The following is a 144,179-nucleotide window of genomic DNA, read 5'->3' on the forward strand; positions in this document are numbered from 1 at the left end:
GACTGAGGTGGAAGCAAACTGATTCGATGTATGGCCAGGCTTTACAAAGGGATTCTAGGGCCAAACACTTCGCAGGGTCATATTAAAGCTTCAGTTGTTGCCATTTTATGTATAATTCAGCTCTTCCCAGAGTTACTTTTATGACTGGAAAAATATGCTTTAAGCAGCTACTTGGGAGCCTTCATAAATGCCAGATTTCTTTTCCATGTACAAAGATTCTCATGTTGTGAGGTTGGGTCTCCTACAGAGCACATGACAGCTCTGTGATCGGCAGCCCTGGGCAAAATTTAGATTGCTTCTGGCCCAATTCCTTTCCTTAGCAGCCATGGATAAAAGATGGCTTGGACCCTGAGCCCGACAAGGGCCGAACAGAGAAGTTTGGTGAAGACAAGGAACATATTCCAGAAGAAGAAATTGTCTGGCTGGAGCATCAATGCACATCAATCTATAGTTACCCCGTCCACCTCTCAACTTTCCCCATCGCGGTTTTGATATATCGCCGGGAGGCATGTGAAACTAAATGGGGATTTGGGGGAGTTCTGCAAAAGCTGCAGACAGCGCACGAAGGCCAGCAGACGACACAGAAAAAGTTTAGAAACTCAGAAATGCATAAAATATATGTACAGTATTGTATAATATCAACATTTTATCTTTTAATACCATAAATATACACAGTTTCTTTTTTTAAGTTAAGAGAAAAAGAAGAAAAATCAGACTTCTCTGGAACGAAAGAAAAGCCAAAAAAAATTGTTTGTGGATTTCCAGATATTTTGAGGGGTTGGGGGGGGCGCATACCCAATCCAGTGATGTGGAAAGGATAACTGTAAATGGGCGGGTTCTTTACTAGCTGTGGTACAACCCCTGAAATTGCCACTTTGTCTCCCAAAAATATCACAAGGAAATATCGGAAGGCTATTTGGGGCATATCACTGATTATTTGTAATAACATAATCATCTCCCCCTCCCCCGCTTGGGATCACCTGTGGGCAAGCAGCCTAACATGGTGGAAAGACCTGACTGGTTTTAGAAATACAGCAGATTTCATGAGTGCTAGCCAAACAAGCTCACCTAGGCTCATTCCGCACATGCAGAATAATGCACTTTCAAACTGCTTTCAGTGCTCTTCGAAGCTGTGCGGAATAGCAAAATCCACTTGCAAACAGTTGTGAAAGTGGTTTGAAAACGCATTATTTTGCGTGTGCGGAAGGGGCCCTAGATTATCTCTTGTCATGAAAGCAAAAAACAACTCATAAAAATAGTGACGAGTCCAGATTTTGTGAACCTTGTTATGGGCTCCGTTTGATAACCCTATTGAAACCGTGGGTCGGATTTTGTTTTGGCGTTCAGAGAGCTGAGTCCAGCCCTAAATTCTTTTTCCCCTTCAGTCCCTTGAGGCATTGTGATGGGAACCCAGTCCTGGCACAAAATCTGCATTCCCTAAACGAGGGAGAAAGACTCAGCAGGAATTCCGAAGGGAAGACCATGTACATAATGAGCATGAGTGAATGGCAATACTGTACGAATGGATGTACATTTGTAAGATTTGTACAAACAAACAAAATAAATCTGAATTTACAGATGTGGATTTGCTGCTAAGTTCTGTAAATTGCACTTCAGTGATACCTGATAAGTGAATGTTTCTGTTATAAGTGAATAAAATGCCCAGAAAATTGTTCCCCCCCCCCTTTTTTTTACTGTTGCCGACCTTTCTTCATTCTGACCCCAAAACTGACAGGAGTTATTACACTAGCAAAGTGCCCGTCATGTTTGAAAGGTACAGGAAACTTTGGGCCTTTCCCCACTCACCATTTGCTGCGCGCTACTCTTGCCAAGTAGTGCGCGGTCCAGCGGCACTCCCCACTACAGGGGCGGCGACAACACAGCCGCCCCGACTCTGCCGCTCTCGCGCCCCCTCAGCGCGCGTCATTTCTGGCGCTGCTGAAAATGGCGCCTTTTGATGACCCCGCGCAGAGCGCGGGGCAATGGGGAAGCCGGGGAACACAATCCCCACGCTGAAAAGGTCCACGCCGGATGAAACCGACGTCATTTTTAAAAGTGGGAAAATGGCCAGTGTGTGTGTGGAGGGGGCAAAGCGTCAAGGAAGTGAACATCCTCATCCTGTGCTCCACCCCCACCCCCACCCCCCCACCCCCGCAAAAAGCAAAAAAGGAAAACATGCAAGAGGAGAAGTGGAATGCTTCTTGAGAAGATCTCCCATTTGATCACTTCTTTGTTAGCCCAAGCTACACAGCTGAGAATCTGAAACCAAGACCTCGTGACGGGACTCCTTTATGTTTCTCCTGTATGCCGAGTTAACTCCAGCCAAGGCTGCTGTTCAGGTTACCAGACACAGATTCATAGGAGAGATCCACAGAAGCCTGCTCTACTGAAGATGCAAAATTCACCAGCAGAAATATGTATAAATGCCTCATGAGCAAAGCAATATTATCCCTCAAGTTATCAAAAAGGTAACAGGAACTCTTACAACACATTTAATTTTAACAGTAAAGGCACACACCTGAGGAACACACAGGTGAGCCTCTGGCTCTGTAGTAGTGAATCTCCAGTTTCAATTCCTTTATCTCCTGTGAAATGGTTCAGGAAGGAGGTGACTCCTAGTCAGAATAGGCACATATCCCTAACCAGACAAGTCATATTTCATGCTTGGGGGACTTCCTGGTTATACAGAAAAATCCATCTTTGTAAATTAACCAAAAGAAAATGAAGGGTACCCCTCCACAGTGAAAACCTGTCTGATGAAGACTAAGTATAGTACCGAAGAGCTAGAACAGTGGTGGCGAACCTTTGGCACTCCAGATGTTATGGACTACAATTCCCATCAGCCCCTGCCAGCATGGCCAATTGGCAGGGGCTGATGGGAATTGCAGTCCATAACATCTGGAGTGCCAAAGGTTCGCCACCACGGAGCTAGAATTTGGACATCAGCTGAACCCTAGTTCAAGAGCAAGGGCCAGACGAATCCCCTTTCTCAAGTCCCTGAAATTCCTGGGGGGGGAGACTTAGGGGGGCAAAGGGCTGGATTTCCAAATTGCACCTCACTTATTTGTGCTCTCCCCAACTTGTTTGTTTTTATGTGAACTGAAACATTGTAGAATTGTTTCCATGTGCTTCAAACCTCTGGACTTTTCTTTTTCATTCCACACAGTTCAAGAGTAGCCCTTGCCTGAATACCTATCAGCAGAATACGACGATACAAAAACAATGAGAACAGTCTGAAGAGATCTTTCAGTTCTCTCCCTACAATACTCTGGCACAAATTTGCTGCAGGTTTCCGTCAAAGGTATCAAGACACCCTCTGATGGGGGCTGCAGATATGGGGTCGTGTCTGTGTTTTCCTCACCCTCAAAACATTGCCGTGGTCAAAGAAAAAAGAGAAAGAAAGGTTGGTCTATTTTTAATCCCAGAGTTGTATTGATTGATAATTTCAGATGCTCTGGGCAGTTACTCCTTTGCCACAATACATCCCTCTTTTTAACATTTTCTTTGCTAAGACATTCCACGCTCGTGCCTTTGGGTATCCGCGCAGGAGGATAAAACTCTTTCCACATGTCATTTGCCCCAAGCTCTTCTTTCACCCAATGGCAGCTGAAGCATGAAAACAGGCACACAGGAAAAATTGATTCTTAATCCTTGGACATTTAAGACTGTTCTGCTGCTATTTCCCCCCCCCCCCCAAAAAAAACACATGTAGAAGAGCACACAAACATTTTGTGTACATTTTCATAGCAGACAAGATCCTACATGTTGGCCTATCCACCACAGGAACTCAGAGGCTGCCCTTTTATAAGCACTTCCTGTTGTGCCTTTTTAAAAGGCTTTCTGGGAGGAAGTTTTGCCATTTATGTTTTGTGGCATTTCAAGCTTATTGAGGCATAAGCTTCTGAGTGACATTGCGGTACCAAAATGTAACAACAGAAGACTTAATGCCGACACACCTTAATCCAGAGTCCACGCACTAGAGTCAATGTGCCAATGTGTTTTCACTTTGCAAATGAAACTGGGCAAATGTGGGGTTTGTATCGCACATTCAGCTTTAGATGCATTGACTCTTTCGTTTGGAGAGGAGACGTCTGAGGGGGGATATGATGGAAGTCTATAAAATTATGCATGGGGTAGAAAATGTTGACAGAGAGACATTTTTCTCTCTTTCTCACAATACTAGAACCAGGGGGCATCCATTGAAAATGCTGGGGGGAAGAATTAGGACTAATAAAAGGAAACACTTCTTCACGCAACGTGTGATTGGTGTTTGGAATATGCTGCCACAGGAGGTGGTGATGGCCACTAACCTGGATAGCTTTATAAGGGGCTTGGACAGATTTATGGAGGAGAAGTCGATCTATGGCTACCAGTCTTGATCCTCCTTGATCTCAGATTGCAAATGCCTTAACAGACCAGGTGCTCAGGAGAAGCAGCAGCAGAAGGTCGCTAAGCTTCTCACATCCTGCAACGCGGCAGCTCCCAAAGCGCGTTTACCTGGTGGGCCACTGCGAGTAGCAGAGTGCTGGACTAGATGGACTCTGGTCTGATCCAGCAGGCTAGTTCTTAACTGCAGCATAAGGATATTCAATGTACATACAAAGGATATACAATGTACATACAAACAGTCAAGTGTACACTGTGCATGGATTGTATTGCGTTCATTGTAATTTGTGGACTGGTATAGTCACATAAGCATAAAGCATCTATGCTCTGTACCTGCTGAAGACATCATATTTTGAGCAAATAGGAGAAGTCACCCAACTGCTTTCCAGTTGCTAAAGGAACCCTGCCTTTATATAATGCAAAAAATACAAAGGCTTCCCCAAGCATGCAACCTAGCCATTGTTTCCCACAGAAATAATTTGATGACTGTTACGCTTCCATGTTTTGGATGATTAAAAGTAAAAACACCAGGCAGTCGTTTGGGTAAAGCATATGCACGACTTCTGTATTTCTAAATTGTGCCTGCTTGAAAGATAAACACCAGATTTATTTTTGAATCACACTTTGCAGGCATACACCCACACACTCTGCCACGTTCGTTCTGCTATCAAGAATAGATTGGGGCAAGCAAAAGACCATGCACGTGGAGCGGCTCCCTTTATTGAGGTAAATGGGTTTCCCCTAAACTGAATGTGTCCTTCAAAACCTGCTAAGGAATTACTAGAGTGAAACAATTAAAGTAGACCAAGAATCCTAAAAGCAGGTGGCGGCTCTAAGGGTGAAACTGAACATCACAGAGATGCTGCTGAAAATAGGATCCCTATGTCAAGTTTTCCCTACTTCCTTAACATGTAGGATTACTTATTCCCTGACTGTAATGTCATCATATCGCGCTCCCCCATCTCCGGCCCACATCACTGGATATCTTTGTTTGCAGCACATGTAACCTCTAACTGTGGGTTCTGTGGGGCGGAACTTGGAATGAGTTTGCAACAACAAATTTTAAAAACAAAATGGTTTACTTTCTTAACATATAACATCAACATTTAACATCACACTTCAAGGTCCTGTTCAGGTTTGCATTTTCAAGTCCTTATATTTACAGTCTACTGATACTGCCAAGTCCAATTCTTCTTTGCAAGTGGGTTGGCTCCTGAAGACTCCAAGGGCTTGGTGAACAGGATTCAACATGATGAAGGTTTCCAGGAGAACTCTCACCCATTACAAACACAAAAAACCCTGAAACAATAAACTCCAACATTTACAACATAGCAAAAATAAACAACTACCTTCCCACTAGTTCCCAACAACATTGCAGTTACCTTAACAAGGTGTTAAGGGCTTATAGAAATCAAGGTCCGAGTCTGGTAGCCTTGTCTCCTCCAAACTACAGGAGCTCTGCAGCCTCCTGCTCCACCCCTTTCTGGGTCAACCCATTCTGAGCATGGGAGTTACACACACACACTGTATACATCGTTCTTCCCTGAATCTAGTAACACACAGGATAAGGCGATTTATTTCTGGAGTCTCCCAGATGCACAAATCGATATATGTGCTTTCAACATTATGACAGTTATTTTTACCACATGTTTCTTTTAAACTGGAGGTCCTGAGGGTTGAATCTAGAACCATCTGGATGCAAAACATGTGCCCTGCCAGCAAACTATGGCCTCGCCTCTAGATGCTCATGATTTTTATCTCTAGACGTTCTGGGAGGTATGCTCCTGGGAGCCAAAGTAATAATTGCCTTTTTTAAAAATGGAATGTTTTGCTACAGTTGTTAGTGCCTCCCCAGTAAATGTTCGCAGTCCGGTGACATGCAAGCTTCTTGTCAAACCAGAGCTCAGCTTGATGTGGCCTTGGAGAATGGGGATTAATAATCACTGACTTCCCTTTACTGAAATAGTTCTGCATGAATACCCTGTTCAGACCAGCTTCCCGGGAAATTAAATCCCTCACTGGTGCACTTTATGTTCTATTTTATCAACTCTCTTCATGACCCTGAATGCTTCCATTAGGCAATTAAATTTTTTGTTTCTCCCATATGAGGAAACATTCAGCCTTCCATTTCTAACCAGTGAACTTTCAGGACTCTAACAATGTGGACAGCCGCAGTGCAATTATGGTCAGGTCCACATATGCTAGCTTTATATTAGAAGCACCTAGACCAGTGATGGCAAACTTATGGCACGGGTGCCAAAGGTGGCACTCGGAGCCCTCTCTGTGGGCACACACACATAGAGTTCATCATGTGGGGGTGGAAAATCACCCCCCACACACCCACACCCATCTAGGCTGGCCTGGCCCACTGAGCACAACATGTGCACACCGCAGTGAGCAGGGAGGACTTGGCTGGCGGGCCTGGTGCCTGTGCTCTGGGTGGCTGCTGCTGCCAGCTTAGAGGGCAGAGATGCTAACAGAGGGCACCAGAGAGTGGTGCTGTGGGACTTTAGCCATAGGATTCCTACAGCAGGCTGGGTCCCCTGCTCAAGCAGGTGGGCGGAGGAAGAGAGAGCCAACTGGTTTTTTCTAAACTAAAACCTCAGCATTCAGGTTAAATTGCCGAGTTGGCACTTTGCGATAAATAAGTGGGGTTTGGGTTGCAATTTGGGCACTCGGTCTCAAAAAGGTTCGCCATCACTGACCTAGACACCGATTGAGCTACTGTGACGTCATAGCATGTTCATAAACATTCCAACTTCTGAAGAAGAAGAGTTTGGATTTATATCCCCCCTTTCTCTCCTGCAGGAGACTCAGAGGGGCTTACAATCTCCTTGCCCTTCCCCCCTCACAACAAACACCCTGTGACTGGTAGGTGGGGCTGAGAGAGCTCTGAGAAGCTGTGTCTAGCCCAAGGTCACCCAGCTGGCGTGTGTGGGAGTGTACAGGCTAATCTGAATTCCCCAGATAAGTCTCCACAGCTCAGGTGGCAGAGCTGGGAATCAAACCCGGTTCCTCCAGATTAGATACACGAGCTCTTAATCTCCTATGTCACTGCTGCTCCAGAAGGTTCAGTTATGTAAAGTAATTGGCCAAGGAACAAAGTAAGGATAAGAAATAGAGGCTCAATGTATATATATTTAAATTTTAAAATATGCTGCATTTTTGCAGGCCATAGATATGCAGGGGTGCAAAAATCCAGATTTATTTATTTACTTCATTTATATCCCCTCTTTGCCTCAGTAGGGACCCAAAGCAGCTTAAATACTTCTCCTCTCCTCCATTTTGTCCTTACAACAATCCTTTGATTGTTTGGTCTTTACAACAATCCTATGTTAGGCTGAGAGCGTTTGACTGGCTCATGATCACCAAACAGCTTTCAATTGCCAAATGGGAATCTGAACCTGGCTGCCCTTTGCTACCTCCAGGTTGGCCAAAGAAATGAAATAGCTATGTTGGTGGTGCTGCTAGAGTTTTGAAAAGCTTTCTCTTGCCACCTCAGCAAGCTGCAGAACTTGCCAGCGAGAGATCTCCTCAGAAACCCCAGCAAGAATAACCATTACTAGGAAGACAACGGGAAAGCAAGGGGGCGGCTGCCATCTAAAATTTGTTGCCTGACAGAAAAGGTCTGCCAGTTATGTTTGCTAAGATCCAGGTGGGCCCTGAAGATCTCCCAGAATTATAACTGATCGCCAGATGACAGAGATCCAGTGTGGTATAGTGGTTAAGAACAGGGGGTTTCTAATCTGGAGAACCCCGGGTTTGATTCCCCACTCCTCCACCTGAGTGGCAGAGGCTTATCTGGTGAACCAGATTTGTTTCCCCACTCCTACGTTCCTGCTGGGTGACCTTGGGCTAGTCACAGTTCTTTAGAACCCTCTCAACCCCACCTACCTCACCAAGGGTCTGTTGTGGGAAGAGGAAGGGAAAGGAGCTTGTAAGCCCAAAGTACCTAAATGTCTAGGGGTCTGGCCAGTGGGGGGATCCAAAAAATTTAGTAACAGGTTCCCATGGTGGTGGGATTCAAATTGTGGTGTAGCGCCAATGGGGCTGGGTGGGGCATGACCGGGCATTCTGGGGGCGGGGCATTCCTGGGCGGGGCTGTGGCAAGGACACAGCCGCTGCGCCGGTCCTTGGGTGGGAAACGAATGCACACAGGCGCAGGCTGCCACGCACACCGGTTCAACTCCTGCTAGACTGCTTCAAGTTCTGCGCGCTACTGCTGAGAGGAGGGGCGTAACTAAGGCAAAAATCACGTGGCAAAATCACCAATTAGTAACCCCCTCTCGGCACACACAAATAATTAGTAACCCACTCTCGGGAACCTGTGAGAACCTGCTGGATCCCACCTCTGGGTCTGGCCATGGGTTAATACAGTCCTGCCCAAATTTCCAGGAATTTTCCATCTCAAGAGTTCACAACCCTGAAAGGGCAACCCTCACAGGGCCAGAAACCAACAGGATAATCAGTTTCGCATATCAGTTTGAACTAATTGGGTAAACACAACCCTTAACTCAAACTCCACCACCTGTTCTCCGCATACAAATTAACTGCTTTCCCTGGCAGTTTCGTTGTGAGCTGTGGCTACTTCAGAAAGCTCTGGGACTGGAAGAGGTCCAGATGAATCAGTGCACTTCAGGGCAAAATGCTGTTTGGGGATCTTCCAAGCCGATCTCATCGCTGGCCTCCTGTGTTCCTTACACGCTTGCTGGCCTTCTTGTGCCTGGAGGGGAAGCAAGTCAGGATGTCGGGCCTGGAGTATCCATCTGAGAACAGAATTTTCCCTTGCAGCAACATAAGTCATGAAAGGCCTCCGAGTCAGAGGCGTTCCTGCCTCATGCTGTTCATTTCAGATAGGCTTAAATGAAGTTAGGTCATCGGATTCTTCTGCCGGGATCAAACTGTACTTAAAGGATTGTTCTGGGCAAGAAGCCCAAGAAGGGAAAATATTAAATGTATGTTAAGCTTTGGGAAATACGCATTTTTAACTGGTAACTTTCTCATTAAGAAGACCCCTGCCTCATGGGAAGTCATGTGTGGGAACACACTCAGGCAAGGATGACATAAAAAGAGTGATGAGGGTCAATCTATCAGCCCCATTTTTATCCTGCTCTTCCTAAGGGAACGCGTGGTTTCCCTCTTTCTCTATTTTCTCCTCAGAATCATCCCACGAGGCATGTCAGGTTGTGAGAGAATGACTATGGGCTTATCTCCGACGACCAACGTAGGTAAAATAGGGTTCAAACCTGCAGTTCCCCTGGAGAGAAGGGTACCTAAACTCCTAGGTCGAAGTGCTGGCCATTGTTGTTCACCCTACTGCAACCAAAGCTTGAACTCCAGCTCGGAGGGCTGGAAATCATCCCAGTCGTGCCTTTCAACGCAACCTGCTCCGATTGGCTACTGTTCTATGGCTACATGTTCCGGCTCTTATCCCTCAATATCGACACGTTATTTAAAAAAACTAAGCCACCAGGAATGGAGGGACCGTAACGGTGGCGTTTTTTGAATGGCCGCTTACATTGGTACGCAGAAATTGTGTGCTGTTTGTGATTGGCTGATTGGGGGACTCCTGGCACCAGAGATTCCGAACTTTACTGGAATCGAGCTGAGTTCGAGCGTGGTTCCCTGAAAAAGTAGTAGTTCCCAACTGGAGTCGGAAATTTGACCATTGCACGGGGCGAAGCTGGTACAAAACCACGTCGATCCCAGTGGTTGTGTGGAGCACTTAGGTCGAATGCAGCTCGAACTTAGGTCGATAACCCAAGTGCAGAATCAACCTAGAATGCGCTCACCCTGTGAACTTCGTGTCAAAATAGTGCCACATCTCCCAGTTTGACACTGAGGTAGAATTGCCATATCCCCTCTGACCACCAGCAGAGGATGGGGTGGAGGGAAATGTTGAGTATGTTCAGTTAAAAAGCCCAGTAATAAAAGCATGATATTGAGTGCCAGTGAAATCAGGCTGCCGAATAAGTACATTGCAAAAAAGGTTAACCTTACATTTATTCAAATAGATTCTGTTCATATTTTTCACATTAAATCGAATAAATTGAATGCAGTACATTGTTGCAGTTGAAAGAAAGATCGGAATCCTAATCTAAAGAATACATTTCCCTGTACAAATGGCCAGTTAATTGGGAGAGCAACCAGGAAATATTTGTTTCTAGACCTGTAGAAGCATCTGACTCCATGCAGGTCCATGTGGAAAATGAGACAAACCACAATAGTGGCTACTAAGACAAAAGGAGGAGGGGTCAGAGGGCAGCTCCCAGGTACAGGCAAAATAGAGGAACATCCTCCAAGAGATAACACACTTATACACTTAAAGAGACTTAGCACCCCACAGTGTCCAAGCTTGCTGAGTTGCTCTCACGCCAACAGGAAATACGATTGCCAGATCCAGGCTGGGAAACTCCTGTAGGTTTGGAGCTGGAGCTCCGGGGAGGACAGGGATCTTGGTGGAGTACAGTGCCCTCCAGTCCACCTTCCAAATTTTTTATTTTATCCAGGGTAACTGATCTCTGAAGTCTAGAAATGAGGTCTCCCCAGTTCCCACCTGGAGGCTGGCATCCCTAGTCCCTAGACCAGTGTTTTCCAACCTTTTCGACGTCACGGTGCCCTTGACCTCACTCTTCATATCTCATGGTACCCCTGCCATCCTCCCCCCACCTTCCCCTCCTAGTTTCCCTGCTTGCCACCCCCCACCTTCCCCTCCCAGGGTGAAAGGAAGCACAGGCGGGGGGGGTGGGTGGGAAGTTGCTGCTGACCTTGCAGCAGGCCCTACCCCCTGGGCCAGCTCCATATCCTTGCTGGTTCCGGCGGGAGACCCCACAAAAGTGAGGGGGGCTGGTAGCATTGCCGCCGTACCCCTGGGACATGCTCATGGCACCCCATGTACCACGGAACCCTGGTTGGGAATCGCTGCCCTAGACCAGGGGTCTGCAACCTGTGGCTCTCCAGATGTTCATGGACTACAAATCCTATCAGCCCCTGAAAGCATGGCCAATTGGCCATGCTGGCAGGGGCTGATGGGAATTGGGATCCATGAACATCTGGAGATGTTACAGGTTACAGACCCCTGCCCTAGACTGAAGAGAATCATTAGCTACAAGGAAGCTGAATCCTTGCCGAACCTGGAAAAGGCCAGCTGAATCCATACTGAAAGCAGAGTGAGGATTTAAGGGCAAGGCAAGCTGTGCGTAGCTGCCAACGTGGTGGAAAAAGTCTGGATAGCAGAAATTAATTGCCAGCTGTTGCTGGAAGCTCAGATCACCTCTTTCACCTTCATAGTCCTCACCTCCCATTTTCTCCAGCGCTGCTCCTTGCCGTTTTTAGATGTTTCCTTGGACTTCCTTAACAAGCCGCCCTCCAAAGAAGCCAAAAGTTGACAGGCTGGCAACTGTGCGTCAGATCCTCCAATTTCTCCATCCTGATTGTTCTTCAGCTTGTTCTAAAACTGCCTGTTGACCCTCATTCGCTTGTGACCATGTCTGTCCATGGAGAGTCTGGGAAGGCCTTTTGCCTCACAAGTAGTCAACAGCAAAAAATAAAGTTGGTTTACTCACTGCAATATTTTATTCATTTTTCACTCTGTACGCCTAATAAAGGTTATTGAACTTGAACTTGAATAAAGTTGGTGCTACAGTTTGCCCAGCAGAAGGGCTTCATAGGTTAGGGGTATCAAACTTGCCTAGTGTGTTACACATGAAACTGAAGAATAAGAACCAGACGTGTCTCAGGAAGCAGCAGCAGCGTAGTGGTTAAGAGCAGGTGCATTCTAATCTGGAGGAACCGGGTTTGATTCCCCGCTCTGCCGCTTGAGCTGTGGAGGCTTATCTGGGGAATTCAGATTAGCCTGTGCACTTCAGCACACACCAGCTGGGTGACCTTGGGCTAGTCACAGCTTTTTGGAGCTCTCTCAGCCCCACCTACCTCACAGGGTGTTTGTGAGGGGGGAAGAGCAAGGAGATTGTAAGCCCCTTTGAGTGTCCTACAGGAGAGAAAAGGGGGATATAAATCCAAACTCATCCTCCTCTTCTTCCTCTTCCTCTTCTTCTTCTTCTTCTTCTTCTCCTCCTTCTTCTTCTCTGATGCTCAGCTTCTTGAAAACTATTTGTGAGTGCCAATGCTATTGCACCTAGATATAAACTTGGGAAAGTTGTTAAAGGCCTGATAAAACTGCTTTGGTGAGCCACCGGTTGGTTCTTGCTGTCTCACAAAATCTGAAATAATCATTTTATTTGAAGAAATGGGAAACAGTTGCTTAATCTTGCTATAGAGCTCGTTGTTCTTATGACAGAGTAACAGGAACTGAAAAACATAGTGACACTGATCATGTGAAGAGGCATGAAAAGAATATGAATGCACAGAAGCATACACTTCTAAAAAAATAAATTGAAGGCATCTCCAAGATCTCCCTTGAAGGAAAAACTGAAACAAAAGAAATTACCGAGGACAGAAATTAGGGTTTATCTCGGGTAAACTGGAGCACCTAGTTTCAGGCAGGCTTGGCTTGAAGATCAGCACTCTCCATCCATTTTCAATAGTTAGTGGCTATTTATTCATGCAGTACTTACCTGTGGCTGTTTGCTTTACAGTGGAGTTTTCCCATACTAGTGTGTTTACACAGGGATTCTCCTCCTGCAAAGTGCCCACCGGCCATTTTCTTGTTTTTTTCCTGTGCGACCTCCTACCATAAAAAAAAAGAAGTGTTAGCCATGTGGTTAAAAACAGAGGACACTAATCTGGAGAACTGGGTTAGATTCCCCACTCCTCCACATGAGTGGCAGATTCTAATCTGGTGAACCAAGTTTGTTTTCCCTGTTCCTCCACAAGAAGCCTGCTGGGTGACCTTGGGCTAGTCTCTGAACTCTCTCAGCCCCATCCACCTCTCAAGGGGTCTGTTTTGGGGAGGAGAAGGGAAGATCATTATAAGCTGCTTAGAGAGTCCTTAAAAGGAGAGAGAAGCGGGGTATAAAAATCAACTCCTTCTTCTCTTCCTCTTCATATTATTCTCTTCCTCTTTCACCACCATCACTACTACTACTACTACTACTACTACTACTACTACTACTACTACTACTACTACTACTACTACTACTACTACTACTACTACCATGTTTCCCTGAAAATAAGACAATGTCTTATATTAATTTTTGCTCCCAAAGATGCGCTATGTCTTATTTTCATGGGATGTCTTATTTTTCTGTGTTCTGTTCGTCGGGCATGCTTCTCCTAAACAAAAAACTTTTAAGCTATGTCTTTTACCTTTTCAGGGAATGCCTTATATTTTCTCAGATCTCTCAGCAAAGCGTTAACTTCAGCAAAGACCCTACTACTAATGCTCTTTATTTTCTTTCAGGGGATGTCTTATATTCAGGGAAACAGGGTACTATCACCTTGAAAGGAATAACCATCTCCTTCCAAACAGCAAAGTTGATTACAGTGCCACCTAGCCATCTACCGAATGCTACAAATTAATTTTCCCGCAAAGCTCACGCTGTACCCGGTTCATTCCAGAGGCCTCAGTCACTATTTCCTCTGCTCAGTCAGGTGGTCATGGCTCAGGGAAAGAGCGTCTGCTTGCCACACAGAAGAGCCCAGGTTTAGCCTCTGGCATCTCCAGTTGAAATAAAAGAGATCATGTAATACATAGGTGTCAATCTCGTGGCTCTCCCGATAACATCGGGAGGGCCGCGACTTTGACACCTGTGATGTAATAAGTGATGTGAATGGCCTCCAGAGAGCAGCTGCCAGCTGAGCAGACAATACTGACCTTGGCGGACCAAGAGTCTGACTCATTGGGGCTTCCCCCACTCACCTTCTGCTGCGTGCCGCTCTCGCGCCCCCTCAGCGCACGCCATTCCTGGCGTGCTCTCGGGGTTCCCCATGACCCCACTCCGCTCCGCGTGGGGTCATCAAAAGGTGCCGTTTCTTCAGCGCCAGGAATGACGTGTGCTGAGGTGGTGCAAGAGCGGCAGCGTCGGGGCGGCTGCATGGTTACCGCCCTTGCAAGTGGGGAGCGCCGCTGGACCCCGCCCTACTTTCCTGGAGTAGCGCGCAGCAGAAGGTAAGTGGGGAAAGCCCCAGTGTGAGGCAGCCTCCTGTTCTGGTCCGATTACCAGAGTACCTAGTTCAAGACCCCAGCTGATGAGACATCAGACTGGATATTACAGATCTGTTTGGGGGTTTTCAGCCTCCTTTTGCATCCCAGTTATCTAGATTAGGTTTTTAAAAAGCGATCAAAACAATTCCACATCGCCACACAGAAGACATTCCAAACCCAGAAGAATGGCCAGCTCTTCCGCTTTTCCCACATGTTTTCTCTTAATCGAAGAGTGGCGTTCTAAGGCTCGGCCTTGCGTCATGGTCTAATTATTTTCAGCAAGAATTAAGTGGGAAGCGGCCTTGGAGGGGTGCTCAAAGTATTCCCAGGAAGTCCTTTCGTTTTGACTAAAGCTTCTCTGCATTGTTGCGTTTGTCCAAACCACTTGTCAAAATGCCGTTAGCCTAATTTACAAACACCCAGCCTTACAACTAAATAGGGCTCGGAACAAAAAGGATGACCTCCTTAGACTCTGAATAGCCAAAAGACCTTGTTTCCTGGACTATGCTTGCAAGCAGGTGGCAGGAAATTTTAATAAGTGACTTCTTAATGTCATCCAAGCCACTTGTAAGTGCAAGTTCAAGATGTTTGATAACTGGTGGGTTCTAACATCTTATGGGCAGCCCATTTCTCCATCCCTGGCCTCTACCCAGTGATTTGCAAGTCATTGCTCATCAGCGGGAAAACGGTCTGGAGCCCACAGCCCCTGAAGACCTCTGCCCATTTTGGCAAATGAAAATCTATTGCTAATCTCTGCCCAGAAAGATAGCTGGTTAGCCTCAGTCAGGGTCAGGGCCTTTACTGTCCTGGCCCCAACCTGGTGGAACGGTCTACGTCAAGTGAGGGCCAGACCCCATCTGATGCAGTTCTGCAGGGCCTGCAAGACAGAGCTATTCCACCAGGCGTATGGTTAAGAGCGGCAATGGTATTCCTCCCCCCCTTCCCCCCCCCCCATTTTCTGTTTCAACAGGTTTCTCCCACTGCGAAGTGAATCAACCGCACCAATCTTCCCTTTTGTCCACTTTCCACTTTCTTCTTCTGTCTGCATGAGAAGGAACTGCTGTTGGGCAGGAAGAGAAAGCCGAGAGAAGCAAGGAAACCCAGAGAAAGCAAAATGCATACTAATTTCCCTTACTTTCCGGGGGGGGGTGTCACATTTTGCCAAGTTTCAAAAAACTGTGGGGCTTCTCTGATCGGTGGTGTGTTGAGTTTGGGAGAGGGAACACGTATGCACGACTAAGAATCAGACCTGGAGGGAATGTACACTCACTGCGAGGCAGGCTCCAATGCCAGAATCTCATTAGAGAAAGCCTGGAAGAGGGCGTGGCACAGAACTGAGAAGCAGCAGAGATGGGCAGCTTTAGGCTCTAGACTTAATGGTTTTTGATCTCATTCTCCATTAATAGCAATCAGCCTGTAGTTCCCAGAATGCTTTGGGGAGAAGGAAGTGGAGAAACAAATACCTATGCTCCAATGTCCAGTTCTGATAGGAGCATTTGGCGGAGAACAATCGCTACACTGCTTACTTACTTTGCACAGGAAGGAGCTGGAAGCAGCAGATGTGGTCATTATCTCACTTCTTGCACTTTATCTTCACAACAGTGTTGTGGTGTAGGCTAGGCTAAGCCAGTCATCAGCCAATGAGCTTCACTGCTCACCTGTGCCTCCTCAGTACAACTCTCCAGCACTACACCTCAAAGGCTTCCAAACAGATGAGGTAGGTCATCAAGTCCCCCATGGCCGCTGGTGGAGGATATGGGGGAGGGTTGCCAGATCCAAATGGGAAACTGCAAGAGATTTGGGGATAGAGCCTGGAGAGGACAGGGACCTCAGTTGGGTACGGTGCCATAGAGTCCACCCTACAATGCATCAATTTTCTCCAGAGGAACTGATTTTGGTAGTCTAGAGATATGTAATTCCATAGGATCTCCAAGGTCAAATCCCCACTACCTTCTTAGCCAGGTTTCAGAACACAAACTAACCAGGTTTGAGGGACAACCTCCCCATTGCTTGCGTGGCAGATTCTGTTTCTGGTGCTCGTTCTCCCCGTTAATCCATATTCTGGCAGGACCTGGTTGCAAGTGGCATAGACCCCATTAACACAGTTCACAGCTGATCCGAGGGGAGGGACGAGGGTTGAAACCCTGACTCATTTCCCGCCCTGGAGTGTGACGCGGAATTCGGGTGACCAATCAGCGCTGCGATGCACACACAGCCTTTCCTTGGTTTCGTTTCCGCTTTTGCGATCGGCCAGCAGAAGGGGACACAAACGTTAAACAGTCAAACGTGTAACTTTGAATCGTTAATGGTTTACACAGGTAATGATTAACTGTTTGCACAGTTAGACAGTTACACGTTAAACTTTTACACACTGGTTTTGTTTTGTTTTTATCACGCCCCTACAATATAGTTTCTGCAGTGGGAAAAGGTCCCACTCCATCAAGGCATGCCAGCCAATCAGGGGAGACTGGTGAAGTGAGCTCACCTGGTAGTGGGGACTGCTAAGAGTTCTGCAACCGGGTGTGTCTGCTGTGTGCTCGCTGTGGTGGGGAGGGAGAAACTCCGATGAAGACGACATAGTTTCACAATGAACAGGTTTGGATCTGTGTGCAAATTTCAAGTGGGGATTCGACCCAAGTCACACCTGGAGGGTGGCATCTCTAAGATGAGCCCAGCCAGAGTCAGGAGACCAGAGATCTCAAGAGGGCTACCACAAGTGCTCTGCATGGTAGTGTGTAATACCCCTGAGGAACAAGCTCAGTCCTGCTGATGACAACATGAGTTTGCACCAGCCACTAGAAGCTCTCTCTCTCAGTCTCTTCTCGATAGCTATTTTGTGGCTCTAGAAAATTGCTGTCAGCAATCCCAGATCCCTCACGCAGTCAACACAATAATGCACACACATTTCTTACATGGCTGCTTCTTAACAGATGCATATTAGACAGCCATAAAAACTCAACTTTTCCCCTCTCGCGCTTGCATGAATGTCATAATATATGGCCTCAGACTCACGGATTCTGCAACGGCAGGTCCCCTGATTCATTGGTCATCAATGCTCCCTCTTGTGGAACAGAATGGCTGCCAGGTTACCTTGGTACAGAATTTTATATTTCTTTTATTTAGTTGCAGAGCATAATTTTTTAAAAAGTTTGCAGAAAAAGTCACTTAACTAGTCCTATAATCTGAGCAATTACACTTGCTGAGTTTAGTAAGAGCCTCAGAAAGACGTGTGAGACGGAAGACTGTACTCTATCAAATAGGTCACCACCAGATCCAATTATTTCCCCATAATCTGAAACACATTTTGACTACATAACAGTTCCTATTGTGATTTCGTTTCCGTTGTCTATAGAGGCCAGTATGGTGGGTTCTGTGGTTGTGAGAACAATGTTGCTATAAATCCAGGCCTAACTATTCTACAAACACAGACAGGTTTTATTAATGATCATTGTTTCTGCACCCACCCACACCCCGCCCTCCTTTAGAAGTTAATTCTGGAGGACCCAGACCAGTCCAATCTCATCCGATCTCAGAAACTAAGTCGGGTCAGCCCTGTTTCGTCCTTAGATGGGAGAGCACTCAAGAAGCCCAGGGCTGCTATGCCAAGGTGGGCAACGACAAACCAGTTTTGTAAGTCTCTTGGCTTGAAAACCCTATGAAGTCATTGTAAGTCTGGGGTGCTGTGTGGTTTCCGGGCTGTATGGCCGTGTTCTAGCAGCATTCTCTCCTGATGTTTCGCCTGCATCTGTGGCTGGCATCTTCAGAGGATCTGATAGATGCCAGCCACAGATGCAGGCGAAACGTCAGGAGACAATGCTGCTAGAACACGGCCATACAGCCCGGAAACCACACAGCACCCCAGTGATTCCAGCCGTGAAAGCCTTCGACAATACACTGTAAGTCACCAACAACTGTGTCGGTATGATGTGATCACAGCAACAACCGTGTTCTATGGTGCCAGTCTGAAAATGTTCATCATCTTTTTTTTTATTTTACACTATCTAATAATTAAGCAAGTGGATTATGTCAATCAGGAAAACAAATCTCATAGCACCCTAGGGAAGTCACAATAGTTAAATGAATCCAGCTCTGGTTTTGTTCGGTGCCGAGGTGTACCCAAGAGAAAATCCAGGCGTTCCATCCAATTCGGACCCCGTTTAACTCTAAAGACTAGAGCAGCTCATCATACTTTGCAACAGGACTTTTCAGAGTTTTCATCCTGCCACCTTTTCCCTTCCTTACACACTTGGAGACAAAGCATCTCTACATCACCGATTTCTTCATGCATACATTCCCTGCTTGTCTTTGTGGCTAGCTCTCTCTTTGGCGAATATCAATATAAGGCTGAATGCAGTGTGGGGTCAAAAATATCAAGGAGAGAGTCTGTCTGAACAATGAACCTCCCAGAATAGATCGATTGACCAAAAGGCATCCCAGAGTTTCACCTCTGACCTGCCTCATGGTTTACAAACATGTAGCCAGGACAACAGCCTCTGGTATGATGTGCGCACCTTGTGCTATGTTGCTCCATTCATTACAATGCACCTGCCTTTCAAGAGGCAGGAAACTGAACATGCTACTGGCATAGCAACAGGCTACGAAAGGGTGAGTTTGAGCTGCTCGCGCATATCTGCTACTTTGGCCATTGCTGCTGGCTGAATCTTTTCAGAACTTAGCTTGTTTAAGCAATAATACAGTCAGAACGTGGCCTGCTAGCCTGTAGGAGATGATATCGGGCCGTACGTTTACAGGGCACGGTTTTCATGAACTGTGAGAGACAAGTTATCATGGTCTGAGGGCAACTGCGTGGTTTGGAGACTTCTTTTGCAAACTTTCTTTCAGCTCATTCCTGCACACTTTTTGGGCAGACTGAACCAAGCATTTGAGTGGCTATTCTGTTATTCTGATAGAAGCATTTCATGGTTTACAGTGTACAAAGCAGCAACTTTTTATTTATGCAGAAACGAAGACCTGGAAATATTCTCAACAATCTTATTTTAAAGGAAACTTGAGTTTCCGAAAAAGACTATAGGACATTCAGGGTACAGGCCAAAGATTCCTTCTGAAATGTCAAAATGTCACTGTACTAACCGAGGCCCTTTCCACACAGGCCAATTAAACCGGGGTAACACTGGTAAAAAAAACCAGGTTGGGGGGGAACTTCGCATGGATCCCAATCCTAATGAGGATACGCTCCACATTTCCCCTCCCCCAACCCGGGTTTTTCAAGAATCATGTTATGTGCGATTCTTTTGTTTTGAAGCGGCTCGCAGCCACGGCCAAGTGAACGGCCGTGGCTGCAAGGCGCGTTTGAACAAGAGAATTGCACATAATGCAATTCTCAAAGAACCCTTCTGCGGAGCCACGCAGGGGAAACGGGCCATATCATGGCCGGGGGGGTGGTGGTTCTGTGCTTCACAGGCAGGCGGGGGGGCAGGGAAGAACAAAAACAATGTGCCTTTGTGTGAAGGTGCACGCCCCGCCCAACGGGCCTTGCGAGGGGGTTAGTTCATGTAACTCGCTTTTCCCCCACTTTTATTGGCCTGTGAAAAAAGGGCCCTACTTAGCACTGCTCAGAATGAAATCTGCACTATACTCAAACAGATCTTCCCATTCTACATGATGCTAATTTATCACCAGCTCCCTACAGAAAAAGGCCGCTGTAGAGGTGTCCCTTGGGAGGAAGGGTTTCCTTCAGAGTCAATTAAGGGAGGCCAGAACTGGGAGCATCCAGGAGAATATGAATAAAAAGCACCAGAAGGAGAAAGTGGCTGATGAGCACAGACTGGAAGCTGAGGAGGGGCTTGGTGGGTCAGGCTAGGAGTCCTTGTGTTGTAAAGGAATTGTAACCTCAGTGAGAGCTGGCCAGCAGAATCCCTCCTCAGGTAGTATATCTCCTGGAGCATTGAGAGTCCAGGGACTTCAAGGTGTTCATCTGCAGGAAGGATGGTTCTAGAGATCATGCCTGAAGCGGGCCTGGACCTTATACTAAAGCAAGTGGAGAAGACAACTGGAGAATAGGACCTCCTGGCTGGAATGGGACCGTACAAGTGAGCCGTTATATGAAACAGCAGCCCAAATGGCATCACTGCTGTTCCTGATTGTCGGTTCTCTGTACTGGGGATCTGGGAGGACGGGACCCCCTGATGGGACGTCCCTAGCCTGGAGTGTTGCTTATGCCCCCATACATTATTTTGTTTGTTCCCGTCCGTAAGCAATTCTTAATTGTTGATTAATATTTATAATGTAATTACTTATGATTAATTACCATAGATGTGCAGACGTAAAACAATTTAATATATTTGTTAAATATATTGTTAAACTGAACACAGTTATTAATCAAACTAATTAAAAGCCAAACGCATGTTTTTTTTTAAATCAGGTTTCTTTATAACTGATTTCCTTCAGATCGTTCTCAGACGGGCTCTTCTAACCCATTTTGGTACCTGGTGAAGAATGGTGGCTTTTTGGAAAATACATTTGGAAAATACATTTCAGACAGGCAGGCTTTAAAGCGCTGCCAACCTCCAGGTGGGGGCTGGAGATCTCCTGGAGTTACACCTGATCTCCAGGCGACCTCAATCAGTTCCGCAGGAGAAAATGACTGCTAAAGGTGGATTTGGGGGCATTATATCCTGCTGAGGTTCCCGCCTTTCACCAATTCTGCTTTCCGCAGGCTCTGCTCCCAAACCACCAGGAATTCCTTTCCGTGTATGATGCACTTAGACCACAGTCTGCAGTAGTACGGAAACCATTGTAAAGTGCAAGATGCAATGTGCTGCCGTCAGCTCTGTTGGAGGGAAGATTTAAGAATATGGAACGTTCTAAAAGAGTTTGTTCATGTGATATGACTACGGTTGAAACACTTGACCATTCTTTGTTTCTATGCCCTAAATACAATAAGATACGCATGAAATACATGAATTCCATTTTCTTGCAATGTTCTCAGTGGCATGAGTGTTATAAGATACCCAATCTCCTGAACAGCTCTGATGTGCTCTTTTGTGAAACTGCTGCAAATTGTATACTGGAAATTAGTAGTTTTAACTGCATTTCTTAACCTTGTTTTGTTTTAAATTTTTGTCCTGTTTTATATGCCAATAAAGGCTTGTGTTGTTGTGTTGTGGTGGTGGTGGAAACCATTGTACGTGAACCATTGTATAAAATTTCACAGTGACACTGAAGTATCTTGCGTAGTTTCATAATTTGGTTTCGTTGGCCTCCTATTTAGTGCGCTGAATGATTTCAGCACGCTGTATGCTTTAGTACACTGCCTTGAACTTTACCAGAAGATGTAATAAAAAAAAATAACTGATTAAAATTACGGCATTCCCATTTGTTTCAAAATAAGCTTTGATTTTTCAAGCACACCTGACAGAGCAGGAATATGGCCATATAATGCCAAAAAGGGATAAAAATCACAAGCCTGCGTACGTCAACCTAACAGTCAAACAAATACACAGTCTTGTAATTTTAAAAAACCACTCTGATATCTTGTTCTGCCCCCCAGTGGAAGTTAATATTAATAACAGTTTTTGTAGAAAGATATTCTTTGTGCAAAAACAACTACAATTTGAGGGGGGGGGGATTTGACAGAGATCAAAACGTAACATAGAGGAGAGAACGACGGATGAATTTGGCTATCTGAGGAAGGAAGTGTAACATGAAACATTGCCTGTCCATAAAAGCATTTAAGGAAACCACCGTTTCAATCAACACGACAAGTATTTGCAACAACCCTCTGGAGAGAAGAGTCAGCTTCCAGGCAGAAATAAACAAGACGCTGACATGTAGTTGTATGACAGAATGTGGTTCAGGTGGGATGGAGGCCCATATAACGAACGCCAAACCGAGCCGCGTGTCTCCACACGGAAACACACACAGATGCAAACTGCCAGAAGGGTTCCTTCCGACCTGCCATTCCTGTCAGATCCTCAAAATGAACTGGCAATAAGGCAAAAAAATATGACTGTGGGGCAGGAGTAGCGTCTGGGGGAAACTGAGGCCAGAGATTATGTATTGTTCATTGTTCTTCCTCTCTTAGAAGAAGAAGAGGAAGAAGAGTTTGGATTTATATCCCCCCTTCCTCTCCTGCAGGAGACTCAAAGGGGCTGACAATCTCCTTGCCCTTCCCCCCTCACAACAAACACCCTGTGAGGTAGATGGGGCCGAGAGAGCTCCGAGAAGCTGTGACTAGCCCAAGGTCACCCAGCTGGCGTGTGTGGGAGTGCACAGGCTAATCTGAATTCCCCAGATAAGCCTCCACAGCTCAGGTGGCAGAGCCGGGAATCAAACCCGGTTCCTCCAGATTAGATACACGAGTTCTTAACCTCCTACGCCACTGCTGCTCCTTAGGGTACTGATGGGGATTCCAAGGAAGAACTAGATAGGACAACGGAAAATGATTTAGAAGTCAGCAAGCAGGCCAGATAAATAAGCAGGCCAGGAATGTGGTACCCTGGCTAAAGGCACCATTGAGACATCTTTCCCAAGGGACTTGGGAGTACTCAAAGTCCCCTACAGCCTGATTCACACAAACAGGAGACTGTGGTGGTATTATTAGGTTTTATTTTATTTTTTATATCCTGCTTTTCTCCTGTGGTTAAGAGCAAGTGCACACTAATCTGGAGAACCGGGTTTGATTCCTGCTCTGCCACTTGAGATGTGGAGGCTTATCTGGGTAACTAGATTAGCCTGTGCACTCCAATACATACCAGCTGGGTGACCTTGGGTGAGTCACAGCTCTTCGCAGCTCTCTCACCCACCTCATAGAGTATTTGTTGTGGGGAAGAAGAGAAAGGAGATTGTAAGCCCCTTTGAGTCTCCTTACAGGAGAGAAAGGGGGATATAAATCAAATTCTTCTTCTTGATCAGTATTCACCTGGCTCCCCTCCCCTCGGCTCCCCCCCCCCACTTAATCCTCGCCACAACAACCTTGTGAGGGGAGGGGAGGCTGAGAGATTTTGACAGGCCAAGGTCACCTGAGAGACTTGCATGATTGATTGAGAAATTTGAACAAGTCATCCCAAGTCCCACACACACACCCCTCAATGTGCTGCCTCACTCCAGACAGCAACTGGAAGATCACATTATGGAGTATTAAAAACTCCCTGCAAACAGAAAGCCAGCATAGCCTCACTTCCTGCTGGGCTACTCTACTTACAGGGAGTGCGGGGGGGGGGATAGGCAAAGGATCATTCAAAACTGAGGATCCCCCCCCCCCCGTTGCCTGAAGCAGTGGCTACCACTCTGTGGCCTTTTCTGTATGCACAGTTTGCAACAGATTTTCCCAGTGATCAAACTTTATATCTTGGAATCGTTTTCAGTGAAATCATTCCACACACCTCCATTCCGCCGCCCTGCCCCCCCCCCAGGGGTTTTTCCCACTGCCTCTTCAGTTGCATTTATCCCATGCTGAAAACATATTATTCCTAATGATGTCAACCGTGATGCAAAAGAACACACACACCTTTGTTTTTGAACAGATGCTCTGCGGTTATTGCGTAGTTACAAGCAAGCAGCAATTCAAAAATGTCTCAGCGTCCATTTCTGCCACTAAAAATTACCTGCGCAAGATAGAAGCCACCAAAAAAAAAAAACATTAAGGGAACTGACCCCATTACCTGAAGGAACAGAAACATGTAGCTCACTCATCCCCCCAAAAAACATATTTTTGGCCAAATGATGTGGTGCCCCTTTCTGCTCTCTGTGCTGTTTTACATCAGGGTAACCCTCATATTGAGGGGCCCGCTGTTCTCCCTTTTGGGGAAGGTTTTAAATGTGGGTTTTTCTGGACGCCTCATATCTATTTATTTAATTATTTAATTGTATTAACCGCTGTTTATATGGAGTTTTAGTGAGTTTTATTGATTATTAACTGGATAGAGCTATGTTATTTGTTTACTGTGCTTGTATGATTTGCTCCTTTATTTGATACTGTATGAATTTTATGCTGTACACCGCCCAGAGCCCTTCGGGGATGGGGCAGTATAAAAATCCAATCAATCAATCAATCAATCAATCAATCAATCAATCAATCAATCAATCAATGAGAGCTGAAGTGCCACACAGTCTTTACTGTGGCAGTCCCTTGCCAATTTTCACCAGCAAAAGCAACCTCCCTTGTCAGTTTCACTGGCTCCTAACTGCAGGCCCAAAGTGTATCTTCGCCTTCGTGTTACATCAGTCATGTGATACGACAATGAGAAAAAAATTAAATTCCTTTCAAAAACGAAGATCAAGCAGGAGGAGAAAATGGCTGAATGGGAGGCTTAGCCACTACATGGGGGCATGGATAAGGGCCAGGTGTTTGACGGGGCAAACAAATAAAGGCAGTTTCAACATGACTGCCCACTCAAGGGAAGCTGGCTCAGAAATGGATCAAAAAAACATAGTGGTAGATGTGTTCAGGAAAACAATGGAGGGGAAATGAAGGGACAATGTTTCTGGAACCAAACAGTAAAAAAAACCCCATGCAGAATTAAAAGAAAGGTGCAGCATTGTGGTGGCAAGATACGTTGTAAACAACTCACGTGGGAAAGGCCTATGACCGGGGGTAAGGAGGGGTCCATCATTTCATTCTGCCACATGTGTGAATCAGGCTAAGATTCATACTGAAGGACATCAGGTTTTGCCCTGATTGTACTGTTCAGGGGTGGTTATGCCTGTTAATCTGAATTAGGGTTGCCAGTTTTCAGGCAGGGGTCTGGAGAGCTACCAGGATTCCAATTGTTTTCCAGATACAGATAAGTACCCCTGCAGAAAATAGATGCTTTGAAGTGGGGAATATGGCATTAGACTCTGCTGATGTCCTTCTCTTCTCCAAACCCCACCTGCCTCATACTCACCCCCCAACTCTCCAGAAACCTGGCCTACAAGATGCAAAAAAAAAATCACACACTTTCCCACCTGACAGCCAGTCACCAAGGAGTTGGTGCTTCACTCCCAGAGTCCCCAGGGACTTAAAGTATATAACAAATTGCACAAGAAGAAGAAGAGAAGGAAGACAGAGGAGTAGGAGTTTGGATTTATATCCCACCTTTCACTCAAGGTGGCCTACAGGCTCCTTTCCCTTCCTCTCCCCACAACAGACACCTTGTGAGGTAGGTGGGGCTGAGAGAAGTCTGAGAGAACTGTGACTAGCCCAAGGTCACCCAGCAGGAATGTAAAAGTGCAGAAATACATCTGGTTCACCAGATAAGCCTCTGAGGAGGAGTGGGGAATCAAACCAGGTTCTCCAGATTAGAATCCACCTGCTCTTAACCACTACACCACACTAGCTCTTATTGTGGGAAAAGGCATCCATGTGGAGTCCCTGACTCACTCCCCTGAAACATCTAACCAGTGGTGGGATCCAAAAATTTTAGTAACAGGTTCCCATGGTGGTGGGATTCAAACTGTGGCGCAACGCCAATGGGCCTGGGCGGGGCACGACGGGGGAGTGGCTGGGCATTCCAGGGGCGGGGCATTCCTGGGCGGGGCTGTGGCAAGGATGCAGCCGCTGCGCCGGCCCTTGGGCGGAAAACGAATGCACGCAGGCGCAGGCTGCCACGCACGCCGGTGCACCTCCTGCTAGACTGCTTCAAGTTCTGCGCGCTACTGCTGAGAGGAGGGGCGTAACTAAGGCAAAAACCACGTGGCAAAATCACCAATTAGTAACCCCCTCTCGGCACACACAAATAATTAGCAACCTACTCTCGGGAACCTGCGAGAACCTGCTGGATCCCACCTTTGCATCTAACACAATTAACTCAGTATCTTGCCACCATCTTGCTGTGTGTTTCCCCACCAGCTGCTAAATGTACCCTCAAAAGAAATCGTGCCACAGTGGAGAAGATAGCACACGACTCAGGACTGCCATTTTCACAGAACATGAGGGGGGGATAGGTGAGGTGGGGGTCCCAAATTAGCACACTTGTCTGGATCGCAGCCATGAAGGAGATATGGCGCATCTCAGCACTCCCTCAAGTTGAGGGTTTCAGCTGGGACCCAGGTGCAATCTGCTTCCTAGTGCTTCATTACGTTATTTGATTGGACCTGGTTCTTGCTTTTTCTAAGGGGAGTCAGGCTGAATTTGTTGAACAGAAATACACAAAACACACCAGGGACTGACGGTTGACTGCCTCGATAGACAAGCACAGCACTGAGAACAGATGTTGTGTCAACTCCGCAGTGCAGGCCTGCCAACAGACTTGCTATTGCAGAGTGGAGACGAGCAGCATGGCCAAATTTCTCAGGGTTTCGAGATATGAAGCAGGCGGCAGCAGAAGTGGGGAGGGCGCCTGATGCTGCTCTTTGTGGCAGAAACCAGGCTCACGAGCTGAAGACGGAGGGAAAGCTCTGCCTAAAGTTTCCTGATAACCTCCTCTTGATCAACCCATCTCTTACTTCATCCATTAAAGAAGAAGAGTTGAATTTACATCCCCCCTTTCTCTCCTGTAAGGAGACTCAAAGGGGCTTACAATCTCCTTGTCCTTCCCCCCCTCACAACAAACACCCTGTGAGGTAGGTGGGGCTGAGAGAGCTCAGAAGAACTGTGACTAGCCCAAGGTCACCCAGCTGGCGTGTGCGGGAGTGCACAGGCTAATCTGAATTCCCCAGATAAGCCTCCACAGCTCAAGCAGCCAGATCGAGGCATCAAACCTGGTTCCTCCAGAATAGAGTACACCTGCTCTTAACCACTACGCCACTGCTGCTCCTTAATACTTAAGGTCATGCATTCACTTCCAAATGAAGGAAGAAACCAGCTGAAAAAGGGCAGTTTATCAGGATACCAAAAAGCAATTCAGAGTAACAATTATGGGGCATTTGCGTTGTTCATTTTCCTATGACAATTTGTTTTAGCAGGGAGGGGGGTGGGCCGGAAGGTTAGAGCAACATGCAGTCAGATCAAACATAAAACTGCCATCCAAGCTTTCCAATCATCAAAGTCATGCAATAGAAGGGAGTTGTGCTGATCAAGTCCACCAATCCTGCTTTGAAAGCAGTTGTGTTTTTGTATAAGCAGCCTCCTTGACCCTCCAGTTCTCTCCCCAGCAGAGCTGTAAGCCAGAGTAGACAGTAGTACTTTATCAAAGGATGCATCACCATTTTATAGACTGGATTTTTGAAAGTGCCCTGGGGACTCAAATCCACTGAGAACTACAGAGCAGGTGGAGGAGGAGTTCTTGCCCCCACCAATGGCGCCGTTCTCAAGAGGTGATCAGTTCAGCTCTTGAAAATCTACTAACCCTGTGTCCACAGATCCCTGAACAGAACCCAGTCACATTGGTGACACAGATTGGCTTTATATTGCCAGAAAGGTTGCTGCTCTTGAATGAGTCAGGTTGCTGACTTGTTTACTATAGTAAATCTTTATAAAGTATTTCTGAACAGCTTTGGAAATGCTTAGCTCGAGTAGGGGGGAAATCAAGGTGCAATGATTAAAGCTCAAATTAATTTGGCCTCGAGAAGTTCTAAAATGCTATTTTAATACATAAAATAATATGCTCATTTTGAAACATGTTTGGGAACAAAGAAGTTTCTGCCCTCTGAGCAGTGATTTTCCAAAGTGAGGTAATCCTCTTATTCCACCGAAACGATTTAAATTATGGAATTAAGGGGTAAAAATTGGACGACATGTGGCTCATAAGAAAACAGTTTTTCAGTCCAGGTAGCCATTTTAAAAGTGCCCCAAAGCTATCAACGGGCAGCACAGCGATCGTCAAAAATGCATGGCTAAAAACCTCAGCAGACAAAAAGCCAAGCAAGTTAGGGAGTGTGGCTTAAAGGCACACCATCGAAGCATTTCCAAAGCTGCAAGCAGAAGGTGCCAGGTTCAATTCCCGGCATCCTCAGTTAAAAGGATCAGGTAACAGATGATACGATAGACCAGAGATAATGGAGAGCCACTAAGGACCAGAGTGGACAATGTTGACCTCAATATCAATAATGAATATCATTGAGTCTTTGAAGTTTTTGAAGACGCCTCACTGAAAACAAAACGAAAAAGTGCGGGAAGCAACGTGTGCACGGGATTGGCAGTGAAAACTAACTTTATTCATGTACTTTTACTTGACAAACAGAAATGGCAAACAGGTGAACTGCAAGCAGAGCACACATCTGTGGGAACAGTGGTGGGATCCAAAAATTTTAGTAACAGGTTCCCACGGTGGTGGGATTCAAACTGTGGCGTTGCGCCAATGGGGCTGGCCGGGGCACGATGGGGGCACGGGCAGGCATTCTGGGGCGGGGCATTCCTGGGTGGGGCTGTGGCAAGGACGAAGCCACTGCGCCGGTCCTTGGGCGGGAAACGAATGCACGCAGGCGCAGGCTGCCACGCACGCCGGTGCACCTCCTGCTAGACTGCTTCAAGTTCTGCGCACTACTGCTGAGAAGAGGGGCGTATCTAAGGCAAAAATCACGTGGCAAAATCACCAATTAGTAACCCCCTCTTGGCACACAAAAATAATTAGTAATCTACTCTCAGGAACCTGTGAGAACCTGCTGGATCCCACCTCTGTGTGGGAACCTTCTGCAAGTTTAGCATTGAAGACAAGTAAAACATCTTCCAAACATTTTGAGGGGAAAACTGTACGGAATTCCACCCCAAAACGCTTTTTTAAATTGTCCTGAAGACATTTTATTTGTGTTGTGCGGAATGGGACTCTGTTTCTCTCTTGCTTTGAAACCTCTGTAGGGTCACCATTAATGGGCTGCAACTTGATGGCAGATTCCATCACCAGTCCTTACAGCAACAACAACAACAAACAAACAACCCTCTATAGTCTGGATCCCACAAATCTATTCCATTAATTCCACAGATCCCACAGATCTATTCCAAAAAAGTACTTTCATCCAGTGGAAGGATCCAACTCTTGTATTCTCATATTTCATACTCGAAGCTGAAACAGCACAGCTTGCCCAAGGTCTCTTAGTGGGTTAATGGCAGAAGTGAGACTTAACCTGGGCAATTCCCAATTCATACCCTAGCCTCTAAACCACTATGGAACATCAGACAGGACACACAAAGTGAAAGGAATAACCTCTTTTGATAGCACCATAGCTTTAAGAGTGCTTCACATGCATTACAAATCAGTAACTTTTTCTTTATGGTATGTCTGAAAGAAGAACCAGTATTATAGCTTTATTAGAATCGGGCAAAGCAAAAGCCAAGTTTTTATTTACATATTTTTACATATTATTTACATAACTAGTGGTTACGCTGTGGAGTTCTCTTGGCCATGAGCACGGATGGCTTTAAAAGAGAATTAGGCAGAATCATGGAGGATAAGGTTCACCAAAGACAGCTAGTGGTAGTGACTGATGGGAACATCCATATTCATAGAGAGCAAATCTCTGAACACCACTGTGTAAGGCTGGATGCTGAACTAGATGGACGCATTGGCCTGATCCAGAAGGGCTCTGAGGTAAAAAGCTTAACGTTGTCCCCTGTGCCAGCACCAGGTCATTACTGATCAACGGAGTGACCATCACCTCACAACATTTACCAGGCAAATTATGTTTATGGAGTGGTTTGCCATTGCCTTTCTCAGTTGTCTATATGGGTACATATTTTACCAACCTTGAAAGGATAAAAGGCTGAGTTAACCTTGAGCCAACTACCTGAAATTGATTTCTGTCAGGATCAAACTCAGGTCATGAGCAGAGCTTTGACGGCAATACTGCAGCTCACCTCTCTGCGTCACGGGGTTCCTCTGACACCCCGCTTATTTTCAGATAAGTATTGAAACTCAATGGCGGCGAAGGCAAAAGGACTCGCCCATGAGGCCCACAGTCACACAGCGTCTTACTTTAACATGGCTGCCACCCATGTAAAGGAGTTATGCATGCCGTGTAGCAGAACAGAATCCAGAAATGTTTCCTACAATCAAGGCTGTGAACCTAAAAACACAAAAACTCTAACAGACTGGAGAAAAAGAACAGCCCCAGCCTAATTCTACCTCCTCTTTGGTTTTTACCCAGTACATCAAATGTCACATCTCCTTTTCTTGCAGGATTAACAGCGGCAAGTCGTATTGTACTGCAAGTCTTCCTGCAAGATCGGCTCCATTAAAAATCCTTTTGTTTTCCTTGGCTCCCGATAAGTAATGCTGCAAAGGTACTGATAACGTTTTGACTAAGCTAGATAAGAAATTCAAATCAGATTAAACGGAATGTCATCGTTTCCCTTTTGAATAGTCCGACTGGCGCCTTCATAAGTGCGCCATTCTGCAAGCTTGTGAGAAATCCAAAATCTACACAATCTAGTTATATTAACTTGTTGACTTTCCCCGGCTGGCTGGCTTTTCTTTCATTTGTAAAAGCCCCCCAGACTAGCGCAACGTTGAATCTGACTTCTGCCGGTTACTTCGTTCTCGTGAAAAAGAACGACCTCTTTCAGTAAGCTACCCTGAGCCCAACTTGTTGGGAAAGGACAGGTTAAAAATCAAATAAAACTAAGTAAACAGAAAGCATCCTGGATTCATGTTCCCAGTCCCACGCATTAGATTCAGGACTGTGCATATCCCTGCAACTATATAAATCAAGTCAGGGAGGAAGAGCAAAAAACTGTTCGGCCAAAGCCACAGGTACTGAACATAGTCCAGGCTTTGTTATCTGGCATTCATTAGGAAAGGGGCTATTAGGATTGCCAGCTCCAGGTTGGGAAATACCTGAAGATTTGGGGAACGGAACCTGAAGGGGGCAGAGTTTGGGGAAGGGAGGGATGCCATAAAATCCATCTTCCAAAGTGGTCATTTTCACCAGGTGAACTGATCTTTGTGACCTGGAGATGTTATAATCCCAGATCACCAGCCACCAGCTGGGGATTGGCCACTCTAGGGTCGATTCCGGTGACTTCGCGTTAACGCACCTAAGGATTCCGAGAGCTGCGTTCGACCCACTAAGTCCGCGTTCCGCGCGGAGACAACCACTCGGGATCGTACATGGTTTTTTTTACCGAAGCCGCCCCGTGTAACGGTCAAATTTCCGACTCCAGTTGGGAACTCCTACTTCTTTTCAGGGAACCAAACCGAACTCAGCTCGATTCCAGTGAAGAGGCGATGCGGAATCTCTGGTGCCAGGAGTCCCCCATTCAGCCAATCACAGCTGAGTGTTTTGGGCATGCGTACAGCTGGCCAATCAAAAAACGCCACCTTCGTCCCTCCATTCCTGTGGCGTTATTTTTTTTATAACGTGTGTGGGGATAGACGGAACATGGCTGTAGAACAGTAACCAATCGGTACGGAGCGGCAAAGAGGCACAGGATGATTCCGCCCTCCGAGCTGGGATCAAGTTGGTTGCAGTGGGAAACAACAATGGCTTCGACCTAGGTTAGTACCCTTCTCAGGGAACTGGGTTGAATCTATTTTACTCGTGTGCGGAATCGTCCTAGGACTGCTGATTAATCAAAGGTGCAGCATGATGTCGTGGTTAAGAGCGGCGGACTCTAATCTGGAGAACTGGGGTTGTTTCCCGGCTCCTACACATGAAGTTTGCTGGGTGACGTTGGGCCAGTCATAGGTTTGTTTGGACTCTCCCAGCCCCACCTACCTTACAAGGTGTCTGTTGTGGGGAAGAGAAGGGAAGATGATTGTAAGCCACTTTGAGACTTAGAGGTAGGGGAAAGTGGGGTATAAAACCCAACTTTTCTTCTTCAAATGACTCAAGTTTCACACCATGTGCATTTGTGTGGAGGCTTCCTCCCAGCCCATGTCCGCCCTGCCTCCTCCTACAGGTGACTTAAGTGCTCTGCAGCACCGCTTCACTCTTCCCATGGGCCACCTCTCCTCCCTCTAACCTGGCTCCCTCTCCAGGGTCTCCCATGCCCTTTCATACCATTTCACTCTCCCTAACCCAGATACCAGTTAACAAGAGTTTTCTGGATAGTAAAACACTGGATGAAACAGCCTGTACCATATTCAGCCATTTTCTGGGTTTGGGGACTTCAGCTGACATCACGTACAGGTCACAAGCAAACGTTCTTAATCATGACTAGGAACTGGAAACTATTACTGGAATATTTGCTGTTTGTAGCTCTCCATTATGCTGCACCAGTTGCTGTGGGTTCTACAATGGGATCATTTCACACAGAACCCTCGCAATATTTTGAATCCACACCAGTTGGTAATTGACATCTGCTTGTTTTTTGTTTATGCACTGCTTTGCCATCATTTCATGCCAATAAACTGAGCTATTGTCTAAGAACACATCCCATCCGCAAGGTAATTCCTCTCCAAGAGGAACACTGAGAAAACACCAAGGTTCACGGATGTAGTCGTTCTTTTGTTAAATCGTTCCACTGCAGAACTTACATATTCCTTTGTAGGAACCCACACATCAAGGACAACCACAGGGATGATCAAGTCCTACAAGGAAAGGCAGAGGGACTTGGGAATGTTCAGTCGAGAACCGAGGAGGTTGACAGGGAACACGATAGATTTCTGTAAGCATTTGAATGGCTGCCATTTGGAGATCAGGTAGCTGTTCCTGTTGTTCTCAGATGAAAGGACTCATTAAATTATGGGTTTAAATTATGGGCGAAAGGTACCAGCTGGACATTAGGACTTTTTTTAAAAAAAGAGTTGTTCAGAAATAGAATTTGGTGCCTAGGAAAGTCTTGAGCACCTCCTCACTGGCCGTCTTCAAGGAGCAGCTGGATAAACTCTTGTCAAGAGTTGCTTATCCTGCACTGAGCAGGGGTTTGGATCAGACGGCCTTTACCACCCCTTCCAACAGTATGACCCTACGATCTCTCTCACACAAACACAGGTAATGCTCACTCTCTCGTCCTTGATTCGTGTTACATGCAAGAGACTTCCGGGCCAGTTTGACACAAGACACTTGTGCAAAAAAGGTAATTTGAGTACAAGTTTGTTAGATTTTCTTGGTGGACTAGCTACCCTATTTATTCTGTGGTGGCTTGGGCCTTTGGAACCACACATACAGCACGTTGCTAAACAGAAGCAAAAAGAGGCAACCGGGCATTCTTTGTGAAATTCAAACTCCCAGCTCAATTTTCATACAATTCCTCCATGAGAAAGAACGGTCTCCCGTAGCATATCTCTAAAGGAATGGATCCATTAGTTTCCCCAAAAGGGGGGGCCGTCCCTGACCTTTGCACTCCGGGGAAGCACCGCTGAACAGCTCTGTGGGATCCAAATTTCACTTGTGGTGCTTGGCAAACCTGACATATAAGACCTTTGAAATGTGATGAATAACAATTCCACAGGAGTATTTTAGGATGCATCGCTAACAATGCAAGAAGTTTCCATAGCAATTTTAACTCATTTCATTTCTATATGAGCGCGACAATCTTTGGATCACTTGTCAGTCATGACTCCGGCTTTATTGTAAGTGGTATCAGTTATTTCTGCTCAGTCTGTAAAGTGTTTCATGATACTCCGAGGGCTGTTGTATCAAAATAAATTGTACCGAAACTATGCTTTGACTTGGTTCTTTAAGCAAGAAAAAATCTATTTAATATAACTCTGGGGAAACAAGCCACATGGAGGATGTTCATAACCTGTGTAGCAAGATGCAATTAAAGATTTGCTCGCGTGAAATACAGGAAGACACAAAAAGGGACAAAAACACCTGTCAAAGCCACTCTTAAGTTATAGACTTTAACCTACGGGGTTCATTTTGTTACACAGACAAATCCCATTTTTGAAAGCCAGCTTGGAATTCTTCCTGCCAACAGCGGCATCGGACAAAACTAGGTGTTACAAATGACACGGAGCTGCTGTTGGAGAAGAGCTCACAGCATCGCATTCTTCTCCACCTGCTTTGTGACAACTAGAGATGTTCAATGCATCATCTGCGCATTTCGTTGCTTCACAAGGGATAACTAATGTGGTGAAGTGCAAGCAGAAGATACTCTTATCATGCACAAAGGACAGGAAAACACTTGGCCACTGTTTCAGGAGTACCCCTGTGAATACTATAATGTCCATTTATGCCTATTAAAGTTTAATGATGATGATGCTATAATGTCCAATCCCACCACTAAAAACAAGAGAAGCTGGGAAAGTCTGAATTGGAAGGAAGATGCATGACCGCTTTGACTCTGTAGGGTTTGAGAGAATAAAGGAAGATGTAATGTCAAATGCTTTCATGGACAGAATCAACTGGCTATAAAATTATGCATGGGGTAGAAAATGTTGACAGAGAGAAATTTTTTTCTCTTTCTCACAATACTAGAACCAGGGGGCATTCATTGAAAATGCTGGGGGAAGAATTAGGACTAATAAAAGGAAACACTTCTTCACACAACATGTGATTGGTGTTTGGAATATGCTGCCACAGGAGGTGGTGATGGCCACGAACCTGGATAGCTTTAAAAGGGGCTTGGACAGATTTATGGAGGAGAAGTCGATCTCTGGCTACCAATCTTGATCCTCCTTGATCTGAGACTGCAAATGCCTTAGCAGACCAGGTGCTCAGGAGCAGCAGCAGCAGCAGCAGAAGGCCGTTGCTTTCACCTCCTGCATGTGAGCTCCCAAAGGCACCTGGTGGGCCACTGCGAGTAGCAGAGTGCCGGACTAGATGGACTCTGGTCTGATCCAGCAGGCTAGTTCTTATGTTCTTATGTAGGTCTTCCAGGCTGTGTGGCCGTTGTCTGGTAGTTTTTGCTTCTCACATTTCACCACAGATGCGGGCAAAACATTAAAAGCAAAAACTGCCAGACCACGGCCACGCAGCCCAGAAAACCTACAACAGCCAATAAAGGAAGACGTCACAAATGATGTTATTGGGAACATTAAAAACACACGCTCTGGAACTCTGCTGAATGATTTAATGGCATTTTTAAATTGCAACGAAGACAAACACGGAACATCTAAGGAACACAAATCACCAGAGTTATCAGTAAATTCAAAAAGTGGTTCTACATTGACATACAAGTACAGGATTTTTTCCTCCTCTGAGGAAGCTTGTTTTTCAAAGATTTAAGCATCGAAAATAAAGATTTGTTGATTCTGAAACAGTTACAGATAGGCAAAAAAAAGAAATGATGTGCATGTTAAAGAACATTTACACACAAAGAAACAGAGACAGACAGGTCTTTGCAATTTGCCCAGTGATACAGCAAAAACTAAGTCTCAATACTGGAAAAAAAAATGTAACGAGACTTTCCTTCCTCTTATGTGAAATGTGCGGGACACAATTAGATTCACAGCAGCTGGGACACCTGGACACCTGGAGATGGAGACCCCTGAAAGTGAAATGTGCGACCAGTCTAATTTCTTCACCTCTACCATTCAAACGCTGTTGGGGCGGAACCTGCCAGTTTTACCCAGCATTTAAAACATTGCAAAACCAAACTAGGCAGCTTGCTGGCTCCTCCTAAAGAAGCCAGGGGGTTGAGGCTGAAGCGAGAATGTGCACTTTGGCAAAAGCCTTGCAGACCACAATCTCATGAACCGCCTGCACGGTCAGAGTCCGATATTCCCAAACGGCTTCACAGGAAAGCCCCAAATGGCAGCCGTGGTGCTGCCCCGTCTAATATGGCAAAGTCCATCCAGCTAACTTGTTTATTGCTCCTAAAATGTGAGGTTCAGCTGGCGTATCTTCTGCTCCTTGTAAGCCAGGAAACCCGTTGAGAAACCAGATTTCTTAAAACAACGAAAAACCTTCACATGCACTACACAGCTCAGCCTTACTTTGGTTTCTCTTGCAATTCATCAACAAGGGATAAACTTTCAGGGCTTCCCTCCATCTGCACCCCCCCCCCTCTCCTGTTAACTGAACACACCATAAAGTCATCTACCACTGATTCAAATCTTGCCATAGGCTACTGGGCTGGGGGAAGAGATTGGACAGAACCAAACTTAACACACACACACACAACACACACACACACACACACACACACACACAACAGCAAGGTTCTCCAAAACAGACTGGGAAGGGGGAAAGTTGGAATATTCAGTGGGCTTGAAGTCAATCTCCAGTCATCTCTTTCTAAAAGTTCAAGTCACTTATTCTGCATCAACATACATGACGATAACCACGTACTTCGACTATTTACTCACCCATAAGGGCTGCAGTTTGAAGTATCTACTTCTCTGGGATCCAACAAGATCATGCCACTAATATTTCATGGCCTAAACTCTCTTCCAGATTCTCCATTTACTACCTTAACTTTCATAGGCCCACTTACAATGCAGTGCTTCAACTTGCCTCTAGGATATTCAGTCTCTTGCAATGGATTCCTTCACTCCCAACCCATTCTATTCTATGTCAGCGGGGGGGAAAAATCAGCTTATTACATTCGTCTTGGGAGGATGTGAGTCTCCAAAACAAAAGGATCACAATACCAGATGTTTTTACAGAAACCCATTTAAAACACAATTTATAAGGAAGACACAGACCCATTCTAGCCTTTTGGCCTCTCAACTCTGAGATATTGAGAGGAGAGCCATTGGCAAGGCAACGCATCTGCGAAGGAGCCTCGAACCCGCCCTTCAAATCCTTCAAAAAAAAAAAAACCCCGATCAGCAGCAAAAAAAAAAAGACTTTGCAAATATGAACCAAGAAAGAATTAACGTAGGAGGAGCAAAATCCATCCAGGTCCTTTCGAGAGGGAAAAGAGAGAGAAACCCGGAGGGACAAAGCAGGCAAGTCGTGTTCCACTGTAAGCAGGACATTGACTATGATTGTCTTCACAGCACATCACTGGGAGATCCAAAGTGATGAGCTGGAACAGCAAGACTTACGGTAGCCCCACATTCATTTTTGAGGTAGCACTCAGTTACTACTGAGGGGTGGGTTAGACCTGGAGAACTATGTCCAGCACTCCTGAACTCTTGGCTATGCCCAGTGGACACCTATCTATTTTTTTTCTTTGAACAGCAGAGGTTCCTCTTTTTCCCAAGCTAATATTCAGTTTGCTAAGCGGTGTAAGAAGGAAGCATTGCTACACAGGCCCAAACAGGGATCTAGCTGCACGGGTCTTTGGATTTTGATCTGGGTGGCATCATCTTGAACAGGCAGAAGGCGGGAGAGCGCCTGTTTAAAACACATAAAATATGGGATGCATTCAAAAAGATACAAACCAAAACAATGTTTATTTCTCTGGCGCGGGGGGGGAAAAAGATCACAGAAATGCAGCTACGTCAATCCTTCTTAGATAGTCTCACATTCTCTAGGAAAGTCATCTGACACTTACAGAAATGGTTTATAACGACTGCTATAAACTAAAGTGCTTAAAAGCTTGTTCGGATTACCATGATTGCGATATTTCATAGGGTGCCATGAGTGTGAAATGCCAAAACACAATGCGGTGCTCAGGCCGACGGGCTGAGAATGCTGGCTAGTTCTTGAAATGTTAAGGACATTCTCAGTGCTACTTATGGTCTCCTTGCATTTCCAGCAACCAGATTACATTGGAGTTGGAACTGTTACTACATTGGAGTGCTCGAGTCAGCCTTCATACAAGACGCAAGAAAGGTTCCCATTATACTTCAAAGTCAAATTCACCCTTCATCTTAAGGATTTGGCCCTGAATTCTCTTCTCTTTGCAGGGCAGATATGTAAAACGACAGGGAGGAAGGGGAAGGCAGATTATATATTCTTCACAATAACGACACAGAATTCACATTTAAGTCAAACATAATGCCCTACAGTTCATCTATGCTGAATAACTTACGGACACTTCTACGCTCTGTAGGAAAGCCAAGCATCCTTTTACCACCAGCAGATGCCAAGATATAAAAGTTCATACACAAGAACCTAACTTCTTTGAAAAGGTCACATTTTTTTTCCTGTACATTTCATGCAAACTGTGCACAACATGGTAACAACATCTGTAACAGACCCCCTTTCAAGGCGCATCTTTTACACAATGAGAGCAGACCAGCTCACAAGGAAGCGTCTGCAAAAAAGGTAAAAAGTCTATGGCAACAAAAACGAAAAGAAGGACGAAAATCCTCCCGGCATCTTATTTTTCCTGGAGCAGGGCAGGGATGTTGATATTCCACCCTATAGCTTGGCGATCGAATCCACAAGTGAACAAGTTGCACGTCGGGTGGTCTTCACTCCACGCTGAACAACAAACCATTCTTCTGTGACCCTGTAACAGCGAAAATGCCGGCATTTAGAATAGGCTACTCCTGAAAGCTATTAGTTTCGACATACGCGGGCCAAAGATGGTTTATCATGGTTTATCATCCATAGCAGGCTTAACCTTCCAAAGGCCTGAGTTCTCTGCAGAACACTGTGTGTACAGTTAATCATTCCTTGCCAGAATAAATCCAGTTGCACTGCGTGCACAGGCAGGAGCCACAAAAATCCTCAAGTACCGTTGACAGCAACAGCGCGTCGGAATTTTCAGTACAACCACTCACAGGATCAGATCCTTACAACTAAGATGCACGTGTGTGCATTTTTTCTCTTGCATTTTGGGATTTTTAACACACAAATCCTTAAAGGGCACAATCCAGCTCCAATTAAGCACTGTCGGGTTCTTTTCACACCACAGGAGAATGATGCAGATTTTTAAACATCTCTTGCTGCAATCAGTGAAATGAAAGTGCCCTAATGTTAGCTGGGGGGTGTGATCCAATAGCAGCTTTGGGCACAACTTCACTTCGGTTTGCGGAACTCAGAACTTCATCCCAAGAGAGTGTACAGATTATATCACACCTGAGAATTCATTCCATGGGAACAAATGGGACACACTTCCAATTAAACAAGGATGTAAGATGGACAGGGTCTCTACTATGGGAAGGAATTTCACAATGAGAGGGATGGATGTTTTTGAAAGAAAGACTTGAGAGGGAGGGCACTTCCGCACATGCAGAATAATGCACTTTCAATCCACTTTCAATGCACTTTGCAGATGGATTTTACTCTGCGGAATGGCAAAATCCACTTCCAAACAATTGTGAAAGTGGATTGAAAGTGTGTTATTCTGCATGTGCAGAAAGGGCCCAGAGATTCATTCACCTCAAGCAGCTGGAGAGAACCTTGGATTGCACGCTTTCTCACCTTCTGTAGTTGTTAGATGTTAGATCTCAACATATAGACGGGTGCCATCATATGGCTATTCTATGTATTTGATGCTAATTATTAATTTTATTGTTGTACACTGCTCTGAGCCCATTTCACAGGGAGAGCAGTTTATAAATCAAATTAACAATAATAAAATGAGATGAAATCATCATAATAATAGTAGTGTAGGATTGGGTGGCTATCCCCCCAAATCTGAGGACGGAAGACATCAGAACTGTCCCAAGACACTTCTTTAGCAGCATATTTAGCACATTCAATCTGCAGAAAATGGGTTTCTCCACGTATGGGTTGCATGCCGGGCATTCACCTAAAACAAATGGGTGAAATTGCCCTGAATTCTGAACATTTCAGAGCTAGATTAGCCACGGAGATGAGGTTGGACAATGGATGGTCCCCAGCCCTGAACCACTCCCAAGAAAATACCACTGGGTATGAAGGTTGTGGCAGAAACAAAATGTGCACGATTTTTCAACAGAAAAAGCCACGGTCTTTCCACCTTTCACATTACTATTTTGCCAGTACACTGAAGAAAATGCAGATGTATTCAGTCTACGACAGTTTGGTGACTTCAAAAAGAGGTCACATTCGGATGAAACCCATCCAGCGATCGTCTCCCAATGACGGTCATTTGAATCCAATACCCTGTCAATGGCAAGCTTACTCATGCAAAAATAAATAAACAAATGGCCACACAGAGCCAGCAGCGCATGTTTACGTATGCCAGTAAAATAGTCCCAGTACCTGTCGGTTGCTGTGAGGGAGCCGCGCTAATCGTACTCCAGACATGTCAAACAATCTAACCTGTCGGTTGTCATGTGGAAGGGCAATGATTCTTTGGCCGACACAAACGTTAATCCTGCACGAGAGAGATAAAAGCAGGTGAGGTACCCAACGGAGAGCTTGACAAATGGGAAGTGACAGCTCTTCAAGCTCGCTGAACGTGATTTAATTGAAGGATTTATACTGTACACATTTTACACAAATACATAGCCCTGTTTTTTCCCCCTTGCAAACAGTTAAGGTACTGGAGAAAGATTTATTTCCTTTAAAATGTGGTACTGATAGTGGTGCATTTAATAAAAATTCCCCTTGATCATTCAAACTCATACTTCTGTCAACAGCACCACGGCAGCCCTCTCTGGCTGAGAACTAAACAAAAGGGGCCTCTCATGGGAGTCTTCCGTGGCACGGAAGCCACTGAGGGTCAAAGGACCGACCCAACCACCATCATTGGATGCAGGAAAAGGGCTACCACCAAAATCCAGAATTCTAAACCCGCCCTCCCTTCCAGGGTCATACAGCAACCACCGAGAATGTAAACAGTGCAAGGAGAATCTAATGAGAGTTGCCATTTGGCCTGAATTTCAACCTGGAGGCATCCTGGCTGCCCAGCCTTCATGAGATATTTCAAGCAGTGAAGGTCAGCAAGAAAGGCACCTGCTCCAAGTTAAGTGGGACTCCAGCTAAGCCTCAAAAAAGTGAACATCAACTGGATCCCCGGGTTAAGTTCAAGGAAGTGAACAAACACCTCCCGCCCATAATCTCACAGCTTTGCTTACCTATTCACTGCAGAGTCTGTGCGGATAGTTGCAATAGGTGATCTCATGTTTTTCAAGTCCCAGACCTTCACAGTACGGTCATCGCTTCCAGAAACAACGTTATCCCCCACAGTGAAGACCGCCGAAGTCACAGTGCTAAGGGGCAAGAGGGAAGAACAGAGCCACAGTTAGCGTTGCAAATGGAAATATACTTGCAGTCCAAGTGTACCTGCAGTCCAAGTGTACCATTGGAGAAAAGAGCTTTGAACTCAAACTGTGTTAAAATCGAAAGTCCTCAGTGCCTACTTTGTAGGCAAAAAGCCCCAGAATCAATCTACCATAACTTCCAGCAGTGGTTGAAAATTGTTTTTCTCTGCCTGTGGCCCTAGACAGCCACTGACCACCACAAGAGTCAACAGAGGTTGGTACAAGGCAGCTTCATACACTCCGATGCTGAGACCCAAAAGAAACTAAGCCCTATCTATCTATCTATCTATCTATCTATCTATCTATCTATCTATCTATCTATCTATCTATCTATCTATCTATCTATCTATCTATCTATCTATCTATCTATCTATCTATCTATCTATCTATCTATCTATCTATCTATCTATCTATCTATCTATCTATCTATCTATCTATCTATCTATCCATCCATCCATCCATCCATCCATCCATCCATCCATCCATCCACCCACCTATCGTACACTGTACTTTAGTACACTGTAACTGCATATATTTAAATTGTCGGCAGCTGCTTTCCTAACCAATTTGGCTGAAAAGTCAGGCATAAAGGCACCAATTCCTATAAGGAAAGATAAAATGATTTCACACACGTTTGTTACAATGGACAAGTCAAGGAGGATGAAAATATTTAATCCTGGTGACCCAGAAAGATGTTAACTGTTAAATTCGAAGAGACAAAGACTGAAGTTTTAAGGTCTTCCTTCCGTTCTAGCCCACAAAGCCCCTCCCTCGTTCCCACCTATGCTGCTTGCTAACACACCGTTTTCTTCCTGCTCCCGGTTCATCACAGTGTGCCTCTCAGCTCAATTGCTATGGATTGCACTTAATGACCTACCCTGCATAGCCTGGGGGTCGCATACATCAATTGCTGGGAATTTAGTAATTTTAATTTAAGGTGTCAAGTTGCTCCTGTCACTTCTATTGTACTGTGAGGATTTGATTTCATGTCCTATTCAGCCCACTGATTGAGATTAGTATTAGCCAAGTCGCAACGGACTAGCATGTGCAAGCCCTTTTAATTTAAACTGACATCAAATTAAGCTCTAATTAGATCCAAACACCATTGTATCAGTGGCCCAAAGTTTCCTAGCGCTGCATCAGGGTGCCACTGAGCTGCCCAGGGTAATTACGTGGCATGAAATAAAGGTCTTCACTCGTGCCTTCTGATCCTCGGGGCTCCCAGCACCAAATTACGAATGCAGATGTGGTCAAAACTGCTGCGCGTAGCACAAATGCTTAAGAACAGTCATCGAATCCACGGAAGATCTCAAAACAAAAAATCAACACACAATCACAGCTGCTGGAAAGTCTAGCCTCCCGGGGTCTCCGTGTGGCAGAGTATCGCGTACTGAAATATTCATGCCAGCGAAGCATTTCGCCGTTCCACAACACATGACAATAGATTTGATTCTCTCATCATGCATTAAAATTATTCATCTAGTTCAGATTTAAAAGCAACTGTTCAAAGCTCTCTACTTTTCAACTTCTGCTTAAAAACCTGAACGCTTTGCTTTTTGATGCGTTGCCATTTGCATCCTGACCTATATCCCAAAGGTGCAGTGTGGACTGCGTGTTTGAAGCAGATAAAAAGATAAGAGATATAGCCAGTCTTGCATAGTGGTTAGAGTGTCAGACTAGATCTGGGAGCCCCCGGTACAGGTCCCCATGGCAGCTTGCTGGGTGACCCCGGGCTAGCCACACGCCCTTGGCCTAACCTCCCTTCAGGGGTGTTCTGTGAGGATAACACGAAGGAGAGGAGAACGACATATTCCCCTTTGCAGAGAAAACCAGGGGATAAATGCAGCAAATAAATAAAAAGTTAATTCTGACTGAATTCTTTGCATCTAAGATCAACTCAGCCGTCCATCCTTCCGAGGTCGTTAAAATGACGGTAAAGTCAAAATGACTGAGGGAGGCAACGACAAGCCATCCCATAAACAAAGTCTGCCTGCTAAACGTGTGATGTCACCCCGTGGGTCAGTAGAATAGAATAGAATAGAATCTTTATTGGCCAAGTGTGATTGGACACACAAGGAATTTGTCTCCGGTGCATATGCTCTCAGTGTACATAAAAGAAAATACATTTGTCAAGAATCATAAGGTACAGCACTTAATGATTGTCATATAGGTCTAGTAAGCAATCAGGAAACAATCAATAGTAATAAAAACATAAAATGTAAAATCATAAAATAAAATGAAATGTCAGCACAGGCTATAGTCATACAGTCATAATTGGGAGGAGATGGGTAATAGGAATGATGAAAAAAGTAGTGCAGTAATTATATAATAAATATATAATAAATAGTTTGACATTATCGAGGGAATTATTTGTTTAACAGAGTGATGGCATTCGGGAAAAAACTGTTCTTATGTCTAGTTGTCTTGGTGTGCAGTGCTCTGTAGCGACGTTTAGAGGGTAAGAGTTGAAACAGTTTATGTCCAGGATGCGAGGGGTCAGTAAATATTTTCACAGCCCTTTTTTTTGACCCGTGCAGTATACAGGTCCTCAATGGAAGGCAGGTTAGCAGCAATTGTTTTTTCTGCAGTTCTGATTATTCTCTGAAGTCTGTGTCGATCTTGTTGGGTTGCAGAACCAAACCACACAGTTATAGAGGTGCAGATGACAGACTCAATGATTCCTCTGTAGAACTGTATCAGCAGCTCCTTGGACAGTTTGAGCTTCCTGAGTTGGCGCAGAAAGAACATTCTTTGTTGTGCTTTTTTAATGACATTTTTGATATTAGGTGTCCATTTTAGGTCATGAGATATGATGGAGCCTAGAAATTTAAAGGTCTCTACTGTTGATACTGTGTTGTCTAGTATTGTGAGAGGAGGTAGGATGGGAGGGTTTCTCCTGAAATCTACCACCATTTCTACGGTTTTAAGTGTGTTCAGTTCTAGATTGTTCCAGTGGCACCACGAGGCTAGTTGTTCAACCTCCCGTCTGTATGCGGTTTCATCGTTGTCTTGAATGAGACCAATCACTGTTGTATCATCAGTAATGACCTGGTGCTTCCAATGGGGACTTCCTTTATCTTTAAATGTTAGCTTACTAGAAAAAGATGTCAATAACATGAAATTGAAATCCCTAGGATTTCATGAAATTTTGAGAGCGCTCAGTCCTCACCCTCCAAATTTACAGTGGCCCCACCTACCACACGATATCTTTTTTTTTTTTGGACACTAAGTTCTCCCAAATCCAACTGGAAATGGATGTTACTTTAGAGTTTCCCCGCCTACTTTCATTCCCATATTCTGTATCCAAACCCTACACCCAGCCTCCAATCCGGCGCTGACGGCTAGTAACCAAGTTAGTAGGTGCAGAAGACCATTTGCTTTTTGTTCTTGAGCAGCTGGGCGGCACAAAGTTCTCCGGTGTGTCACCAACAGACAATGACAGATTTAACGTGACTTTTTTGGTCGGAAAAACAATAACTTCGTTACTAACGTCTTTTAAAAAGCTACCCTCGCTCACTAGAGTTAATGATTTCGCCACGATTCTATTGAATGTGGTACTCCGATTCTATTCAAACCATAGGTGAAATCAGATTCAATAGGCACTCGTTTTCCCTTTTTGTTCTAGTTGCTCCTTAAAGAATCATGAAGCACGTTCTTTAATAGCAGTGCTAAAAACATCCAGGAATTGACATCAGCGCGGAATTATAGCCATCTTTATGCAAACCAGATGCTCTGCCAAAGGCCCCCACGTAGTTTTGCGGCCATCTCAAAGGGCAGACGATGTGCTTCAATGTCCTGCCCCATGCTGATTCAGACACAGATCATGAAGCAGCCCACACTGAGACACACTAACAGCAGCATCGTTGAAACGTGGCTTTGCGTGATATTGCACTTTCACACGAATGCTGACCCGGTTCATATTTTTACACCGTTTATTCCTCCCCCCCTCCCCATTTGTGGTTGCCGCTCTGTTTTCCTGAACTTAACCCTTTCCGGTGACACTGTGCAAGTATGTAATACAGCAACTCTTGTCAGAGAGTATAAGGCAGTTGGAGCATCGGGACAACCTGAAGGACAACCCAAAACAGCAGCGAAGCTCCCAGGGGACGGGGGGGGGGGGTGTGCGACGCACCGGGCACACGAATTTGGGTCACATGGGGGCGCAAAATCCCCCCCAGCCCCTCCCCCTTTCCCAGGAGACCCTGTGAAATGTAGTTCCCACCAGAACAGGAAGGCCTGTTCTCCAGCCTGCTTAGTTTTCTGAAGTGGGAGTGGGAATGCGGGGGGCGCCGCCGAAGGGGGGGCAAAAAAGCCAGAGTGCGCACCAGGCACACTCTGGCCCAGCTATGCCTGTGACCCAAAACACGTGGACAGAGGGGGGAAAAACAAATAAATGAACAATGTATTATCGAAGGCTTTCACGGCCAGAATCACTGGGGTATTGTGTGGTTTCGGGGCTGGCTGTATGGAAGTGTTCTAGCAGCATTCTCTCCTGATGTTTCACCTACATCTGTGGCTGGCATCTTCAGAGGATCATGGCTGTGTTCTAGCAGCATTCTCTCCTCTGAAGATGCCAGCCACAGATGCAGGCGAAACGTCAGGAGAGAATGCTATTAGAACACGGCCATACAGCCCGGAAACCACACAGCACCCCACAAATAGATGAACGTTGGACAAAAGACCAGGTGGCAGAAATGATGAGGACAGACCAAAAGCCCCTTATCCTATAGTGAAGACACCCCTAAAGTTTGCAGAAATAAAGTTTTGTTGAACTGGAAGCCAGCTGTAAAAAAACAGCTGGATATGATGGTGGCAAGCCAGAAGAGAGGCCAGCAGGCTATTTTCCTTGTTCAACATATTACTATTCTTCCCCTTCCATCTCGCCTTGCCTCATCAAGGGGAATAAGAAACCAAGTCCATTCTCGTAGGACCTGACATTTGATGTTTAGATTGTCAACAGTGATGTGCTGCATCCCACCACTATACAAGAGAAAATAGTATCAGGTATAATAACCCTTTTGTATGAAGAACACTGTTCATCAGAACTCCATCTTAATCAAAGGGTAAAAAGCCTCAGAGTATGTCTAATTACGTTGTGGGGAATATGTCTGTGTGTGTGTATTCAAAGATGGAGGGTAGTTATTTTTAAAGCAGAGAAGAGTTCATGGGACTGTGCCCTTTAAGAGGAATATCTGTGACCTTCTCTTGAGAGCCAGAGTAGTATAGAGGCTAAGTGCAGGTGCACTGGAGAACTGGGTTTGATTCCCCCGCTCTGACACTTGAGCTGTGGAGGCTTATCTGGTGAACCAGATTAGCTTGTGCACTCCAACACATGCCAGCTGGGTGACCCTGGCCTAGTCACAGTTCTTCAGAGCTCTCTCAACCGCACCTACCCCACAGGGTGTTTTTTGTGAGGGGGAGAGGAAAGGAGATTGTAAGCCTCTTTGAGTCTCCTTAAAGGAGAGAAATGGGGGATATAAATAATCCTCCTCCTCCTCCTCCTCTTCTTCTGATGTGCTGCAAATAGTGATTAAAAATCAAACTGCTGAAGAGGTGGTTCATGAGACAAGTCAACTGCATACCCCTCAAAAACACTGAAAATTTTATTCTATGAATTTTCCTGAGGCAAGACAGTCACATTCCTCACCCTTGTAAGCTCTCAGGAACCTTGTAAGCTCTCAGGCACTCCAGATGTTATGGACTACAATTCCCACCAGTCCCTGCTAGCATGGCCAATTGGCCATGCTGGAAGGGGCTGATGGGAATTGTAGTCCATAACATCTGGAGTGCCAAAGGTATAGGGTGACTATGTGGAAGCTGCCCTGAGCCTGGCCTTTGGCTGAGGTAGGGCAGGATATAGATCCAATTAAAGCGAAGCAGAAAGTAAAGGTAATGCAGGATATCTGAATGTGTTCTTTTTAAAATCTTGTGTCACATAGGAGCGGAGGATGATGTGAACCACTTGGGAAAGAAAGGTGGGGTGTAAATGAAACAAATGGAATAAATAAATACAACCAGCAGACCATTATCTTCACTATTTAGTTCTTGGATCTGATGGAGCACAAGGAAGATTGCTCAAGCCACAGAAGATGTGCTCACTCTTTCCGATGCCAGACTCTTAATTGTTTTTAAAAACCGTGACTACTCCCACAAACCACCACCACATACTTGTGTAAGCACACAGGAAAGATCTTCATGGATCCTCAATAACGCTTTAATGACCAGGTTAATTGAAAAGAGAGAACAAGAAACCAAGTCCAAGTCCATTTTATTGGGACCAACCACAGCCCATTTTATTGGGGCCAACCACAGACAGTGCAAGATTTTGAGCTTATCAGACCTATTCGTCACGCTAGATGTTACAACAAATTTAAAAATGGAAATGGGAAGCAGCAGGTTTTTCAGGTCTAGATCTTTAGACCCTGTGAGCAGCAGTGGCGTAGCGGTTAAGAGCAGGTGTACTCTAATCTGGAGGAACCGGGTTTGATTCCCCACTCTGCTGCTTGAGCTGTAGAGGCTTATCTGGGGAATTCAGATTAGCCTGTGCTCTCCCACACACGCCAGCTGGGTTACCTTGGGCTAGTCACAGCTCTTCTGAGCTCTCTCAGCCCCACCCACCTCGCAGGGTGTTTGTTGTGAGGGGAGAAGAGAAAGGAGTCTGTAAGCCCCTTTGAGTCTCCTTGCAGGAGAGAAAGGGGGGATATGAATCCAACTCTTCTTCTTCGTGTCATGCATTTGTTTACAATTTTGTCCTGACTCAAAAACGGCCTCTGAATTTGTTGGCCGTGAGCGGCGGCTCAAAGCGTTCCAGTAAGGAGCACATTTCTGCCCTGTGCTAGGAGGGAAAACGCTTTCGTGTTGCGCCGCAGCTTTTGACAGCCTCCGTTTGTATCTCCCTCTGAGATTCGAACAATACAGGAGCAAGAGTAAAGTCTCTTTTTTTTTTTTTGCTTACAAACTAAATTGAGGTTTGAACTCAAAGTTAATGGAAAGCGGGGGGGGGGGGCTAAAGCAGAGCCTTTGGTTAATGCGCTGCCTTCTTGTTTGGAGGCTTAATGACAAAACGCGCACTGCCCACAGCTCACCCTGTGCTGATTCTGGAAAGTTTAAATAAGGAACCGGGGAAGGGAGGGTAAATGAATATCTCCCACACTCCCCACCCCCCCAATGCTGGGTCTTCCGGCGGTTGTAGCCAAGTTAAAATGGTGGTTAACATCCCCTCGGCTAAATTAATGAAAAATGTCAACAAAAGATCATTAGGCTCGGTGTTAATGGAACGCTAAAAGGCATTAGGCTTTTAATAACTCAGTGTGGATGACAGGTATCTGTGGGCATTTAAAAAGAAGAAGTTGGCGAAGGAATGGGAGTCTTATGACACCCCTAAACTGTGGGTCCCCCACGGGGAGTTGGTGCGCTGCAGATCCTGCCAAGCTCCAGCAAAACTCATTTATCTTGTCGTAGGGAGCAGCCGAGCATGCACTTCCAGCTGACAGAGTGGCACTTTCTCACCACACACCGCTGCCTGATCTGGAACATTCTGCTCCCTCCGTGGGTCTCAATCAACGGAAATACTGTAATGCTAGCACTCCTCATTAGGACTAACAGCTGTCTCCCTAGTCACACAGAGACACAAAACTGTTTTGCATAACAATCTGCTGAAATTTCACACTCACGGGGTTGGGGCGGGGGGAGAATATGATGCAGAAAATGCTGGACCATGAAATGCTGATGCAGGGTGCCGCTTGGAACTGCTTCAAAAAAATTAACACTGTGGCGCCCGTTTTGCTCGCGGGGCGCGCTGTTGGAGAAAAGCGAGGGCAAATGGTGGGGAGGAACAGCCAGGACTGTGTTATGTTCTGGGGAGAGATACGCTTTCAGACAGAAATCAAAGCCAATTTAAACTTTTGCTTACGTCGCAGGATTTCGCTGTTCTGGGAACAGGCCTCTTTATCTCTATGGATACTTCTTCGGGACTCTCGTCTTGGGCTCCCCTTCCCATAAGCCTTTGCAAATATATTGCTGTGAAATGCAAGAATGCTCTGCCTTGATGCTGCTATTTCGTTAAATCATTCCAGACATTGCACAGCCCAGCTGTCTTAGCCTTAAAGTCTAAATATCCAAGAGACACGGGTATTAGAAATGATCCTCAATGGTGACCTGATTGGGGCCTGATGTTCTTAAAGACAGGGAAAGATGCCTGGACATAATTCTCATGCGAGATGTGTATACCCCCCACCCACACCCCGTCGCATCTTCTTGGCATTCCTGGATACTGGACCTTCTTGACCTACATGTATTATCTCAACTATGAAGTGCAAGAGGCATAAAGCTGGCTTGATTTGTTTATTACAGGCTTCATGACAACATCAGTGCTTTGCGCGGGCCTTGGGAGGCTGACGGAATATATTTCTTTGCATTAATCTTACTATATTGTGCACTATTGGTTTACTCAGGGGTAACTGCTATGTATGTTTCTTTTCAGTTTACTTTATGGTATAACACTTACAGAGTGTTCAATTCTCTCTCTATCTCTCTCTGAAATCTGAGCATCTAGCCACTCACTCCATCTAGCCCACAAACTCCCGGGGAACCTGGAGCTCTAGGAAAAAACCCTCCTGGATACAAGAGTGCCTCCACACTAAACAAAAACAGTACAACGAAGCCAAGAAAAAGGATCCTCAGAAGGGTAAAAGCGTGCTCTGCGGATGAATCGTAGAAAGATACAAATAGTGATAAATACCACATACAGAAAGACATTTATTTAATTCAGTGAAGCAGCCAAGCTTGTTAATGTTGCTATTTAGGTTCACCCGATACAAAAAGTGCATAAGAAAACTGCATTTTCAAGCATATGCTTAAACAAGAGAAAAGAAACTCAGTGACGGAATAGCTGGAGAGCGGGGGGGGGGGGTGTATTTTTGCCTTAAGGAGCATGAATGGCTACTAATCTTGATCCTTCTTGATCTGAGGTTGCAAATGCCTTAGCAGACCAGGTGCTCGGGAGCAGCAGCAGCAGCAGCAGGCCATTGCTTTCACCTCCTGCATGTGAGCTCCCAAAGGCACCTGGTGGGCTATTGCAAGTAGCAGAGTGCTGGACTAGATGGACTCTGGTCTGATCCAGCAGGCTCGTTCTTATGTTCTTATGTTCTTAATGTGAAGAAGGCTTTCTAAGGGTGAGAACAAAGAAATACACATTAAAGTGACCTGTACTAGGAAACCATGCACAGGTGTCAAACTCGCAGCCGTCCAGATGTTATGGACTACAGTTCCCATCATGCTGGCAGTGGATGATGGAAACTGTAGTCCATAACATCTGGAGGCCCGCGAGTTTGACACCTGTGTGAGAGGAATCTGTGAATCCTAAATATATTTTCTTGCCAGGAAGTTGTAACTTAACCTTTGCCCCTGCTTCAACAACCTGCCTCCAAGAAGAAATCCTAACTGTGACTGCAGGTTGCATCAAAGGACCAGGAGACGGCAACAAATACTCGGGACTAGAATCTTTGTTTAGAGGCCTTTGGGGCCAGCAGCATCACCTGCTCCACACCAGTAAAAGCAGACCAGGAAAGACGAGTGGGGCCCATCGCCTAGCAACCGTTTCAGAGTCTCCTTCGGAATTAATTATGCGGCATGATCTCGCTGTGCCTGGCGCTTTACGGAGTTCGAGAAAACGGCTGCACTCCTCCTCAAAGAGTTGACAATCTGAAACGTAGCATAAGGAAGATAACAAAAGGAGGGGCGGCAAGGGCATTTGCTCACTCCAGCAACGCAGGCCAAGTTTGAACAGGAAGCTAAGGGGTTTAACTGAACACCTCTCGACGGGAGATTTGGAGGAAGTCAGAGAGCTGCAGTGGGCCAGTGTTTGGAGAGGGAGTACCAATCAAGGGAGAGAATCATAGAGCCCTTTGGTTGGGCTGGAAGACAAAGGCCACAGGAAGGGATGCATCAGGGTTCTTTGACTTTGATATATCAATACCGGATCAGATCAATACGTATCAACAGCTGTGTTCCTCTTTATTTTTACACATGTGCAGAGCTGGATTGCAAATACTGAATTCTCAAAGCCACATTAATCAGTTTAACTGCAAGAACCTAAAAACTGCCAGAGACTTCTTAGGACTTTACTTACAATAAGATACAGAACATAGAAACTGTCCAAAAGATGAATACATCACAACTGCTTCATGGAGATAAACTCTCTTCTCCAAGCATAAGAGCACTAATATAGGGAAGAGAGGGTTCCTAGCCCACAAATTTACAGCAGTGACCAGGGAAGGGACACCCAATGTATTCAGACGACGACTAATTTGAATTCTGAACACCCAAGTGCCAAATTTGCCAGCGTTCACCTCTGTATCCTACCACAGAGTATCAGCTTTCTGGACAAATTAACTGACCTTGACATAGGAAATTATTTCTATAGTAAAGAATTTCAGATGCCTTTAATGTCACCAGTTGCCTTCTTTCAAGAAGCCTTCTTTCAGTTTGCACAACTCCCTAACTTGCAATGCGACTACAACTTAGCTACAAGCACACACGCAACTGTGTTTCTCAGCTACATCTAACTTTCTCTGTGTGTGTGTGTGTGTGTGTGTGTGTGTGTGTGTGTGTGTTCCCTCCAATCCCCACCTCTCACACACAACTGGACAATACGTGTTTCTCAAGGCACAACTCAGTCTTTATTTAAATTCACGAGAGTCACATTTATTTTTTGCATGTGGAAGTTGACAACTGTCACCTAACTATTCCAACATTTCCTTTGCCACAGAAGCAAACGTTTTATATCCTTCCGCCCTCGCGTTTATAAATGGCATACTTTTAACAAAGGCAATTGAAAACGAGAAGCTACCTATGAAGGAGCAAGGTGATTTTTAATATAAAAATACCCAATGCGGTTATGTTTAAGTCTGGCTGGTTATGCTCAGAATTCTGTCTCAAAATCAGGTATGGCCAACATTAGAGTCGACATTTACAGGTTTAAGACAGAATTACAGTGCCATCTTCTGGAAATATTTATGCCAAAAAGAATTTTTCTTTTAAATGTCAGTTACAGCTACTGGAAAACCCAAAAACCTGTACACAGTGCAGCTTAGTACTGTAATAAGAGCTTTCATTTTACATACATACATACATACATACATACATACATACATACATACATACATACATACATACAGACAGACAGACAGACAGACAGACAGACAGACAGACAGACAGACAGACAGACAGACAGACAGACAGACAGAGGTGGGATCGAGCAGGTTTGCACCACTTCAGCAGAACCGGTTGTTAAAATGATGCTTTTAACCAGTTGTTAAATTGTTTGAATCCCACCCCCGGAACCGGTTGTTAAATTATTTGAGTCCCACCACTGCATGCGCACACGCACACACACACACACACATCCTTTTCAAACCCCACTCTAATAGTGAGTCATCTCTTAGTTTTTTCTTGGCAGTGATTTGTTTATTTAGTCTACTTTTCACACTTGGACTCAAGGTGGATTTCACAGTCTGAGCCAATACAATCGACGGATGAACCATTCAAAAAACAACGCAATAGGATGAGGGCTGTAGAACCAACCAGCCAGTCTAAAAACAGCTTAAGAATCAACATGACTCATTAAATGATACAAAATTTCATAGTAGGATCTAAGTTTCAACAAGCTATATACACAGTAATATTGATTACAGTCCCTGATAATTTTCTAAGTAGCTCTGTGAATCATTTAGTACAGTTCAAGTCTATTGTCTGCACAGAAAAGCCCTCAAAAATAGTTAATTTTTGCATCATTTGTGGAGAGCCATAAGAGAGGGAGCCTTTTTAACCTCCTGAGGAAGTTGTTCTAGAAATTGGGGGCCACCACAGAAAAGGCCTGTGTATGGGTAATTGATGGTTTTACCCATTTGCAGGTTGGCATCGTGGTTTCTGAAAGTGTGTCAGAATAAATTAAGAAAAAAAATTGCAAAACCCAGAGGACAGATAATTTTTGGAACGAGCAGCCCGACACAATTCCCCCTTTAAAACCCTAGGAAGCAGCCGTCACTTACTCTGTATGGCCCTGAAAGACATTCACAGAATGGATAGAAGGGTCTCTGAAATCCCACAGACGGAACGTTGTGTCGCGTGATGAGGTCACCACAAGACGCTGGGTGGGATGGGTGCAACAATGTGTAAGTTCTTGATCATGTCCTACAACCACAGATGAAAACATGTAAGGCACCGAGGAATACAAGACATTTCATTTCCACAAACACTTGGACGTGGAAAACATCAGAGACGATAGCTACAAAATGGCCGCATACCAACATCCAGGCTTTAACACTAACTAGTCATGAGGAGACACCAAATGGTCAATGTACTAGGACCAGTATTATTGAAATCTGAATGAGTGCACCATACGTAAGAAAATGCCAGACAAGTTGTAGTCAGTTCTTTGGGTTTGAGCCAAACTAAATGTTCCGCTCACGCAAGGCACTTTCGTCAGCAGAACAGCAAATTCTTGCTGTTCCCGCTGATCTCAGTGAAACACTGCCCCTAGTGGACGGGGGACCCTCAGCGATAGCATGAGAGCAGCGGTTCTCAACCTGTGAGTCACGACCCCTTTGGGGGTCAAATGACCCTTTCACAGGGGTCGCCTAAGACCATCAGAAAACAGTCTTTTTATATTTTATATATACCAATGTTATGGTTGGGGGTCACCACAACACGAGGAACTGCATTAAAGGGTCGCGGCATTAGGAAGGTTGAGAACCACTGCATGAGAGGATCCTGCAGCAGGAAGAGGGAATGGGTGGAACTTACCCGACCCATTCTACTAGTGGAAAATGTAGTCTGGCTCCAAACTTTTGTATTCTGAAAGCTTTCCTGCTAGATCCATCAAAGATTCTCTGAGGCAGTTGCTTAATGTGGGATGTCCCAAACCCAAAGCTAGCTGCAAGATCATAAGAGATTAAAGAATCTAGAAATCCTCTGACCTTTCCCACTTGCCTTCAGTAATCTACACAGACTTTAACTTCTCCCAAATTCATCCAAATCTACCAGTTTGTCACTTGTCGTTGCAAACAGAGTGGCAGAACATACATTTTTCATATTGGTGCCTCCAGCCAAGGAATGCTTTAAAAAGACCCCTTCCTTATATAAGGGGGGGAGGGGAATCCAAACTAAGCTTCTCCTATTTGAAAAGGAATGCTTTCTTCACCATGAACAAAACTACCATGGAAGAAAGTCCTGTCTACCTTCTAGAAAACATCAACCTTATGCAACAACACCCAGTCTTGAGTACTTTTGATATCTATAACTGCTTCCCTGGTGATCCTAGAAGAAATGCAGACAAGACATGGATCTTTAAAAAACAGCAACGCTGAATTGCAATCTGTAAATCAAGTTACATGGAACCTTTCGACAGGCAGAATCTGGTCCAATTAAGCCTTCTGCGAACCTTTAACAAAGCACCTTGGAAGGTCACAGAGGAGCCAAAGCTTTGATTATTCAGCCATGGAGTCATTGGGTGATCTTGGCCTAGATCCTTTCTCTCAGTCTAGCCCCGTGGTGGCGAACCTTTGGCACTCCAGGTTCCAAACACTTTGGCACTCCATGCTGGCAGGGGCTGATGGGAATTGTAGTTCATAACATCTGGAGTGCCAAAGGTTCGCCACCACGGGGCTAGACTGAGAGAAAGGATCTAGGCCAAGATCACAGCCACCCTGGACTTCCTTGGTGGTCTCCCGTTCAAATGCTGACCACGGCTCTTATGAGCTCTTATGAGCTCGGGCTAGTTTGAGCTATGACGTTTCTGTCGTTATTATCTGGAGCAGAAGGAAGCCGCATAAGAAGTCTGAAGAGTCTCAAAAACGATGTTAGTTAATGTTTGACAAGAAAAAATCTTGACTCTGCAGATATGTATTCTGGATAAGCCAAACAACCACTGATCATTTCTAATTAACATACCACAGTTATTAAAGGAGACAGGTTTGCCTCATTAAGGCCCTCTGCGTGGCAACTATGTAACAAACACTATTCTTTTCTTTTCAGCAGCATCAAGACCTTGGGTGCACAGAAACAGCATTGGGGCTCTCAGCATTTAAAGAACCATAGAGTAGGAAAGTGCCATATAGGCCCGTGGTGGCGAACCTTTGGCACTCCAGATGTTATGTACTACAATTCTCATCAGCCCCTGACAGGATGGCCAATTGGCCATGCTGGAAGGGGCTGATGGCAATTGTAGTCCATAACATCTGGAGTGCCAAAGGTTCGCCACCACTGATATAGGCCCTCTAGGCCGGGGTCTGCAACCTGCAGCTCTCCAGATGTTCATGGACTACAACTCCCATCAACCCCTGCCAGCATGGCCAACTGGGGCTGATGGGATTTGTAGTCCAAGAACATCTGGAGAGCCACAGGTTGCAGACCCTGACCAACCCCCTGCTCAATGCAAGACTTGTCTAAAGCACTCCTGACAAGGATCTGTCCAGCCGCTGCTTAAAGACTGGCAGTGGAGAGCTCCCTCCCTCCCTACGCAGCTGATTCCACTGTTGCACAACTCTTACTGTAAAGAAAAAGTTGCTAATGTCCTGTAGAAACCTTTCACCCCATAATTTTTACCCATCATCCCAAGTCCTGTCCTCTGCTGCCATAAAGAACAGCCCCCTGCCCTCCTCCAAGTGACAGTCCTTCAAATACCGAAAGAGTGCAATCGTGTCCCTCCTCCATCTCCTCTTCTCCAGACTCAACATTCCCCTCGGCCTTTCCTCACAGGGCTTGGTCTCCAGGCCCCTGGTCGTTCTCGTCGCTCTGCCCTCGCTCTGTTCGGTCTCCATTTGCAGGGCATACTGCCCTAAAATCCCTGGAAAGTCAAAATCTGTGGCTTTCTGAGCTCTGGTGCTTGGAAGCGGCAACAAGCAACAAAACTGCACAGATCCAAAAAGATTGTCTTTGCTAGAAACGGGGGAGCTTCAGCTTTCGAAGTGGTGGCTTCATATTGGAAAAAAAATCTTCTCCTTGGGGTTCTCATGGGAGTCTCTTCATATGCTTACTGCCACGGAGATTTACCATCGTCTGAAGACCAGACTGTATGACCAGGAATACCAATCTCTCCTGAGTGCTGCACAAAGCTCTTGTTCCCCTCTATACTTTGGGATCACACCCCAGAAATCTAGCCCTGCTATATATTTAGAACAGCTTGTTAACTATAAGTGCAGATGGGTCATGACCAGAGCAAGGTGCAACTCATTCCCCTCTGTCTATCTTCAAGGTCGTTTCCTTAACATCCCACGAAGTGAGGGCTGTTGTCGGTGCTGTCCCAACACTATGGACTCAATTCCTCATATCCTGCTTTACTGTTCGAGGTATAATGATATTAGAACCGATCTGGGAGCTTTACTACCTCCAGAATTTATAGTTTTTCTCAGACAAAACAAAATGTCTAAGCTATTGAACAGCCCTAATATAGAAATTTCTGAAGGAGTTGCCACATCCGTGTTCTACATGATGTGTAACAATGATCCTGTTATTGAACTTGAAATGTATGGAACTTCTGGTTTTATGCCTAATAAAGGTTTTTGGATTGGATTGGTCAAGAGCCGCAGGTACCTGTCAGAGAATGCACGAGTTCGGACGTCTCCACGTCGTAGAGGTTCGCTGTCCGGTCCCACGAAGCCGTCACGGCTTGCTTCCCTCCAACCAGCCAATCCGCTGCTATAACGACACCTTGGTGACTCTTCAGGGTGGTTAAAGGAGCCCGGATGGTGGGGCACTCGCTGGACCCATCTCCGTCTCCGTCAGCTTCATCTTTGTCAGAAAACTCGACTTCATCTTCTCCAGACATTTGCTGTCAATTTTAAGAACATGTGATAGGCATTCAGCCTGCCGAGATGAACAGGGCTTAAAGTCAAATCAGTGTCGCCGCTGCATAAAATATTGCAAAAATGCAGAGGTTTCCACCACCGTGTATAACTCGTATAAATAGATGTGCGATGGCATCATAAGAAGCCGCGATGGGGGGGATTGGTAAGGAAGCGTGATTTTTTCCAGGGAGTTTAAAAATGTGAACTAAATAGTGAAGTAATAAAAAAGGCTCTTGGCGATAGTACCAACAATTCACCAGAGGCTTGATACATCCATTTTCTAAAGCAAGTCAACAGATTATGCCTTTTTTAAAAAAAAATCAGTCTGTTTAGTACCCTGAAGCACATGCATCACTTACATTGCTGTCTGCAGTAGGCTGAGGGGTGGGCAGCTGGACCATGTACCTCCAGATATGGGCTGTCTGGTCTCCAGATGCTGTAGAGCAATGAGAACAAGGTTTCTTACACACCTGTGGAAAATACTGCATTTTTCAAAAAAGGTAGGCTCTGTTTATACCATCCTAGAGTCACATACAAATTACAAATATGTACATTAATTAAAAAAAACTTTTAGTGTAACATTTCGGGGGGGGGGGGGGGTTCAGCAAATCTAACACCTATATCTCACTAGCAATGCACAGACTACAGGCAGACTGCTGCTTTCTGAATGACACCCCAACCTTGGATATGTTTGCCAATACAGGTAAAGCAATGGCACCCACCCCCACCTTGGTTGCAGGTCTGGGACACTATTGTGCTCACGTGGGAGAAAAACTCACTGCTTAGGGTACAATAAACAATCACAGTTGGCAAACTTCTCTGAACGAAACTTCCTTAGGGCTTAGGGGTGAGGACTTCTCTTATACAGGTCAGAAATACACCTACCAAAATATTACGTTAATGTCTTGACCAAATAATCAGACGCCTTTGCAAACATTCTGGTGCCCACAGATAAAACCGCAAATCCCCATCTTTGCAGGCGCAAATCAGAGCAGACAAAAGAGGAGCAAATCTTGTGAAAACATCTGACGGAGCGAGGCGAGAGGCAAGCAAAGCGGTGCAGAGGAAAAGCTGACAGAGGTAATAAAACGAGGAAGCTACTCGGCAGACACACATGCCCATGAAACAAATGACCAGGGTACCGTATTTAACAAAAAGAGCAGGGTTTTTTTTCCAGATGTTCCATTAAGAAAAAGAAGGGGTCATCTTACATTTGCATGCAATTTATAAACATGGACATTAATTGAAATAGTTGTGCATAAATATTGTGGGGGGAGTCACTTTACTTATGGGACTGCCTGCCTTTGGACTAGTAAAACACACATTTTGTTCCGTAGTTTTGCGATGAGTGGAAGGAGTGTGGGATATTTACGTACCTGTAAGACCCACTTGTTCTGCTGGATGGAACTTTACAGAATTCACTGTGAGAACACACAAATAAACAACAGTGAGAACAATAAAGTCGCTGCAGAAAGACTTCATTCGTAACACCACTCTTCCTTTTAATTGCCAACTTACCTGACCCGGCATGCCCGACATATTTGACAAGACACTTCCCTGTTTCTATGCTCCACAGCAGAGCCGTGTGATCTGCAAAGTTGAACCGAAAAGGAACACAATGAATATCCGAAGAGCTAAAGACATTGTAAACTGGAGTGTGAGACAGAAAACATATCAACCTTGTCCAGACCAGAGATGGCAACTTATACTCTGTAGACAGTGCTTGTCACCAAAGAGAGATAAAGAGATCATATACAATTGTTAGTGCGCAAATCAGAGAAAATCTTTCACAACTTGTGTTCCTGTGACTCTTGGTGGGGAACAAATGTCAACACTTCGTGGAGTCTAACGCTTAGGACTGATTCACACATGCATTCACAGCTCTTGATTCCTCAGTGCTTGACGGCTTGTAGCTGAATGGGTCAGCCTCCTTTAAACTTTGGGTGGTCAAAATTATCTGTCTGACCTGCTTGTCCACCCACAAAAAATCACCACTTTGTACAGCAGTCACCTATCAATGACCACGCACGCAGGAATCAGCCTCAGTGTATTCCGAGAACTCGATGAAGAAGCGTCAGGTCTCTTTGAAGCAAGACTACCAGCTCTTTGGATGTCCAGTAGATGGCACTAGCATATCTCAGATGCCTTTTAGTCAAAAGGAGGGGGAAAGGCCCCTTCCTTTCAAAGAGCCTCTATATCATAGGTGTCAAACTCGCGGCCCTCCAGATGTTATGGGCTACAGTTCCCATCAAGATGCTGGCAGGGGATGATGGGAACTGTAGTCCACAACATCTGGAGGGCCGCGAGTTTGACATCTATGCTCTATATTGAGGGGCCTTTATTTTAACTGTCAATGTATCTGGGGGTTTCGCAGAAGGCCAAATACAGAACCTGTGTTTGGGGAAAAATTATTTTTTACAATGGATATGGTTTCAATTAAGGATCGAAAGGATGTTTGCAAATGGAAGCTATATTTGTTCACAGGTCTGCCTTTTTCATGTATAAAGGATGGTGGGGGGGTGAGCAACTTAAAAGTAGCATATGAGCAATAGGGGCAAACCTTTGCCCTCTGTGTTTGGCCTTCACAATGCCTTCTGCAAAGCCCAGCTCCAACCCAAAGATAAGCTGGACTGGGAGAACAAAGCCTGAAGCAGAGGGGTGTGTGCTGAAGTGAGGTAAGGTGAGTAAAGGATTCAATTCCCCTTTACATCCCAATACCCTTTTACTGTAAAACACATAAAGGGCAGATATCTGAACAGAGATGGCTGCACAAATGAGATTAAGAGACAAAGAAAAGGGGGGGGAAGCCTACAATTATTATTAAAAGACCAGGAAAAGAACGCAAGGGAAGTCTGGGATCTGAGCTCCATCTCCACTCACTTCAGCGAGTAACGCCACTAGTGTACAATAAAACAGCTGGACTCAGAAAAACACACCAAAAAAAGGTTCTGCCCAGCAGTTAAGGAGAATTAGATCAGGAGCTCGATTCTTAAGAGACCCACAAGATTTTCACTGTATGAGTTTTTGAGAGTTAGCACTCAGATGAGATTAAGGGAGCTTTTGACTCTTGAAAGCTTATAGTTATACTGGACTAGAATCTAGCTCGTCTCAATTAACATACCTGATCTAATTCTCCTTAACTGTTGGTAAAAGCTTTTCTTTTTGGTGATTTTTTTTCCTGAAACTGCATTTGACAGCCCCACCCAAAGGGGGGAGTGAATCCACCCATGGGAACACTATGCAGCCACACCAGCAGATCTGCCCTTCCTGGGGCACTTGCCCCAGCGGAAAGATGATTCTGTTGGTGTGCAGCCACGGCAGAACTCCCCGGCACTGGGACAGAGCACCAGCATCCCAGCCATTTGCTGCCTTATGCCAGTGGCCAGGACTTTAGAATTACGGCACCTAAAAAAGTGCTGTAAGTCGATTAAGCCCAATGGGGGTTTCTAGAGGGGGGGGGCGTTTGTGCTTTGCAAGTGCCTCACCCCACGGGGAAGCCTCTATGGGAATGGCTGGGCAGAATGGCTGCAACTGGCCACTCGGCCTCTTGGATGGGGCTACCCGTTGCTAAGAAGGAAACCAGCAGTTAAAATACAGTCATTGACTCCACAAGAGTAAATGGTTAACCAAAACAATGAATGTAGCCATGGATAGTTAAGTACAGAATCAACTGCACCAGTGACATACCCAAGTCCTAATCTAAACAGCAAGGGGCATGATGTTACAGGCTATCTAGTTGTCAGAGGAAAGCACCAATTTCAACTTAGCTGCAGAGGGACAAATCCATAGTTAAAGGAACACGGGCTATGTCCTCTTTCACAAGGTTAGACTTTAGAGTGAAGTGGCGAGCAGCATGACGAGACATATAATCTGGTGATCAAATCATAAAGAAAGCTTGTGAAAAGACGTGAGTGCGTGTCACGCCTTGGGTTTTGAAATGACAACAGTCAAAGGTTATGATTAGAGCACCCTGACCTGGATAGCTCAAGCTAGCATGGCCTCACTGGATCCCAGAAGCTAAGCAAGACTGTCCCAGATTAATATATGAGAGACCACCAAGGAATATTAGGGTGGCTATGCAGAGGTGGGCAATGGCCAACCATCTCTGTTCGTCTCTTGCCTTGAAAACCCTGGGGGGTCACCATAAGTTTGTTAAAACTTGGATAAGGGAATGTATGGTGTACAGCCAAGTTCTTCTGCCAAGGAAGGGAGGCAGCCTGGGAAAGAGGCCAGTCTCCCACTGGAAAATATTACACCACAACCCTCATCACAATAGGAGAGGATTTCCCCAGGAGGGCACGCTAGCAGTGAATGGTTTCTCAATTTGTGCAGGGAGGGCTGGAACTGTAAAAATGGGTGACGATCAGAGGCTACCTGGCAACTCCTAACTAGCCATAAGGAAGCCTGGTGATGGAAAGTGCTGTCAAGTCACAGCTGACTTCTGGCAGCCCACAGGGTTTTCAAGGCGAGAGACTAGCCAAGGTGGTTTGCCATTGCCTGTCTTCATGTGGGATGAGAGAGTTCTGAGAGGGCTGGGATTGGTCAAGGTCACCCAGCAGGCTTCATGCGTGGAGGAGTGGGGAATCAAACCTGGTTCTCTGGATTTGAGGCTACTGGTCTTTGGATGTCCAGTTTTCATGGACCCTCAAGCCACAGCCAAGGAAGTCGAACAAGGGCAAAGACCACCCTACACCAGACTGGTTCTCCTAGTGATCCTTAAGCACAGACAAAATGCATAGCCAATGGAGAGGGCAGAAGGCGATTACCAGCAGATGCAGTCCCCAGCACCACCGGCTGAGTCTTTGTGACACTAACATCCCAGATCCCATCCCGATGGCCAATGTACTCTTTCACCAGCTGGCAAATGGCTCTTGAGGTTGTGGTTTTGAAGCTGGATACAATCTAAGGGGAGAAAAACACAGTTTTTGAAACATAGGCAGAGACAGAAGTTGCTTTCTACAGCCTCCTCCCACCCAGTACGCAAAATAAAAGCCACCGATATGTTTGACTGCAGCACAGTTTATGGATCCAGGGGTGTCAAACTCATTTGTCGCAAGGGCCAGATATAATATAAATGTGACTTGGTCAGGTAGGGCCTGGGGCAGGGGGCTGCCTCGACTGGTCTCAAAATAGCACCGGGGGGGAGGGGGGCTGGACTGATAACCTGTAGCAGGGTTGGGTGGGTGCCTTGAGAGGGCTTATCAGGGCTGCAAAGCCAGCTGTCATCCCCCACCCCAACACTACGATCTGGGAATGAGGAGGGGGTCGCCTCAGGGGGCTAGCGGACCTGATGAGCCCTCTCAAGGGGCTGGATCCGGCCCCAGGGCTGCATGTTTGACACCCCTGCTCTAGGATGTTTTCTCCAAAAAAAATGGAACCAAATCTCTCCTGTGTCAAGTCAGGTCACCTTCACTGTGGGCCAGAGCAGAATTTGGCCCAGTGGAAGTATTTTAGGAGGCCAAAGCACAACAAACTCTTGCCCACCGCTTAGAAAAAATAGGGGTGGGTACAATCTGACGGACACTATGCTTTTTCCTGTCTTAAACATATCGAAAGTGCCATAATAGTGTATTTAATACATACAGGTGGCCAGGAATGGGTCAGGTTGGGAAGAAGCTGCACCAAAATCCAAAGACCAGAGCAGTGTGATACAAAGCCGTTGGATACTGGAACAAATAATTAACGTGAAAGCACAGTCCAGCTCCTTTTTGCACGGCCATTACATTTTTGTTCCAAGAAAAAGCACAAAAGATGTAAAGTTATCAAAAACAAAAGAACAAAAAGACACCAATGAATGCTTACTTGAAACACTTTGTCTGCTCTGATTAAGTATGTTTAAAAAATGAGATATTTCCAATCACTACATAAAAAATTAATAGGAAAGGAAGGAAGCAGCAGTTAATTTTAAATTAACCAACAAGGGGCACTTTCTCCCTAGGGAGGATGGAGATTTGAGCCATCAGATGAGAACAGGGGGAAGAGAGGAGAGAAAGCGAGGGGGAAATAGGTGTTGTGCTGAAACATACAAATATCCAGCATTAAGCAAATCAAATTTGCATGGCCAAATGAGGACCGTTTCCAGCATTCAATTGTTTGGTCTGACCTGATGGGTCAGGGGCCACGCACCACTTTCTTCTCTTAAAAGAGGTGGACAGAAGGTTCCTAAACGTCTTCAGTGGGGTCCACGGCATGCCCATTATTGAGCCTTTTGGGGGCTGGGGGAAGAGAGAGAGAGCAAAAAAACCCCACAACACACCAAGGGGGTAAAAGGGCTGGCCTAAACAGTGGCTACTACCTTATGTTATTGCATCAGCCACTCACCATTTCACGTGAATTAGCAGGGCAGAAGACACTAAACTTTTTGGGATTTGCATTTTTTTAAAGGGCTTGTAACCCAAATGGAGCAAGGGAAAGGAAACTTGGGTAGATATATAGACTGGTAGAACTGGCGGTGGGGGAAGAGATAATAAGGATTTTAGAGATCACACTTGGGACAATGGTGGGGGGGGGGGATGTAGCTGAAAAGGGTGCTTGGGCCAAAGGGGGGAGCTGAGAAACTGGGGAGAGCAGCAAAGGGATTTTGGTAGGCAAGTTAAGGAATGATGGCAGGAAGATGGAGGAGATCCTTCTGTGAAGCTAAGCACTGGCTTTGCTGCTGTTCACCTGCATATAAAAATGGGTAGTTTTGAGAGACAATATGGGCGTGGCCCCAGACATCCAAGACATCTGATCTGCTGGAGTGTGACACCTTTCACCAGGTAAAAAAGGAAGCGGAGATACCACAGCAAGGGGAGAGTGTAAAGATACATATGGCATCCAAAAAAGTTGAGATACGTGGATTGTTACAAAATTCCAACATACCAATCCCCTGCTTGGTATAATAATAATGAAAGGGTAATATACCCATGTTCATTTCCAATAAAGGCATATGGTCTCAGAAGCAGGTGTCTGCATTGCAAGCACATTCCAGGGACAAAACTATATTCAACTATTTTATACCCTGGTTTAAGACATGGGAAGAAACATTCAAGAACATTCTTATGATTCTAAATCAGGGGTCTGCAACCTGTGGCTCTCCAGATGTTCATGGACTACAATTCCCATCAGCCCCTGCCAGCATGGCATGCTGGCAGGGGCTGATGGTTATTGTAGTCCATGAACATCTGGAGAGTCACAGGTTGCAGACCCCTGTTCTAAATCCTAGCAGGGGAAAGAGCCCCAAAGGATTCCTAATAACAGAGAGTGAGAAATATCCTAAGGGCTGATTTACACAATATTGTTTTGACATGCTCTCAAATCTGTTTTTTTTTTAAAAAGAACTATGACAAACATGTCTAAAAATATGTATTGCTGGGGGTTTGTTGCAGCACTCTAAAATTAAGCCTTTGTGACAAACCTGGATTTCGGTGCTATGGAATCGCCCTTAAGATATAACTGTTCTCCAATTAAGAAATTTGGCCATCATTCCAACAACAGCAGTATAAATGGAAAGTCTTTAACATCACCACACAGAATTATAAGGCAAGGTGGGAGTCTCAACTTTTGATTTTTAAAGAAATTAAGAATTTCAGAAAGAGCATTGGATTTAGAAGCCGTTACACTAGGGGTGGCCAACCTATGGCGCTCCAGATGTTCATGGACTACAATTCCCATCAGCCCTGCCAACTGGCCATGCTGGCAGGGGCTGATGGGAATTATGGTCCACGAACATCTGGAGCACCACAGGTTGGCCACCTCGAGTTAAGCATTCAATAATTAAAGCCCACTTAAGCCCCATTCCTAGCTGCAACATGTACCACCTTGTAAGCAAATATATGAAAGATCTCAATGATATTCAATAATGTTATTGCAGTAAAGCCCTAGACATGTTTGAGGACTCAAACAAAACAAGAAAAAATAAATCTATTCTACTAGCATATTAAATTTGGGGCTGGGGGGTATATTTAAGGATCTGACATGTGTCACGTTTTTGAAAACTGAAGTATACCATTTTTTCTCGTGTTAATCTTTGTAATGATGAAATGAGTGCTAGGTAGAATTATAATTCGCTGGCTAATGAGCAGAATTGTTTCAAAGCAAGTCGAAGCGATAATTACTACGGATGCATTAAAAAGGAAACAGGTTAATTCTTGCAGAACTAGGTAGAGATTAGTACTGGAACCACTGAGTGGAATTAATCATAAAAAATGTCAAGGCAATATTAAAAATGCAGTTGACAGATTTAATAGATGTCTTCAAACAAAATGGAGTTAGGCATGAGAAGTGGAACAGTAGAATAAATTACAGCAATAGGACCAGCATACCTTTCAACTGTTAACAACAAGCAGGGGAACCTCCAATGGGCTCTTGGGCTCCCTAAACTCATCTCACGGAGCTAAATGAACTATAGGAAAAATTCTCTCTTCCGTCTTTCTTTCTCCCAGCCCTTTTGGCTACTTTTTCATCCGAAGAACCCTAAAACCTCAAGAACTCTGCAAAACCATTACTGATGTGGAAATGACTGCTTGGCCTAACTACAAACCTACATTCCTTTTTGAAATCTTAACTACCCTGAAAAGTCCAATAAAGGAGGAAACATGAATGGGTGTTGCCTTGGAGAGGCTGCAAACCCCTGCACTATGAGAATAACTTGTCTCCAGTTTCTGCCTTGTTTGGCCAAGGTTCTAGATGCTGGGGCACGGATCCTATCACTCCATTCCACAGCTTCTAAAGATCTTCTCCAGGTGAAAATGCGCTTAAGTGGCTCTTCTGCCAAACGACCAACCACTTCAGCTGGAAGAAGGCTCAAGGCTATGTTGAAAGAACTCTTAAGATACCTGCCACTGTCCCGCTTCACCATAAGTCACACTATCCCTCAACTGTATGTCCAACCGGTAGCTGTGCTGCAAATGGCTGTCATTCTCAACATCTGTTGCCCTGCATAATAAATGTGGAAGCCCTGACTCTGAGTTCACAATACTAACGCTGGTTTCCCGGATTCTTCCTCCCTGAATTGTCACCATATTTATTATCAATCATTTCGGTTATGGTTTATTTTTTTGTAAATCTATGCCACTTCCAGGCATCATGTGAACAGAACACGTTCCTGAATGTTATGAAACGGCACAATCCCACCGATCAGGTGAGTAACTTTGTTCGAGGCAAGCAAAAGTCAGTTGCTAGGCAGACTTTCGACACAGTGACATGGGAAGTACAGATGTAGTTTGTCAGTTAGTTGAAATCATGCAAACGGAGAAAAAAATGAAGGGAAATAATTTAATGGCTGCTAGTATCATAAAGGGTCTAAAGCCTACATCAGTGATGGCGAACCTATGGCACGGGTGCCAGAGGTGGCACTCGGAGCCCTCTCTGTGGGCACGCACACACAGAGTTCGTCATGTGGGGGGGCGTAAAATCACACACACACACACACAAACACACATCTAGGCTGGCCTGGGCCACTTAGCATGACATGCGCGCACCGTGGTGAGCAGGGAGGACTCAGCTAGTGGGACTGGTGCCTGTGCTCTGGGTGGCTTCTGCCCGGGGGGGGGGGGGGGCGCAGAGGAGGCAGAGATGTTAGAGAGGCACAGAGTGATGCACGCAGGACTTGCTGGAGGCAAAAGCAGGCTGGCCCCTGCTCAAGTGAGGCGGAGGAAGAAGGAGCCAACCGGTTGGTTTTTTCTAAACTAAAACCGCAGCATTCAAGTTAAATTGCCGGGTTGGCACTTTGCGATAAATAACTGGGGTTTGGGTTGCAATTTGGGCACTCGGTCTTAAAAAGGTTCGCCATCACTGGCCTACATATTACTCACTGGGGTTCTTTTCTTCATAGGTGCCATGCGGAAAAGCACTGAAAAGGATTCCTTAGACATGAGAGGGACAGATGTGCACGAAGAATAAGATGAGAAAAACCACACCCTGGAATTTGGAAGAACATCTGCCACGCTCAGACCGACAAAGTTTATTAGTTCGGGGAGGGTGGCAGACAGACTTACAAACGAAGCTCATAATATATAGCTTCAACTTTCCATACGGCAGCCAGCATAGCCCATCTTTACCTAAGCTACGCCGGGTTGGCTATAGTCAGTACTTGAATGGGATACCACCAAGTCCAAAGAAATGCAATAGCAAATCACCTCTGCTTGTCTCCTGCCATCAGTGTCATCACCATAAGTCTGCTGTGACACAACAATATGTACTTCAGCTTTCTATAACGCCCAAAACCATTTGTTGCCTACATTACATTACTCGAATGTAAACTTTTTAAAAATGGGGCTTACTTCCGCCTTCCCTAAAAAGTTCCTTCCAATCCTCAGCTCCAGTTAAGATTTTGAGGGAGACTATGAGTTCTTTCCAAATACAGGTGCCATCCTTGGACAAGAAAATCCAAGCTGTTTTCAGCTGCTCTTTTATTTTACAGGCCAACTCTTTAAAAGATGTAAGTGACATCTTTAGTTTGTGTCGTGTCTTAAGCAGTCACAAATGGGCCAACACTAACATTTGCTACGCTAATCTAGAAGTGATTGATAAGAGTGTCTACCAACTCACACACACCCCCTTCATATCACTAATCATAGCAAGTGTTTTAAGGAAATTACACCAATATGCACCCTTATGCACTCAACACTAGCCTTTTCTTCATGGGGGATTTTAAGTTCTATCCATTTAGAAAAGAACAACTCTTACACTTGATTCAAATAAAGACCATCAAGTCACTACAGGAGAAGTTATAATAATTTAACTTTTACAGAGGAATTCCTGTAGGTTTCCCTCAACTATTTGCATATTTGAATAGCAAGGATCTTCCTACAGGCCGATATAATTTTTATCACACATTGTGCTCAATCTGCTTAATACACGTGGTCTGCTGTGAGGCTACAAACTTTGCCAAGTTCTGCTCCTTGGTTCAGGATCCTCTTACGCCCTTAATTGGCTAGCTCAAGGATTCCTGTCCCACTCTCTAGCTTATTTTCCTGAGCCAACAGTCATAAATATTAGTCTATTTGGTACTTGCTTTTGGAAGCAGTATAAAGTGTCTAAGACTGCTCACATAAAAACTGTGGGGGATTTTTTGGAATTCTAAAAATCCAAAATCTCTTGGACTGAGAAGATACTGTCATCTTCTTCTACACAAAGTCTTAGAAGCCCATCAAAAATCATCATTCAAGATGGAAGATAAAGAGGTTATAATAATGAGAGAAGTGCCGGTGAGAGTTTTGAAAAGAGAAAGGACTATGCTTTTTTGGCTGATGTTCTAAAGAAGAAACAGATAAGATTTACATGGCTTCAATGGGAAGGTCTTTTGTTTACATATAAAGGACAGCAACAGAGATTCACCACTATAGCAAGAGCCAAGGAATTATACAAGAAGGATTTTACATAAAAATACCTAGCTGTTGAATTTGTAAAATGTAAGAGAAAATGGATAAAATAGATTAAATAAATTAAAATTCTAGATATTAAAAGTAATAGAGGAATGTTAGATGTCAGTTTTAATTATATAATTTTCTGGAGAAGATGACCTAGGAAGGAAGGAAAAATATTCTATAAAAGCCTTCAATTTTGAGAACTAAGTTAGGAAGATAAGGCTATAACAAGGTTATACAATAGCTGTCTGTACTTTAAAAAATTGAACAGGGTTCATTTTTTAAAAAAAGATTTTAAACCTTTCTGGTTTTGATATTAATGAAAAATTTATTACATAAGAGATAATTTTGAAAGCAGGATTTAGGTGGGAAGTCAAATTAATTATTTGTAGTTTTTACCTACATCGTCTTAGTAGTGAAGAGCGAAATGGGTTCACTAATGTCTCTCTACCCATATTAGTTTTACTGTATTTGTTATAAAATCAACACAAATTATTAAAAAAACATCGTCTTTTTGGGCTACAAACACTGACAGGAGCAGAGGACTGGATTACACTACATTTTTTAAATTAAATTAAATAAATAAAAACATCCCATTTCACACTCACTAGGATATGGGCAGGTCTTAAGCCAGAATGGCATTATTACCTTCCCCATAGGTATCCAGATTTTCACAATTAGTCTGTCTCTGGCACTGACTGCAACATGGGATCTAGTCATAACTGTATATAGGCTGATTAAGAGCTTTTCCACACAATTTAAAATGTTTTGAGGCAGGAAATAAAGCATTTCCTCCATGGAGTTCTGCATTGTTCTTAACCCAAAACATTTTATTTCCAGCCTCAAAACATTTTAAACAAATGCCCTTTTAAAACAATTCTCTGGCTGAAACATCTTTAATTGCTGTGCAATCTGCTAACTATGTTTCCCATGCTTCTCTGCTCCCCTGAAATTCTTCCTCAGCGCCATTTTTTGAGCTCACTCAGTTACCCTCGAATGTTTATTTGCAGCCTGAGTGACTTTTTCCTTTGAACTTCAGGTCCTAGGCCTGGTCACTACTGCTTTTATATGAAGTCTGCCTTGACCTGAGGTGGTGAGGGAAGGAAGGCTGATGTTCAGAAACATCCATAGCTTCTTTGGTCATACTGAAGTCCACAGGCCCTGCAAGACTTGGCTGTTCCACCAGGCTTTTTCCACCTAGCCAGCCAGATTGAGTGAAGCAAGATCATCTCCTTCCGGCCTCCGGGGAAGTGGGGGAGGAAGAGGTGGTGGAGAGGATTGCTATCTTCATTATCTTCTGCCATCTGTTTTTATCATCTTGTTGGTACTGAATTTTTCTATTGTTTTAAATTGCATTGTTATTTATATTTTAAATGTTTTAGAGATTGTATAATGATTTGATGATGTGACCCGCCCTGAGCCCTTACGGGGATAGGGCAGGATATAAATTGGAAAAATCAATCAATCAATCAATCAATGACACAGCTCTTGAGATCTTGCTGTCCCTTACTTCTCATAGTCAATTCAGTTGGCTTCTATGGCTCTTAATAAAGAATGTTCCAGAAATTTAGTCTTGAGACAAAAAAAATTAATTATGTTCCAAATTTTAAATTTGTTAATGAAGATTTGAATTGTAAACTGTCAAAATTCTTTTGAAACACATGTACTTCTGACCTCCAAAGACCTTCAAAGTACTCCCCCCCCCACACACACACTTCTGGTGGTCTCCTCTTCTGAAGGTTCCCATAACATCTGAGGGACATACCACTCCCCTTTTGGGAGGGTTTTAGTTGACGGATGCGAGATGGTATACTGGAACGCTGTGTTTTAATCGGGTTTTTAATTGTTTTAATCCAAATAGAGCCATATATTTGATATTATAGTTGTATTTTGTTATGTTTTGAACTGTGCTCTACTGTATAGATTAATATGTTGAGCACCGCCCAGAGCCCTTCGGGGGAGGGTGGTATACAAAACTAATAATAATAATAAATAAAGGCAGGGTGAAAAACTGCTGCAACGCTATTCACATGCGGAAACTTACTCACGAATTGGTCCTGTCTTATCTCTGCCAGTCAATGGAATGGAAAAGCTCAGCAGGCTGCCTTAATAAGGGAAAAGGATCGAAGCCTGCTGCAAAATTATGTCTCATCTCGTTTTTATGATCGTCCAACTTTGTAGCCCACTTTCTGCATTATGCTTTGTCATACCTTTGGCAACATTTTGTTTGCACTGTCTTTCAGTACTGTAACACTATTCCTATTGCACTGTTTATTGCATATCTCATATCATCTGACTGAACTATTTTCTGTCATGTGCAATACACCTCGTGTCTCAGTGAGAAAGGTAAACTATTAATGAAATAATAAATAAATTGGTATCTCATGCTTCTACATGTTTATGTAAATCAAAAACATACAACACACAATCTCTGCCATGCTGTAAAGATACTTGTAAAACATAGAAACCATCACGATACTCCTTTCAAAAGCTGATCTTTATATGCCAATTTAAAAGGGGGGCACAGACCTCCTACTCCGCATATTGGCCTTGTGCTGAGTGCCCATGAGTATGTACTAAGGGAAGAGAACAGAAACAAGGTTTCCTAATCCCTATCGGTCCGGGGACACTACCTGTGTGAAAGGGATAATGTCCTGTGTATCTTACTGCAATACTAGAACATGAAAATGTATTCGCTTTCAGTAGCTGTTAAAGCTAATGCCTTCCTAATGCCGCGACCCTTTAATATAGTTCCTCATGTTGTGGTGGCCCCCAACCCTAACATTTATCCATTTTACAGATGGAGAACACTGATGCAGAGAGTCTTAGGCGACCCCTGTGAAAGGGTCATTCGACCCCCAAAGGGGTCCTGACCCCCAGGTTGAGAACCACTGTGTTAAAGGAACAGGGGAAAGTAATGGTGGAAAACCTAGCTACTTCTATTTTCTGCCTTCCATGAATATCAACAAGTAAAAGCAGGAAACGACTAACAAATGGAATCATCAGATCTTCCAAGAGGGCACAGTTGACAGATACGGTATCCAGGTGGGAAAACTGGTTAACATGAGATTCTGCATGTTCCACCACTCACTACTGTTTAGCTGGGCATGCATGCTGGCACACTGGGAAGCAAAGCAGTTACCCAAGAGTCTCCACCCCATATTTCCCAGCTTCCCACGTTGAAGTTGCGAGGTCCACCTGATTTGCCTGGGAAAGAATTTGAGCGCTATGCAGCAAGTAAGAAGAGATAAGTGTTCAGCACTTGCTTGTAAAAGAACAGTGATTTAAACACACAGTTAATAAACATTTTCTAAAATTTTAAACACTGCATAGAAATTAGCTCCACATTGTTCATTCTTAATATAGAATTCAGACACATTAATAAAACAGAAGGGGTACATTTCCCCCCTTCAACCTGCACCTCAACAACAGAAATTATGCAAAAAGATACGGTCAAAGTTTCTGAAACTGAAATGGATCCATGTAAACATAGCCCATTACCAAACTAAAACACTGCAATGGTTTGCTGCAATTCCTCCCAAAAACTGTATATAACTTAGCACAAATCCTCATTAACGGAATTTATAAAACTGCATTGGTTAACATGACCAGCAGCATTCTGTTTTGTCAACAAACCTAACTTTATTCATTGACCGTAGTCAGCAACTCATTCACCAAGAAATACCCTTAGTATTTTAGGCTTGGTGTAGTATTTGAGGCTTGGCAGGCGAGGTAATTCCTGTCTCACATTTACATTAAATGTCAAAGACTGATTTGAATGCTCTCTGGGACTGGCACTCACTCTCTCATTAGCTAGTTAGAATTCCAAGCTTTGGAATGTTTTCACCCCACACCTACTTACATCACACTTTCAGCTAATCAAGTTTTGTTTCAACCCCCTGGGATGTTTTAAAGAACAGCTGGTTCTTTTGCCTGTGACTTTTTAAACATAGCAACTGATTTAGTGACAATTGCAATCAGCAAGGAAACCCCACCAACACAGGAATTCTCATTCGGAAAGACACCCTAGTATCTTACCGTGTATATGCAAATGGATTTAATGCCTGTTTAAACGCTGTTGATTTGGTGACATCTTTCAATAAAAGAACACCCACCCTGTTGTGGCTTTCTCTTGTGGCAAACATTTTTCTTTTATATTTGCCTCTTCTTAATAAGGCATGTATTAAATGGATTTTGGAGTGACATAAAACATAGATGCCTGTCACCCCAGTAGCCTCAACACACAATGAATATAAGCAGACAGTCTCCGACATAAAGCTGCCAGTTAGGCTGGTAAGTGAATACTGAAGGTAACGGAAAGGCTCAAGGTAACGGAAAGGCTCAGCAGCTCGTACCTTGCTGGTAGATGCCTTGTAAGTAGTCTTTAATTTCTGAGAGAGCTGACTGGTGCTATGGCTGGCTGGGGAGACAAATAAACGGAAAGGAAGATTTCAGAAAGAAACTTGGTCATTTGCTTACTCGGGCATCGGTGTTAATACCTTTCCATTATATTGCAAGCTCAAATGTATGGAAGGCGTGTTTGTCAACCTACCTTTCGTTTTCAGCTGTCCTTTGCTCAGTTCCGCTCCATCAATGGTTTGGCCTTCAGCTGCTAAGCGCTCATTAAGTGTATCAATTTCTCTACGTACTAGCAGTGGCACAAAATGTCATGTTAATGATGTCATGTTAATGCAGACAGTGAGTATGTTATCGCAACATTTACATTAGCCATCCCAATTCTTCTGTAGTATTTCCAAATCCTCAACTCTGTGAGCTCCAGCTTACACACAGCATGTTTATTTACTTCAATGTACGTCTTCTTTACGGTTATCTGCATACTCTGTGCAAACTATTTGAAAGTTTTAACAGCAGACTCCAAACCAACTCACACTGCTTTAAAAAAACAACAACAAATTTTGCATTATGGAATTTGCTTTCAAGACAGGTTCCTTAGATAGCTACGGCTAATGGAAACAGTTGTCAGAATAAATTCAGGAAAGATTTTCCACAATCAGCACACCAAACAGCTTATCTTTTCATTCAATTCTCTCCGTTTCAGAAGCAATGAACACACCCTTACAGTTCTGTCATATTATTGCTTCGTAGAGAGAACACTCATACTTGGGAACAGTACGCCTGAATTGATATGCTGAACCTGAGCACTGCTGGACTTGGGAGGCTTATGCATGCACTGTTAAGCAAGTGTATGTTCCTTTGTCATTGATTCAATTTCTCTGCCACCCTTCTACCAAACTCGTGGCCATTTTCAAGGCATCTAACACGACTGTGATGCAGGGCATTCATGAATCTATAGCATAGAACAGCCACTGTTTATTGAAATCAGCAACTCAACAGGATACATTAAAAGATGCATGAGTGCTCTGCCTCGTTAAAAAAATACTAGACAGCTGACAGACAGCACTGGCTTCAAGATACACATGTTTGTATTATGATCCTATTAAGTTAAGAGGCGTAAGGTAATGTCAGTGGAGCGGATGAATGTAGACAGATTCATCAAGTAAACATGGGACATATAATGATTCATACTCAATTCAGTTCAGTTCAACTCAATTCAGTTCAAAAACTTTTATGATAGCAAAGGCCCAGAATAGCTAGATTTGAGCCCAGTAGTACCTTATAAGATTCATGACCCAGAGCTGCCTTTGTCAGATATAGTCTGCATAGAGATTTGATTACAATATAAGGAGCCAGAGATCTCCATTCATCCCCCCCCCCAATAAAATATGTAAAGATCAACTCACATTCTAGATTTTCAATGTAGAGGTTCTCAAATTCTCTTTCTATTTGGCCAAAGAGATCCAGAAGTGTATTTCTAACAGACGTTGGCAGTTTGGAATCCTGGAGGAGAGGAAGCTATATTTTAAAATTACAGCGAAGTCTGCCAACTTTTTTGCTCAGCACCTTTTTGAATGAATTCTATTCTGAAATAAAGCTTCCATTAAAAAAATTCTACTCTGATAGGCTATTTGAAAATTTTATGTGCTCTCTTCGCAATCATAAAAATCAATACCCTCCAGAAATGACCAAATAAGAATAAACCATGGTTGCACAAATTACTGTGGAAGCATGACTATTCTTATCAATGGTACTGTAAAGCACAAATGATAAAGATCCTATTTTCATATTGGAAAGAACCAGCACCCACATATGAAGGAAGGCAAAAAAGGGGGAGGAAGAGACCAAGAGGACGAAGAGGCCAAGAGATCAGCTATTTAGCAGAGCTCAGAGATCTGAGTTTATTAGGCAGGAAACAAACCAAAGATCTGGGTGAACCCACTCCAGGAGACAGGAAGTTTGAGTTGACCTGCTTCTTGTTTGGCTGATGGCCTTCCTTCAAGCAAGCTTACTGGGAAATCCAGCGAGACTTACCGGGCTATTCTAGGCAAAATGACTCCCTTCTATGTCAGTTGAATTTAATGGACTCCCAAGGGACTGTTAAACACACACAAAAACCTCCAGATTTTGAAGGCATGGATTTCTGAAGCCCTTTTTTGTTGGGGGGGGGGGGGGACTGAAAATGTGGGGAGAAACTGAAATACATACAGGACGTACTTTCCTAACAAGCCTTATTCTAATAACATAAAGTGCATCATTTACAACTTAGCAAATAAAATTATATTACTTTGCACAGCTATTGTGGACATTGAAAGTACTGTCAGACTCTACCTTCTCCATGTTTGAGTCCAGGGTGTATTCCTGGACTGACCATTGGGTGGACCTCAGTCTGTGTAGAAGAGAGGGGCTCGGTTTCATCAGGACTCTCTCTCTGCAGCTTTAGGGGAGCTAGTCTATAAAAGGACTCTCCAGGGGTGGCTCCTGCAATCCCCTGGTTCCTGTGGCAGGGCTTTATTTATTTATTGTTTGGATTTGTAGACCGCCCCATCCCTGAAGGGCTCTGGGCGGTGAACAACAATATCCACATGTGTACAATATATCATCACAATCAGTGCAATTACTAAAACCAATAAAATCCAATAAAAACAGCAGTCAGTACAAAGATATCAGGCGTCCCATAACCCAATTTATTCAGAGGCCTCCCTAAGAAGAGGGAATGGCCGGACTCCCCTCTAAGAGGATAGCATAAGATGGTAAAATAAATATGTGAGGGGGGGCGCACATTTCAGCGACTGGACACTCCAAAGGCCCGGTGGAACAACTCAGTCTTACAGGCCCTGCGGAACTCACCAAGGTTCCACCAGGCCGGGGCCAGGGCTGTAAAGGTCCTGGCCCGTGTGGAGGCCAGCCGCATCACTGAGGGGCCAGGAACCACCAGCAAATTGGCCTCTGCTAAACACAGAGGCCAAGTAGGGGCATATGGGGTAATGCGGTCTCTAAGGTACGAGGGTCCCAGGCCGCGTAAGGCCTTGAAGGTCAGAACCCACACCTTGAAGATGATTTGGAATTCCACTGGGAGCCAATGCAGCTGGCGCAACACAGGCTGGATGTGATCATGAAAGGCGCCCCCTGTGAGCAAGAATGCCGCTGCATTTTGGACCAGTTTCCGAATCAAGCGCAAGGGAAGGCCCGCTTAGAGCGAGTTTGGGAAGTGATGGGAACTGGCACCACCTGCTCAGCCTCTTCCCTAGCCACTCTGCTGGCATTGGGGATCAAAAACAGCTGCATCTACAGGCAGCGCAGGCAGGAGGCGGCCAGGGCTCCACTGACAGCCTTGGCTGAAGGTCACTCTGTCAATATGGCCACCAACTACCTGCCCAGCTTCAACATCAGGCTTAAATCCCAGCAGTCCCCCGACCAACCCAAGGTTGCCACAGCTCTCACCATTCACCTCAAGTGTCTCCCCAAAGCTAGTAAGTGCAAGAACTGGATTGCCAGTCCCAGACAAGTACAACTGCCTTAGTTTTCCACAAGCAAAATTGTAACAATGGCCATTATTAGAGAGAGAGTTGCAAACTACTTAGCCCTATGCTGCCTTGGCAAATGCATCTTCATGTTTGCCACCTGAGAGGCAGGGAAAACATAAAATGTTGAAATTAGAAAGCTAATTCTAGATTAAACGAAAAGTATATTGTTCAGACTAAACATCTCAGTCACGACAGGACTTCCAGCATTATCTGAATGTCCAGCTTTCTATATGGAAACATTTTACTTCTCAATAAGAGTTAACGTACTGTTGCCAAAATTATTCATATTTACGCAACAATATCCTTGAAACACATTGCACACAGCATAACTAAGAATTATTCAATGCTCTAATTATCATGCTACACATTTTCAGTCAATAAAACCTTGCCTTAATAGCATTTAACTCATTCCAAAAAGAGAAAAAAATTTATAGGAGTTTTTCTCTCTGTTCTTTATAATTTTCCTAATTCCCATTGAAAAAATAATTAAGGGGGGAGAAGCTTGATTTATTTTTCCCAGTCCCTTCTAGACCTTTCCCTCTCTAGGGAGGCTTAGGAAGTGCTTTATATAAAGGTGAACAAGAACTGAGGCATTATTTATACTCACGCAGCTTTAGGTCTAATCAAACCAAACAGCTTTTGTGTATCAAAGGTGATTTTTGCCCATAAAAAAAAAAAAGAACTCAGCAAGCTTTGAACACAAAATGGCCAGGAGCCAAAGAGCTGCTATGACTTGCAGAAGAGGCATGTATTAATCTGGTGGGATTTTTTTCCCCCTTGGAAGAGTCGAACAGAACCTCAGTACTATTATCATAAAATTGTTTTGATTTTTTTTCTCTGTTTCTAAAGCTGTGCTTCTCTGTTTCTAAAGGGAGGAGGGGGAGGTATCCTAATAAAGTGTGCAAACAAGTAGCAACCTAGCAACCCTATGAAGCAAATGTGCCATTGAGATTCAGAGAAGTGGACTATAATCAGGTGGAACCAGGCTTGTTTCCCCGTTCCGACACATGAAGCCGGCTGAGTGACCTTGGGCTTGTCACAGTTCTCTCCAAACTCTCTCAGCCCCATCTACTTCACAAGGGGGTGGGGGAAGGGAAGGTGATTGTAAGCCAATTTGAGATTCCTTTCGGTAGAGGTATAAAAACCAACTGTTCTTCTTCTTCTCATGGGGCCTTCAAGTCAAGACACGAGCGGAGGTGGTTTGCCATTGCCTGCCTCTTCATAGCAGCCCAAGTCTTCCTTGGTGGTCTCTCATCCAAGCACCAAACCTGCTTACCTTCCAAGCTCTGATGAAATCAGGCTAGTCTAGGCTATCATAACTTCCCAGGAGCTTCTGAAATAAGGTCCCATTCAGTCCACAAAACAACTTCAACTAAAGTTTGGATCCCACCACATTTCTACAAATGAGAACGTGCTTGATTTTTTTTTATCTAGACAGATACCAAATGTACTTTTGTAGCTACTCCTAGTATGATGAAAATTCTGCATTCATTTTTCTGCCTACAAATAAACCACCCAGCAAGCCATGGGACGCTGAATTCTCAGCTCAAATGTGAAGCATAGCCTGGACTGACTGTCTACGTTTATAAAGAGGAGTGTGGTGAGGTTAAATGAAGGGAATGGCCCACAATCCTCAAGCAAGCTTTAAGATGCTCTCCATAAGCCTCTTTGCCCTTCTAATCTGAAGAGGCGCTCCTCCATGCTGCATCAACATACAAACATAGAAACCCTCCTGGCGATGTGAAATTAATCACGCTGCTCAACAGAATGTTATCGAGACGTTGCAACATCACCTGACGTGACCCAGTAATAAAGAAACCTAATTTGCAAGATGAGGAACACTCTCACCTGGCCTTCCAGCATCTCCCTTTGCAATCCCGACCGTTCTTGCTCGGAACTGTTGGTTCTTCGTATCGAAAGGCTGTGAGATTTGCGCTTCTGCTTCGCTTGGCGCGCAGTGGCACAGCTTCCACTTTCTGTGGGCATTACTTCAAAAAATAACTTCCCTGAAGCTCCTCAGGTAAACTAAAAACCAAATATTAAATATTACCATTCGGCTTACGTAGCGAGCGACTCTAAGAATTATTAACAGCAGTGGAAACATTTAGGCCTGATGAACTCTTGAATCATTTGACAGCTTTCCAGAATTTTTTCTTTTTGCTTTGAATTAAGATGAGCACGTTTATTCATTCTATAAAAAGACCAGAGATTGGTTTTCTTAATTGCAGTTGAACGCACTTTAAAACAGGGAAATGGTTACAGTAGATTTTTTTACCATGAACTGCTAACTAGCAAAGCCATTCGATAAAGGAAACAATTTAATCCCTTTTATATCTACTAAGTATTTTTCCACACCCAAAATGCTGTCAGGAAACAACCAAACACCCGTTGTAACACATGCAGGATCAAACCCAGCTGGAAATACAGGAAGATGATGTTTGAAGGACAATGCCAGGAAAAATATTTAGAATCAAACATCTAAGGGCGGTTTGGTTTAACATTCCAGAGTTTCCAATACTCCAGAACGCGTTCATTCACAAAATATGTGATTTGTCAGCACCTGATTCTAACTATGAAAACTAACTATTTAAAACAACTTGCCAATTTCACTTTTTACATTCTGCACATTAATGCTATGCAATTTCAAATTTTACTTCTATAAACTAGTTTGAAATAAGCCTAAATTACCAGACAGTAAACTTCAACAACTGTCACCGTGCATGAACCATTTTTCTCCCCCAAATAAAAGAGACCTTGTTTATTGAAAATTAACCAAAAATGGATTGCATCCAAGACATGAGCCCATTTAATCAACAGTGTTTCCAAATATTTTCCAACGCCCATGTGGAGTAGGGTTACGATGTTTGTTTACCCTTTATGATTAATTGATTAGAAACATTTCTGAAATGATTTTAAAAAGCAACCCCAATTCCTCAAGTACTTACAAAGGCAGCAAGAGCCAGATACCATCTTAGAAGTGGTATCATTAAACAACAGAGGAGACCCCTTCTGTTGTGGTGTGCGCTCTGGGACACGTACTTGCACCATATAGAGAAGAATACTTTTTGTTCAAAATTTTATACATATGCATATTTAATCAATTAAAAGTCATACAATCAATCAGGATTTCCTTCTTCAAGAAGTGGCCCCAATTTTACCCATCATTGGAATTATGTCTGTGTCACTGTTTTAAAATTGAGGTCAAAAGTCTGTCAACTGGTAGTAACAGAAGACAGGAGCAATTCTCAGAATCAAGTTCCAGAGTTTTAACGACAGCCCAAGAAACACATCCAGCATTTTACAGTGCAAATGAAATAAGCAAAGAAGTTTTAAGTAAACTAGTAGGAGTGAGGCTGCCACAGTTTTAACTAAGAAGGGTTTGAGGGTTTTTTAAAAACTTCCGATTATGAAATATATTGTGGGGATAAATCCAAGTTTCCAAAGACATAAATGTATTAAGTAGAAATATGGCACCTGAAATCAATACAGGAAAATTCTACTGGGCTTCATTCAATCACAATAATTAAAGGCTGCAGGTGCCACTCCTTTTGATATAGAAATATGACCAACAGTCGTTTTCAAATACCTAAAGCAACTTCCCTTGCCAGTCTACTAGCCAATCTCCATTTCAAATGGCTACCAAATACCACGAGTCTTTGACTTTAAGAGAAGTCTCTATGACAGTGGTGGCGAACCTTTGGCACTCCAGATGTTCATGAAGTACAATTCCCATCAGCCAATTGGCCATGCTGGCAGGGGCTGATGGGAATTGTTGTCCATGAACATCTGGAGTGCCATAGGTTCGCCACCACGGCTCTATGAGAAGACTCACCTTACACAAAGTAAATTATGCCTTGGAGGAAAATGAACCTTAAACCTAGGATTCTGCTGGGCTAGCTTCCAGGGACAACACCACGGCACTGCTTCCAAAGAGTGGTGCAGGCACTAGGGAAGAAGGAGAAACTCCCTTTTTCCTCCCAGGAAAGCCCATACAGCAGTGGTTCTCAACCTGGGGGTCGTGACCCCTTTGGGGGTTGAACGACCCTTTCACAGGGGTCACCTAAGACCATCAGAAAACAGTCTTTTTATATTTTATATATACCAGTTTTATGGTTGGGGGTCACCACAATGTGAGGAACTGTATTAAAGGGTCGCGGCATTGGAAGGTTGAGAACCACTGCCATACAGGGATATAACTTACGCTACCCTTTCTGGTGATGCAAGTCTGCACCACTGAAGGGTGGTATTCCCAGTCCAAATTTCTGCCCCTGGGAACACCCCCTCCATGCTGACATGGCCTCCTGTGGCACAGAAGCAAAGGTGTGGGGGGAAATTTCCAGGTTCCAGGGCACTATTGCTGAACTAAGTCCCTCTGCGTTGGCAGCTATGTGTGGCACAGATAGCATTGGTGCCAGCATAATCTTTCTGCTGCTTCCAAAGTGGCTTCAGTTCACCCCCTTTGGGTTACACAGTAAAATACCTCCACTGAATTCTCCGCAGTTTTGGTTTTACAGCTTCCCTTTGGAGAAATCAGAAAATTGGATTCCCTTCATTTTGTGTTAACTTCCCTATCATAAACTTAAGCGTCTATTATAGCCACAATTTGTACTGTGATCCCTGCACAAACGTTAATCTCTTCTGTTAATTCTTTAACTCATTTCGCAGCATCGAGGACACAACTTTCTGCCCGGTGAAGGGTCTTCTGCAATACTTTCAGAGCATTGCAGAAAGAAAACAGAAGCCACAATTAATGTGATGCAAGCTCAGACTCAAATGTAGGAAGAAACCACGTAAGCACCTGCTATCTAAAATCTTTCCTTCTACTATTATTTGTGGAGCACATAACTCTCCTCCTACCCTTTTGATCCTCGGAAGCAGCTCCGATGTGGTAGGTTAGGTTGAGCCAGAGTAGCAAATCCAACACAACTTCAGTTTGTGTTGTTGTGTAAATCTTATTTAAAACAACAATAACAATACAGCTTGTGTTCTGCACGCTTTCTACTATGCCTAACATCTGGCTTCAGAACTGCCTTTCAGTTGACATGAACAGAACGGCTCCTTTGGATCCACCTCCGAGGTGGTCTTCTGTACACGTGAACCGAAAGGCAACCCCGAAGTCAACACACAGAAATGCGAGCCCAACTGGGTTTTTAAAATATGATTTAGACAAAAAACACAAACTGACGTTGGAGCCGCCATTCTCGCTCAACGTAATCTGTCTGGCTAGGGCTGCTTGGGAGAGAAAATAAACAAATAATAACAATAGAAAGCTAAAAAAAGGGGGAAGGCAAAACACATTTACACATTTCAAAAACCTAAAACTAATGCACCTGGAGCACCAGAGAAAAGTGATTCATTTATCAAAATACTAACAGTTTAGTATCAGTAGGACATCATCATTCTGCGTTTCGTTATGCTCAAATGTTCTCTTGCACATTTTCATGCACAGCTGAAAACCCATGCATTATGGAGGGAAACGGACACTGTGCATGCAAGCCTTCCCAAGACCTGGCAGAAAGAGATACCTTACATTTGAAGCAGCAGCAAACAAGCAAGTGCACAGGAAAGGAAGAGAGATGTAACGAGCGGGATCAATCTCCAAGGGACAGCCGGCACGTGACATTTCTCCCACACTAAAAATTTGTGCAGAAGCAGCACACACGCCATCGTATGGTGAAGCCGGAATGAGTGTGTAAGTTGTTACAAGTGCACATCAGAAAGCTAGTGCAGGAAAAACATCACGCGCAGAAGCAACCCTGAATGTGCTTGGCATTAGTTCAAATCTACTCACGAGGAAAACAGAAAAGCCTTTACCTTTTCAAAAAAAAAGAAAAAAGAGGCAGTGCTTGAAATGTAAAGGAAAACACTGCCGCCCTTTCAAGAATTTTAGAAGTAAATCACTTCTTCAAGATGCAAAAGTGATTGGGGGGGGGGGGGATCAATAGCACATTTCACCACAAAAATTTAAAAGACGCAATACAAAACGTGAACTTAATGGCATATGCCTTTGGCAAAATGATGCTTTTAAGGAGATACACAGATGCTCATTTCTGTCAATTACCTGGATTTACTCTATTGGATTAGGTTTTCGAAAACAATGGAAATTACCTGTCCAGTATATCAGTGTCATGTTAAAAATCCTATGAAAACCATATTAAATAAAGATTAGTAAAACAATACAAAAACCAATCAAAAAGACTTCACATTTTAAAGTTAATTATACTTCAAGCATGCAAAAACTACTACCTACACTTAAATTTATTTTATTTTTTCTTTACCTTTGTACTTCTTTCCCACCCATCACCAAAATCCCTGTTATCGTGTGAACTAAAGGTCACAAGAAATGCATAAGTGAAAAATGGCACAATGTACAATTTTTCCCCTCATTCAAAAGATTCATGGACTCAACAGTACCTAGGTACACTTATAGCATCCTATCAGCATACTTACTTGAAAGCAAATTTCACTTATTTCAGTGGCAATTACACTGAAGATACACTCTCAACACCAGCAGAATTATTCTAAAACGAGGACCAGCAAAGTTCCAAAATGGTAGAATGACTTTTCGTTCTACTTCACGCTGCAGGTAAGGAATTCTAGATATGATTGCTCATCTATATAAACAAAATTCTATGCAAATAGTAAGCACAACAAGAGAAGTGTTCTACTTTCTCCCTTTGCTTGCTCTGCTGGTAAAAAAAACCCCCAACTTGCAACAACTTTCCAAAACTGATCTTCTACCAGCAGTCTGAAGTGGTCAAGTACAATCTACCACCACTGGATTCTAAGCAGGTCTACTCAGAATCTTACTCAGGTCTATTCAATGGAGCTTACTCCCATGGAAGCATTTTTAAAGACTGCGCTGTGACTGCATCTATCTCTACTGTGGCATTAACAACAGCATATTTGAATACCTGAAACAGAAATGATATTTTGAACATATGTAACTGGGTCTACAACAGACCAAAAAAGTCACATTTACCATAAAAAGCTTACAAGCTAATAAGTCTACATGCACAAAGTGGAAACACTAATGCAAAATTAACTGGTTGTACATTTTTGAACAGTTATTCCAATTTTACCTGGGGACATTTTCATATGTTATCAGTATCATGGCCTGTATGAAATCTAGTTTTCGGCATTGTATCATATTACACTCAGAAAAGAAATAAATGTAAAATAAAATGTTTGCAGTACAGAACTATAATGGAATGAGAGTAATGAACATCAAAGTTCAAGCAATGATGCTACAGTCTTCCTGGAAAAAAATCCCCTATTCCAGCAAAAGTGGATATTCTTATCATCTTGCTTTTCTGATGTTTACTAATCAAAGGAGATTGTGTAATGGAAGGGAAACAATTCCTGGTGAGTCTCCGCCTCCGAAAGGCAAAGAGTTAGCCTTTCAGGAAAGTAGCAGGATGTGGAAGAAATGACTAAGGCAATCTGCTTCCTCACTTGTTCATTTAAAATGGCTTACAGATTAAAGGGTGGCAGATCAGATCTAAATGCTTCAGCAAAACCTCCATCCCTTTCCATTCCACTGCATCTTAATTCTGTGTGCAAATCTGAAGCACAGCTAAGCACTCCTATGGCAGAAGGATTCTTTCAAAAGACAAGAAAAGGAAATAACGTAACTAAGTGACAGGTTAGGCAACTCAAAAAGGTCTTCCTTCTAGTCCAAAAACAGCCGTGAATTTTGAATTCTAGCAGCAGCATAAGATTATAAAGAAGATAAGGGCCTTTAAACTACAGGGCACTCAGGGGTGGCTAAAAAAACCAACAGTCAGGATGGACAAACATTAACGAATGACCAATCCACTTGTCATGACAACCCCTATCCTTAACCACAAGCAGAGTATAAGAGTTCCTCAACATGGTGCCCATGGGTGACTGGTGTCTACCAGTCCCTTGCTTGGTGTTTATCAAACTTTTCAGACAGTGAGTCACTGTAAAGCAGGGCTTGTTGTTGGTTGTCCTCATTCAAATTAACACACACAGCCAGGAGGACTGGTAAGCATCTTGGCTTTCCCAAGTCAGTACAGCCTTACCCTTCTGGCTTTCCTTCTTCTCAGGAGTTGAGAGGATAGAGGCATTCTGTTTGGCTCCTCTTCATGTGGAGGCCGGTGGGGGGGGGGGGTCTCTACCTCCCATGGAAGCCATTTTCTCAAAGTTCCAAAAGTGCCCACAGACTCAAAAAGAGTGGGCTCCCTGATATAAGAAGCATACACTTTTCCTTTAAGTAGAATGAAAGACAGAAAGACGCCCAACTGGACTGGTGAGAGCAAGACATGGCAGAACTCTACAGCCAAAAATTCTCTGCAACATCAACATGGGAAGGGACTGTTTAAAGGCAGATACTCAGAAAGCTAGTGACATACTGATAGTCAGCTTTCCTGAACTGATGAATAGCCCCTCACATTCCACACTTTTGTGTTACAAAGTCCACATTAAAACAGAAAATAGGTATGTGTGAGATAGGCGTTGTACAGCAAAATCTAAACTGCATTTATTTATTTTTAGTTTACATCCTGCCTTTCTTTGTAATCAGGACCCAAAGAAGCTTATCACATGGTTCTCGCCACTCTATCATCACAACAACAAAGGGCTACATCTAGACCATGAGATCGTACCCCTTCTGGCTGTAGACAGGATCTCACATATAGAATGCTGTCTCTCAAAAGGCAGCCTTGTACACAGAGCGAACTTGCCAGTGAGAAAGCTAAGCTAAACCCTTTCCCCCCAGAAGAGCAACTTTCTACGTACAGGGATTTTTTTTTGTTTCTTTTTTTGGTATGGGGAAGGTTTTGTTCTTGTGAGCCCCCAACCAACAGACTAATATGGTACAATGAAGATATCCTCTCAGTGAGGCCTAAATTCCCATTCAATTAATTCATATGTTTTTTTCTTTCATAAGCAACGAGGTCCCTTAGCTCCCATCTTGTCAGCTGGATAAAAATCAGGTACTTTGGAGCAGCTGCAAGCAAAATCTAGAGCACAGGTGCGTGGCACAAAAATCAAAACCTGCCACCAATGTCACACGACAGCAAAAATTACAATCGTGTGAAACATTTTATAAGAGCAAGACATCAGTTAAGGGATTTGGTTAATAAAATACAAAACATGCACTGTTTTATAAGAATGAAGTTGAATGTTTGTGAAATGGCCTCTCTCCCTGCTAAACGTCCCAAAATATTAACCCTGACAAAACTGATGTGGGAAAATTGGACTGTTGTACCCATTTAAAAGCATAGCCCCAAGTAATCATGTCATCCATATGGATTAGTCTTCTGTTTTGTGTGGGCAAAATGGCGCTGATAACTGTAGCTTCTGTTGACTTTCAAAGGGAGCCTTGCTGACATTACGTGATGCAACCGCATAACATGGTACTATAGGTAAATCTAGCCAGGACTATGCACAGTATGAGACCTACCAACTTTCCTGAAGACACACAGTGTTCTGCAGGAAGGGGCTAAGTAAACAGTGTTGCAATTTTAGAATTAACTGTATGAATTTAGCAGCCATTACCACTATCTTACCCTTGTAACAGTCCTAATAAGATATTTTAGAAGAGCAGGGAATTCCTCTTTAGGAATGTTACATAACATGGGTCCAGGCTTTCACGAGGTGTATTTGCTTTCTTTTACTAGCCTCATTTAAATTAAATATGAATCAGAAATTCTTCCAATTCCAATTTCCCACAAAACCTACGTTAACCAAGTTTTTCCCACTGGGATACAGGTTTCTTTAAACGAACTAGGTAAAACTCAAGTTAATAAAAGCCTCAGCCCAAGATGAAACATCTGTTAGTTACATGCTCATTAAAAAGAAAAATCCCATCGTATAATAAGAACGATGCATAATTTGCATGTTCTTCAATCTCTGTGGAGAACTCAACAAATTTTAGAACATCAAGATTAACTGCATAAAAATATTACCTCGCCCAGGGCTCAACAAATCCTCAATACCAAATTGCCTAGAAATGTTATTATGGTGTCCAGTTGTACTGTGGTGATTTTTTCCCCCAGAAACACACATTCTTTGTTCTCTTACAGGGCAAATTCCCAGGAGAGTTATTCCATTTCTTCTGTTCTTCAAAAAAATGATGTTTTATATCTGGGTAAGAGATTAGCTTTTCGTTGTTTCAGAGGGTTGCCATTTTGGACTGCAGTAGAACAACCATAATCCAGTCCAGTAGCACCCTAGGGATCAACAAGATTTTGGGGGGTATGAACTTCCAAGATTCAAAGCTCCTTTCAGCAGATCTCTTCAAATGAGGGGAGTTTTATTACACAGCCAGTAATAAACCCAAGCAAGAACTTAACTATGTGCGCTTTTATGTGGCAACTTCATGTTTATGCTCAGAGGTTCCTATACAGTCATGCAATGAACCCTGGTTACAGATTCATTATGCACTGGAATGTTACCACCATATGCTAACAAACAGAACTGACAGGTATTGTCACCTTGCTTAGGTAAATTTCCTTCACAAGCCCCATGTCACTTCTAAGCCAAGTCTCTTAGCCAGAATATACAATCTCTCAACGTGGATTTTGGCAAGCAGTAACCAACAGACACATCCCACACATGTGTCTATTTTTTTCTTATCCACGCATATGCAAGGCTATCCCACAGATGAACTCAACAGGGGATTGTGTTGAGTTACATGCACTTGTTTGCCATAAGCCTTGTCTGTACATTTCATTGGATGACATCCAACAGTCAGTGAGCGTGTTCAGTACACTGAATATTTCCCCTTAAAAACATATAAATTCTAGTACAGTTGAGGGGGATTCATTCTACATATATCTTGGAGGTTCACTGGGCAGGCTGCTCCTTTTAGGCAATTAGCACTAGCAACTTGTTCAAAAAATAATAATCACACCATGAGATCAAAGTGTTGGTGACAGCTAGTGGTAGCATATTGAGTAGAAGCAATTAACTAGGAAGTCACTATTTAAATATTGCACCTGCCATGGAATCTCCAACTGATCTAAGGCAAATCAGTATCTTCCATATTTCATGTATAATAAGAGAGTAATAATATTGACCTTTTGTGATACTGTCCATCTCAGGAGAACCGCTGCTTGTCATTTTTACAAAGAAAAAGCAACCACAACAACACATCTTCAGCTCTTTGTTTTAACTCACTTGGGCATAAAAATCTCCCATATGGCCTCCAGAACAGCCCCCCCCACACACACACACACACTTCCCAAACTGTGAGAGACAGGGATCCTTATTGCCACAGTAGAAAGAATGTGTAGTTGAGAGTGTGTAGTTGAGAGTGAGAAGTTCATTGCACCCCTGCAGGCTGAAGCTAATTGGCAATCCTGCTTTGCACTAATTACCCCGAGTCTCTCATTTCTTTGCAGAACAAGCTCCTCAGAGCATTAATTAACACCTCTGTATTCAAACACTGGCGGTGACTTCCAGGATATTTCTGAAAGAGGCAACCAGGAAAACATGCGTAACCTAAACCAGCTACCTCGACACTGATTTGTATCGAACACACACTTTCCTCCTCCAGGTGTCCTTCACCTCAACTACCTGCTCAAAGCACATATATTTTATGTATTCAAGATATCCACAGGCATTCAAGGCAAAAAAAAAAAAAAGGTTAACACCAAGTCATGGAGAACAGCAATTCGGACAGTTATTACCGAGCGTGATGGCAAACCTATGACAAGCGTGTCAAAGGCAACATGCCTCGACATCTTCAGCGGCAAACCAGTGCCCACCGACACCTGAAAAGAACTGGATTTGTTTTACTGGGATTTCACTTCTGTATTTCTGTATTTATTTATTTACTTTTATTTTTGAAATTTATTATACTGCCCACCCCCAAAGGGTAGACTGATGTTGCTCTATATATGACTTAGCACTGCACATGGTCAGAGTGTATTTTTTAAATAAATGAATATATAAACGATTTTCAGGTTTTGTTCGGGGGTGTGTGTGTGTATGTGTGTGTGTGTGTCTGTGTGTGAGAGAGAGAAAGAGACAGAGAGACCCCAGCAGTCCAGTTGGGCATTTTCTGAATTTTTGACACGCCAAGCTCAAAAGGGTCGCCATCACTGACCTGGCATCCTTTCCCAATTCCTTGCCTTCTCTGACCAGGCATCCTTCCCCAGTTCCTTGCCTTCTCTCCTCACCCCCATCTGAACCACCCTGCCCAGCTGCTCCCATCCCCACAGCTGCAGAAACCCCTTCCCTTGTCTGCTCCCCCCGCCACCCGGACAAACGGACTTAAGAGACTCATAATTCCCCCTCACAGGATAGGAAGATGGCGGGAGGGGGGGCACCGGAGGCCCCGCGCTCACCTGTGACGTCCAGCTGAGAGACGGCCCCGGAGCAGCGAGAGGGATGGGGGAAAGTAAAGAGCGGAGAAGAGGGGTCGGAGACAAGGAAAGCGCCGGCAAGGGGGGAGAGGGGGGGATCACACCCAGCAAAGAAAGCCGAGGCCGCAGCTACGCCGCCCGCTCTCGCTCCCGGCAAGAGTCGGAATGCGCGAAAACCGCACGCCCGAAAGCTCCTCGAGACCACTTCCGGTTCTCAACGGAAGCTCCCCCACAGTAAGCCGACCATAGAGATAGTGCGGGACGAGCGGTTAGACGGAGGTCACTGGGAAGACCCGAAAGGAAAGATAGCGGTTGTCGCGATGTCACGTGACATTGAGGCCTCCTTGAAGGGCGGAAGCTCCCTGGTGGGGATTGAGTAAAAAAACTGAGACAGGAGTTGTTAGGCTGACTACAGTCATGCCAGCGTGATCGTCACCATATATCAATTACATACCATTATACCATTTATAATTGATATATTGGTACATTATTATTATATAACATATATCAACAATAATCATGGCTTTCTTAGGGTCCAGGGGGCTTTAATAGGCAAGATTTGGATCTTGCTTTTAAGCAACCTCCTTGAAACATTTTCCCCCATCCCAATTTCCTGCATCAAACAAACAGAAGCAGGAAATTGGGATGGGGGAAATATCCCACCTCTGAGTGTGTTACACATATTATTAGCATGCTGTGCAGAAACTACCATTGTTAGGCATGCAAAATAGGAACAATATATAACCTAGGGAACAATATAAAATCTACAGCAAAATAGTATATATCTTAAGAATTGATGGAGGTATAACTTAAGCGATTACAGGATGGGATATGCAAGATCCTAGCACCTGGTGTGTGAGAAATTCTAGGTCATTGTTAAGACCAAGGAAGTAAATAGCCTTGAATTTCTTAACAGGTTCGAATCAATCATCTGTTTTTAAAAGTGAGCCATCTCAAATTCCTTTCATAAATGAAACCTGGGACTGAATAAATGTGGGTTTGGAAGCGCATGTTCAGTTGTACATGCATTAAATGTGACATGATAATTGCATATGAAGAAAAATCAGCTGTACACTGTACATAGACTGCATGTGCATTTTTTGTAATTGGTGAACAGGGATACTGAGTTCAATGGTCAATATGGTGCTCTGCCTACTGAAGGTTCTGCCTTCTGTCCACTGCCATCTGTAATTTACAGGAAGCAGGGATTGGCCAAGACCGGCCTCTGCCCAATACCTCAAAGAGCCACTTTTTAAAAGATTGTGTTATTTATAGTCTGCCTTTCTCAAAGGACTCAAGGTGGACACCATATCGTGAGTCAGCACAATCAACAAAGTGGGACATTCAGTAACCAATACATTCAAATGTTAGAAGTCAGGAACCACCAGAAAGAAGTGAAGGATAGCATGACTGTGGCACTCCCTGTTGCGGGGCCCCCTCTTCCGTGGACCCTGATGAGCGTGACTCTTGGATTGGAGGGGCACCCGTCTCGGGACAGTGATTAACATAACATATCAAGTGGTACAGAAATTATACAAATACAATCCTACTTACAATAAGCTATGCACAGCAGTATAGACCATAGTCTTTAATCATTTATCCAGGGAAGTTTGCAACCCTTCAGGGAAGTTTGCAACCCTGTTACCTTTGCAGAAAAGCTCTGTTGAATAGTTCAGTTTTGCATAGTTTACAAAAACGAGGAGAGTTCAAGCTTTCCTGATCTCCTCAGACAAACCATTCCACAAGGCAGGAGCCACAACAGACTAAGCATGTGTACAGGCAGTTATTGATTTTTCCCATTTAACGGTTGGCACTTGCTGAAGTCCCAGCTGTCACTCATGGTACATAATATTGAACTAGATAGCCTGAACGAAATAGCATTGTAAAGATCTCTCTATCCCAAAATAATCTTATTGACTAAAATTGGATTTCTCAAAATAACTTTTTGAAAGTTTACATATGAGTTTGAGTTAAACTTCCATTGAGACAACAGAGTTTTTATGAGCATGTGACACGTGACACTCCGTGTGTACTGTGTTCAATTTGTACTGGTTCGCGGTTTGGCCATCCTTGCAATTAGGTCTCTTGATCAGAGTCATGCAAGATAATTACCATTCCCATTTAGTGGTAAGAAGCACAGAATGAAATACAGGGAGTTGTCGAAGGCTGCCCACAGTGTGATCCCTTGTGGAGGCAAGCATGCCTACATCAATTGAGAACAGGCTGAACCATGTCCAACTACGTGGAGGAACCAGATGTTGCGGACCTCAAATCAGAAGGTGGCTTTGAACTCCAATGTGATATTTTTCAAAATGGCATAACATAATTCATATTTACGTGTCATCTTGTCGGGAAATATTACTTATAAAACAGAGTTAGTGCAATAAGGAGGCAGAGACAGTTGCTTTTTACTGTAATAAAGTTTACTTACTTACCAAGAATAAGGGCAAGGTAACTTGGGAGATAAAACAAGAAATGTCTTACTAACTAGCCAGCTCATCAGCCAGCTTACTGCTTAGACTATCACGTTGCTAACAAAGAACTGCTACTGAGCATGTGCAGAGTGTAATAAAGTATATGCATCTAATGCCTACGTGTGCGACTACATGTACCTCATGCCAGTCGGCTTAACCAATAGTTATAGGAGCAGCAGTGGCGTAGGAGGTTAAGAGCTTGTGTATCTAATCTGGAGGAACCGGGTTTGATTCTCCACTCTGCCGCCTGAGCTGTGGAGGCTTATCTGGGGAATTCAGATTAGCCTGTACACTCCCACACATGCCAGCTGGGTGACCTTGGGCTAGTCACAGTTTCTCGGAGCTCTCTCAGCCCCACCTACCTCACAGGGTGTTTATTGTGAGGGGGGAAGGGCAAGGAGATTGTAAGCCCCTTTGAGTCTCCTGCAGGAGAGAAAGGGGGGATATAAATCCAAACTCTTCTTCTTTTTCTTCTTCTTATCAATTACCTGGTCACTGACTTCTGAACTCACTAACTAATTAGCATGCAACAATTAACTCCTTCATTGCTGGATTGTGTGACTGGCACTTTCCAAATCCCAGCACATCTCAATGTGCAGTGGCGTTTCTGCCTATGGGCAAGGTGGGCAGTTGCCCAGGGCGCCCCCTTGTGGTGGGCGCAAAAGCTGCAGGTTCGTTTGTGGGATTTTTTGTATTTTCAGTGTTTTTTCATTTTTGGCCTGCAGGGGGCACAGTTTTTAGGCTAGCAGCACCAAAATTTCAGGCATTTTTAGGATTTCAGGTTATAGAAATTGGTAATTTATTTTTGTTTACCGTACAGTGTTGGTAAATAAAGGAATGTTGGTATTAATTATTGCAACAGATCTCTTGGTTGGACTTTTAGTCAAAGCGGCTTTACCATCTTTCCTGGATCTTGGGTTGGTAATTCTTTTTAAGGATAAACTGGTTAGCAGACTAACATGGGGCATCAGCACCATGCTATTCCACCATCTGTTTGTGCAGCAGGGTTGCTATGGTGACTGGTGCGCAATCGCTATGTTCTTTGCACCTTGGAGAGAGAGATATATATGCTTAGAGCTGCACTGATAGCCACAGCAACCTCAACAAATGAAATTACTACACTTGAGGTTGCTGTGAAATTACAACAAATGAAATTTCTACACTATGTCACATAATGGTATCTTGATACTAGATGGACCACATAATATTGCAATGGAGATCTGTATCAACAGCTGAATATTTCACCACTCAAGACTGAGTAGGCTGTAGCTCTTATTTAACGAGTTATTAAAACCAGTTTTAATACTGACAGTTTACAATTCCCTCGACAGGTCATCCAAAGCCTCCTTCTAATTGGCTCGCCCACCTATCCATCCTCGCTAGTCCCGCCTAACCTGCAATTTCCCTCTCCCTTCTCCGCCTTTTTGCCCCCATCCCTTTCTCCTTCGACGTCCTGCCGTTCTCAGCCAATAACACCCTGCCCTTTTGTAGCCCCGCCCTCTTCCCACCCGTCTCCGTCTCCATTGGACCGGCGCCCGGCAGGTGGACGTCGATTGGGCAGGCGAGCTGCGGGCTTTTCCTGCTTCGTTGCAGTGGCGCGATCGGCCCACGGCGTGACGGAAGAGCCTAAGCGGGTCTCTATTGGTTGGGGGCGTGGAGACAGGCGATGTGGCGCGCGGCGCGTCGGCTCGCGTTGGTGGCTGCGGGGCTAAGTAGGGGCAGAGCGGCGCCGGGCAGCGCACTTTCTTCCCCGGTCTCTCCGGTGCGGGGCTGTCGGCGCCTCTGCTCTGGAGACTTCCATCCGCCGCTTGCTTCTGTCGGCCTGACGGGCCGGTTGGTGTGGCCTGGAGGCGGCCATCGGTAAGGACCGAAAGGGGGTAACGGGTAGCCGAGAGGGTCAATCGTTGCAAGAACACGAGGCGCTGCCGGTTGAATTTCTGTTGTTCCCTCGAGTCTCCCACACAGAGCAGGCAGTTAGACTTTTTTTGCAATTTCTTTTCAGGAGTAGACTGCGCCTGGGCATGGAGGCTCCATTTAACTCACATCAGTCAAGCCTTTCTGACGGTCGTAAGACAGCATAAGATAAACGATAGAACGTCAGTGATAAAATAGTAAGCATAAGGACTGAAAGCAATGGGATATTTTTAAAAAGTTAAACTGAAGGCTATAGCTATCAAATCGCTAAGCCTACTTTGTTGCATGGGCTGTCCTGCAACATCTATCGTGTGCTGTTACACAGAACTTGGCCGTGTCATTTAATTACATTTAACTAAGAATTTTCTTCTCCAAGCCAAGCAAGTGTCAGTTTTGAGCACTATACCGAGGACTGGAAGCATAGGAGAAACACAAGATCTGACTGGCTTTGTTTCTTCCCTGCTTGAACATTGGAGAGTAAGTGGTTAAAGCGTCAGACCAGGACTTTAGGGGGCTGAGTTCAAGTCCCTACTTAGCAGTCAATTGCACTAGATTATCTTCCCTTTAGCCTAACTTATCTCACAGGGAGAGTGTAGTCAAACTGGAGTAAGGGAAGAATAATGCGTGCCATTCTGAGCTCTGGGGATGGACAGTGATGTAAAATGTTTTCTTCTCCTTCGATGTGACTGCCTTCTTTCTTCTCTCCCCGCCTAAGCCATTACTTGTATAATATAGTGGTTATAGTTAAATAAGGTGTACTGCATACATTGAGATGTGCTAGCTTCTTTGCCTGATATGTCTATTCTCATGCTCCTTGCCTTCAAAAGCAACAGCTTAAACAAGGAATGATATGCACGTGATGTGGACTTAATTTTGAGTAAGGTGAGCATTCTGGATGAAGATCAAAGAAGCAATGTACAAGCTTTACCTATTGAGGGAGGGGAGTCCTGGGGGTAACTTATATAACTTTATAACATACAAGGTATAAAATATAAGTACTTAATTATCCTGCTTGTCAGAATTCTGGCATGTGGTGATCTGAACGGTGACTTCACCAGAACTTAATTTATGTACTTAACAAAATTTATTTAAACAGTGCCTGTCTATCATCATAAGGACTACTAAGGTAGCTAACGAATTAAAAACATACACAATGAAAACCGCTTCATAAGAACCACTAAAATGAACAAAAAACCCATTAAAAGCAGAGCTAAAATACACAAACAAATAGATAAAACATGAATCAGTAATTAAACATTACGCCATTCTCAGATGTGACTTGCAAAATGGTTACAGGAATTAGAATCTAATATATGATCATTAAAATTCAATAAAAGGGTTATCCAAGGTTTGGCTAGGCTTATGTTGGATGTTTCTTCTGGCAAAAGGCTCTTTACACCAGAAGACCAGCAGAAAGGGCCCATCTCAAAAATGATCCTCAGGTAGGAGATTATCAGCTGAAGTTGGTAGGATGAGGTACGACAGGACACCTTGCATTCAGTTTGCCTTTTTGTGGAAAATCTAAGTGTAACTGGTGGACCTTTTAAGAGGCAGTGATCTGTATGGTTGATTAAATATCTATATAATTGTGTGTTTGGGGGATTTTTTTTTTCTGAGTGACATCTGAGTTTTGATAATTAGTGTTGTTGTGTTTGGTTTTTTTTAAAGAAAGATCAGTATTTCCACCATGCCTGAAATAAATACAGATGATCTGGATGAGCAGCAAGTACAGCTGCTGGCAGAGATGTGCATCGTTATTGATGAAGACGACAACAGGATTGGAGCTGATACTAAGAAGAACTGCCATCTCAATGAAAACATCGAAAAGGGTACTTCAGAATTTTCCAGTTCGCTTCATGTAAAGTCAAAGCATGTAGGATTTGGCCTATCTGGGACAACTCAAGGGCTTCCAGGGATTTTGGGTCCAGTTTTACAAGATGAACTTGAGGAAATGAAGCCATGCAGCAAGACTAATGTAAATGAACCAGCTGATCGAGTCCATCCATCTCCAAGACCGGTTTGAGTGGCCAGTGGGGTTCTTTTGGGAAGTGAAAGAGAAGTTGAAAAGCACTTGCAGTTTATTAACTAGCTTCCAGCTACCCACAAACTGCTCACATTTTGTGCCCTGCCATTCCATTTAGTTTTCCCCTTGCGGGGAGCTGCAGATGTTCACTCCTGATACTAATAGAGGGGTGTGTATGTGCATAAAATGAACCAAGATGCATTCTGTCCCTTGTGAAGAAAAATGTATTTTGGCTCTTACTGATAAGTCCTAAAGTTGTGTTTATGTTAACCAAAAAAAAAAAAAGCATCTCCGGGTAATTTACAAAATATGTATCAGCATCAGTTAATTTCTGTAGCAGCTTTTGATTAAGTGAACATAAGAACATAAGAACAAGCCAGCTGGATCAGACCAAAGTCCATCTAGTCCAGCTCTCTGCTACTCGCAGTGGCCCACCAGGTGCCTTTGGGAGCTCACATGTAGGATGGGAAAGCAATGGACTTCTGCGGCTGTTGCTCCCGATCAGCTGGTCTGTTAAGGCATTTGCAATCTCAGATCAAAGAGGATCAAGATTGGTAGCCATAAATCGACTTTTCCTCCATAAATCTGTCCAAGCCCCTTTTAAAGCTATCCAGGTTAGTGGCCATCACCACCTCCTGTGGAAGCATATTCCAAACACCAATCACACGTTGCGTGAAGAAGTGTTTCCTTTTATTAGTCCTAATTCTTCCCCCCAGCATTTTCAATGAATGCCCCCTGGTTCTAGTATTGTGAGAAAGAGAGAAAAATTTCTCTCTGTCAACATTTTCTACCCATGCATAATTTTGTAGACTTCAATCATATCCCCCCCTCAGCCGCCTCCTCTCCAAACTAAAGAGTCCCAAACGCTGCAGCCTCTCCTCATAGGGAAGGTGCTCCAGTCCCTCAATCATCCTTGTTGCCCTTCTCTGCACTTTTTCTATCTCCTCAATATCCTTTTTGAGATGCGGCGACCAGAACTGGACACAGTACTCCAAGTGCGGTCGCACCACTGCTTTATATAAGGGCATGACAATCTTTGCAGTTTTATTCTCAATTCCTTTCCTAATGATCCCCAGCATAGAGTTTGCCTTTTTCACAGCTGCCATGCATTGAGTTGACATTCCCATGGAACTATCAACTAAGACGCCTAAATCCCTTTCCTGGTCTGTGACTGATAGCACTGACCCCTGTAGCGCGTATGTGAAGTTTGGATTTTTTGCCCCTATGTGCATCGCTTTCCATTTTGCTACATTGAACTGCATTTGCCATTTCTTAGCCCACTCACCTAATTTATCAAGGTCCGCTTGGAGCTCTTCGCAATCCTTTGTGGTTCTCACCACCCTACATAATTTGGTATCATCTGCAAACTTGGCCACCACACTACCCACCCCTACTTCCAGGTCATTTATGAATAGGTTAAAGAGCACTGGTCCCAAAACGGATCCTTGGGGGACACCACTCCCAACATCTCTCCATTGGGAGAACTTCCCATTTACACCCACTCTTTGTTTCCTGTTTCTCAACCAGTTTTTAATCCATAGGAGGACTTCCCCTCTTATTCCTTCATTGCTGAGTTTTCTCAACAGTCTCTGGTGAGGAACTTTGTCAAAAGCCTTTTGGAAATCCAAGTAGACAATGTCCACTGGTTCACCCCTGTCCACATGCCTGTTTACACCCTCAAAGAACTCTAGTAAGTTTGTAAGACAGGATTTGCCTCTGCAAAAGCCATGCTGACTCTTTCTCAGCAGGTCTTGCTTTTCTACATGTGTTATAATTTTATCTTTAATGATAGATTCTACTAATTTACCAGGAACAGATGTCAAACTGACTGGCCTGTAATTTCCCGGGTCCCCCCTAGATCCTTTCTTAAAGATTGGTGTGACATTGGCCATCTTCCAGTCTTCAGGGATGGAGCCTGATTTCAGGGATAAGTTGCATATTAAAGTGAGAAGATCAGCAATTTCATGCTTGAGCTCTTTAAGAACTCTTGGGTGAATGCAATCTGGGCCAGGGGATTTGGTAACATTTAGTTTATCAATGGCTGCCAGAACTTCTTCCTGGTGGTTGGCTGTTAGAATATGTGGAAAATAATTGGTGTCGATGACCGGGAGTGGTTGGCTGTTAGAATATGTGGAAAATAATTGGTGTCGATGACCGGGATCGAACATGTGTCAGTCATGTTTACACTTGTATCCTTTCTGATCAATCTGTTAAGTCATCCTTTGGATACACTTTTCTTGTGGCCGGAATATGTTGCCCTTGCAATGGCTTCATTTGGAGTTGCACATTTGAGAAACAGCCTGTCTGGATAAAGATACAATGGCAAGGCAAGGTTACTTGTGCCTGGATCAATGAGCTTGTGGCCTGCTGAAGTGTAGACCCTGCAGGAAACAGACATTTGTGCTCAGGATAATATTGTCCCCAGTTACCAAGGAGAGACAGAACGAATTCAGAGTTTCCGTTTTGTTCCAGTGTGTTGATTATGATATTGTGCTCATCACTTCTTGTGCTGAGCATGTACTTATATTTAAGCTGCCTCCAGTGAAGCTCTGCAAAAGAAATTGTAAGAGGGTCTCCAAGCAGACAGGTAACTAATAAGAGAGCTTACTGTAATTCTTTAAGCCAGAAATCTCCTTGTGTTTAGAATACAAGCTAATATTACACTGTACGCATAGAAGTTTTCTCCTTTGCCCAAATTAAAATCTGGTGTTAATTGAAAACAAGGATTGAATTTTTAACAATCTGTTTAAAGCACAACAATTTTTAAAAAAATTACATACATATCTCTGTGTTACAGGGCTGCTGCATCGTGCTTTTAGTGTTTTCTTGTTCAATTCAGAGAACAAACTACTTTTGCAACAGAGATCGGACGCAAAAATCACTTTCCCAGGTCTGTATCTTAATAAACTTGATTTCATAATGCTATATTGATAATGCATGATTACGAGGTTAGTCTCACATAGAGAAAAGTTTGTGTTTGGTTTATGTTTTCGGATGAACCAACAAACTGATTAAAATGTCCAACCTGTTTTCAACTTATGGTTTTGCTACTCTGGGTGGAGTAAAAACTCAGTCTTGGAATCAGATAGTGAAATCTATACAATAGTATACAACCTAGAGTAAGTATAGCATCAGAGGTCTTTTAAAGTAGTGATACTGGTCTTCTGAATGTTGAATTCAATTTTAGGATTGAATGAGCACAGTGGAGCTTGTGAAATAAACTGTTTCCTCTTCCTGAGTGCCTTCTCTCCTCCCCAAATCCCAAGAAAAATCTTTGCTAAAGGGGAAAGGAGAGCCTTAAGAGCAGAGAACAGGGTGTTGGGGAGGAAGCAAGAAAGGAAATTGGCACAAATGTAACTCTTGAGCAAATAGAGTAGAAGCTTGTGCAAGGGGAGGCAGAAATAATTTTCCTGGATTTCTCTCTTTTCACTGCTGCCCCCTGAACAATACCCACTCAGCTCCCAAGACTTGCCCAGTCCTTGGGAGTGACTTTGCAGGAGACCCATTTAATCCTTTGCAAAGCCTGAATAATGTCGATGGGGTAGGCAGCTTGTTTCATTGTATAGTCTGTGACTGTGCTAAGCAATATTAATCCACATAAATGCTTTGCAGATTGTTTTACCAACACCTGCTGCAGCCATCCACTCAGCACACCATTGGAACTGGAAGAACAGAACGCAGTCGGGGTTCGACGAGCAGCACAAAGACGAATGCAAGCAGAGATGGGTATTCCATTGGAACAGGTAAATAATGTTTCATCTTTAAATAATGATATCTCTGTGGGGAAGGGAGCTGAATAGCATGGAGCCCTAATTACTAATTAGAGCTGTGTTGTTTATTGGGGAACTTGAAACTCCCTTGTTTCCCCAGTTTTAGCATACGGGACTTGATGTTTTTCTATAGGCAAAATTGCCAACTCCCAATAGGTACCACATAGGAAAGAACGCAGTGCAGAAAAGAACCTGCCGGCATCCAAAGCCAGAAGCAGAATTTTAGTTTCCTGTGTTATCTTCCTTATGATAACAGTGATCAAAAATTAATTATGTATGTACATAGATGTAGTTAGTGATAGTAAGTGTAATTTGTCCAGCTACAGGCCAGAAAATCTGGTGTATTTAAAACATTTAAAAACCCTTGAGACCAACAAACGCCTTTTCAATGTTTTAAGGCCAAAAAGGCACCAGCACTTAATTTAGATGTACTTTACTCCATTTTCTAGTATTTGGTGATTGGCTTTCATGTGCATCTTAATTCTTTCTTGTCACAGTTACCAATACAAATCTAATGGTACAGAGCAGCCGCCGCATTCTGGCTATTGTCTTCCTCTGTGTCTTCTGCCCTGGGGAGGATCCTGAGACCTCTGAGTAACTTGATGCTCATAGCCAGTGGTGGGATTCAGCAGGTTCGCACCACTTCGGCAGAACCAGTTGTTAAAATGGTGCTTGTAAACAACCAGTTGTTAAATTATTTGAATCCCACCACTGCTCATCGCCATGCAGAACCCTGGTCTTTATTTCCTCCCAGTGAGGGTGAAGAGATTTTAGTAGACAAGTGACAAAAAAAATCTTTAGGATTTGAAACCAAATACAGAATATTATCTCAGGAAACCAAATCCTTTCATATCAGCAAGAGGTACATTATCTCTCCTCTGCGACTTTCCACACTGAATTGCCTATTATGCCAGGTAGTACTTTGGCCCGTGGGTAAGGGGAGGTGCCCTGTGCTTTTTGAGTCCCAAGTCAGGGCTTCTAATAAAAGTGCTGCTAGAAATTAAAGCAAAAAAGCATCTATGCAGGCCCCCAAATACTAGAATCTTCGTAGAGCACACACTTGCATTGACGGCTACTGAAAAGCTGCCTGTCAAAGGCCCCTTCCGCACATGCAAAATAATGCATTTTCAAACCACTTTCACAACTGTTTGCAAGTGGATTTTGCTATTCCGCACAGCTTCAAAGAGCACTGAAAGCAGTTTGAAAGTGCATTATTCTGCATGGGCGGAATGAGCCAAAGAAACAAGAGCTATTGAAATACGGCTTGGCTATCAACCTTACACAAAGTTTTGGATTGTAGGTAACACCGGAAGAACTCTTCTACCTGACCCGAATTCATTACAAAGCCAGGTCCAACGGGATCTGGGGAGAACATGAAATAGATTACATCCTATTTGTGCAAAAGAATGTGATGTTGAATCCGGATCCAAATGAAGTTAAAAGCTACTGCTATGTGACGCAGGAAGAACTGAAGGAACTCCTGGAAAAGGCATCACGAAACGAAATCAAGATTACTCCTTGGTTCAAACTGATTGCTGAGACTTTTCTCTTCAAGTGGTGGGATAATCTGAATCATCTAAAGACATTTGTGGATCATGCTAAAATACACAGGATGTGAAAGTAATGCGCTAATCAAAAAGCACGCGATGGCTTTTGAAAAAAAACATTGCGAAATTACACGGTTGAATAACTGTTTTTAAACATACGGCAGCGTGGTGATTTAAATAGGAAGGGGTCCCTTAAGAATGAAGGTAATTTGTTATGTGGGGGGCTTTGGATGACTTGCGGCTTGCCTCTTGCCTTTCACTTAAACAGTTGATATTGCTTAGAGACTACTGGGGAGTATGCTCCTGTCAAGAGTTGATTACTAGCGCCTGAAATTTAAGTACTAAACAGGCAACATGTTTAGGTAGCTATATGCTGGCCAGAATCCAGAGAACCCTACACCTCAGTTCCGTATGCAGCTTTTCTTGGGGAAGTGCTTTTGAAAATACCAAGTTCTAAAGCAGCTAGAGATAGCAAAGAAAACTTGGAACGGCAGTGATCAATCTCACAGGGTATATAGAAGCTGGGGGGCAGGGAAACCAATGGGGTTGCTTGCTGTAACTTCTCCCCGCTAGCCCTCAAGGTTATACTGGAATCCTGTTGGGAGGTGCTAGGAAAGACAATTAAGCCACACCCAGCTGACATCTGGCATGGTTCAGTCACATATTTCTGAATGTTGGACAGCTACAGCCTCAGGTGTAAAGGGAAGGTTCAGAAGTTCCAGCAGTACCTGCTCACCTGGAAATGCACTAGGCTAAGTCAACTATTTTTGTAGCTAGCGAAAAAAACGTGTTATTTCAAAACAAGGAAGATCAAGTCAAGACTGCTAAGTATGAAATCTAAAAGGGCTTTCCTTGTGTGGATTAAGAAAAATGAAAACCCTGGTGAACCTGAGATTTTCAGGTAGACGTGGGTTGGAAACCTCTGAAAGGCAATGTTGTAGTGCGTTACTTAACCTAAGAAACTTGGGACAGTCTGTTGTTGTGTTTTTAATTACAAAGAAATGGTCTTAGTCATGAATGTCTTAAGAAGCTACGTTACTTTGAATAAAAATAAAATTGTAAGCGGTAGAAGCGTTCCTCAGTGGTTTAAGTGTGGAAGCGTTGGTTAGGTTGTAAAGAAAGGGTATTTTGTACAAATGTATTTTTTTCCTCTCAAAAATAAAAACGGCAGAATTTGGAGAGTTCGTTTTACATGCGAAAGGAGTTTTTGGACTTCTTTCATAATAGCTGCTTTCCTGGAGAGGAGCCCTCTTCTGAAGCAGGAGAAACTTGTGAAACTTTTGTGATAAGGCTGTTTTAATTTTTTTTTTAACTTGCATACAATAACTGTTTCAAGGAAGCTGAATTAGTGTGAGGGATCTTATCTCCATAATCCATAGAGGAATACTGAGGCATCCTTATTCTTGAACAGTGGCTTAGAGGCCAAATTATAATTTTTCAAGATGTTCTATTTGAACATACAAAAACTCCCTGTGGGTTTACCCACAACCTTGCCACTGCCCACTGGTCTTAGTCTCTCATTTGTGTAGGTAATTAGCCCCAACAGCTGTTGGTCATAATTAGCATGGGTAATTTTCTTCTCAGAAATTGCTTCATTGCAGAGTTCCACAAGAGAAGGAAATAAAGTTACCGTATATACGTAGAGTTTTTCAGCCCTTTTTTAGGCTGAAAAATTCCCCTCCTTGACTTATATGCAGGTTCCATTTGCCAGCCTTCTTCTCTGCCACCCCCCTTTCAGCCGCTTTTTGTGCCTCTGCTTTTCTCTCTCCTACCTTCTTCTCTGTCGCCCCCCTTTCAGCTCCTTTCTGTGCCTCGTTCTCCTCTGCCTTTTCCTCCACCACCTCCCGTCCCATTCACCCTCCATGGCCCCTAGCTTTTTCCCTCTCCCCGGACCCATACACACCGGCCTCGCCCCTCCTTAAAAAGACTCCCAAAGGCTTCTGGGGCGCTCCTTTCCCCCAACTGTAGCTCCTTTGCTGGCTCAGCACCCCACCTCCCAATGGACCTTTCCCACCCTCAACTTATACTCCAGTCAATGAGGTAAGCCAGTTCTTTTAAGGTAAAATTAGGTGCCTCGACTTATATGCAGGTCGGCTTATACATGAGTATATATGGTAAGAGGTGTCCATCAGTTATGAAATCTTACTGAGTAAATTCACTCCAATATCATTTTCTGGGACTTAGAAACTGGATTTAGACTCTAGATCAGGGGTAGGGAATCTGCGGCTCTCCAGATGTTCAGGAACTACAATTCCCATCAGCCCCTACCAGCATGGCCAATTGGCCATGCTGACAGAGGCTGATGGGAATTGTAGTTCCTGAACATCTGGAGAGCCGCAGGTTCCCTACCCCTGCTCTAGATGCTTGGGTAGTAGCCACCTTTAAGATTGATTCTAGGCAAAAGTTACTAGGCGAGCAGGTAGGATTTCATGGTACCAGGTTTGAATCACTCTCCCCCTTTCCCCCTGGCCTACCTCACGGCATTGTTGCATGGATAAAATGCAGGCGAGGGGAACTATGTGAGCTGCTTTGGGGAGAAGGGGGGGGTACAAATAAATTTGAGGTGGCTTCTCTAGGTATGCATAGTAGCACCCACAGTTGCCTATATTTGTCAGATGCTAGAAGCCTGGTCTCATTGTCCTGTACATAATTTATCAGCCTTCTTTTTAAAGAAAAGGGATATGAGGTGCTGCTCAGATGCATCATTCACTATCTGGTAACAGTACACCCATATTATCTCTGTTCCACCGAAAGATAATGTGGTTCTACACTGTTCAAAGGAAGTGAAAATAGTGTACTTCCACTGTAGAAAAGTAGTTCTGATATTAAATTGGTTGCTGCAATAGTGGGCTATCACAGCAGTTTTAACTGAATTCTCAGTGGCTCCTGAGGATTCTCTTCCACTAATAGTTTTTTCCTTAAATTCTTCCAAAATGGCCACAACCGTAAAAACGCCTGTATCTCTGGAATTCCTTGGACTGTCACAGCGGTTTTAACTGCATTCTGCTTGGGGTCACCCAGGGATTTTTCTCCACCCATCAGTTTTTCAAAAGTTTCCAATCTCGTCATATTTTCCTGTTCCTCTAAGATGGCTACCACCTCCTTCCAATACAAAGGAGGTGGCTGTGGATTAATTCAACACTTAGGTTCTACTTTCTGAGAGTCAAGGAATGGTAGCATTTGTGTGTCAAAAAGGAAGACAGTTTTTTTCCCTTTTACAAAAATGCCACAGAAAATTCAAATTCTCTATATCTGCAGTTACACCCGTTTACATCAGAACTGTCAAGTAGTTTTGATTTAAATAAGCTTTGATGGCATCTCATTCATGTTCATGATCAAAGGGATTTGGTCCAATTCCTGAATGAGTATGGCTGAAGTTTTTATTTATGGGTAATCTACACAGAACAGCATAGTATAAGCCACAGGTGTCAAACTCGCGGCCCTCCAGATGTTATGGACTACAGTTCCCATCATCCACTGCCAGTATGATGCTGGCAGGGGATGATGGAAACTGTAGTCCATAACATCTGGAGGGCCGCGAGTTCGACACCTATGGTATAAGCCATATCAAGGATGGCAAAATGAAGCAGGGAGGGAGTGTTGTCACCCTTTCACACAAGACAAATCCTGCAACCCAAGAAGATGAACACAACAGTGCATTTCTCTTAAGTCACCTATTCTGCTTCTAGCACCTCAGCCCTCCCATTGGCTTTTCAAGCCTGTCTTCAATTACTTTCCCCCCCATGAAATGTAAAAGAAAAGTTGCACACAAACCTGTCAACTCTCTGGCAGTGGCCTCTCCAGTGTCTGGCTGACCAGATCCTTAATACTGGAGATTAACAAGGCCTGAACTTGGACCCTTCTGCATGTAAACCATGCACTCTACCACAGAGCTATAGGTTCATCTTACTTCAACAAGTCAGTATTACTATCTAGGGCAGTGATGGTGAATCTTTTCGAGACCGAGTGTCCAAATTGCGACCCAAAACCCACTTATTTATCGCAAAGTGCCAACACGGCAATTTAATCTGAATACTGACATTTTAGTCCTGCGTGCACCCCAAGTCCCACGCGCACCGCTCTGCACCTCTCTAGCATGTCCGCCTCCTCTGCCCCCTACTCGGGTATCAGCCACTCGGAGCACAGGCACCATGCCCGTCAGCTGAGTCCTCCCTGCTAGCTGCGGGGCATTGTGCCCAGAGGCCCAGGCCAGCCTAGATGTGTGTGTGGGGGGTGATGAACTCTGTGCATGCGTGCCCACAGAAAGGACTCTGAGTGCCACCTCTGGCACTCGTGCCATAGGTTCACCACCACTGATCTAGGGTTAAAAGTGATGATGTGACTTCAATAAGAGCAAAGATGCCAGTCTTTCATTAGAACTGGTACCTCCCCCACGACATAAAAGAAATGCAGTTGAATAGGTTTATCAACCCTTAAAGCATTCCATGCAGATATAACATGGCATATCCTGGTAGTAAGCTGATACATGCCCTCAGGAATGTATATCCAGGTTATGTTGTTAACATTTCTTGACATCCCTGGAATTCAAAAACTCCCACAACAAGTTTTTCTTATATTTTTAATTTGTGTAAGCAAAAGACACAGCTGTTTCTTTTATCATCTGCTACTAGCCACTTATCTTCTTTGGGTTGTACCAGATTTCCTCTTGCCAGAAAACAGATGCTTGGGCTTAAGATCAAACACGTGCCTGTCCCCCTCGCCTTTCCGACCCAACCGATTCATTTTCTTCTGAGCTTTCTTCATCATGGTTTTAGTCTTCTTCACCATCTATAGAAAGATATAAAGTCACAGAGATGCAATCATGTTTCTGTACTTAAGTGTTCCCCATACACGCATCCGAGAAAGCAACAAACCGATTACTTTGTGGTCTAAAACTGGTCTCCAAACTTTAGGCCCTCCAGATGTTCATGGACTACAATTCCCATCAGTTCTGTCAACTGTCCATGCTGGCAGAGGCTGATGGGAATCGTAGCCCATGAAATTCTAGTGGTCCACAGTTCGAGGATCCCTGCTGTAGAAGGATGGTCATATCAGATGTCACCCCCAGTGGATTTTGTTGACTACAGAATATTTCCAGAAACAAATGTAGAACTGGATATACAGAAGAAAATTATATCCTGTTCTAAGCAAGATGCAGTTTACAAGCAAACATACATACATAAGCCTTTATTGGCATAATCAGAAGCAAATGCATAGATAGGTAATAAAAGCAAAAGGCCCTAACAGATACGTTTACAAGAAGCAGTGGGGCAATTATCCAGCTCAGGTCTTTCAAATACTGGAAGGGTCCTTGCAGAATCTCAACAAAGCAATGCAGTTGGACTCTACAAACAAAATATAGGGAGCAGCAGTGGCATAGAGGTTAAGAGCAGGTGTACTCCAATCTGGAGGAACCGGGTTTGATTCCCCGCTCTGCCACTTGAGCTGGGGAGGCTTATCTGGGGAATTCAGATTAGCCTGTGCACTCCAACACACGCCAGCTGGGTGACCTTGGGCTAGCCACAGTTCTTCAGAGCTCTCTCAGCCCCACCTACCTCACAGGGTGTTTGTTGTGAGGGGGGAAGGGGGAGGAGATTTTAAGCCCCTTTGAGTCTCCTTACAGGAGAGAAAGGGGGGATATAAATCCAACTCTTCTTATTTAAACTCGCATGTGAACTGCAATCCTGCAACTGCCGGCCCCATGCATCTCTCCTTGCTACATTTCATTTCTCATTTCATTAGGGTCCTGGTTCTTTTATTTCTTCATCCTATGTTTGCCTGCATTTTCTGCCCCTCTGACTGTGGGAGACCATCACTGTCAGAGGCTTCACCAACATTTCTCTCAGTGCCTCTGTATAAAATAAATGAATTCTCAAAGTGAAATGTCTCCCCACTTCCCCTTAAAAGGAAGACCAAATGCACTCTGAAAATACAGCATTGAGAGAATGGTGAAACGTTTAAAAATGGAGCTTCATTTTATTATTTATTTTTAAAAGGTAGTTAGGACTGTTCAGGGCAATACCGGCACAAAAAAAATTAAGTTTCACAAATCCTGGATTCTTCATCTTTGCTCCCAAAATAAAATAGCAGAACTACGTAAACTCAGCGAATTTAGTTCAAAATGCTTTCAAACAACCCTCTATTTAATTCCAATAGCACAAAATGTGTGCCATATGAAGACCAATTACTATAAAGTGTCAACAATGTTAACAAGCCAAAGTGGACCTTTGGATCACGAAGACCGGACACATCACGAGGTGTGCGTGAGGAGCTCCGACTTCGCGCAACAGAGGTGGGCGGTTCCGACTCCTCTCGTTTACGTTTCCGGTTCACGCTCCGGGATCGTCTTGCCTGGACCACGTAATGTGCCTGAAAAGTCACAAAGAGCCCAATCAGAGTCTCGTGAGATTCAATCATAAGTTGCGATGGTGGACACGACCCAGAGGTGTGGCAAGGGGGGAAAGCGCCCGGTGTGTCATGCACCACCCCCACCCCGCCACCCGCTTGGAGCTACGCCTCTGCCAGCCTGAATGACTTCAAAAGGGAATCAGACAAATCCACCAATGGAAGACCTACCACTACACATAATAGCCAACGAGAAGGGTAGGGGCCTTTATGAAATGGTAGGGCCCTTTATGTGCTTGAGGGACTCCCTAAGGGGTGGAGGACAGGGCTTTAACTCAACCCAGAGAAAAATCCCTCAAAAATGACATGACGAGTCCAAAACATTTCAGAGGGACTTGAAAGTGGAAAACAGTTGAGCGTCCAGCAAATGAAAAGGGAGGGGGGGAAAAGCTGGCTCAAGCCCTTGAGAGTTTAGCGAATCCTGGAGCGGAAGACTGTTAAAATGACGAATGCAATGGAGGCCAAAACCAGCTTTTTAAGAACAGCATGACATAACTCACTTTGTTTTTGTCTGCCATGTCCACCCCAAGGTCACTCATCTCCTTCTCCAATTTCTTCCGCTGGACCTACAGCAACAAAGACATCCGTTCATTTCTGCATTATCCATGTGTTGCTTATTTTCACAGGTGCAGCATGGAGGAATGAGGAAGAAATCAAATCATGAAACTGCAAGAGAAACTCAGTGGTGCAACAACGTACATGAGAAGCGACGGCTGGAAACACATGGATGTGAAAACATGTTTTGACCACCTGCCAAGCTTCACTCTGCCCGTTTTGATTTGGCGTAATGCAGCACGTTAAAATCCATTTGGCGTAATGCAGCACGTTAAAATCCATGCACAGCAGTAAATTCAATACACGTTTACTAGATTCACAACACAATGCAGAATGTAGGTAGACAACATTTCTATTGCTATAGCAACAAAGCAGTCAGCCCAAAAGGATGAGGAAAGAAGTTTATTTCCTGCCTCCCCAGTGGGACAGTGGGAACCACCCACCAGATGTCCTCCAGCTGAGGGGGGAAGCAGTCCCCACATTCAAGATGAAGAAGCAGTGTTTGGATTTATACCTCGCCTTTCTCTCCTGTAAGGAGACTTAAGGTGGCTTATAAACTCCTTTCATCTCCCCACAACAGACACCTTGTGAGGTAGGTGGGGCTGAGAGACTAGGTCACCCAGCAGGCTTCATGTGGAGGAGCAAGGAAACAAATCCAGTTCTCCAGATTAGAATCCATATGCTCTTAACCACTACACCACACTGGCTTTCAACACCAAGATGAGCTCCAACCCGAGCAAATCTTAAAGAGACGACAATTCAAGCCCTCTTTCCACATATCTGTACGTGGCAGAACTGACTTTGAGTTGCACCAGCCATCAGTACTGTTTATGCTGACTGGCAGTGGCTCCCTAGGGTGTTGAGCAGGAAAGGATCAACCAGTGACAAAGGGAAGGGAAACTGAACCCGGGGCATGAACTCCACGCACGCACGCACCCTCCCCGCCCCTCCCCCACGTGACTGCAATGGCAGCGCCCAGAGTGAGCTGCCCCAGATGTTCCCATTGCAGCTACGCCTCTGGGATCAACAAGAGCCCCTGACACCGGAGATCTTTTCACTGCACATACAGAGGAATTGAACCTTGACTCTCCTATGAGCAAAACATGTGGCTCCTCTGAAATGGAGGCCTTCCCTTCCACTTCAACATGGGCCTGGCTGAAAAGTGAACCGAAACTATCATGTCTAAAATGCGAATCTTCTCTAGACCAGTGATGGCGAACCTACAGCACGGGTGCCAGAGATGGCACTCGGAGCCCTCTCTGTGGGCACACGCACACAGAGTTCGTCATGTGGGGGGGGGGTGGAAAATCACCCCCCCACACACACAAACACACATCTAGGCTGGCCTGGGCCACTGAGCATGACGTGCGCGCACCACGGTGAGCAGGGAGGACTCAGCTGGCAGGTCTGGTGCCTGTGCTCTGGGTGGCTGCTTACGGGGGTGTGTGTGTGTGCAGAGGAAGCAGAGATGCTAGAGAGGCACAGAGCAGTGCATGCGGGACTTGCGGGAGGCTTGAGTAGGCTGGCCCCTGCTCGAGCGGGTGGAGCGGAGGAAGAGGGAGCCAACCGGGTTTTTCTAAACTAAAACCTCAGCATTCAGGTTAAATTGCCGGGTTGGCACTTTGCGATAAATAAGTGAGGTTTGGGTTGCAATTTGGACACTGGGTCTCAAAAAGGTTCGCCATCACTGCTCTAGACCAACAAGCCTGGCTCCGGATGTTCTTTGTGCATTTCCCGGTCTTAACCCTAACATAACATATGGAAGCGGGAGCACAGTGACTCATGCAGTAAATCAAGTATATGGAAGAGATAAATCGAACTGAATTGAGTCCCTTAACTCTCCACCTACTTGACTAACACCACACAGTTTCCTCCACTTGCCTTTTTAGCTGTTCTCGGCATCCTGGGGCCCTGCGTATCTTTCTCCTTGGATTCCAACATCTTCAGTTTCTTCTTCTCGCGAATCTGTTGTGCCAACTGCCGGATCCCCAACATCTCTTCATCTTCGCTCTCTGAATCGCTGTCGTATTCTCCGGCCTTTTCCCTGAGTTCCTCCTCCTCCTCCAGCTGTTGCAATTTCTTCAAAGAGGTCGAACAAAACATTATTTACTTATTTACTTACATAGTTTTCTATCCTGCCCCATCCCCAAAGGGCTCTGGGCAGGTTACAATATATTATAAAAAACATCTTGCAGCTTTAAAATATAAATCCCGATTTAAAAACTTTAAAACCAATTAACAAGCTTGTTGCAAGAACGCTAGTAATAGATGGTATAAAATAATTCATCCCGCCATTTCCACTCCTCCTCCCCACACACCCCCATCCCCAGGACCAAAAGATGTTCTAATATGTTTGATCAATCTGACTGGCTAGTTGGGAAAGGCCTGATGGAACAGCCACATCTTGCAGGCCCTGCGGAATTGACATAATTTCCACAGGGCTCTGACATCAGCAGGTCCAGGCCGAAGCCAGGGCCGTAGAAACCCTGGCTCCCGTAGAAGCCAGCCGGATATATCTCGGCCCGGGATCACCAGGAGGTTCCCCTCCGACGAACGGAGGGGCCTTGTGGGGAAATACAGGCAATATTAGCGCATTGGTCTCCCAATGTGTGTTCTTCAGAGAGACCAGCCGCACTACAGCTTGCCAGGCGATCCCCAGTCATCAACAGTGATTGGCTTTTGTTTTAATTCGGCAGTTGACATTCCAACAGTTTTGACAGAACACACTTAAGCTGAGTCAGACCCATTGGACAGTGCTGTGCACTCTAACAGGAAGCAGCTCTCAAGATCTAAGGTAGAAGAAGAGTGAAGGACCTCGTGGTGTAGTGGTTAGGAGTAGTGGACTAATCTGGAGGAACCGGGTTTGATTCCCAGCTCTGCCGCCTGAGCTGTGGAGGCTTATCTGGGGAATTCAGATTAGCCTGTGCACTCCCACACACACCAGCTGGGTGACCTTGGGCTAGTCACAGCTTCTCGGAGCTCTCTCAGCCCCACCTACCTCACAGGGTGTTTGTTGTGAGGGGGGAAGGGCAAGGAGATTGTAAGCCCCTTTGAGTCTCCTGCAGGAGAGAAAGGGGGGATATAAATCCAAAGTCGTCTGCTTCTTTCTCTCCTGTAAGGAGACTCAAGGTGGCTTACAAACTCCTTTCCCTTTCTCTCCCCACAACAGACACCTTATGAGGTAAGTGGGCCTGGGAGAGAGGACTGTGACTAGCCCAAGGTCACCCAGCAGGCTTCATGTGTCAGAGGGGGGAAACAAATCCAGTTCACCAGATAAGAGTCCACTGCTCATGTAGAGCAGTGGGACTCAAACCCGGTTCTCCAGATTAGTCCACTGCTCCTAACCACTACACCACGAGGTCCTTCACATCCCCTAGTACTAATATTTTAACTGAAGATTGAATGTGGGACCTTCCACAAGGCAAGCAGATGCTAATGCTCTTTCCTGTTTGCCTCTCAGGACATGAGGAACTCTCCTCCTTGGGAAGAAGGATGTGAAAGGAATCAACTCAGCAATGGAGAGTTATATATATATTGGGAATGGCAGATGAGGGTATATGACTGTACTTTTAAAATATGTTGGTTTGAGAACTTTATAATGGGAGGGGGAGGATATTAACATATCAAGAGAGCTGCCACTTTTGGATCCAATATGAATAATGAGGCCAGAACCTTAAGCAAAGAAGCTTTTATCCAGTCAGACAACCATTGTTTTCCTCTCGTCCTCCTCCTTGGTGAGGAAGAGTGTGAGGAGATACAGAAAATTCCAATCATTCCTGTTGCAAAACAAACTCTCCACACATCAAAGCACTATGATAATCACCCAACACTTACCTTCATGATGTCGGGGTCAATGTAGTCAGCTATGTTATGGCCTTCCCAGATCTCCGGTATCTTATCATACCTTTCAGATGGATTCATTATATCCCAGTATTCTAGAGCAAAGGGAAACAGAATACAGGAATTCCATTTAAATGTAAATTCCATTTACAACTTAAGAGCCCCATCGAACTGGGATAGAAGGGAACACCTACATTCCTTCAAACATAAGTTACATCCTAGCTGATCCCTTGTTTCTTTCAAATGAAAGTCCTCTTGATTTCAGGATGGTGTAAAGTAGGTTGGAGGGTTGTTGTTTTTTAAAAAAACACACTCCAAAACTCTAAAAAAAGGCCATGGGACTTTCCATTGACCCTGAAAACCCAAGCATAAGAAATGGAGCATACCATGTTGTTGCAGCTGTAAAATATACATTACGGTAGCACAACACACAATTAAATACAGAACAAAGGAAAGCAAATGTATCCAATATAGTAAAAGGAGGGACGCGCGCAACCATCTATTGACACTGATGCCCTGTTTTTGTTTGGCTTGAGTTGTTCCGCTCCAAGACCTCACGTGCTAACAGCTAATGTTCTACACGACGCTGGGATAAATAGGTTAACACTTACTCTGAAGATCCAAAATATAGTCATCTCCCAGTTCCATTTCCAGATCTTTCTCCTGCAAGTAAGCGCACTTCATTAATCTGGGTTTAATTTCCGGGGTTCATAAAAATGTTGGTGTTGTGCCCCAAATCCACAGAAAGAGAAATATCTCATCACTTGCTTACCAGTTTCCTTTTAGGTGCGTCAACAACCTCCATGCGTTTTCTGCGCAGCATGGCAGCCTCCGGGATAAAAGGAGGCCTTTCCTAAGACAAAAAGTATGACATCAACATGAGTTCAAAGATCCTAGAATGTTGTTATAAATCCTGGGATGCTTTTATTTGCCACAATAAACCTTGGTGAGTCATCATGGCGTTTCACAGATAAGCAGCCAAAACATTGGTTTATAGCTCTGCTTGACAATGAAAAAATAAATTGCAACCGTTTCACCACACCAACCTTGTTGTCCCTTCTGGCTGGGAGGGCGAGATGGAGCCTATTCAAGATATCGTTCACCTTGTTGCTTTTCATTTTGGTTTCAACACGATGGGCCAGCAATCGGTCACAGGCCTGCAAGTGTATGACATGTCAATTTCAACAGCATGCAAGTGAATGTTGACTCCACGCAATCTCTTGTACCACCCAATTCAAAGCTGGGGGAGGGGGCGCCAAAAACTCATCAGGCACCAAAACTCCAAGGGAGTAAAATGGACACCACCTTTTTTTGGTGCTGTAAGTCTGTGCTGCTTAAGGGGGGGGGGGTTCCCGGGCAGAAAATTCTCTGGGGGGCAACTGAAGTCGTCTCCGCTCCCAGGAGCATGCACACCACACCCTCTATGCAGGATATTTGCAGTGGCAGCCAACCACCACAGGGCCCAGTTTCCAAATTTGGGTACTGCAACAGCCAGTCAAGGATCTGGGGGACCCACGGGCCATTCGCTGCTCTGACGTGGAAGCTAGTTTGGTAATCTGTAGGTGAGCCAGTCACACACATTCAGCCAAACCTACTTCATGGAGTTGTTTCGAGGATAAAATGGGAGGAGAGGAGAACAACATTTGCTACTTGTTGGGGGCAGCAACAGGAATGATGTATTCATGTTGCTCACCTCCCTTCTCCCTTTCCCTTCCCTTCTAAATCAAGACGGGTATCACCTGAATCACGGGCTTGTTTTGGTGCCATAGGTTAATTATGTTACAGATTCTGATAACTGATATCCATATTTTACATCCTGTTATTTAAAATATTGTTTATATGTAAATTGTATTATATGTATGGGAATCCACTCTGAGCCCTCTTCAGCAAGGAGAGCGGGGTATTAAATTGGATCAATCAGCCAATCAATGGAGCGTTACCAGTCAATGGTGGGTTATCAATGAAGTGAATAAACACATACCCCAAATATTTGGAATTTTACAACATATGTCTTACATATGTTGTAGACATATGTCTTAGATTAACCGGGCAATATGTTTACAACATATGTCTTAGATTAACCAGGCAATATCAGATAAAATTGAATACTACGCTCTTGTGTCAACATGGAAGAAACCCTCACTTGTCAAACAGGTTTACCAAATGCTTTTGTCAATCTACTGAGCAGGCATAGAGGTTCAATAACAGGGAAACTGGAGCTATTTCTGTCACTTTTTGCTACAGAACCTCAAAAACTATCCCAAGCAATAATGCAGCTGGCTTTAGCCAATTCTGTCTTTCACTAATATTTCACACAATTTAAACCAAGCACGTAGAACGCTGCAAAACAGCACAGGTTGGATTCCACAGCACCCTTCATCCAACTCCTTGCCCCTACATATTAGTTTCCAAAAGTCTAGTAAGAGGTATGAAAGTATTTGTGAAAGTAAATACCAAAGGCCCTCCAGATCCAACCCAAACTGTATGTTTAGCATGCATTTTGTACAAGCAAGAGGACCTACTCACTTCGGTTTTAACTTGAATCACTCCTTCCTCAGTGAGGGTGCTTGTCTCTATGACGGGAAACCCATCTGCTTCTAAATCCGCAAACATTTTCTAGAGCAGGGCACAGACATTCTTGAATTAGCATACAATCACTTATATTTTTCCAGCAACAAAGACATTTTATCACTTGTTTCTAAAGAACTTAAATAATACCAGATCATCATAAAATGAATAATCCATAAAAAATGTATTAGATTCGCAGCAACTGCCAGGCAATAAGTTGTAAATATATTGACCATAAGTGGGGCTATGCGTATGTCAATATCTATGGAGGTAGATCAAAAGGAAGGAGAAGAATGAATGCGTTTTTCTGAGTCAGAAAGTTAGTGAAAAATTTAGCACAGAATCATAGATTTGGAAGAGACCACAAGGGCCATACAGTCCAACCTGCTGCCATGCAGAAACACACAATCAAAGCACTCCCGACATATGTTCATCCAGCCTCTATTTAAAAACCTCCAAAGGAGACTCCACCACACTCAAGGTAGTGCATTCCACCATCGAACATCCCTGACAGTCAGAAAGTTCTTCCTAATGTTTAGGTGGTATCTCTTTTCCTGCACCTTATGTTTCAGAAGTTCCAGAAGACATGGAAAACTGAGATTTGTTAAACATAACAGAGAGAAGATTGCCGCCACCCCGCCTCCCCCCACCACCCCCGGCCATTATGCTCAAAATTTGGAATATGAACCTTACAGTTTCCTGTGTAGCAAGACTGCTGCTGCCATGAAGGAAAACTAGTTCTCACCAAAAGTGAAAAATTGGCAACTGAAGAAACAGAGGCCCCTTCCGCACACGCAAAATAATGCGTTTTCAAACCACTGTTTGCAAGTGGATTTTGCTATTCCGCACAGCTTCAAAGAGCACTGAAAGCAGTTTGACAGTGCATTATTCTGCATGTGCGGAATGAGCCAGAGTGGCAGGGAAGAATATATCTGCAGTTAGTGCGGAAGACATGCTGGCCTGCTTGCTCCATGCTTGAGAGTTGGAAAAAAATTGCAGTGGCAGGTAGGAAGATATCCGCTCATGCAAAATGCAAGCTGATTTACTATTTATACAGTCCGTATATACACGCCTTCACTCCTTCTAAAAGCTTCCTACCTGATTTTCTTCGCTAAGTTCAGAAATCCTCTTCACATCACATTTATTTGCAACAATTAAGAGAGGCTAGAAGGAAAGAAGAAACACACATTAACCTACATTCGCTGCTCAGATTTTACAAGCGACCCATGACTGAAGCTCTGTAATCTCAGCCCGACCTTGTTTGCAAACAGGGGTTTAATGTTCTGAAACAGTTCGAGCTGCTCTTCCAGGCTGTGGCCGCACTGTTCAGATATATCCATGACGAACAACACAGCAGAGCGAAGATGAGCAAGAGCTGTTATCGCCTGCATCTCGATGGTGTTTCTCTCTTCCAGAGGATGGTCCAAAATACCGGGGGTATCCACCACCTAGGCAGAAGGATTACAAAATCAAACTCAGGTTTTCCATCGCGCAGGTTTTAAAAAAGAAAAGAGGAAAAAGTTTTTTTAAAAGGGTGAATAGCTCCCCCAGCTGAGAGCTACAGCAAAAGGAGGCCCAAGATGTTCACGTGGTTGACCAACAACAGTGACCTTTCCCTTAAGAACAGTGGAGGGATCATAGCTCAGTGGAAGAGCACATGCAGATGGTCACACGTTTAATCCCCTATCGCAGGGATATCCAACTCTGGTGCGTCAGGTGTTCATGGACTACAATTCCCATCAGCCCCTGCTGGCATGGCCAATTGGGGCTGATGGGAGTTGTAGTCCATAAGCATCTGACGCACCAGAGTTGGACACCCCTGCCCTATCGTTTCAGTCTAAAAAATCTCAGGCAGCAGGGCTGGGACAGATCTCTGCCCAAGGCCGCCCAAGAATCAGAATAGACAGCATGGTATTAAATTGATTGATTTTTAGATATGGCATGTTCCTTCTAGACCTCTCCAATCATCTTAGCCATGATTAAAAGGCTAAAATGGAATTTCACAAGACTGGTAACCAAAATACTCGAGGCTGAATTCATGTCCCTAAAAGTACTCAAAGGCGGCAATTCTGCACACAACGAATTCAACAGAAGCAAGTCCCATTGAACTTGGTGGGACTTACTTCTGAGTTTGAAGAGCCCAGAAACTAACTGCCATCAGGCCAGTCATAGTCCCTTTCACTTCAAAAAGTTTTAAGGTAAGCAAGCTGATCCATCAGCTCTTAAGGGCTGCCAGACTGCACTCAATCAAGCATCACAAGCACATTGGGATGAGTGTCCTCAGTGGTTCTAGTAACGTGTCCCGTGCTTATGGATGAAGGCAACAGAACACTGAGTATGAAACTATAAAGGACAACAGCTGTACCAACCTCAAGGCATCAAAAATGAGCTGCATGAGTACCAACATCCGTTCCAACCTCATAACCACTAAAAAAACCTCTGTCAAGACTCTCTTTTCTAACCTTATTTAAGCAACATTGATGTACTGGGTGAGCAATTTATCCACAAACATCAGGCCCAGACACCTTGTAGTCATGCCCATTTCAATACTGCTTGTCTAGTGCAGTCCTGCAGGTAAACTGATCTGTCTTTTTAAAAGACACACCTGACAGAGGCAGGTGACAGAAATGGACATCAAGTGGAAAGTTGAAAAAAGCTAGAATTGCTGGATGAATTGTCGTGGGGCAGCCATTTTTACCTAGCTTTGGTAGTTTGAGGAAGAAGCCAATAGTCTATCAGGCTTCACGTCTGAAGCTCATCTTTTCCCTAGGAAAGAAGCAAAGCTTGCCGGCAAATGCCGTCCCAGGAGCAAATGTCAAACCATAAAACTGAAAGTCACCAGCACAGCACATACCGCACACACACAAACACACCCCGACACACAAATAACATAACCAGGAATCGGACAATATTAGCCAGGTGAGGGCCCTTACCTGCCACCGCAGGTACTTGTAGTCCATGTGCCCTACAAAAAGGGACTTAGTCGTAAATGCATACGGCTGCACTTCCACATCGGCTCTTGTCACCTTAAAAATAAAGAGGGAACAAAATCTTAAAGCAGTTCCTTGATGAAGACCTTTTCCATGTATTAGAGATGGAACATCCGCTCTGCATGCAGAAAGTTCCAGGTTCAATCCCCGGCATCTCCAGTTTAGAGGATGAGATAACAGGTGACATGAATACCTCCGCCAGAAAACCTGCACAGCCATTGCCAGTCTGAGTGGGTCAATGGCTTGACCGAGGATCAAGCAGCTTCATGTGTTCCAAGTAATATAAAGAGTATTACAATTCGTACTGAATTTCAGTTCTTGCATGACAAATGTTTATACACCAGCCGCAGAAGGCCATTGCTTTCACATCCTGCATGTGAGCTCCCAAAGGCACCTGGTGGGCCACTGCGAGTAGCAGAGAGCTGGACTAGATGGACTCTGGTTTGATCCAGCTGGCTTGTTCTTATGTTCACCAGTACAATACAAATGAGAATATCTTACTGTCCTCATGGCTGAGTGGCCACAGTGCGATCCTAAACAGAGTTACACCCTCCTCACCCCACTAACTTCAGTAGGCTTGGAAAGATGTGACTCTGCTCAGGGCTGCACTGCTCATTTCTTTTTGAAGGTGTAAAATATAGAATGGGGCATCTTCGTTATAATCCAATCAGCAGCTCAGAAATGTAAAGCAAATGTGTCACAGTAACAGGCAATAGGATCCCTGCAGGATCATGCTAAATTCAAATGACCATCGTCGAAGGCTTTCATGGCTGGAATCACTGGGGTGCTGTGTGGTTTCCGGGCTGTATGGCCGTGTTCTAGCAGCATTCTCTCCTGACGTTTCGCCTGCATCTGTGGCTGGCATCTTCAGAGGATCTGATAGTAGGAAAGGAAACTCCACTTGCTTTCCCTTCCACTTACTCCACTTGCTTTCCTTTCCTACTATCAGATCCTCTGAAGATGCCAGCCACAGATGCAGGCGAAACGTCAGGAGAGAATGCTGCTAGAACACAGCCATACAGCCCGAAAACCACACAGCACCCCAAATGACCTTTTTTTTTTTCTGAAGCAACACTTAAAAGTTCACCAACCTTATTTATGAAGCTGGATTTCCCAACGTTTGGGTACCCACACAGGAGAAGAGTCCGGGTGTTTGGATCGATGGTTGGCAGTCGAGACAAATGCTGACGCACTGAGAAGTTGAGAAAGAGAGATGATTACTCTTTGCCACTGAGGGAGAGGTTAAATAAGAGACAGGCGGAGCGTCAAAGATATCCTTGATTTAAGACACCAAGCGACTCAACGTGGTACAGCGCAAAATTTATGATACTGTCCTGGCAAAGCGGCCCATAATGTCTTTCCTCTGACCTCCTTTCAAAGTAAAAGCTGATGCAAAGAAAAGAGAAGAATTTAAATATCAAACCTGAAAGACTGAATGGGCTACCAAAATTTAAAAAAAAAAACCAACAAAACAATACAAATGGTTTAAAATGCTGTCAAGTCACAGTCAGCTTAGAGTGACCCCATAAGATTTCCAAGGCAAGAGACAAACAGAGGTGGCTTTCCATTAACTGCCTCTGCATTGCAACCCTGGACTTCCTACATCTGTGGTGGCAACCTTTGGCACTCCAGATGTTATGGACTACAATTCCCATCAGCCCCTGCCAGCATTGTAGTCCATAACATCTGGAGTGTCAAAGGTTCGCCACCACGATCCTACATGGTCTCCCATTCAAGCACTAGCTAAGACTGACCCCGCTTAGCTCCTGAGATCTGACGACATCAGGCTAGCCTGGATCATCTAGGTGAGGGGTAGCCAACCTATGGCACTCCAGATGTTCACGGACTGCAATTCCATGAACTGGGGCTGATGGGAATTGTAGTCCATGAACATCTGGAGTGCCATAGGTTGGCCACCCCTGATCTAGGTCAAGGCAGCAATAAAAATATACACATTCAAAAACACCTAGCAATAACAAGCAGAGTAGATAAAAATTCAGATCTAACATATTGAGCAGTACTATAAAAGATGTATCTAGGCTCTTTAAAAGTTTTCCCAAGAAAACTTTGCCCAGTCTACATACCGTACCCTTTCATCTTTCTGAAAGGTGCTTTCCAACTTCCAAGGTTGGGGAAAGCACAAGGAGATGTCAACAGGGCTTCAGGCATCTGCATAGGTGTATAGGCCTGAAGCCTTAGCTCCTGGTCAAAGTGTGCCTTGCTCCTGATGGACTCCCAAACACAATCCTCGCATTCTCTAACACAATGCCCACATCCCCAGGCACCATGGGGGAAAAGTGATTTCTATGAAAATTTAAATTTAAAAGCAGGCTGAATTCTATATGCACACACCCAGTTGTCCCTTGGCTACCCTCCCATATCAGTTAAAAGCACCTGCTCAGCTGACCGGGAGGGGAGTCTATTCTTCACAACAGATGTGATCCCCTTCACCCCAATGGATATTGGCTCGGCTGGGAAACTGAAGAGCACCAGGAAGTTCAACTGTGATCTAAGAAGTTGCGCGGCTTCTTATATCCATGACACTACCAGATTAGCTGCCTTTAAGCAGCGGAGCAGCAGCGGTGTAGTGGTTAAGAGCAGGTGTATTCTAATCTGGAGGAACTGGGTTTGATTCCCCGCTCTACCGCTTGAGCTGTGGAGGGAATTCAGATTTGCCTGTACATTCCAACACACGCCGGCAGGGTGACCTTGGGCTAGTCACAGTTCTTCTGAGCTCTCTCAGTCCCACCCACCTCACGGGGTGTTTGTTGTGAGGGGGGAAGGGGAAGGAGATTTTAAGCCCCTTTGAGTCTCCTATAAGAGAGAAAGGGGGATATAAATCCAACTCTTCTTCTTTCTTGTCACGCATCTTGCTACTGCAGCCGAGAGATACTACCTTGTTCCAAGTACTCCAGGCTCTGTTTCTGTCTTTTGATGATTGTACACATCCGTCCAAGGGCGGCCCGCTTCAGCTGCTTGCATCGGTAAAGGGAGTCGCCGTACTTCATCAACCGAACATAATCTTTGGCAACGCTGCATTGGAAAAGAAGAAACAAACCTGATTGCAAGGAAACTTTTAATATTGTCCCGTCTCAATATCTGAACACAGGGCTAGGGTTCTGCCAAGGAAACTGGGCAGTGTAAGTATGGAAGAAGACGCAGACTTTCCTCCATAGCACGAAGATGCTTTATAAAACCCAAAAATGCTGGTCAAAATCGACTTACAGGAAGTTGGCTTATAGGAAGCAATGATTTTGGTCCCGCTAGCTCAGTACTGTCAAGTACTGAGAATAGCAGTGACTCTCTAGGACAGGAATACTCAGTGGCTCAGGAGCCACCTGTGGTTCCCTTCAGTACTGTTCTTCAAGGTGGTCCAGCCCCAGGTTCCAGAAAAACAAAGACGACGTGTAGGACAGGTGGATCCTTATGGTTTTATGGTTTCTTTATTGTACTCTGCAAAAAAACGTGCTCCCCCCTGTATTTTTCTCTCCCATTTGAACGGGGCCACATGGCACACTACCTGTATTGCTTAATAAACCCTGCTCAAAGGAGAGCCATAATGCTTGCCAGGTTTAATGTTATGCCTTCTGCCTTGTTACATGGCAGATTTAATAAACAAGAAAAGGCTAAAAGATTGTGCCCATGTAACGATGGCTCAGTTGAATCTCTGGCCCACCAACTACTTCACTGTCTCAGATTCAAGGAAATCAGATCCAACTATGTGAATCTCACTCCTTTACATTTACCCGATCTCCCTGATTTAATTAGATTACACTACTTGTTGGACAATCCTGATCCTTCTCTCTGTATGATAGTGGCAGACTTTCTCCTGGAAATTACTAAACGCCAGTAGATTTCCTTCGTCCTAACATGTATTTCCTGTATTGTATATGCTTTTTAATCCGTTTTTTATTATTGTTGTACTGCTGTCTATGCCAATAAAGGTTTGCTTCGCAAAAAAATAATAATTGTACTCTGAAATGTTGGAAGCCACTCTCAGCCCACAAAGGGAAGGGCAGCATATAAATACAATACAATAAATTATATCTTAGATCACAGTACACATGTGTTTGGTGGGGTGGCTGTTGCATAATCATTTGGCTCCCTTGGGCTGATGGTAATTCCAAACCTGGCTCTCCACAAGCCATGGAGTGAATCTTAAGTTGATGAGGACCCTTCCCAGCAGTCCCAACGAAAGATCTATTAATGGGCAATATCCACCCTCAGAAGTTTTTCATGCAAAACAGTTGCTCAGGTGCTGGGACAAGACCCCCAAAACAATCTAAATGAATATCTTACAGATAAACAAAGCACCTTACTTGTCAACCAGATTCCTGACAATATGAATTTGTCCCAAAGCCAACTTGGTATGATCTCTGTCATAGAGAACACACATTTAAATGGATATCTTACAGATAAACAAAACATCTTACTTGTCAATCAGATTTTTGGCAATATTAATTTGCCCCAAAGCCAACTTGTAATGATCTTTGTCATAAAGAATGTTCATCAGATCTGCATAAAATGGATGAATGTCCTGAAAGAGAACCAAAATAGATAACATTTAAAAAAAAAAATTATCCCAGGAAGAAAACACGCTATTTGGTAATTTAGCCTTTACTGTGAAATTTGGCCAGGATACAACGACCCGTGAAATGAGTTCTAGAAATCCCAAAAAAAATTTGTTTCCTCCTCCAATCACATCTTCCCACACAAAACAGCAATGTATTTTTGAACACGGATGGTGTTCAAAACTGAGTTTGTGACCCTGCATAGGGCTGACTGGCAGTCAGCTGTTCAGTGGAAGAAAGTAAAACATTTCACTAGGTCAGCACAACTCTATGGCCCCTTCTGCACATGCAGAATAATGCACTTTCAATCCTCTTTCAATGCACTTTGCAGCTGTGCGGAATAGCAAAATCCACTTGCAAACAATTTTGAAAGTGAATTGAAAGTGCATTATTCTGCAGGTGCGGAAGGGGCCTATGACCTTTAATGCGGGCAAAGAAGAACAGGAACAAGAACACTGGCACTTAACTGAGTTCTGCAGAGCAAGATTTGCTCACTCTGGCCCTAAATCTTTCATAAAATGTTGCTCAATCTAATGTCCTCCTTGTCTGAGTGCTATGCACATGCACATAGTAAAATCAATACTTACAACAGACTGAGCCTTACTATATAAGGCCGGAGAAATGTAGCAGTCAATGAAAATGATTACCTCTTCCATTGTGTCAGCCCAGGCTGGTGTAGTAATTATATAAGTTTCCAGGCTCCAAGGAATTCTTAATTGGGAAAGAGTACTAGCAAGATTGCACACTCCCTGTCTTACCAATGACACATCAGAAGGAGATATTTCACAGCCTAAATAATAGGCCATTAAAGGAGATTACTATTTACCTCGCTGAAGCACTGCTACAAAGCTAGGCTAAAGGTTTCACATCCAAAGCCAAATTGCACAAGAAATCCTACAGAATTGCTTCTTCTTTTTGATAAGAGACATGTCACAGTAATAAATATATATATCCCTCTATACTTTTCACTGTAGTTAAAGCTGTCAACATTTAAAAATTATCAACATACATTAAAACATGCAAAAAAAATTGGCTGCTGCGGGTTTCCTGGGCTTTGTGGCCGTGGTCTGGTAGTTTTAGCTCCTAAAGTTTTGCCCCTCGATGTAGGAGAAATGTTGGGAGCTAAAACCACCAGACCACAGCCACACATCCTAGAAAACACACAGCAGCCAATTGAGTCAAGCTGTGAAAGCTTTTGAGAATTTGTAAAGCTTTGCAAAAGAAAACAGAGTCCAGACTTCTCTAAGCAAGATATCTGTTCAACTCAACTATATTTATATACCCTGCAGAATATAACTATGAACATAAAATAATCCACCCTGTTTCCACTTACATCTAGCTTGGGGAAGTCTGTTACGATTTGACTGAGTCTGTCATGGTAATTTTGCTGAGTGTATTTTACTTTTCTCAAGTAGAAGTGACGGATCCGATGAATTTGATAATGTTTATGAATGACAGTAGGAGTTTTTCGCTGCGTCTTGGACAATGTCAAATCTATGAAGTCCTACAGTTAAAGAAAGAACAGTAATTGGCAGAGATCTGGTTGCAGCAAAATAGCATTTATATTGTTTATTTAAAAATAAAGCATTTTATTTTTTACTGTCAATGTAATTTTTGTCTCATGCACACATTAGGCTGCTTAGACTGTCCCCTCTGGTTGATAGTGGTACTGCAAGATCTTTCCCCATTCAGCTACCTGAGATCTTTTTATTTAAGCAAACACATTAGTCAGCTGAGTGAAACTTTCCCTGGGAATACTACTGATGGTCTTCTAAATTACAAGATAGGTACTTATTAGGAGGTATTAGTAATTGTATTTATGGAAAAATATCTTTTATGAAAAACCTGTTATTAGTATAGTGTAATAGGAGACTCATAAGATACATAGCAAAGTACCGGTATACCATTAAAGGGTGATAGGGTTAGTGAATTATGTCAGTCCTCCTTAGCCATACTCCATTTTTGTCTGATATTGCCATGTGGTACCACACCTGTCCTTGCAGAGGTGTGTTATAGCCCTTATAACTGCCTCTAAGGATTGTGGGAATAGTCTGACCACTGATACAGCAGGGATAAAGCCTGGGGTACTCTGCATGCCAAGCTGATGAAAATATCTACTCTGATTGTCAAAGATTTAACCAGGGTCTTAAGCCAACCACAAGAACCTATTTATTGGGTATGCCAGACAATGACTCAAGATCTACTACATGTAAAATATGTATACCACAGAGCTATGAATATCCACTTTGATACATGTCAATCTTACTCCACTACTGCAGAGGGCCTGACCTACCAGTGAAACTGACAAGTCCTCAATGGATTCCTAATAAGCCAATGGAAAACTGACATGGGGCTTAAGATCCATTTGGATAAGACAGCAACATTTGGGGCAAATAGGGACAGATTTCTTGGCTGGAGATGCTCCGTTCTGTCCAGTGCCCAAGAAGAAACAGAGTAGACAAGAGAGAAGATAACAGAAGAAGTTGTGCTTTAAGCCCAGAACATGCTCAATTAAAACCGCTTAAGAAAACACAATGCACAGTACAGTGACCCGAAAAGGAAAGAAGAATCAGTCAGCAGACCAATCTAAGACTGCTCGTGTGAGAGCTTAAGCCAGACTGTGCTCAGCAGGGGTTTCTTCCACTGACACACAGATCCCAAGGCAGGATGTAATTTTATTATTTCATTTATGCCTTGAATTTCTTCCCAGTGAGGACCGAAAGAGGCTAGTGACTCGCTATTATGTCAAGCACCCTGGGACGCAGAATGGCCTACTGACGGGTGAATAAGAGAAATACGGGCAATGGCAGATATAGACTGTCAAAACTACCTGGGTACAGGGCTTTCAGTAGTAGGAGCAGGTAGATGCGCGATAGGGAAAGCTCCTATACTGAACAGGGCGCCTTTTCTGAAAGTCCTGTCCTTAAAAAGCAACCTACAGATGCCCTCATAGAAATTTAGCCGCGGCTTCTCCTTCCAACACGTGGGCTCCGGCTGAGCACGCCGTACTTCCGGGAATGCTGCCCCGGACCAAAGGAGGAGAAGGAAGGGAAGCGGCGGCGGCTGTTGTTGTTTGGCTTTACCTTAGCGGACGGGACCACCATAATCTTCTTAAAGTTATAGAGCGCCATGACTGCGGCGTGTCCGTCCGGCTGCTTGCCGAACGCGGAGAGGCGGAAGCAAGGGGGGAGGACTTCCGGAATCCGCCATGCTCGCGAGAAGAGGAAACCAGCAAGTCTTTGAGATTCCTGTTCTTTTCTGCAGCGCCCTCTGACTTTCGGGAGTATGAAGTGCAGATCCAATTGTGGTTCCCTTTGCCAGCTGTAACAAAACCATGTCAGCGCTGTTTGTATATCCAGTTTTTGGTAGAAAAACATTGAAATTCCCTCTCTGGCTCTCTCTCCATACACCCCCACACACACACACACACAGAGTCAATATGTGTGTGTGTGTGTGTATATATTGTATATATTGAAATGTATTGTATATGCATGTGCTGTATATTTTGAAATACAGTACTTCACATTATAAAACAACAAAGTTAGCAGTAAACTGCAGAACGAGATGGGATGAGAGTTGGAGTCATTGTAAACATTTTCAGACTACTCATTTTTTGCTCTTGATTTATTGACTTGGCAAAAAAATGTTTATGCCTTTACATTTCTGGTTTTCTGTCCACAACAAAAATGTTGTAAAATGATTGTTATTGTATGTTAAATTGTTGTGTAGTCGTGATTTTTTTTTATTGTCTGGACGCATATAGAATATCATGTTCTATCTTTCTTTAGAATCCTCTTCTCCAGTTCTGATTTGACACTGAAATTGCCAACTTAGATTAGAATAATTTAATTTAACAATGTATTAAAAGCATTGGGGTGGGGGAAGCCCAGTCATTAATCACTGTTGGCATTTTAATTAAATCACACATATATATGCTGCTTTTTCAGAGACTTGCTCAAAGTACTTCACAACATACGAGATAAGATAATAAAACATAACATGATTAAAATAAAGGACAATTAAAAGTCAGCCCATAAAATTTAGGAGTATAAAAGCCCAGAAAATCAAGTTATAAAACTCACCATAAATCATGAGTAGATCTACATGGAGGAGAGGAAATCTGTGAAAGCACTGGCAAGTGAGCTAGAAACGTTCAGCGATGGCATTCATGCATTCTAAACCCATTCCAGTTCAACCCCTCACCAAATGTGTTTCCTCACTCCTACATTCCAGCTGGGTGACCTTGGGCTAGTCACAGTTCTTCGGAACTCTCTCAGCCCCACCTACCTCACAAGGGTCTGCTGTGGGGAGAGGAAGGGAAAGAAGTTTGTAAGCCACCTTGAGTCTCCCTAACAGAAAAGAAAGGTGGGGTATAAATCCAAACTCCTCCTGCTGCTACTCTTCTTCTACTACTACTACTACTACTACTACTACTGCCACATTTTTCCTCATCATGTTGAACACAGAAGTTTTAATTTGATAAGAATCTTTTTGTGGGAAGGGGCTTGCCAAACTACTGAGATCTAGTTTTTTTTTAAGCACTGTTAAAAAGCTTAAAAGGAGGAATGATGGCTTGTTATATACCCCGACCTTGTCAGATCTTGAAAACAAAGCAGGGTTGGAAGGGAGACCACCAAGGAAGACTGTTGGTATTTGGCAAGTGCCAGTCACACAATCCAGTAATGAAGGAGTTGGAAGGGAGACCACCAAGGAAGGCAATGGAGAACCACCTTTGCCTTGAAAGCCTCTTGCTGGGGTCACCATAAGTCAGTTGTGACTTGAAGGCACTTCACACACGCAAAAGGCTGAAAAGGTTGGGAAAACGGCGACCTGAGCGTCACCGTTTGGAAGGATTGGCTGCAGATGGAGATTTCAGATGGAGCCTCTGTCCGCAGCTGACCTATCTATTCCCATTTAAATCAGAGATTTTTCTTTGCTCCCCCTTAAAGGGAAAATCTCTGGGAAAGAGAGGTTTGTGTGGAAGCTCCCCAGTAAAGCAGGAGTATGCTGTGTTCTAGCTTGGTTTATTGCATGCCTCATCCATGCTGATTGGTATGACTCAAAATCAGCTCTCACTAAGCAAGTTGAAGGTACATTTCGACAATCTGCATAATAGAGTGGCCGTCAAATTGCTCTGTGGTACGACTAGGAGGTTTTCAACTCACAAAGACAAAACTTTCTATTCTACCTCTACTATCTAGCACCAGCGAATATGAATTTGGAGAAGGGTGTTTTCATTCCCGCAAATGATAATGTTGATCACTGAATCTCGTCTTCAAGATCCTTAACTTGCTACCCTTTCGTAGATGAAAACAGGGGCATATGTCTTATATTCTTGTCGGGGTATTGGGTCACTTTGTAAACCATCCTTATCCCCTTCACAATTACATTAAGCTGAATCCCATGCTGCACTTGTCAACTGGATAGAATGGGAATGATTCCATTGGTTAAATAAAATATACATTTGAAAAACAATAATAGGCCTGCCCAAGCTTGTTAAGGACAGTTTCACATGTGTTTTACCACCTGCAGGATGTGGAGTTGCTAGTCCTTCATCAACCCCCAGAAAACGTGGGGAGGAATCCTGTTGATCAGCATTGCTCCAATGCTGCAAAGGCACTTCTGGGGCAAACCTGAAAGTGACAATGCCACATCAGGATTCTCATTATAGCAAAAGACCTGGCCATCCTAGCAGGGTGAGAAGTAGGAGGTTGTTTATTTCACAGTGCCACAGAGGCGTAGTAAGGGGGGAAAGTGCCCGGTGCACTGGTGCATCCTCCGCCCCCACCCCGGAACGCCCCCACCACACCCCTGGAATGCGGTCGCCACACCCACACAGGGGCAAGCGCCCAGTGCATCGTGCACCCCCCGGACCCCTTGGAGCTACGCCTCTGCAGTGCCTTAAAGTTCATGCAAAGGGATTGATGCTGCCCCACTGCATGACGTAAGTTCAACAGACACAGGAGAGCAAGCTGAATCAGTAAGAATGTGTAGTGATGGCATCCTAACAAAATATTAACAAGGCATTCCAAAACCAGCAAAAAACCAGGACCCAGAGGCACTGGGACAGTGGTACTAGAAGACAGAAATTTCTGGTCAGATTGCCAGTCTACAGGCCTGGAGATCTCCCAGAATTATATCTGATCTCTAGACTACAGAAATGAGTTTCTCTGGAGAAAATGGCTGCTATAGAGGGTGGGCGGTAGTGCATGATACCCCAAACCCTATCTTCCTCAAGCTTCACCCCCAAATCTTCAGGAATTTCCCAATCCAGAGTTTCTGCAGTGTTCAGGAGGTAGGATTTCAAACTCCGAATTGGAAAATTCCTGCAGATTTGAAGGCAGTGCCTGGTGAGGGTGGAATCTGAGGAAGGAGCTTAGAGAGGATGTGACACCATAGAGTTCACACTCTGAAGCTGTTGTTCTGGAGGAACCGGGTTTGATTCCCAGCTCTGTTGCCTGAGCTGTGGAGGCTTATCTGGGGAATTCAGATTAGCCTGTGCACTCCCACACACGCCAGCTGGGTGACCTTGGGCTAGTCCAGGGGTAGGGAACCTGCGGCTCTCCAGATGTTCAGGAACTACAATTCCCATCAGCCCCTACCAGCATGGCCAATTGGCCATGCTGGTAGGGGCTGATGGGAATTGTAGTTCCTGAACATCTGGAGAGCCGCAGGTTCCCTACCCCTGGGCTAGTCACAGTTCTTCTGAGCTCTCTCAGCCCCACCCACCTCACAGGGTGTTTGTTGTGAGGGGGGAAGGGAAAGGCGATTGTAAGCCCCTTTGAGTTTCCTACAGGAGAGAAAAGGGGGATATAAATCTTCTCTTCTTTTCTTCCTCCAGGAGAAAAATCTCTGCAGTTCGGAGATCAGAAAACTCCAGGCCCCACTTTGACATTGGTAACCCTGTCTGAAGAGAAAGTGCCTGTGAGTACATGCAGAGGATCTTTTGAACACTTCAATGCCACAGCCAGCAATCACGCCTCTGCTGCTTCCAGTCAAATTTGGCTCCCAACACTTCTCATTATATTTGAGAGATAATTTCCCTCTTGAGCTTATTCCTTCTTAATTTTCCCTGGCTTCATTTTTGTTCAAAGGTGGCTTCCTGTAAACAAATAATATCCCATTGGCAACTGTCGGTGCATTTGAGTAGCATTTATCTTCCAATCAGCCAAGCAATCGATTAATCCCTTTCACCATTTAATTTCAGTAATGAGCACTACTTATCAGACAAACAGGAAGATAAAACCACAAACACTACAACCTTTCAGTGTTTGTTTACAGCTGCCTTATCATCCTGGGATGGTAAATGAGTTTACAAACACTTTAATGCATTCAAGCCCTTCAGCCGGTTATGTTAAAACCACATGATGATTGATAGATCCATCAAGACGGAATTTGGGTTATGGGCGTGCCTTAAGACACAGAGAAGGAGTAGATTATAAGGTAATTCAATTTTATATTATGGATACAAAAGTGAGCTTGATCACATGTGACAGATTAATAAGGCAGTGTTCACAAATCTTCAAAGCACTAATATTGCTTTTTTGAGATTTAAATTTATCTGAGTTCCAAAGAGGTGTACAACTTGGGGCCGCAATGGCTTTATACCAAGCCATCTTCTACAAACGCTTTCCCAGTGAATAAATTAGATGGAGATATTGCTGTTATGTCACACCACATTTTCTGGCAGTATTTGTTAAGGGCATCTTCACAGCAGTGGCGTAGTGGCTAAGAGCAGTGGCTAAGAGCAGGTGCACTCTAATCTGGAGGAACTGGGTTTGATTCCCAGCTCTGCCGCTTGAGTTGTGGAGGCTTATCTGAGGAATTCAGATTAGTCTGTGCACTCCCACACACGCCAGCTGGGTGACCTTGGACTAGTCACAGCTTCTCGGAGCTCTCTCAGCCCCACCCACCTCACAGGGTGTTTGTTGTGAGGGGGGAAGAACAAGGAGATTGTAAGCCCCTTTGAGTCTCCTGCAGGAGAGAAAGGGGGGATATAAATCCAAAACTCTTCTCTTGTACAATTTAGCACTATGGCTGCTGTCTTCCAGGTGGGCCTGGAGTTCTCCCACAATTGCAAATGACATCTAGCCGGCAGAAATCAGCTCCCCTGGAAGAAAGGGCGACATCGCAGGGCTGGCTCAATGGAATCACTTTCCTGTTGTTCTCACACCCCACCCCAAACTTCGCTCTCCCCAGGCTCCTTCCCAAATCTTCAGGTATTGCCCAAGCCAGTATTGGCAACAAATATGGTTGCCAGCCCCGGGCTGGGAAACACCTGGATATATAGCTGGTGGAGTTGGAGGAGGGCGAAGTTTGGGAAGAGGAGGACTGCAATGGGGTATAATGCCAGAATCCACCTTTTCCAAATAAGCCATTTCTCTCCAGGTGAACTGATCTCTGTTGCTTGGAGATCAGTTGTAATAGTGGGAAATCTCCAGCCGCCCCCTGGAGGTTGACAATGGTACCTACAAAAACATTGCTTTTTGAGCAATAGCCAGTTGCTGTTTTATTGAAAAGAAGCCGCTAAGCCAAAAAAAAGGCATATCAAAGTGTTATTTCTTCATACAACTTAAGGTTTCTTGGTAGTTTTTGTTAGTTAAAACCTATTCGTTGTGCACAGAAATTTCTTAAATTTTGTTACACTGTTCTCATAGTCCAGTGACAGTGAACCTTTTGCCCTGACGTGTCGAAAATTCGGAAAATGCCGAACTTGACTCTGCTGCCGCCATCTCCGCAAGCAAAAAAGAAACAATTATTTGCATGTTCATTTGTTGTTGTTTTTAAATACAGTCTAATCATGTGTGGCGCTACATATTATATAAAGAAACACCAAAATGACTCAAAACAAGGAGAATAGTTGTTGTGAGGGATTGGTGAACATTGGCATGTCACCAAAAATGTTGTAGCGTGTAACCTTTGACACTCATGTCCTAGGTTCATCCTCACTGTCAGAGCACAATAGTCTGACCTAGTTTTTGTTGAGCTGGAAGAGAGGGTGGTAGACTTGGCCAAGTGGGAATTTGAATCTAGAATCTCTCATTATAAACCTGACGCTCTCTCTGCTCTGGTTTTCATAAATGTATAATTCCTGCCATCATTTTTTATAAATTAAGCATTGCATGAGAGTCGAAGTCACAGGTTTTCTGCTGTTAGGGAGGTACAACCAGTTAACAATATTTTTTCAGTCAGAATTCAAACCTCCATGACCCCTGAGGCAGTTGTGCCTGTGCCAATAATGTATGTAAGTGCAGTAGACTCTGAAATCCTGCATAATCTTTTATCTGTATCTCTTCTGATAACAAGACTTGGGGAGAAAAATCATTAAAGCATTATGAAAAGATGACAGATTACAAGAGGAGAGAAAGGCTGGTCGGCCAAAGGTGACATTTCTGTGTGGGATTTGGGGGGGGGGGGGTTAAAAGGAAAATCACACTTTTACAGCCCTTTCTGTTACATTACAGAAATAATGATGCTAAAATATTTGCTACATTTCTTAATCAGAGATGGCCTTTGTCTTTTGAAATTGATCTTAACATTGGATTTTTTCTTTCACAGAGGAATGACCGAAGCGTAACACACGATAAACTCTTCTCTGGTGCATTTATGTGATTCCCTCCCAAAGGCCATTTCACCTCACAGAAAGAAATCTCTGCATCACTTCCATAGATCTCTGAAGTATTTTCCCATAAATACACTTCCATAGATGAGTAATGGCAGTACAATATAGGATTTGAACAGGGAGTCCTATTGCAGTCCTTGTTTTACAATTAAGCTCTTTATTATTTTAATAAATGCCATATTGTTTGAAATTATATGTCATGGTTCCCCAGTTCCAGCTCTCACACACACACATATACAGAGCCCAGTTTCCATGGTCAAAGGCCCCTTCCACACTTGTAGAATAATGCACTTTCAATCCACTTTCACAATTGTTTGCAAGTAGATTTTGCTATTCCACACAGTGGCCCCTTCCACACATGTAGAATAATGCACTTTCAATCCACTTTCAATGTGTTTTGAAGCTGGATTTTACCATGCAGAATATCAAAATCCACTTGGAAACAATTGTGAAAGTGGATTGAAAGTGCATTATTCTGCATGTGCGGAAGTGGCCAAAGTTGTGTTCCAAAAGTCAAGCACAACAGTTCCAGCAGAGACAAGCCCAAGGGTACACCAGAAACTCAAGCCCAGAGATCCAGGCCAAGGTCAAGACGAAGCAAATAGTTCATAGCAGGCACCAAAAGGTCAGCAGCAATTCAACATGTTGCTTCCACACAGCTACCCAAATCTACTCAGAGGGCTTGTAACGCGGTGTACCTGCTCCTGCAAATACTCTTCCTCACTGTCCATGGAAGACTTGTGCTAGCCAGCCAGGTGTGCACTTCATATTCTATCCTGTAGGGCCCTGTATGTTCTCCTCCTCTTCTGTTCCTGAGACTCTGGTGATGAGGGAGGTGACTGTGGGTTCAGATCTGATCCCACAGGGGCTGCTTCTCCCCGTGCCACCTCTACTATTGGCTGTGGCCAGGCACCAGGGCTTCCTGGTGACTCTTCATCACAGGAGTCCTCAATACTTTCTGGACCTGGCTACACCATGACATTATACAAATCTCAGAAAGATTTGAATCCAATATATTATCCAGAATTTTGTTATGTTTTAGTATCTAATGTGCGTGTATCAAGTGTCATACGTCGCAGCTGACTTATAGCGACCCCCAGTGGGGTTTTCAAGGCAAGCGATTAAGCAGAGGTAGTTTGTCATTCCCTTCTTCTTTAGAGTCTTCCTTGGAAGTCTCCCTTCCAACTGCAGCATAACTTGGAAAAAAACGAAGCAGGTAAATGTTTACTGTTGTGTATGCCAGGAAAAGCTTCACCTCATGGTATGTATTCCTTTTGGTTGTTACCTAGTAGCTTAGGGGAAAATACTTTTGTTGAGCAGCAGTGGCGTAGGAGGTTAAGAGCTCATGTATCTAATCTGGAGCAACCGGGTTTGATTCCCAGCTCTGCCACCTGACCTGTAGAGGCTTATCTGGGGAATTCAGATTAGCCTGTGCACTCCCACACACGCCAGCTGGGTGACCTTGGGCTAGTCACAGCTTCTCGGAGCTCTCTCAGCCCACCTACCTCACAGGGTGTTTGTTGTGAGGGGGGAAGGGCAAGGAGATTGTCAGCCCCTTTGAGTCTCCTGCAGGAGAGAAAGGGGGGATATAAATCCAAACTCTTCTTCTTCTTCTTTCAGACTAGGCATGCTCCTGGAGAAAAGCAGGGTTAGTTCAGGTCTGATTTCAAGAGAAATGCCTGGCAGAGGTTTTCGTGTGCAGCATTCCAAATAAAGAAGATTTATACCCTTGACCTGTTGACGTGGACTCCAAACTTTACACAGCTGTCTAATCACTTTGTGTCAGACTCCTGTAAAGGCAAAAAAAACACCCCAACCCTTAGGGGGTTGGCTCTAAAGTAACAGCCCCAGAATTCGGGATAGTTTTCCTCTGTTTTCTACCTAGTGGGGAGCCATCTTCCTTCCTTCCTTCCTTTTTAAGTTTCCCATATGATCTTCCAGCTAGAGCTGTGGGCTTTTATGCTGATTGGGGTCAAATGGCCTCCACCCGCTGGAAGCGACCCCAATCAGTTTCCTCTTAAGTGGAGCCTATCGCTTTCCACATAAAGAATTACCCAGGAAGCCGGGTTTCTTTCCTCCCTCGTCTGAGGCTTTCATGCTCTCTTTCATTTGCAACCAGACTTTTTCTCTTGCCCTGTGCTTAACCTTCTCCCTCTGTAGCGGGCTTTGAATTTCTCAAACAAATGTTGCTATCAAAATGGTTTTTGCAAGTCTGAATAAGACCTGCCCAAAAGACCCACATTTTAAACCTAATATTGCTCACTCGAATGCTGCAGAGTTGGGATGTTCTAAACTATTTTCATTCTCAGACACTGACAAAACAGCCTTTTCTTGGGCCAGTGACATGTCTTAATTCTGACAATCAATTCAAGTTTACAGGACCTTAAAACGTCAAACTGGGAAATATATTCGTGTAGAAAAGTCATTCAAGTTTGACACACGAAAACATGGGAAATCTTCTGGGTTCACATATTGCATTCAGGCAACACACTATGGAATACACCAGGAACACACTATCCTTCCATTCTCCCTTTGCAGGCTGTACAAGGAGTAAAGACCCAATTCCATTAGTTGTGATGTCATTCCGACTTTGTCTCTTGCATAGAAACTAAGCCAGGATTGAAGGGTGGCTCAGTGTGGACATAATACAAAACTGTGATTAATTTAAATTGAGTATAGTTAATGCTGACCTGGATCGCAAGTCTAGCTTGATCTCACCTGATCTCAAAAGCTAAGCAGGGTTGACCTGGGAAGTATTTGGATGGGAGACCTCCAAGGAATACCAGGGTCATGATGCAGAGGCAGGCAATGGCCAACCACCTCTGAATATCTCTTGCCTAGAAAACTCTTCTTGACAGCATTTTCCCTGACCTGGATAGTAAGGCTAGCTTGAGCTCATCAGGGCTCAGGGGTTGACTCTGGCAAGTATTTGGATGGGCAACTTCAAAGGAGTACCAAGGTTGTTGTGACCCAGAGGCAGGCAATGCAAACCACCTCTGAACATCTCTTGCTTTGTATTGTCGAAGGCTTTCACGGCCGGAATCACTGGGGTGCTGTGTGGTTTCCCGGCTGTATGGCCGTGTTCTAGCAGCATTCTCTCCTGACGTTTCGCCTGCATCTGTGGCTGGCATCTTCAGAGGATCTGATGTTGGGAAAGCAAGTGGAGTGTATATACCTATTGGAGTGTCCAGGGTGGGTGAAGAAACATTGTCTGTGAGTAACAAAGAAGACAGCCAGGTCAATAGGTGAGGGCATCTGAATAACGTATGAGTAACAATGAAGTCTATAGCATGGGAGTAACAATGAAGATAGCAAGGTCAATAGGTGGGAGCATCTGAATAGAAGTATCCTGGCCTTTGTTTCCTTTGTTTCCTTCCTGTGTTTGTGTGGAGCTGATTAGTCACTGTCTTGACTCTAGTATTTTTCAACACTGGCAACCAAGTTCTGTTCATTTTCATGGTTTCTTCCTTTCTGTTGAAATTGTCCATGTGCTTGTGGATTTCAATTGCTTCTCTGTGTAGTCTGACGTAGTGGTTGTCAGAGTGATCCAGAATTTCTGTTTTTTCAAATAATATTCTATGTCCAGGTTGGTTTATCATGTGTTCTGCTATTGCTGATTTTTCTGGCTGAAATAGTCTGCAGTGCCTTTCGTGTTCTTTGATACGTGTCTGAGCGCTGCGTTTGGTGGTTCCTATGTAGACTTGTCCACAGCTGCATGGTATGCTGTAGACTCCTGCAGTAGCTAGAGGATCCCTCTTATCCTTTGCTGAATGTAGCATCTGTTGAATTTTCTTAGTGGGTCTGTAGATTGTTTGTAGGTTATGCTTCTTCATCAGTTTTCCTACGCGGTCAGTGGTTCCCTTGATGTATGGTAAGAACACTTTTCCTCTAGATGGCTCTTTATCCTTGTTCATGTGGCTTGTTCTTGGTCTTGCAGCCAATCTCTTGCTTTGAAAATCCACCAGAGGTCACCATAAGTCAGATGGTACTTGATAGCAAAAAAAAATACACCTTAGCACAGAAGTTCAAACATAGGCCACTCCCCTAACTACAACTAATCAGTGCAGAGGTGTAGCTGGGCCAAACTGCGCCTAGTGCACATTCTATATTTTTCACCCCCCATGCCCCCCACCGTGGCGCCCCCCACGGTGCCCCCTTCCCACACTTACCTTAGTTCCTTTCCTTTTTCTAGAACCTTTTCAGACTGCAAAAGGCCTGTTCACAGAAAAAACGGCCTGATGGGAACTATACTTCCCAGGAGACCTTGTGAGCCCCAAGGTCTCCTGGGAACTGTAGTTCCTCAGGCCGTTTTTACTGCGAACAGGCCTGAAAAAGTTCAAGAAAAAGGAAAAGAACTAATGTAAGTGTGGGGGGGGTGCCATGGGGGGCTGCGGGGGGGAAGGGGGAGGGGCCTGGGGGTGATTTTCTGCACCCCAGGCAGGCACCTGGTGCACGGTGCACCCCCCTCCCCCCGCCCCCGCTCCGCAACTGAATCAGTGTATGTCAAACCAGAATCTGAAACCACATTTTGAAGCTGATGTATTAAACATAGTCACAAGCAAAATAAGAATCAAGTAGCAGTTTAGAACACAGGATTTATTTGAGCAAGAGCTTTTGTGAGTCAGAGCTCACTTCAGCACGATTCTTAAGCAGGATGAGGAAATGCACTCTGACTCATGAAAGCTCTTGCTGGAAGAAATTCCACTGCTATCAATTGTCTCTCTAAACATTCCCAGACTCAGGGTGGCAGTCCACAAACGGTGTGCTGAACTGAGCTACCTTGGAGAGCTCCCCCGTTGAGTGACCCCTTATCTACATGGCACCAGTACAGGGGTCGTGCTGCGCACAGCTTCAAGGGAACATTGGTTACTATCATGACTAGCCCTTCAGCCATCAACACAGTTCCATTTGAAGCACAGGTTCTAGGCTGGGTGGAGGCTGAAAAGCCCATCAAGGCACAGTCGACTTATGGTGACCCTGCTGGGTTTTCAAGACAAGAAATGAACAGAAGTGATTTGCCGTTGCTTGCCTCTGCAGAGAAACCCTGGACTTCTTAATGGTCTTCCATCAAAGTACTAACCAGGGCTGACCCTGTTTGGCTACTGCAAGCTGACAAGCTCAGGCAAGTCTGGGTCATCCAGGTCTTCCTGGCCTGCTTTTTTTCCTGTGCCATCTCAAGGTTTCAATTCCAGAAGGGAAGATATAATATAGCGCAGTGATGGCGAACCTATGGCACGGGTGCCAGAGGTGGCACTCGGAGCCCTCTCTGTGGGCACACACACACACAGAGTTCATCATGTCGGGGCGGAAAATCACACTCTCTCTCTCTCTCTCTCTCTCTCTCTCTCTCTCTCTCACACACACACACACACACACACACACATACACACACACACATCTAGGCTGGCCTGGGCCACTGAGCATGATGTGCGCGCACCGCGGTGAGCAGGGAGGACTTGGCTGGTGGGCCTGGTGCCTGTGGCTGCTGCCCGAGGGGAGGGTGGGCGCAGAGGAGCAGAGGTGCACCATGGGTAAATGGCGCCCAGAGACAAATTGTCTCCAGGATTCCGCCCCCCAGGCTCTGCCCCACCGCCACCCCGGCTCCGCCCCCTGATGCCCCCAGTCTCCACCCCCCACTGACCTTGACCCCGCCCATGTCACCATGGACATGGCAAAGGTCTAGGGTGCCCACCTCCCCTCCCCCTACCAGCTGGGCTCCCAGCTGGCAGCCTGCAGTCTCTTCTGACTGGGGAGGGGAGGAAGGAAGGGAGGGGGGAGTCCAGGGGGGGGTTGAGGGTGCTTGGAGGCAGCAGGAAGTCCTGCTGCCTCATCATTTTTGCGTGCCTCGACTGACACGGATAGGTTGAGGCACGCAAAAACGACGAGGCAGCAGGACTTCCTGGTCACGTGGGGGGGCCAATTTTGCGCCCCCCACGTGACCAGAAGAGTGGCGCCCGGGGACAAGGGGTACCCTTGTCCCTAGGTAGATACGCCACTGCAGAGGAAGCAGTGATGCTAGAGAGGCACAGAGCGGTGTGCGTGGGACTTGCTGGAGGCTACAGCAGGCTGGCCCCTGCTTGAGCGGGTGGGGCGGAGGAAGGAGGGAGCCAACCGTTTTTTTCTAAACTAAAACCTCAGCATTTAGGTTAAATTGCTGGGTTGGCACTTTGCTATAAATAAGTGGGGTTTGAGTTGCAATTTGGGCACTTGGTCTTAAAAAGGTTCGCCATCACTGATATAGCGGTAGGCTATATTATAGACAGAGAGTGAGATGTGGTAATGCTCACTCCTTGTCTGACCTGCGCCCTATCCCACAGTATGTAGTTGGCAGGATGGGACTTAACAACCCTGCTCCATTGCTGGTGTTGATAAATGCCAGATCCATCAATAAGAAAACCGCGGTTCTCCAGGATTTTCTCGAGGAACAACAGATGGACCTCCTCCCCACTCCAACTTCTGGATCAACTTACTATTTCAAATTAGGCAAAAGAATAATGGCCTAATGTTATGTTAATGGAGCAGTCCATGTTCTGTCCAGCTGATGTGCACTTGGAGTTCCCTCCTGTAGCTTTGATCTTCAGGCTAGTGGAGGTTCGACTTTAAACCTTCCCATGATGTTTACCTGACCTGAAAGAACCCCGGCGAGCCAGTACTTGCCTCATTGGAAAAAATGTATGTGCCTATAAACAGTAAAACACATAACTAGGCCCTTAACAATGTCATTCTGCCTTATCTCTTAATCGCTGTCCTTGTGTTTTATAGTATGAAACTGGATGCACTTCTATAATGTTTTGATTTTTAACTGTTGCCCTCTGTGTTAGCCGTGACTGGGCAGACAGGCAGGGTAGATATTTGGTAAATAAATAAAGAATGTGGGAGGGTAAATGTCAAGTTTTAAGCAATATGTGCATGGTGGGGAGGAGTTAACAGCAAATTTCAACATATGTGGAAATGCACATGAAGGCAGAAAACTAAGTCGCTCAGTCAGGTAAACTGAAAGCTTGACCTTGCTGGTCTGGCTATGAAAATATAGGGTAACAAATTAATGGGTGGAATGTATTAGGCTCCTTCTTAAAGGTAAAGATAGTTGTCAGGATGCCATTGCGGGGGGGGGGGGAGTAAGAGAGTAAGGCTATAGGGAAGAGCTTTGCTTTCTGCCTTTTGCTTGTTGTCCTTGGAGCTCTGTGTTGAGATGAGCTCTCAGACTGAACTCTGACTGTGACTCTGGTTCACATTTATTTATTTTTTTATTTATATATTAGATTTTAAACCGTCCATCCCCGAAGGGCTCTGGGCGGCGTACAGCAGGCCTGCAACAACAATACATAATAACATTAAACACAGCAGGCTAAAAACAACATTTTACACATAAAAACTAGGGTAATTTAAAACAATTTACAAATCTAGAACCATCAAACACAGCAGCAGCAATAATATATGGCGCCCGATCCCAAGGCCGGGAGGGGACAGTACTGATTAGATAGTATATCAGGCATGCCAATGATGGCACGCAACACAAGGGCATCCTAGAGGGGGAACCCGTGGTTGGCCTCACCAAAGATCTGGTGGAACAGAACTGGGGGGGTGGGGGAATTGCTGCAACATATTATCAACGGTTTTGGCGCCTTCTCGCCAGAACTTTCTTTTGCTGTTACTCTCTTGTCATGAATAAATTTCTTGAACCCTTCAAGTGAGTTATTGTCTGAACGGGGAGCTTGACGGTAGTCCACCTGTGCAAGCACTGGGTCTTTACAGATCCGTGGGATGACGTCACATCACAGTGTTTGCTCAGCTCCTACCTGTCGTGTCATATCAGCATGGTTTTGCTGGCTATGAGGTGTAGGTGGTGCTCTTTGAATACAAAATCTGATTTCTCAATCAGACGATTATATTTTGAACCCTGCCTGCCTCAGTATTTACGAGGTAGTGGTTCCTAAGTTATTAAAAATCAAAGTCTCTCGTTCGCAATTACCATTACAAAGGGCATCTATACTAATGAGCCAAAGAGCTTTGGAGTGTAATGAGTATGTCACTCAGTGGATTATAATGCATTATCATTTCACTTAACGGCAGTCTGACTGCTCCCACTCTCTGTAATGCAAGATAATGCATGCCACTAACAATTTTGCCGGAGTCGTTTTCTTCCCTGCTTTGACAAAAATAAAAAAGGAAAAAGCTTATCACTTTGTCAAATTAAATAAGCAGACGGATTGTGCTCATGGCTTGTTTATCGGAGAAAGGGTTGTCCTTTCCACAGCTCCACCCTATGATACAGCTCCCAGGGCAGGATCACTACTGCTACTACGACAAGGAATACAGAACAGAGAGGGTGACTGCAAAATTAAGAGAGGAAGTAGCGGTGAAGGAGGGATGAAGAGGTGGAAGAAGAGGCCAATGTACAGCATCCACTCAAAACTTTAAAAAAAAAACACTCCTTCCTCGTCATCCATATTAGATATCCCTCTTGCCCAGGGCTGTTTTTTTAGAGCAAAAGAGGATTTCAGTCACAGAATTCCAGCCCTTTCTACAGGGCTTCTTCTCCATTTGATGTTTACCTGGGCCAAATATCTTTTTATTTGGGGGAGGGGTAATGGAGAAGCTACCACAACTGCCTCACTCTGCCTCACCGCCCTAGTTTACAATGCAATATGTTACTTGATTGGGCAGAGGCCCAAATGACAAAGTTATTCCTCCTCAGAATAAAGGGTCAGGATTCATTTGTTCAGCCTTTATTGACATTAAAACCAATATAAAGCACAAAAGGGCAAAACAGGTAATCAGTTCATGGAACTGAACCATCCACGAAACCAACTCGATGATTCTATGATCTCTTCAGTTGAGACAGGTGTCCTCTCAAGGAAGCCTTTAATTTGTATACCTTCTGGGCTTGGGTCAGGTACCTTTTCATCATGAAATAAGAGAGTGTAATACTTTAACCAACCGTCAGATGTCATGCACTCTGAATTGAGGGAGTCCCTTCTCATTCCCCCACTAACAGCAGCCAAAATAACCTAAGAAATAACCAAACCTACTATTATTAGAGACTGTGCCATACCAAAACTGCTCCCAGCATTGCTTAATATGTTCTGCTCTTTTCTTTTTAATGAGTTGGCTCAGGGTATGTTTGACAGCAAATATTTCTTTGGGAGGTGTTGTTCTCCCGTTGAGCGAAAATGATGGTACAATTCCCTAATGTGGCATGGGTATCTAGTAATTTAAACTTGCCGTCAAACCAGCTGACACCTTTCACTCGATTATTCTTCGTTTCCATCTTAACAGCTAAAAGGTTCATAATATAAAAAAATAAAAGACTCAAAACTGTCAATTATTGTAATTACTAAAAGAAGTCCTAAAATTCAAATTATCCAAACTATTTAGAACAATTTAAAATGGTCAAAAAAAGTTTTAAGGGCAACATCAGGTGACCAGATAATTTTGGTGGTATCATAATCCACTACTTTTGGTATTTGTGGATCTTGTTCAATTTGGAAGACACTAATTAAGGGAAGATGATAGCTAATAACGGTGTCTCCGACAGTAAAAGATCTTAAATAAATTTTCCTAATCAGGGAGATTAGCAAGTAATCTATCACACTACAACCTCTATGGGATATAAATGTGTACTCCCCTGAGGGTCAGGATTGAGAAGTGAATTAAGGACAAGCCTTCTGGAACTCTCTGAGAGAGAGAATGTGATAGAAATGACTAATAGTCAAAATGGTAACAGCTCAGACTTAGTACAGTGATTCTTCACTATAACAGTAACTGGTGATAACAGTTTCCCTACTTCTGTTTGGGCTTCATTCAAGTCTTAGAAAACATGATCAGGATTCTAAATGAATTATAATTTGTTAGGCTCATAGTAGAGTCTATTTTTGAACTTCTTTTGTCGCAGAAGAGTGATGTGTTGGCCAGCACCAGTGTCCTAGGACAGTGGTGGCGAACCTATGGTACGGGTGCCAGAGGTGGCACTCAGAGCCCTCTCTGTGGGCACTTGCAAACAGAGTCGCCCCCACCCCCACCCCCACATCTAGGCTGGCCTGGGCTGCTGGGCTTGATTATTAGCATTAAACCTAATTAGCATTAAACCTAGTTTTGGGGAAGCAGTGTAGGTAACCCTGATAAGTGCTGTTAAACCCTACTGATTTTCATGCGAAGAACTAAAATGCGATCCTTTACCTGGGAGTAAGCTCGGTTGCTGGAAATCGGGCTTGCTTCTGAGTAAACCCTCCTAGGGTTGTGATTCACCCGTTGGAAGAGTTGCACGGCTGCTTCACAGCAGAGCCAACGACTACCACAAGCTTACTCCTGAGTAATGCACGCTTCAGGGCCAATCGTTTTTTTCTAAACGAAAACCTCAGTATTCAGGTTGAATTGCCATGTTGGCACTTTGTGATAAACAAGTGGGTTTTGGGTTGCAACTTGGGCACTCGGTCTCGAAAAGGTTCGCCATCACTGTCCTAGGAGATTTAAATGTCCTCACACTGCTTTCTGAACGCTGCCTTTTTAATATCAGAGTTGTGTCCATATATTCTTTTTCATACTGACTATGTCTCTGTCCTGTTTAACCTTGGCCACCAAACACACAAACAGAGAACAGTCTGCTTGACCATAAAGCAGCGTGTAATGAGCGAAATAAAATTCATGGAGCGGCAAAGCACATTAGAGATCCAGCAGAAAAGTTACTGGAGAGACTTCATTTTCTAACCCGAGAATTAAAAGTTTGAGACTGTGGCTTTCTCTAATTATCAGAATGATCTTTGGAAGGCAGAAGTACAACCTTTTAAAAAGTGATACAGTAATACCGCTGAAGGCTTCAATGGCAGGCAATTTCCTAGAACTGCAGATGGTACATGCAGGTCTGTGGTGTCGTGAAGAATCAGCAGGGGGTGCTTTTGAGTTACGGGTTGTTCCCTGTTGGTAAATTCAGCTCCTGCATTAAACATGACAGCACTATGCAAGGTACTTTATGTAATGGACAAAGGTCCGACGTTACTAGCTAATGGCCAATTTATACAATCAGTTGAAGTTTTTTGCCAGACTGTATTATTTCAGTCTGCAAAGTAAAAAGGGGGAAGGAGAGCTGGGAATCGATCCAGCACATTTTTATCCCATTCTTCCTACAAGGAGCTCAGGGTAGCCTGAATGGTTCCCCCTTCCCTCTGTTTTATCTTCACAACAATTTGTGAGGTAGGCAAGGCTGAGCTAGAGAAAGAGAGAGTTCTGCAAGAGCATGACCTGACAGCCGGCAGGAATCTGGGGTCATGGGTGTGCTGGTGGCAACAGCATGAAGTCACTTCCTGGGAAAACCACAGAGAGACACCACACCTCTCGAAAAATCACCAGAAATGCTGTGGTAAAACCAACAGAGGTTCAGGCAATTTCTAGAGTAGGTTGACATAATTTCCGGTTTTCTCCCTCTAGAAGTAAGGTATATGTTTAAAAACATTATTATTCTCCCATCAGTTGTAGGAATGGTAGAGGGAAACAGGAGCCAGGGTGGGGAAATGGCAGCTGTAATAAACTTTGGAACTCTGCCCTGCTTGAGTTGTACACACCTTTGTCACTGCAGGGCTGCTGGTATATTGACAAAAGAACTTTGTTTTTGTTTTTCTTAATCTGGCCTTTTAATGGATTGTTATTCCTGGTACAGTCTTTGTTTCAATTATTTACCTTATATTCATTTTCCTAAGCTATCTAGGGCATTCTTTTATGGGAAGCCCAATGTATAACTGCTCAATGATAAAAGTAAAAGCCAAGTTTTGAATATCTGCCCAAGGCCAGGCCAATTCAGAGGGTTCATAATGACACGTTCTTGTAAGGCACTCCCCAAACTTGGTCCCAGCTTCCAACCAAGAAGTTGCTCATCCTTACACAATGCTGTCCCTGAATCTGTTGTGCGCAGACAATTTATGGCATGTAAATTGAAAAAGAGAAGATCAGGCTGTAGTAATGCACTGCTGACCCAGCAGCACCGTGGTAGAACGTTGGGACGCCAACGGACCTACGGCCTTGCTGGTCGCACCGCACCCCCACTCCTCATCCCCCTATGAGTCACGGGTCATGAACTGTCTGGCTCAGCCACCGGGCGCAGGGACAATGGTCTTGCCCCCAGGTGAGGATTAGGCTCAGACGCTTACGCTCCTCTCCGCGCGTAGCCAGGTGAGATCATGCATCGCTTGATGATGTCCAGGTCTCCCGTGCTCCCGCCCATCTCCCTACCCACCTCCTTTACACGCCCACAATGAAACCCTAATAAAGGTGCCAGAGACCAGCACAGGGCAGAGTTGTCAGGATCACGAAATCCCGCGCTTCCTGTTGCTGACGCTCTCCACCAGATGAAACCTCCTCCGCGTCTCGCCTATTCCTTAGCGACGACCCTGCGGGGTTGACTACATCAGGCAAAAGCAATAATGGAGTTTAGACATGTTGTGATTGATTGTACAGAAAGTCTTTCATCTCCAAAACAGTGCATCACTTTTAGTCTTCTTGACAATTAGGACAAATGTATGGCTTCCCAACTTGAACGTAATTCATGCTTTGCATTTGCTCCCCTACACAACCCTTCTTAGGTTACACGGGAGAAAAGAGAAGCTGTACTATTAGTGGCAGTTATTCATGGTTCACTTCCTCTCTTATCTGAACACTGATAAAGAACTATGTGCACTGGGCTGTGTTCTGATGTGCCCACTGGGACCAGATGATCCCCTGGAATTACAGCTTATCTCCAGACTGCAGGGATCAATTCCCCTGAAGAACATCAATGCTTTGGAGGTTATACTCTAGTCCCGTGGTGGAGAACCTTTGGCACTCCAGATGTTATGGACTACAATTCCCATCAGCCCTTGCCAGCATGGCCAATTGGCCATGCTGGCAGGGGCTGATGGGAATTGTAATCCATAACATCTGGAGTGCCAAAGGTTCACCAACACTGCTCTAGTCTATTGCATTGTACTCCAGTGAGGTCCCTGTTCTCCCCAGGCTCCATCCCCAATTTTCCAGGAGTTTCCTGGATCAGACAACCTATCCCCCATCTCCCCCGGGGACCAGGAGGGACCTGAAAACCCTATTGCCAATCCTCTGATAAAGCTTGTATTCCCCCTCTCAGCTCCCATTTCCTGCCATTGCTCAGAATGGTGGTGGGGGAAAAATAAAACTAAAAATGCCTACAGCATGATGACACTTCCAAGGAAAGCCCAAAAGTGATATCCTGCCCTTCTAGGAGTTGCTGACAACTCTATGGTTTTTTAAATCATA

At 44.3% G+C, this 144,179-nt stretch overlaps 4 protein-coding genes across 8 annotated transcripts in view; 2 read left to right on the forward strand and 2 right to left on the reverse strand.

The window, feature by feature from the left end:
• Nucleotides 1-1,659, forward strand: part of ADARB2 (adenosine deaminase RNA specific B2 (inactive)) — a 444,652-nt gene extending 442,993 nt beyond the window's left edge. For both annotated transcript variants that reach the window (XM_048510870.1, XM_048510871.1), the window contains one exon: nt 1,386-1,659. The gene's annotated coding sequence lies outside the window, so the exon portion shown is untranslated. The remainder of the gene's footprint in view (nt 1-1,385) is intronic.
• Nucleotides 1,660-35,253: 33,594 nt separating this feature from the next.
• Nucleotides 35,254-88,863, reverse strand: WDR37 (WD repeat domain 37). 4 transcript variants are annotated; one of them, XM_048510607.1, is made up of 15 exons: nt 88,626-88,863; nt 82,414-82,445; nt 78,154-78,330; nt 74,185-74,281; nt 72,975-73,070; nt 72,778-72,842; nt 61,841-61,976; nt 58,593-58,664; nt 58,451-58,495; nt 57,434-57,510; nt 56,821-57,058; nt 53,280-53,421; nt 41,044-41,178; nt 40,226-40,340; nt 35,254-38,543 (listed from the first exon to the last, which is right to left on the reverse strand). In XM_048510607.1, the coding sequence occupies exons 3-15, from the start codon at nt 78,289-78,291 to the stop codon at nt 38,412-38,414; spliced, it is 1,488 nt and encodes a 495-aa protein (XP_048366564.1). In that variant the 5' UTR covers nt 78,292-78,330; nt 82,414-82,445; nt 88,626-88,863; the 3' UTR covers nt 35,254-38,411. The 4 variants fall into 4 exon arrangements, with proteins under 4 accessions (XP_048366564.1, XP_048366565.1, XP_048366563.1 ...); XM_048510608.1 differs by having other exon boundaries at nt 82,367-82,445; XM_048510606.1 differs by lacking the exon at nt 82,414-82,445.
• Nucleotides 88,864-92,730: 3,867 nt separating this feature from the next.
• IDI1 (isopentenyl-diphosphate delta isomerase 1) lies at nt 92,731-101,550 on the forward strand. The gene is made up of 5 exons (XM_048511559.1): nt 92,731-92,977; nt 94,700-94,860; nt 97,852-97,944; nt 98,667-98,797; nt 100,125-101,550. Exons 1-5 carry the CDS (start codon nt 92,784-92,786, stop codon nt 100,440-100,442), a joined length of 897 nt encoding a protein of 298 aa, XP_048367516.1. The 5' UTR covers nt 92,731-92,783; the 3' UTR covers nt 100,443-101,550.
• Nucleotides 101,551-104,936: 3,386 nt separating this feature from the next.
• GTPBP4 (GTP binding protein 4) lies at nt 104,937-124,486 on the reverse strand. The gene is made up of 17 exons (XM_048511417.1): nt 124,384-124,486; nt 122,634-122,804; nt 121,163-121,266; nt 119,626-119,762; nt 117,821-117,921; nt 116,673-116,765; nt 114,996-115,187; nt 114,838-114,903; nt 113,698-113,787; nt 112,218-112,328; nt 111,944-112,024; nt 111,783-111,834; nt 111,166-111,266; nt 109,213-109,410; nt 107,277-107,342; nt 106,597-106,740; nt 104,937-105,159 (listed from the first exon to the last, which is right to left on the reverse strand). The coding sequence occupies exons 1-17, from the start codon at nt 124,429-124,431 to the stop codon at nt 105,007-105,009; spliced, it is 1,908 nt and encodes a 635-aa protein (XP_048367374.1). The 5' UTR covers nt 124,432-124,486; the 3' UTR covers nt 104,937-105,006.
• Nucleotides 124,487-144,179: the final 19,693 nt, after the last annotated feature.

Source organism: Sphaerodactylus townsendi, linkage group LG11, assembly GCF_021028975.2.
Source record: "Sphaerodactylus townsendi isolate TG3544 linkage group LG11, MPM_Stown_v2.3, whole genome shotgun sequence".
NCBI lineage: Eukaryota > Metazoa > Chordata > Lepidosauria > Squamata > Sphaerodactylidae > Sphaerodactylus > Sphaerodactylus townsendi.

Coding starts and splice junctions, on each gene's coding strand:
- IDI1 (XM_048511559.1), top strand. CDS start 92,784: ATGTGGCGCGCGGCGCGTCGGCTCGCGTTGGTGGCTGCGGGGCTAAGT. Junction 92,978..94,699: donor TGGCCTGGAGGCGGCCATCG/GTAAGGACCGAA, acceptor TTTTTTTTAAAG/AAAGATCAGTATTTCCACCA. Junction 97,945..98,666: donor CGCAAAAATCACTTTCCCAG/GTCTGTATCTTA, acceptor AATGCTTTGCAG/ATTGTTTTACCAACACCTGC.
- WDR37 (XM_048510606.1), bottom strand. CDS start 78,291: ATGCCCACAGAAAGTGGAAGCTGTGCCACTGCGCGCCAAGCGAAGCAG. Junction 41,179..53,279: donor GTCTTTCAGGGCCATACAGA/GTAAGTGACGGC, acceptor CTTGCCCCTTAG/CACTGTGACTTCGGCGGTCT. Junction 38,544..40,225: donor TCCCTCACAGCAACCGACAG/GTACTGGGACTA, acceptor TCGCTGTTACAG/GGTCACAGAAGAATGGTTTG.
- GTPBP4 (XM_048511417.1), bottom strand. CDS start 124,431: ATGGCGCTCTATAACTTTAAGAAGATTATGGTGGTCCCGTCCGCTAAG. Junction 116,766..117,820: donor AATCCAGCTTCATAAATAAG/GTTGGTGAACTT, acceptor TTTATTTTTAAG/GTGACAAGAGCCGATGTGGA. Junction 112,329..113,697: donor TGATTCAAGTTAAAACCGAA/GTGAGTAGGTCC, acceptor ATACACTTGCAG/GCCTGTGACCGATTGCTGGC.